Genomic DNA, 117,228 nt, shown 5'->3' on the forward strand with positions numbered 1-117,228 from the left:
GTTGGCGGGCTTAATCAACAACGGGTAATACACATACAAATATGCAGGCAGACACACACACACACACACACACACACACACACACACACACAGAAAATCTTATGCACATATACTCACACGCACAGTCAAAAAGGCTTAAAACAGACCCAGACACGAACACACTAATACAATACTAGCCACACACAAATGCACACAGCCAACAGACATTGACACAGACACACATATACAGCAATACCAGATACAAAATGTACAAATGGCCACATTCCCAGACAAATAAATACTCATGGCAAAGAAGCTAACTCGGGAATGATTTCAGTTCATTCAACAAACAAAGAGAGAGAAGGGGAGGGAGGGAGGGAGGGAAAAGAACGAGGGAGAGAGGGAGGGAAGGAAGGAAAGAAAAAGAATGAGTGAGAGAGGGAGGGAAAGAAAAAAGAGAAGGGGCGCCTGTGACAAGAACTGAGAGAGAGATATGGGAGATGAAAGCACACACTGAAAGGAATGGAGAGAGAACTATCTGAGGGTCAAGCAGCCAGCGTCCATATTTTCTGAGCGCATTGTGCGGGCCGACAGGCCAGTGGCTAGATGGGCGGTGGGAGAGGAGCGGCGCTGTGCGGTGGATCACGGTGACTTACGGCGCACACGAAGCACGTGTCATGCCAGCTGTAGCCCAGCGCCTCCAGGAACCGATCCCCCGCATCAATCTTGAAGTCGCAGCCGTGGCATTTAGTGCCAAACATCTTCTCATAATCTGCAGGACACACACACACACACACGCACAAAAGAGCAGGCTCAGCAACATCAATGTATAGAAATGCAAATGTCCCAGGAGGAAGGCATCCAAGCATTACAGAGGCACGAGAAGAAAGGCCGACGCAAGAACGTATCACAAAAAAACAGAATGTCATTTTTTTAACTCTTCTTTTTTCTACCCTGATGTCCTAATGCAGCGGGCCAGAGGGGTGTGATAACAAAAATTGCCTGCGATACTTAAATGGATTGTCCCACTTTTTCCATTAGAGAGAGAGCAAGTCTGGAGTGGCAGGCTTTGGGGCCACCACTCAAAGCAAGTGCTTTCCGGCACAATCCTTTTTAGGTGCTGAGGCTGCAGCTTTCTTTCTTAACAACAGTCAAGTCATTATTTGTCATAAAATGTGGTCAGCTTGTCCACTAGCAGCAGACAAAAGAGGCTTAACATGGCAAAGCTGAAGTCCTGAGAACAATGAAGACCCCTCCCCACACCCACACAAACACACATACACATTGTTTAAGGCACTTTGCGGCACGCTTTTTGTTTGGACTATTAAGTAGTCAAATTAAGACAGGCTAGGAAATCAGAAACAAAGTGATTGGGCGATGGATGAAAGGCTCAGAAGATCACATGACGTGTATTAACATCCCACTGATTACAAACACCAATTAAACACAAACACGCTACATAATCGCTCGCCTTAATTAGGCAAATGGCTCTGGATCAAATAATGAGCATTTTTCGGCAAATAGCCGAGTCACATGAAAATGAGACTGTGTGTGTGTGTGTGTGTGTGTGTACTGAAATGTGAATGTGTGTGGGTGTGTGTGGGAGGGAGTGTGTATGTAAATGTAAAGCATTTGCATGCTTGTATAATCAGTGCAGTCCTTAGTCTGTATGTGGAAGTGATGTTAGTTAGATGTACTTCTGTCTTTTGAGAGTGTGTGTGTGTGTGTGTGTGTGTGTGTGTCACCATATATGTGCATACATCTTCTTGCCCCCTGTCTGTGTGTAGGTGTGTATGGCAAACAAAACTGGCCTCAGCTGAAATCGCGTGTGAAGCTCGCTCTGCCACTGCCCTGCTGGAGTGGGTTTGCCAGCGGTGGTGATGGGGGCTGTCAATACGATGTGAGCGCGGGCGTGAGAGACGTGGCGTGGCGTGACGGGACATGACGCGTCGGTCTCACCTCTTTCACAGTAGGGCTCCCCCTCCTCCATGTAGAAGGCCTGGTTCCTGATGGGCGCCTTGCAGGCGGCACACAGGAAGCACTGGACGTGGTAGGTCATCTTCAGGGCGTGCATGATCTCCTGGGGAGGGGATGGGGGGGGGGGGGGGGGTGAGATTCTGAGAAGGCACGCAATCCAGGGGAGGAGCAGCAGCATGTGGATTGATGCTCATCTTCACACACACACACACACACACACACACACACACACAAAGCCACCACTCACACATAAACCCACATGCATCAATCACTCTCACTTAAATAGAATCACCGCTCACACATAAACCCGCGCACACTCACACTCACACTCACACTCACACTCACACTCACACTCACACTCACACTCACACTCACACTCAGAACCCACAGCCTTAGCACCTCCCATTAGCCTGGTGAGCATGAGTGCAGTCTGTCAGCGGAGTGGGCGAGTCAGGTGCAGCAGGGCAGCCTGGCGCAGTTAGTTATGTGACATGGCGGCCCATCCGTCCGCTCTCTGTCATACGAGGGCACTGACCAGCCACTGATCCACACACCCGCCGCCTCACCCTCCCTGCACACACCATCAATCTAGCCCTCGCAAACAATGCTTTTAGCTCTCTTCTTTTGAACTGAATGCCTTCTATCTTAGCATGTTATACACACATACTGTATATAAATACATACAAAAATAGCGTGTGGTTATTAATGAATGCTATTACTCTAAGTAACTAATGCTGTAATTCAAATGTAATGAAGAAAACTCTTATATAATAACAGACTAATCTTTTAATACACAAACTTCTTATAATGGAATATGATCTGAAATGGTATTTAGTAAATATAATAACAGCTACTGATTTGTATACGTGTGAAACCCTCCACCCAAACTCACCCCTGTGATCTTCTTTTTACATCTGGCACAATTGGGAGCGTAGCGGTTGTCGTAGCACTTGGTGCAGTACACCGAGCCTCTCTCCTCGAAGAAGCCTCCCTCGTCCAGAAGCACTTTACACTGACAGCAGGTGAACTCCTCCGGGTGCCAGGAACGACCCAGCGCTACCACATAGCGACCTCTAAAACACCCAAGTGCAAGTGCGCACACACACACACAAATTGACACAGGCACACACACACACACACACACAAACAAATGTCTCATACACCTTCACCCTGTACATTAGCACAGTGGAAAGATGCAGTGTTGGGATCCACAACAGGACAAAGCACTAAGAAAAGGCTCGGGAACACAAGGGTCACTTAATGGAGATGTCTGGTCAGACCCCTCCGACACGCCAGTTTAGCACAAAGTGCTATAGAGCCAGAGGTCAGAGCCCTGTTTGAAGTGAGCTTGTACTTAACGCTATGTGATACCTCCTTGTCAATCTTTGTTTCTAATAAATCTCCACTCCCTTTTTTTGCACTTATAGCCTGCACGGCCTCCAGAGGAGCTGCCGTTTAACACCTCTGGACTGTCCGACTGAGTGAAGGACCTTAGGACCTGGAGGACCTTAACATGAGGCCTGGGACTGTATGGGGGTGCAGTAAGGAACGGCCACCGCCCAGAGGCCTGGGAGTCTCTATGGGGGTGCAGTAAGGGGCGGCCACAGACAGGGGGCAGCAGACACCCACCTGATGACCTTGTTGCAGGCACCGCAGAGTGGGGTGCGGCCGTTGCCTCCAGCGCCCCCGGTGGCGTTGGGCCCCTGCTGGGCGGCCTGCAGGATGGAGCTGCGGTTCTGCATGGGCGTGGGCTCCGCCGGCTGCGTGTGCTGCGTCAGCACCGTGCTCGTCTTGTCCGGGGCGTAGCGGTCGGCGAAGTCGGGGTCCGTCACCCACGGGGGGCGCGCAGAGGGGGCCCGCGGCCCAGCGGGCGGCTTGGGAGCAGGAGTCGCTGCTGAAGCAGAAGGAGAGAACAGTAAGGATGGTCAGCACATGATTGAGCCCCCCCCCCCCTCCCATCCCACTGGCCTCTATAAAAACCCATCTATAGCCCATAACTAGCCCCTCTCCCCCCTCCCCCCTCCCACCCACTGGCCTCTATAAAAACCCATCTATAGCCCAGAACTAGCTCCACATCCCACTGGCCTCTATAAAAACCCATCTATAGCCCATAACTAGCTCCACACCCCACTGGCCTCTATAAAAACCCATCTATAGCCCATAACTAGCTCCACATCCCACTGGCCTCTATAAAAACCCATCTATAGCCCATAACTAGCTCCACATCCCACTGGCCTCTATAAAAACCCATCTATAGCCCATAACTAGCTCCACATGCAAATGGACTCTTCAGTACATCCTACACTCTTGCAGTTCATTTTACGTGTCATCATTAAGTGTCATCATTATTGGGTCCCTTGTTCTGTCTGTTACTTAGTTATCTCAATGACCAGTAGCATGGACCTAATGGAACGAGTCATTGAGTCGTGTAATCGCAGCACTACAGCCCGCATCTAGTCCCTCAGCACACAGCTAGGAGGAGAAGATGGAGGTGGTGCTGTCTGGTATGGGGGGACACCGGGACTTGGCAACTGTCGCAGTCAGACATGAGTGACTGGACCCAGAGCGCAGCTAGCCATCGTAGCGAATTCTGGGAACAGACCTGGGCCGGACGCGCCACAGAACTGGCCCACTGGAAAGAGTCCACAGCTGCCTGGGTTAGGACCGGTGGGAGACAAACAGCTGCTGTATTTGATGGTGGGCCCATTATGTTCAGCTGTGCTTTGACACAAACACCGTGAAGTGAAAAACAGCTTTTTTTTTTGTTCTGTTGTTTTTTTTTTTTATTCCTCGACGTGTCTCGGCACAGCTGAGGCCGTTTCGGTCCAAGTGTCTGCGTGGCGCTTGTAATTGCGGTCTATCTCACAGGATGATATTGATGTTCACAACAGAAAAAGTGAAATTAGCCACAGGTCAAGGCACTGGACCGGTGAAAGCCTGCCACGCCAGTCCGGCTTACCTGGAACTGCCTCCGGTCTCTCTGCAGGTTTGGCTTTAGAGGGAGATGATGCTGGCCCATGACTGTGAAGAAAAACAAACTAGCCTTAGGAGAGCATCCTCAACAGACGAACACGTGGGATGAGAGGATGGTCACAGTAGTAATAATAATATATTGTATTGGCAATAGTGGATTAGAGCTACTGTCATGAGAAGTCCCTCTGGAAAGTTCCCACTGGAAAATTCAAACGGTTCCACGTTTTCCCAGATGGTTCAGTCCGTAAGCACCCATGTCCAATGTTCACACTTGTTGCCTAAGCATCTTGGCAATACTGTTTCAGCTTAAGCGCAGCACGCACAATTACCCCATTACCTGTGATGGCGCTTTTACGGGAGCTCTCTGCTTAGCGGACAATTAGGACCATTAGGGAGACTGAGAGTGTGTGCCCTGCTCATAGACACCCATCCATGGGCACGGCGGTCCTTCGGAGTCTGTGTGGGTCACTTGGCAGAGGGCTGAACAGTATTCAGCTCACTACAATAAGCCTTTGTTTACCCCAGGGGGGCCCTGGTGCGTGTGCACACTCAATGCCACTTTGACCAACATTTCTCACAGGTATTTTCACAATACCCAACATATTTTGAGGGTTTTTTTTTTGTTTTGTTTTGTTTTGTCTTTTGCTGGCTTTTTTTTGTTTGTTTCTTTTACTTTCTCTTAAAGCAAAAGCTGTAAGTGGAGCAAACAGCCCGTGCCGATGGGGACTCTACAGTAAGTAAATAAGGCTCTTAAAAGTGTGTTATTTTTTTCAGCCTAATTGTGTTTGCATGGGCTCTCGGCTCTCAACTGCTGTGGGAAGGCATCTGTGTACACAAAAGAGAGGGAGAGAGGGAGAAAGACAGAGAGAAAGACGGAGAGAGAGAGAAAGAGAGAGAGATAGCGAGAAAGAGAGAAAGAGGGAGAGAGATAAAGAGAGAGAGCAAGTGAGAGGGAGATAGAAGCACCTGGTGAGAGAGTGTACTTTGCCTCCAGGAAATAGTGAATTTTAATACAGCTGTGTGGTGTGCCAGACTGGTCTCACAGGGGCAGTTGTTCCAGGCGCTCTTGAGTTGTGATTGCATATGGCAGACAGTCCAATCATCCCACGGAAACTCTCAACTCCACACGAGCAGAGCTCAAAAAATGCCTTAGCTTCTCGGGGGAATAAAAAAAAGAAAAAGAAAACTTTCAGTGACAACTGCACTGAATCTATCAGCATATCTTATCACTAACTCCCTCTCAATTACACTGAGCAGTGCTTTTAAAAACACTCAATCGCAGGGAAGATGGTGCCACATCTAGGTCTAATCATGTCTAAATACAGCTACCACTCTGATGTGTGCCACCCTCACCTCTTGATGGACTCAAGACTTTTAATACTTGTGAATAACCCATAATGATGCACTCTGAGCGTCTAAGTGAGCTCATTAGAGAGAAGGTGCATCCAGATCATTACCTAGTCTCTCTCAATCACCTTTCCCACTGCCATAGTTTAAATCCCCCTCACTGCCGCAACTACACACAATAATGGACTAGCACATTCTTCACAATGTGTCTAATTATGCAGCTACATTAAGACAATATTTAGAAGACTTTACAATGCTTACTAGACGTATTAAACTTATTAGAGTGTGTATTTGTGAAAGTAATGTTGTGTGTAATGTTCTGGTGTTCCCATATTAGGTTTTACTGTGAAGTCAGTGTAGATTATAAGCACTATTTTATAGAGATGGAGTTGATCCTGAGGTAAAGTTGACACTGGTTAACTAGAAAGCTATTTGCTAGAAAGTTCTAGAAGTGATGAGACAGCAGAATAGTGACAGATAACATCATAAAGAGAAACAGAAGACAGATGACAGGGTGAGGTCTTTTTTTCTTTATGTTTTATGTATTGACTATGGAGAGAAAAGAGACAGTCACAGAACAGTTCTCTTGTCTTGCTTAATGGAGAGAGAGAGAGAGAGAGAGAGAAACAGAGAGGAAAAAAAAGAAAAAAAAAGACAAATCCAAAGCAAAATAGATTCAGAGCTCAGAGATGGAAAAATTAAGATGTGGAGCATACAATAGGTGGAACACAGAGCAAAGGAAAAAAAGGAAAGAAAACATCAATGTATACATACATCTCCTCCAACATATATTCACTGTCCCTTTTTTCATGCCAATCTAAATGTTTTGGCAATCTAGCCTAGTAGGTGTCCTGCCATTGAATAAGATGACTACATTTGAAAGAGAAAGGGAAATAGAAAGAGAGAGAGAGAGAGAGAGAGAAAAACAATTGAAAGAGAGAGGGAGAGGTCACAGAGGGCTGGAACAGTACATCTGGAGAGGAATAAAAAGGTTGCAGTCTCCACTGCTGAGGAACTCTCCCGGATTTAACGACAGCGTTCACGGAACTTACTAGAACCGTGAAACAGAGGCCACACATGCACGCACACATACATACCCTCACACGCACGCACACATACACACACATACACACACACACACACACTCCTGTGGAAAGAGGCACTCTTGGCAGAGAGGCTGACAGGCTCAGTATGCGTGGATCCACTTTTGTCGTGTTATGGTATCGGCTGAACGTCTTACTAATATTCACATTTAGTTTCTTTTTTGCTATTTTTAGTCAAGCTTTTTCTAAGTTTTTTTATGTTTACTTAAGTACAGGCTTAACCCCCCATTCCTGAGCCCTTTCCTCAGCTCAAGCATGTGGTATCATAATAGTCATCACCGTGGATGACTTTTGTTGTTTTTCAGTTGTATAAATTAATCATCTATGACCATTGTCATCATCATCATCATCATCATCGTCGTCATCGTCATCGTCGCTTGCGTTGTTTGTTTCGGAAACAGGCCCCCGCTGTTGTCCATGATGACAGGGGAACAGACGGTCGCTCAGGATTTGATATTGAGGGATCGTGCGGAGCGGTCATGATGCCAGTCCCTCAGCCGGGCATAGCGGGGACTCTGGATCTCACTAAGGAACTTTTCCCTAGCCGGACCGAGGAGCAGAGGAGATAAAGGAGAGGAGATGAGGAGAGAGGAGAAGAGGAGAGGAGAGGAGAGAGAAGAACAGAAGAAGAGAGAAGAGAAGAGAAGAGGAAAGAAGAGAAGAGAAGTAAGAAGATAGAAGAGAAGAGGAGAGAAGAGAAGAATAGATAGATAAAAAGAATACCAAGAGGAAGAGTAAATAAAGAGATAGAGGGATGAAAAACAGAGAGACAGCATGTGGAGGAAAAATAAAAGGTGAAGGAAAGAGAAAAGAAGTCAGAAGGCACATTTGAGAAACAGAGGAAGTACATGCAAAGCAGCGCTCCTAACTACTCAATGGCCATGCAATCAAAAAGCACACACACACACACACACACACACACACACACACACACAGACACACACACACACACAGACACACACAGACACTTCACTGCTGCCAGACCAACAGGTAGCATGTGCATCTCTAATTAGAGATTTGATATGCTGATCCGCCTCTCGCTCGCATGGAGGGGAAGCATTAAAAAGTGACTAATTATGAGCGCGGTGGAATGGAGCTCCAAAATGAACATGAACAAAAAGGTCAAACCCAAGCAAGCGTGCGGCTGCATGTCACTAGGGAGAGGAGCGAAGCGTTTCACACAGGTTTACCTGGCCCTTTTCATGGTTTCATCGTCTGGGTCCTGCACTGAGAACCAGGAGAGAGACACACATCAAAGAATGTCCTCCGTCTGTGAAGCAACATCTGCAGTGCACAGGCATGCCTACACTAAGCCCACGGGGAACATGCACATCCCCTTAGAGTGGCCAGACACACTAATACTCCTGGGAAAAGTCACAATCCACATGCATTTGTTTCGGATCTTTGAGCGCATGCTAGAAGATGATTACCATGATCCGACCCTACATTAGATGCATTGTGTTCTATTTCAGAACTGTGTTTCAGCACAAAACGTTTTTTGTGAAGCCGCGCCATCTCATCTGCCTTAATGTTCTCACACATGCCTGATGAACAACAACAAAAAACAACAACACACACGCGCAAAGCTTCACAGCGCATTTTTGTCCGATTACTTTCTGAACCACTGAATAGAAGGCATCCCAAACTGACGGCACATACACGGCATAGCATTCGCATTCCTCAGATCAAACCCGAACAAGTCCCTTTTGAAAACAATTATGGAACAGACGTCAGCTGGGCAACGGCACTAAACGGCCCAAAACGGGCACCGATAGCCTCCTGCGTCTCATGAACGGACTTGCACGCTCTCATTAAGTCATTAGCACCTGATGCTAACACGGCCTCACACAGCCTCTGCCTAGCGCCCGCATCCTGTGGGAGGATGGACAGCTAAGCCCCAAGACCTTTCTCCCTGCGCGGACGTCCTCTGGGACCATACTGCATTCTCGTCCCCTTGTCTGTTATGCTTTAGGAGCACACAAGTCACACACAAATCCACCCCCCCCCCCTTCTTCACACACACACACACAAACACCACCCCCCAACCCAACCCAAGTGCTTCCAGTCAGGCGCCCACGGAGGGATTGTGCTCGGCCCTTTGCTGGCCCTGGCTTACTGAAGTCAGTGCCCGTGAGCTGGGCGAGGATGCGGAAGGAGCGTGACTGGGTGGTGCCAGTGCGTGGCTGCCAGTCCTGGGTGTCCTCCATCAACCTCTTCTTACTGCGGTCGTTGGGGATGAAGCAGGGGTCCATCCGAAGACCATACCTACGGGAGTGGCAGGAGAGCGGATGATCATATCCTTTGGAGACTGACCAAGACAGCACTAGCTTCTTGCTGGACAGTAAGATTATTAAAAACTCTACCCAAATAGTAACACTCAATTCTTTCTAGGGCACTTCAAGTTGCACCAGGCACTCACTATCGACCACTTTTGGAAAAAAAATACACCTAATGTTGACTTTTAAAATTCCTTGAGGACATAACTCGCACTTTAATTAAATGTGATCTAACTCGCACTTTAATTACTGAACTGCTGGATTCATGCCATTACGGTCGGTTTACTCCACAGGACGGAGCAAATGGGCAGACTACTGGGGCCACATGGGCAGACTACTGGGGCCACATGGGCAGACTACTGGGGCCACATGGGCAGACTACTGGGGCCACATGGGCAGACTACTGGGGCCACATGGGCAGACTACTGGGGCCACATGGGCAGACTACTGGGGCCACATGGGCAGACTACTGGGGCCACATGGGCAGACTACTGGGGCCACATGGGCAGACTACTGGGGCCACATGGGCAGACTACTGGGGCCACATGGGAAGCCCCTGGCTGCCGCATTACTTTCCCACCGTCTAGTTTCTCAATGCGTTCAAACCCCTAACACCACAGTGCAACAGACTTACTTGCCCACTTGACCAAAGTCTCCATAGTAAGCCACTCCTCTGACGAAGCGCAGACAGGCGCACACAGAACAAACGGGATGGAGGGAGATGAAGGGGGAGGAGAAAAAAAGACAAATAAGAATAGAGAGAGAAAGAGAGAGAGAGAGAGAGAGAGAGAAAGAGAGAGAGAGAGAGAGAGAGAGAGAGAGAAGCAGCTTAAACAACAGAGAGCAAACACACATCCATCACCATCACCACTTCAGGCCAACTGACCTCTGTAGTAAATCTGTCAGGCACACTGTTTGTGAAACCTAATCAAATAACACCTGGCAATCAATACCTAATAATGCTGCCCAAATAAAGTCAAAACAAAGTCATCCGTCATAAGGCAACGACAGAATGAATACTGATTTAAAATCTAGCTGCGAGGAGGTCATTTCATATGAAGTTTGAGCTAGTGAAGTATGGTAGTGAGGAGAGGTATGGCATGGTGAATGTAGACATAAGATGAAGGCTAGCAGCAGAGCAGCAGAATGTAGGACAGACCAGGGCCTGCTACGTAACACTAGCTTCTGATCTGGGGCTAAATGGACAGACCAGGGCCTGCTACGTAACACTAGCTTCTGATCTGGGACTAAATGGACAGACCAGGGCCTGCTACGTAACACTAGCTTCTGATCTGGGGCTAAATGGGGGTTGGGGTGGAGTGGGACTCTCAACTCTACACAAAGAAACAGAAAAGAAAGTAAAAAGAAGTTTACTGACTTTTCTTCACCCTCGACCAGCTGGGTAGAAAGAAGAGAAGAGCAGAACAGAGAAGGGGAGGAAAAGATTAGTAGAGACACAGAGGTAAACCGGCTGAAAAGAACATGGTACCACTAGGCAGGCAGAACAGAAAAAAAAAAAAACATATTCTTTTAGAACAGGCAGAACACAAAACACATATTTTTAGTTAGGAATTGGAATAAAGGATTTAATAAACAACACGCATGCTTTGAGTGCCTATGAAACAAGTTGAAGCTTGTCACCATGGTTAGTGTTCCTGTGCATTGGGAGTGCATGAGCCCAGCCCAACTGCGCCCAGATCTGTCCTTGATCTGACCTCAGTGTTTCCCATACATTGACTTAATTGTGGCGGCCCACCACAATATCAACATTGACCACCACACAATGATTTTCCAGGTTGTACTAAAAAATTGTGCTTAAATCTGGTTAGAATCATAACCACGCTGTGCTAATTTGTTAAAAACTGTTGTATTCAAGTTAATTCTGCAAACCTACCCCCACAAATAGAATTCAGTTCTGTGGGAAACACTGGACCTGATGGGATGGGTCAGGTCCTGGGCGACATGGGACTAATCCATTGAGTTCTCTGGCATCTTAATGATGTAATGGTGGTGACAACACAAAATCTCCTGTTGTCCACCTGGTGTGAAAGGTCACGCGGTATGTTAGCCTATCTTGGCCCCGCGAATGTCACAAGCGAGGGACAGCAGAACTGTCAACATAACTCATCTGTCAGAATGCAGCATTTATTAATATGCCCCAAGACATTTCAGCATCTTCCAACGGCTTCACACCAACCCCCCACACACCGCCCCGAAGCACTCGGGAACATTTGGTGCACGTTATGCAGACACAGGCACATTTCACTGCAAGGGCAGGCTGAACGTCAATAAACCCCAACAGCACACACACACACACACAAATATTAATATGCCAGCAAACACAAACCATACACACACAAATATTCATATGCAAGCACACACAAACACAAACCATATACACGCACACAAACATACATATGTCAACACACACACACACACACACACACACACCAAAAGCAGTGATGCAACACCCCGTCCAATCCCCTGAGATCATGGTGAAGTCAACACTTCCTCCTTGGTGCGCAATCAGATCACATTACTTCCAGTGCGGCTTGGCAACACAACACCAGTATGTTGGGCAAACAGGTCCTGCATTACAAACAAGACTCAATCATCCCCACTAACATCACTCTGACTGCACACGCAGCTCACCATATCCACATCTGAGGCATGTTTAAAGACTTTGAAACAAAGCCCTCTGACAAGTTTTTGTAATTTGTAAATTGGACGGCGAATGGCTCCAAGCTGTAAAAACATATACGAGTGAGGATCCACATGGCGGCCTCTCCAAGTAAGGCTCGTTAAGTAATCCGGCACCCCAGCAGTAAAAGCACTTTGAGAACTCAGCAGATTTTATGGGAGGGGTTTGGGGAGGATGGGCAGGGGGGAGAGGAGAGCAAGGGGAGCGTGGGGGGGGTGGGGGGGGGGGGGGTGAGCTATAAACAGCCCCCGACAACATCAAGACCTGGCCAAAAGTCAGCCCTTCAACCCCCTCCTCCAGTGAACCTTCACAGGCCTTAGACCTGCACAACCCTCTGGTTCCATTTGCAAAGACTCATGGAAAAACTGAAAGACTTCTTCCCGTACTTTTTCGATCATCCTTTTCTCCGTTTTCTAGACTTGAAAAAATACATATGCACGGCTCGTAAATAATCTGGCATTGCGAAACGTCGGAGGCGAGTGAGGGCTGGTGTGTTTGCGTGGCAGGATCAAAATTCCCCTCCAGCTCTGCGTGCGTGACCGTGTTATCATCTCTTCTGACAAAAACGCAGACAGCCACTCGGCTCGGTACTGCTCGGCGGGGCATTTTTTGGCCGGCCGGTCGAGCGGATTGGCATTCAGTCCGGCGAGTCCAGAAGGTAACCAAGAGCAGCTGCCCCACAACACACTCTGTTTATCAGAAGCCTGGGGCCCTGCCTGCACTAAATGAGCTCCGAATTTGAGAGATGAAAGTCGTACAGGCAAGCAGGAGGACGGGTGGGTGAGCAGGCGGGCGGGCACGCTTTTGGACACACACACACACACACACACACACACACACACCTCTCTTCTGCTCACCACTCAGGAATGTTGATGCTAACATAACACTGAGAAGAGGGAAAAACATTTCGTTCTTCTTTTTTTCCCTAAAAAACCCCCACCTCCGTCCTTTCAGGTCACTCTGATCCCGTACAGTGTCCAGCTGTCTCTCTGCAGCACGACTACTGCGGATTCAGCAGACGCAGAAATCCTTGGTCTCAATCCCACTTCACATTCGGCCAGAGGAGAGATGGGAGTCAGCTTTGGAGTCCAGCTCTCTCAAAAGACCTTAGCAACCTTAGCTCCGCATACTGTGTCAATCACTCACTCGATGTTCTCCACAGCAGAAAACACACACACACACACACACACACACACACACACACACACACACACACACACACACAGAGTCAACATAACTGTTCCAGATTCTGATACAGATCCAATACGAGCCTCCGGTGAAACAGAAAAAGAGTAAAGGGGTAACGGAGAGACAGACAGAATAGAATCCAGAGGGCTGTGACGCACACCTACCCATTGTGTGGTTGTGACATGCTAGTGCCCGAGTTAAGCTTATACGACACAGGCTTGATGACGGGGCCCGTGCCCGCTGTGCCGCCCCCTGGCGTGAACGGCCGTGCCATCTTGTTTATGGCCGTGCTGGGGGCAAATGAGTACTTGGGCAGACTGGAGGCAGGAGCAAGCGAGTCCTGCATGTGGGAGAACACACACACACACACACACACACACACACAAACAGAGCAGCAAACCAACACCATGCAGTCAAAAAGTGAACACACGTAAAACGTGAACACACACAAAACCGTGAACACACACACACATACAATGCAGAGATATATGCACACGCTGGCTTTTTCCCTTTGAGTAATGGCACAATCACAGACTGAAGGTTCAGATTAGTTTAGTAGAATTCCATCAGAGAGCCTTTGGACAGTTGGCACTTAACAAATGCGTTGAGTCATTGAACACAGACCCGCTGCCAATAGCCTATTCTTGTGAGTGCGTCCTGAGGAAATGCTTAAGAAGTGTGAACACGCCCCAATTTTCTGACAAATATTTACTCTGGGCATCCGCCAAGACTGACCCGGACAGATACTCTCACATTTCTGCTGGCTCGGCTATTCAGCACTTGAGCCGGCTCCAAAGAATTAACTTTAACTGATACGCCTTGGATTCGACTGGGAGTTGTGTGTGTGTGATGGATTTCATGCAGTGGGATAATGGCTGACCACATCCACTAGGGGGCGATTTTCCACCCATTTCATAGTTTTTGGGGGTTTTTTTTTAAGGTTTACACAGGAGACATGAGAGCGTGATTAATTTCTCACAGGAGCTCAACATGTCAATGTATATTTACATCTCTGTTCTACAGTGTCTGCTGGAGATTAAATATCTGACTCTGTGTGTGTGTGTGTGTGGGGGGGGGGGGGTTTGGGGGGGCCTGGGCTCTCTGACTGAGGTCAGTGTTTGGAGGGACGCAGAAGCAACTTGGCAAACGTTCCGTTTGGGATTGTGCTCTTCCATAACGGATGCTGTGAAAACATGCCAGCTACACAAACACAAGCAAGTTTGGATGTGTTTTTTTTGTTATTTGGTATTCTGAATCAGACAGGCCAACCAAACAAACTTGAATGGTGCCGCTGTGCTTAATGCAATGTTTGACCAGTCACCACAGGAGAGCTTGACCACGTTGACAATCATAAGTGACATTGCCATTGGACACACATAATCTTTGACGCTACAACAATATGCTAAACAATTAGCATAGAGGGAAACAATCTATATTACAAGAACAAAGAACAGCTCATGTCAAAAAAACATAACAAAGGCTTGGTAGGACTGTCATGCGCGAAACATTTGATTGGTCTCAATCCTGTACTGACTGGTTGACATTGCAGAAGCACGCATGTGATTCAAGCGCAAAGTGATGTCATTAGACTGTAAAAAATAAAGGCTTACCTTCTGTTCTTGCCCAGGAGCGAGAGCTCTGTTGAAAGAATCAGAGACAAAGAGGGTTACAGAGAAGGAAATGCTGCAGCCTAATGTGGTAAGGAGGAGAATTTGAAATCTGCCAGCCTTGCCCAAAAGGTTATGAAACTTTTTTTCCCCCCAGGGACAAGCTAGATAGTTCTAATTGTTACTGTGCCAATCAATACATAAAGCAAAGAATAGTTGTAAAATACCAACTTATATCAATAAGAACCTGACAAAGCTAATCATTCTTCAATTGATACTGTAAAGTATTCACAGGGCTAAGTAGTGAGGGTAACATTGCCAACAGCATGATATACCAACACCCAGTTTACTTAAAATCCCCCTCACAGTGAAGTCTGCCATTGGGTGAAAGATGACAAATTAAGCAGAACCACAGCCATCACAACCGTCTCATTATCTTCCCACCACTCGACTTCCTCTCCTTCTGTGTACAGTGCAGAAAATGGCTGCCTCAGCCTGTGTGTGTGTGTGTGTGTGTGTGTGTGTGTGAGTGAGTGAGTGAGTGAGTGAGAGAAAGATGGCCTGGCCAAACTGCAGACTTTATGGCATTGCATTATTGACCCTGCCAGTGGACCTCACTGCGTTTCCTGTGATGAGCTCAATTCACTGTCGTCCCACAAGCGGCTCCCACAAGATAGCTGCCCAGCACTATTTTAAGGGTGACAGCAATGCGTCTGAGCCAGGCCTAATTGCAAAGCAGATTTGATTAATGCCACCAGGGACAATTACAAGTTACATTAAATTTGGAAATTCTTAGGTGCTGTGGACCATCAACGGCGAGCGTGAAGGGGAAAATGACCCCTCTATTTCTAAAAATAAGTGCAGGCTTGTAAAGTCAGACGCAGCTACAAAACAGTCAGCAATTTATTTTTTGTGCAAGACAAAGTACATTACACCACATTGTTATTAATGAGGCCTGCACAGACTGCTTCATAATGCAGCATTTAAAAAGAAACATGTTACTGCCTGGCAGACATTTCCAAGCAGTCAAAAAGGCTCTAATAAAATGGCTTCAAAAGCAGATCATGATTTATGCATCAAATAAGTCCAGGCTTTTAAGACCCCCTTAATCAGGCCCTGGGCGGATGGACAGTGAGAAAGGTGGCTATTGTGCTGCGGCCAAAGCATGAAGCTCGGATATCATGGGGTGCAGTTAGGTTCCTTGTCCCCCTCCCCCACAGCCCCCCCCCCACACACACACACACACGTCCCCTCCACCGCTATGGCAACGGCACCCCTGTTTCCCTCTCTGTGAGACGGTTTCCTCTGAGGAGCATGGGTAGAACTCAGAACCCGGAACACAGAGGGGGGAATCCAACAGCTGCTGGACATGAAAAATGGAATGTCTAGCATGGAAGTTGAGGCTGTTTGTCATACTTGTTGCCTTGTCGACAGGTCACAAGAGTTCTGGTCATTTTGGGAAAAATTCACAAAATATTCTGAGGGAAACAAAAAATACGAAGAAATGAAAGGAAATGGGAACAAAAGACCTCATGTCATACTTTATCAGATAAGGGTTTTGGTAAATTAAATTGAACTCGAGTTTATCACTGGTCGTGACAGATTTTATGACAGGGAGGGGTTGGTAACAACAGCAATGGAAGGAAAAACACTGGAAAGTGAGAGAAACTTGGAGAGGAAAATTCTTTTTTGAAAAAGTCAAAAGCTCAGAACACAGAATACAGGAACTGCTTGACTAATTACATGTGTTGTAGCTCTGGAAGTGTGAGGAAACCAGCTCTAGATTTTCCTTGTGAAAAGCAAACATGCCGGCATGTACAGGCATGCAAATGCAATTATAGCCTAACATAGGGAAACACGATTGTGGGCACACACTAGCTACAGCCACTAACAAAAACAACATACTAGACGAGATCTATACATTTTCCTGGATACCTGAGATCGTGTGCGTGTGCGTGTGTGTGTGTGTGAGTGCGTGCATGTGTGTGAATGCGTGTATTACTCACTCTTTGGGGTAAACCTTAGACTGAAAGAGGAGGAGTCTTATTTTATGGGGACATTTGTGACTGTGCTAGAATATGCACGTGTCTGTTGTTTATGTGTGTGTATGAGAGAGAGACTTTCAGTGTCAAAAGGAGTGGTCCTCACACCAACAATGAGTTCACTAGCACTAGCAGATAATTCACTTCTATTGTGCCGCACACACAGACACACACACACACACACACAATGCATACAACAACCACATTGCAACAAAAATAGACATACACACACGCACACACGCACTCACACACACACACACACACACACACGCACACGCACACGCACAACACAACACTTACACGTCACTAACACAGTTACACAAAAGCAATGTTCACAAACAAAACAAAAACACATACATGCATAAAAAGCGCACACACAGAGGCACACACACACACACATCTATATTTCCTGTCCCTTGCTGTTCAGCTTTGGGGGTTTGTTGACTTGGGGCCTCGATGGTTTCCCTCCTGTCAGCCGTCTGAATGGCTCGCATATATAGTGTGTCCTTTTCACCGGCTCATTGTTGACATATGTGGGCAAGACAAAAGCTAACAGCACTTCATCACAGACAGCGAAGAACAGCGCAGAGGCAGGAAAACACTCAGGGTTCCTTCAAAAGAACCACAGAAGAACTTCCAGTAAAAGTCTCTACTTTTACATTTCAAATTCCTTTTTCAAAGTGAAGAAGAGTTTTTATCATGGCCTGAACAGACAAGTTTAGGTGTACTTGAGGGTTAGCCTCCTCACTCATTTATAGAGTGTAGGCAACTTCTCTCTCTTTCAATTTCACTCCCACTCCCTCACTCACTCCCTCCCTCACTCTCACTCCCTCTCTCACTCCCTCACTCTCTCTCTCTCTCACTGTCTCTCTCACTCCCTCTCTCCAAAATGTGAGCTAACCACAGTCATGACTGTTTAGGTATACTTGAGGGTTAGCCTCCTCACTCATTTATAGAGTGTAGGCAACTTCTCTCTCTCAATTTCAATCTCTCTCCCTCACTCACTCCCTCTCTCCATCTCTCTCTCTTTCCCCCTCTCTCCAAAATGTGAGCTAACCACAGTCATGACTGGCGGGCCTCTTTCCAGCGCTCTCAGGCCGACCGTGTTGATATCAGCAGTGCTGTTTACTGACAGAGAAACTGCGAGCTACACGATGACGATGAGGGAGAACCTGTCATGGTGTACCAGGGCTCATCCACTCTCCTACTCATCTCCTAACCACACACACACACACACACACACACACACACACACACACACACACACACACACACACACATTTATTCCAACTGTGGCTCCTCACCACAAAACACACACACACACACACACACACACACACACACACACTTATTCCAACTGTGGCTCGAGGCCCAAACCTAGAAAGGAGAGGCTGAACATCACGCATACACATTCCTTATTTAGAGGTCTTCTTCTCTCAAGATTCATACACCCGAGGCATGTAAAAAGCTGAAAAGTCAGCAATCCTAGTTATTCATCCCAGGGCCCAGCCGGAATGCACTTCACCATCGGATAGAGCCAGAGAGTGTTTGGCCGTGCTGTTAGCCCCCCCATCTCTAGCTTATCTGCACAACATTCCCCCTGAAGGCATGCTGGCGGGCCTGGAGATTTGCAGGCCAGGAGAAGACAGGAAGAGATGGAGGAGAGGAGAGGGGGAGAGGGGGAGAGGGGGTGGGGGGGCCTAGAGAGAAAGGTAGTGGAGTTTTTGGAAACGAGAGATGACAGTAGAGGATGCAGTAGAAATATAAGGCAGCAGAAGTAGTGTTGGAGTTTTTGGTGAGACCGTAGAAGTGCAGTTTGAGAGAAAGTGGACAGAGAAAGTGGAGAAAGTTCATAAAGTAAGAACATTATGCCCAATGCGTGGTTTAATGTTCTGCATTTCTCATTAGTGGGTCACTTTGATACTAAAAGTATGATTCTATGTAATGACTGTATGATATCTGTACTGTCCCTGGGTATATCTGTGTGTGACTGTATTTAGAGATAAGCGGGAATATTATGACTTTGCAGTGTTTCTCTGTTCTGCATGGCTGCGTCAGTAACTATCTGCTCCAGATTGCCAGGTTGTCACTAATCCAATGCAAATGGGATGACCAATGCCACCTCCCGTCAGCCTGGAAGGATACTAACCCTAACTATTTCCTTGTCTAGTTAGAGCAGCTGATGGATCTTTAGGTGAAGTCATGCTGTCTTTCCCTTGATGCGCATCATTGTAAATAAACTTTGTTCCGGATTTTTCATACTATTGGTCTGACTGGGTCTCTATTCATCTGTGGTATCAAAATTACCATCAAGTTGGAGCTTTTGGTGAGACAGCAGAAGTAGAGTAGGAGCTTTTGGTAAAGCGAGTGAGAGAGAGGAATGAAAGAGAGAAGGGGGGGGGCCCTCTCAGTCCATTACTGAAGGATGACATCATTCAAATGAGAGGTGATGTGCTGAAAAGTTCAAATCTAAGGACGCCCATTAATAATAAAAAACAAAACAGTTCCAGAACGGCTTCAAATGTTTTGGCAATCCATACTAACTTCAGAGGCAAGCCAGTCGTACCGTGCACACAAGCAAAGGTTTGGAGGAAAAACTGAAATATTTTTGTCAATTAGATTTCATGCCAAACTGGCTCAAATTGAGATAAATTGTGTTCAGTAAATTGGAGCTCAAATTGGATATCATAGTGGCACATGGCAGGCTGCAGCCACTTCATTGTTTCAGGGGAAACGAAGGCAAAGAATCTCTTTGAGCAGGAATCAGTCAACTCCTTTCAACAGTAGACACTGCATGATGGTCTAACAATATTGGAGTAGTTCACAGTGTATACCAATAGTGTGCACAGTGTCTCAAGTCTCCGACCAGCTGAAGAGAACAAAAACAAAAAAAAACAAAATTCACTGATGACCAGTAGTCATAGATTAAGCCAAAGCACTGAATCGCATCCTCATGACTCTCCATAGTGTATAAATTCTCCGAACATCTGAAGAGGAAAAAGAAAGGAAAGGAAAGGGAAAAAAAAAAAAAAAAAAAAAACACTCTTCACTGATGACCAGTATAAGCCTCAAGCACAGACTGCTCGTCCTCATTAGCCCCAATCTGGCACGAGGCATAGCCAGCTGTGGCCTGAGAGGCAGAGTGGACGCTGTGGGGCCCGGAGGGTTCACCGTGCGAGTCCGGCTCCGCCTGGCCGCCTGGCTGCAGTGCTCTTCAGCAGGTCGATGAACCCCAAATTGCTCCCAATGGTTTACAAAGCGGTCTCGCATAGCAGAGTGCTGCCACTTGTGGTGGGGAGGGGGAGTTTGGAGAGATGCATGGCAAGATTTGTGGAGTGTTTTGAGCCCTTTCAGATTGGAAAAAAAAAAACATTTAGCACACTATTTGCCTGGCTGCCATTTTAAAAATGCATGGTGTGTTTTCTTTCAGAGCAGACCGTCCTATGGTATGTGGCGAGATTGGTGACTCGGGGTGAACATTCTTTCATAATGGACTATTGTCTGTTGACAATGCCGGAGTGACGCCAAAACAATGCCACAAGTCATTACTCACTTGGCCCGCATTCCTGTCCGTGGAGAGCACCCCTGCGACCACAAACTTTGCATTTACTGAGCTGGATCACTGTCTGAACTCTGGATATCTATGGTCTGAAGCATGTGCCGCCAGGAACATTAATGTTTTAATCACCATTGCTCATACTGTAGGCTGCATTGGAACATGAATGGGCCCAATCAATATTACCATTGGAAACGTGTTTGGGGTGATGTGTTTTGTGTGTGTGTGTGTGTGTGTGTGTGTGTGTGCGTGTGTGTGTGTGTGTGTGTGTGTTCTGCTGTCTACCTGTGGAGGGTGAGGGTGAGTGAGTCCGTGGCTGCTCTGATCATGTTCTGTGCCTCCACATGGGTCATCTCCTCAGCGTTGGAGTCAGCAATGGACGCCACAAGGTCGCCTACACCCACTCCGGCCTGGGCGGCCTTGCCTCCAGGGGTCAGCTACAAGAAAGGGCAAAGGGGAAAGGTCACGACTCTTGTTTCAATTATAATACGATTTGACATGTCACTGCACCCTTCACCAAAATTAACTTCTAATAAAAGACACAACCTACAAGAAATCATAGATAATAATATAGTTATTGGGGCAGGCACAAATTGTCCCTCACTTCTCATAAGAACTGCTGCATTTCTCAAACATGAGTGGATCACTGTGACATCTGAACAGACTGTATTGTATTCTTTTTCTTCTAGAAGACACTACAGCTGGTACTTGTGTTTTGTGAGAGAGCAGAGCTACTGCCTGACTGTTGCTAACCCTTGTGAACTGGCCAGGAGGGACCCATGCTCCACACAACTCTCATTCCAGCAAGCCCTCTCCCATGCACTCACTCCTGCCTGAAATCTAGGCCATCGTGCCTGACAGTTCAGTGAGAGTTTGCGTTGGGGTCTGGGTGAAAATAGCCTCAAAGTGTCTCTCTGCACAGCACACCGTCCATGCACTTAAAGCCAAGTGTGTGTTAGAAGTATTCATATTTTAGACTAGTAAAAGTAAGTTCCTTAAACTCAAAGTACAATAATTTGTTCCTCCTTGAGACATATTACACCTTCAGCGCTTGCTGACTTCTGCTTCTGCCTTGGACTCCTGTGGAGGTAGTTGCTTTATAAGACGTTGGGGATTCAAGCTTACTTCACACAGAGCATGGCTATGAAAGTACTGAAACTGCATGGACCCAGAGGCAAGCTAACTTTGTGAACAAAAGGACAGGTTAGCGTCTACTTTGATTCAAAAGGACCATCCACTTCAAATACGTACAGAAATAGCTCGCAACAAGAGCCTACAGAAGGGCACGGGAACAAATTCAAACAATTTTACTTTGGCAGAAGCATAACCTTGGTTCCTGCCTTTAGAATGCAGCCATTCTATATTTTATGTTTCCATGAAAACACAGTTGGCCTGCACTCCCCAAACAAAGAGACAGGACTGCTATAAAACAGACATATTGTACCTTTGAATGCATTGTCCTTCTCTAGAGAGGGGGAAAAAAACATGTTCTCCCTTCACTATTTGCACTTGAGTGATTCCATACAAAACAAGCCTTTCCAACTCGCTGCATCTTTGTCTGTCAGTGCTTCCATGAAGTCCTCACACGTGGCTTACACGTGATACACATAGCTTCATAAAGGAGCTCTATATGCAGACGAGTTATTCCAAAACTCTGTATGACGCCATCAGCTGTGGTGAGCGGAAAGTTATGTGATGGGATGATTTAACACCATGTCATGCTCGATGAACATGAAGGCACCTGTGATTGGTCGCTCACTGTACCTACTGACCGGCTTGAAGAAGTGCTATAGCAATACGCATAATTGGACCACGGGATGGGAACAGGTTTAGTAAGGGCTTAGTCAGCTTGTGCCTGCAGCTGAGGCGAAACTGAAGACTTGTGACAAAGTCTCAGATAACCAGGGTGCAAAGAATACACTTCAGATAACCGAGCCGCCACACACCACAGCACCCGTAGCAAACACGATTCTACCATCTTTACCCAACAGACAGTTGTTTGTTTGTTTGTTTGTTTTTTTTCATCTGTGAAATATTATATTGCAATATGAGACTATGACTTACACTATTTGAGGATGGAAATTAAACACTGCATTCTTGCAGTGTTTAATCCATACTCTGTTAGTGTGTTACTGCATACTCTGTTAGTGTGTTACTGCATACTCATACTCATTCATTACTTTATCATTTGCATGTGTTATTTATTTGACTATCTTTTCCATTATGAGATTGATTACATCAACCCAAACATTCAAAGCAATACCAACCCAACAAAAACAAAAACATTCGGAGCACAGGGCAAGCAACGTTTTACCACAAAAACAATGAAAATGTAATCATATTACGTGCTTGGGCTGAAACTCAGAGCACATGTCAGCCTATCCCTGTACCTCTCGGAGGCTATTTTAAGACAGAGCCGAAGCAAACATCTGCCGTGGCCAGAGTTCATGTGTTCGCCTCAGACCCGAAGAGCTCAGTCTAATTTCCTGCACCTTCCTGGCAAAAGATACAGAACTACATACAGTTTGGTGCTATGAGCGGACACACCATCACAACCCATATTCAAAAATGCTAAATAACTACACACTGTTTAGCAGATCATTCCATGATATAAAGAACATTGAAAAAACAATGTGATGCATCTTTTTTAAAAGCAAGTGAAAGAACACATAACATAACAGACACACGCTAACTATACAACTATATGCTGCTCCTCTCCTGTGAATAACAGTTTGGTCGGGGGCCTCTGAAGTGTCATGGAGGTCTTTCAGCTTGCAGGGCATATTTCAGTTTAGGCAAGGCTGGCCGAGGGCCAGAAGCAGAGAGAGAGAGAAGCTCTACCCCTCAATCTATACGGCCAAGCAACAGAGCCAATGAGAAATCCAACGAGAACAGGCGCACACCAGGAACAAATAGGACACACAAGGACAGAGAACTAAATAGACTGCATGAATGGAGGTGAGGGAGGGAGGGAGAGAGAGAGAGAGAGAATGTGTGAGAGAAAGAGCGAGAGAGTATGTGTGTGAGAGAGATATAGAGACGAAAGACAGAGAGAGACTGAGTGTGTGCAAGAGAGATAGAGAGGTGAAAGACAGGTAGAGTGTGGGAGAGAGAGAGAGCGAGGGAGAGAGAGAGGAGAGAGAGAGCGCAATTGGAAGCGTGGTGAAAGACTGTCCGGAGATGAAAGATGGAGTTTGAGAGAGCGTTTGGGGGGTGGCGGGCGGGTTGGGTGGGGAAGGTGGTGCGGGTTTGCGTCTGGAGGCGTGATGATGGACACTGCCACCTGTGTGCCTGGCTCAGGTTCAGCCCCCAGCTGTCCCGCTGCTTGAGCCGCCCAACGCCAAGTGCTGTGCTAAGGGCTTTTGGACAGGGAAGAGTGGGGGGGGGGGGGGGGGGGGGGGCTGGGAACACTACACCTCCACGCAGTTTGTCAATACTGAAAATGACGGCAAGGGAGCCGTGCACCTGCACACGCCATCAGAGCGAGAGCAGAGCAAGCAGTTGGAGCGGGGAGCCATTTCATATGACACACCAGCCAGCACAAGAGCCAGTCACGTGTACCCCAAACGTTGTGCACGAGAACAACATTACGCAACACTCCATTAGTTTGTCTCAATGCTGCGGAAGAGCAAATCAACGACTGGTCGAAATATAGATTTATTTCATCCATCTGTTGAGTGAACAGCATCTGTTTTCATCTTTCTGTCTGAATAATTCAGTCACCATTGGTCCCATTATATAGGCCTTTGCATTCGCGTGCAGTCTTGGTATGACAAGAAATCAGCCAGCAGGACCACCCCGGTACCAGCAAAATCCTAAAAGCTTGCCACATTTCACTTTTACTCTCCCCATTGCCTTTTGGGGCCTGGAAGACACAGAGACTCCCTGACATCACGTCAGCTGATACAAGTAGGGCCATAAATATCTCTTGCTGGGAAGAGGCCGAGTTGGGACGGGGGTAGTCGAGACTCTTTCTCCAGAGTCCTGCAGTAGCAGGCCCTCCACCCTCCATTTTAAATCCAGCCTCACAGTCTTCCAACATGGGGGGATGGCAGAGACTAACTAAAGCTGGACAAACAAATAAAGCATGCTTCTGTCTGAGCAGAGACACACTGTGCTGCTGTCCAAAACCCCAAGTCCTTTAATTTTCCAGTATGTCAACCATTAACCAAAAGTCAAAGAGGCAAAAATCAATGACGCCTGAAACGTCATCATCAGCTACAATAAATTCCTCTTAACAAGAGATGTGTCACTAATAATCTGGCCCAATCCCATCATGCCTTGGCAGTGTTTGCTCACGCGGGCCTAACAGTGTGGTAATAGGTCAGTGCCCACAGGATGCCCACAGGGTGCTGGTCTTAATCTCGGCTTCAGACAAACAAGAGATTTGGAAACCGCAGATCACAAGCAGATAGAAAATTATCTGAAGCACAGGACCGCTGCAAATAAAAGGCCTGCACCTCAAGAGATGACATCATATGTAATTCCCTCATTGTGTGTTGGATTCTAACGTCTATGGCATGCTAGCATGAACAGAAAACAGATGTATTTCCATCAGTAGACACACACACACTGAAAAAAAAAAAACAGAAAACATTTGCCAAAGCGACTTTGCCCTCACGTTTTAATCATAAAGGGCAGCTTTTACGGCTCTTTGAGATTGTGGCGTCTGGTTCCGTGAACTCAAGCTGGGTCATCATTTGCGCCTGTTTTCACTGGGGAAAGTATTCCTTTGAGAGGTGAGACGGTCGGTCGACATCTGGTGGGAGAAATGATGGGTGGCGAACATGCTGGAAGATATGGCAGGCCAGACAAAGGGAGCTTTTTCTGGAGTCAGAAGTGGGGCCGCAGTGTCAAAAATCCCAGGAATGCTGAGGGAACACGGAATTCTGTGGCCCAAACAGGAAGTTGAGGAAGCACACAGGGAAAGTCTGAGGATAAATGCGCTGGCCGACACTTTAAGCCATTTGCACACCTTTCATTATCAACACCAGATGACCGCAGGGCTTTTTTTACAACCCAATGGATTATTTACAGCAAGTGCTGCTGCTATTAGCCAGCTTTATTGGGAGCCTGTGGATCAAGGCAACAAGAGAGCCATCATTCAAATCATAAATCACATCAATCATTCACACATTTCTGGAGTTGGAGGACGTCCCCAGTCTTCACAAATGTATTCACATAAACTTTGCGGTTCACTTCTCTTCCTCTCCTTCTCTGCACTGTATTTTGTGTCTTCCAGGAAGGTGACAGACAGACAGAGAGAGGAAAGGGATGAGTTCATCTCAGCCTTCTCAGACGTCTGCGGGAAACCTGATTATTAATGACATCATTGTCTGACCGTGCTCCCGGTATGGAGGTGAAAGGCTACATCAAGAGGGTGTTACCAGCAGTCATACTGCGTGAATCACATCCTCACATGCAGCTGACTAATCACCACGTTTCCACAGGAACTGCACCGTGAATATGGTCTGGCACAGACGTCATCTCCCTTAGGTGCACTTAACACCTGCCTGATATCTGCACTTCTTTTGAGGGCCTGTGCAAATGGCTTTTTATAACATGATATTTTTAAAGAAGTCTTTAAGAAAGTAACCACAATTCGCCCATGAAATTCCAATCAATTGCAATGAAATCTAAGCTGGCTAGTCCTGTTAATAAAGACATAGCTCTAAAGATTGAGGGCAAAACCCTGCTATATCAGAGCTGCATAACAGACATTACTTTTTGTATTAAGGATGTTCCTTTGTAATGGTACAAAAATGTGCCTCAGGTTATATAGTCCAAGAGAAAACAGATCAGAGCACATGGGAATGTCCAGGACACTGTACAGTTTCCCACTCCGGTTCTAAAACGAAAGAACATTAGAGACGTCACGTGTGATCTCAGATGTAATCACTTCCTTCAATGTAGGTGAACAAACTTAGATAGGGTATATAGTATTACTGAACATTTCTTTTCTAATGACTTTCAGCAGGAGAATTCTTTTCCGTTTTTTTATAACCTTGCAATTGGAGTGGTTTCACATGTATGTCACAGATAAGACTACATGTTCCGTCTTGTTTTTTACAACTTTCATCCAAGTCAGCCAATGTTCGTTGCTTAAGACTCTGTGGACAACAAAATGAGGTCATGGATAAAGCCTGCGCTGACAAGTCTATGTTTGTACATAACACAGGTGTTGAATCAAGACTCTTTCAGATGACTCGTCAAGCACACATAAGGTCAGACTTACAGGTGAGCGCATTTCATCACATAGCTGTCTGATTAAAATGTCTCTCTTCTGTCGACTATAACCACCTAAGGCCGAGCAAAGCTCTCCTGCAGGCACCACCTAGTACAGTTGAAACTGTTTATAGCGTCAGAATGTTTCATAGAGGGTGAGGCTGAAGTCATTTTTGACATCACAAGGATTTTCGTAGGTGATATCAATCGCTGTAAAATAACCTGGGTTGACCTGGCTCTACCTGTTAGGCCATTACTGAAATGTGGAGTGACAAAGCATGCTTCCTGGGAGACATTCTAGGACCCAGGCAAATAACATCGACAAAACAAATATCCATTTATCTTAAAACTTGCTAGCATCCCCGCAGTGAAAGGTTAGGTGTTCAAGGGAATGCCAGCACAGAATGCTCCCCGACTGCCAGAGTCGAGCCTGGGAGTGTATACAAAAAAGCAAAGCGGCACATATAAGGCCTGGAAATTTCATCCTGTGAACCATTCTGCTCAATAACGAGTATCAAGGCATCCATTTCGCAACCATCTAATGACCAAAACGAGGAGGTCGAGTGAGCAAGAAGTCTCACAGAGCCAAAAGAAACCACAACATGTCCTTGTGAGGAGACGAGCAAACGGGAAGTGCTTGGGAGAGACTCAGGCTATAAGTTTTGATACAGAGCAGTGACATGCTGCAAAAGGAATGCCGAGTGTTGAAACCGACTGTTGTAAATGTGAGCATATGGATCTCATTAACCTGATTATGATGTCTTTAGAGGCTTTGGGCTTTGAAGGGTCTCGTCTCTCGTTCGACTCCACGGGGAGCTCTTGTTAAATCTTTAAAAATCCTCGTTGCTCAATTAAACTTTGCAGTGGTAGGCATTCGTTTTATTCTTGGAGCGAGCTTATTAATGAAAGCAGCCCTCTCCAGAGCGACTCCTGTCCTGCTCAGCTTGCATAGCTGCCCAAGTGATATACGTATGTCCTGCATCTCAGTCTATATCCATCCCCTGGACACCAACATGAGTCCTCCACCCCCAGCCCCACCCTCACCACCCACACACAAACAGACACATGTATACACAAATAGATGATAAGATGTAAACTTTGCACCAAGGCACTGTATCTCTAAGCCTTTACCCATGTGTTAACACACATGTACATTCTCTCACTTTCTCTTGCGCACACACACACACACACACACACACACACACACACACACACAAACATTCACAAATGTTCATCCATTTGTCTTACCCTTGACACAGTTAGGGGCATGTTGAAGTCCTTGCCCCCTTGGAGTCTAAATCCCCAGGGAGCCGGTCCATTGAGGGTGACACAATACATGCTCATGTCCTGCACAGGATAGAAAAAAGGGGAGGGGAGAGGAAGGGAGATAGGGAGAGGAGAGAAGGAGACAGAACAGTGCTGTTAAGAAGCATGTCTTTGCTTTTCTCATTTCAAGGACCACTCAGCCTGTCTAGTACAGAGACATATTGCACCTTTGTAATATCACATACTGATGGTCCTCTCCAACCTAAACAGTTCCTCCTCAGAAATCCAAACTACACAAATCACACACACACACACACAATTGGTCCATTTGAATTCTGCAACAGCACAATAAAAATGATACTTAAATAACAGAGTAAGGGTTCCACTACCTCTCAGTGCAAAATATAAGCAATATATATCAGCATTTATGTCAAGGTTGACAAGCAGTAAATAGAGTGATTTTTAAAGGCAACATGATGTATGGAATTAAGGCAGAATATTTAAATAGTACAGGCCTGACTCAGGTCATTCTAAAGAGAAATCAAGTTTGTTCTGCGAAACTGACATGCGAACAATGCACGTCTCTTCTCAACCTTTGTGATGCCTGCATTCGGCGTGTAACTGTTTGAAGCCAAGGTAACCTGTCACTGAAACATTCAGCATTGAAAATACCAGTTCTCAGGATGTCATAGGGGGTGTTTTACTACAAAAACATGATTACTGACGACCTGACAAGTTCTTCTTTGTGACTAAATCATTACGGTAAACTATTAGAGAATTTGACAACCGTTAAAATAAAATGTTGCTGTTACGCAGTGGTAGTTACAAGTCTCCGCTATATCCTACAGTATAACAGAACATAAAAATCATGTCTAAATAACACACAGGAATAGTAAGTAGAGCACAACAGGTGTTTATAAGAAACACTTAATCTTTTTTTAGCTCATATCAAAAATATCTGATAATAAATAATATGAAAAAAATCTGAAAAAGATCTCCACATTCGACATTATGCTGGTAATGACTGCATGTGTGCCTCCCTTTTCACCTTTCTGCTCATGTACTGTATTACAATTCCTACATGGTGGCAAGCCAGCCAGGGGAACAAGTGCCATTTATAAAGACCCAAGGACAACCCGAGACCTCAGACCATTACATGGCACACACTGTCCAACTTACAGGCACGGATTCAGAACGGAAAACTAAGATGCAGCTCTCACTGATCACTGAATATCCTGAGCAAAGTTAATAGCAACACCTGTGGTGGCAGTGAGAGGAGAAGCAAACGTATCCTACCTTGTCCCACGGGCCAAGCTTGTAACCCAAACCTCACTATACACCCAAGTGGAAAGCTAGTGTGGTGAGGGATTCTGACTTTCTCACTCCTGCCAAAACTGTGCTCAACCCCCTCCACCCCCTCATCCACACACACACACACACACACACACACACACACACACACACACACACACACACACACACACACACACACACACACACACACACACACACACACACACACACACACACACACACTCCACAACCCACACCCATCCCCTACCCCTCCCTGTGACACGGGTGCGCTCAAAGTCTCTCTGCACTCCACAGGCTATATAAGGAATGTAAAACTACACCAAACTATTTCAGCCCAACACCCACATGAGTCAGAGAGGGGGAGCAAAGGAGCTAGAGAGAGAGAGAGAGAGAGAGAGAGAGAGAGAGAGAGAGAGAGAGAGAGAGAGAGAACAAGAACTAGAGAGAATGAGAGAGAGAAGTGCCTACTCCAGAGGCTCTCTCTAGCTCCAACTACTGCCTGAAAACCAACAACTTCTCACAACTAGGGAAATAAATCATACAAATGAGAGAGGAAAAGAGAGTCAACAACATTAAGCAAATGAGAGAGTCAACATTTCCGAGGCAGAGACCAATGTGCATTTCATTTAGCCAGGGAAACTAAACTAGGTCTGTTGGGATTATGATATGTAGCTAGAGATTTTCACTGTCATAAAACAGACACTGGCAGTCAGACTCCTACCTTCCTAAGAACTACCTTCCTAAGAACCAGTGTCCCTGTGCCAGCTCCCATGTATTCTCTGACCACTCTGTTTAAAAGGGAATTAGGGGGACTCAGAAACTCTTTTACTATACAAGCCCACAACCGAGAGTGCATCAGCCAACATACTTTGTCCTCAAGAGAACAAGTTGAACTCTGAATTCATAATAACCTCCACTTGCACAGTGCCGCCATGTTATTCCAGGGGACACTGTTACCTGATATTAGAACCTTACTCAGGAAATGGGAGACTGGCAAGGTTCAGATGGATGCGAGTCAATAATGATCATCCTGTACTCAATGTAAGCTTCAGCTAATTGTGGGCATAGGCTATGTGCTTTCGTGGGACATACATCCAGCATTGTAATAATACTTTTCACAAAGTTGCAATGCATTATTAACTGTTTACATGCAGAGCATTAATAGTTCAGTAGCCAATACCCGGCCTAGACTATAAGCTTTGCGTAAAAATGACTGTGCATTGGTCCACCACTTAAATACTGAACTAATCGAATGAAGCCTTCAGTTATGGTTGGAGTTACAACTTTAATGGAATGCATATGCTTTAGTCTGTCGGTGTGTGTGGGGGGGGGTGGTCTTCACCTGAGAATTCTGAAAGATGGGTGGACCAACTAATAATAGCCAAAATGTTCTTCTTGGTTTAAGCTACATATTTTATGACAAAAAAATAACACTTAGAGCAAATCTGACAACTCTAAGCGATCCTTGCATTCAATCTGTCTGCCACAGTCACGACCAGAAACTGCATATGAACTGGACCCCGGAACGGCATGCCTTCGCTCCAGATGCCGGACCGCAGGATAGACTAGCCTACTTCCAGGCGGCCGTCTCAACTCGGCTCACTGGAGTTCAAGGAATGACTTTTCACGAAGGCAAAATCAAGATAATAGAATAGTAGCCTACTAGCCTACTCAAGACGCTAAACCTTGGCTACGATTATGCGATTGAAAACCAGTAAACTTCATAGGCCTACGACTGAAAGAATAAGATAACAAACTCTAACGGTAAGGAGCATAGTTTAAAGAGTACTTGGGCAATGACGTTTCATTGAGAAATTACACTTTTAAAACTACCACAGCAAGCCTTTGTTTCGATCGATGAATGTGCAAAAAAGTCTGTTTTCCTACCTCACTCATTCCTGATAGCGTTATCCCGGTTACAAAGAATCAATTAACAAGCCACACTGTAACTTCAGACTTCCTTGAGACGCACGTCAGGGCACTAGCCACCCCTCTGTTAACAGCAACGGTGGAGCTTGCTCGGATTTCCATTTAGTATGGCTCGGTTTAGACGTCAGAGTCACGTGTAACCGGAATTCCGAGCAGATTTCTTCTGTGCGATTTGAAGAAGACTTCATCATATAATGCAACCATTCAACATCACAAATAAATCGACTGGCTTGTGTTAAAGCCTCAGATATGTTGGACTCTTTCTGCTATAGCCTAGCCTAGGCTACTCCTGGTTTAGGTTTGGGAAAGGATCAGCATTCTCAAAGGTGTTTCTTCTCAACAGCAAACTCCATGTAGGCAAGATGTCTACAGCTGTATATAGGCTAACATAGAAATAATAATAAACAAGCAGTCACTGACACAAGATTTAAAAGGGACCTAATATATTAAGAAAAGAGTAAAGGCCTTTATGTGGACATAATCAGATGTTATAGGAGCATCCATTATTTTACCCCATAATCAAGTCATGCCAGTCTGGCAACTTCTGCCCACGTCACCAGTGCCTTACTTTATTAACTGAAAAGAGAAATTTGACAATAACTCTCAAATCATCAACAGTAAACCAATCATGTTTACATACACTTAAAATGGCAAAATACATGGGTATGTGCACATACAAGGGCATGTGAGCAAGGCAGTAATCTATGTCTAATATATAGCCTTCTTTATTATTATTATTATTATTATTATTATTATAATACATTGTCTCGGATAGTAAATGTCCTAATTTTGTTAACAGATAGACACTAGGCCTACTAGTGGAATTGGATATCTTCGCTTTTAATAAATTGCACAGCCAACTTCGAAATTCGCCAGTAGATGGAGACATAAGCCTAATCATAAAAATTACAAGGGGTTCACTATTTAGTGGTTTGATTATGAAGTTTTAGTATTCAGCTGTTCTGTGACCAAAGGACTACTTAAGCAAGCGTTTGTTTGGCTTGTAAAGGATTTTTTAAATTATTAGGCTATTATTTCTTTTGATCTGGATGGATTTTTAATGGTGAGTCAGCGCAGCAGCTGCTGGACCAACACCTATTGAATTGCGGAACTGAAAGTTGCAACAGCTGGGTTTTGATTTCCACGTACACGTTACAGTAGCTAGCCTGAACATCTAAAAATGGCTGACGACTTTGGGTTCTCATCTCCTGACAACGGTGTTCATCCCGTTGAAGAAGATCCTGCTGCAGCGTTTCTGGCTCAACAGGAAAGTGAAATAGCTGTGATTGAGAATGACGGTGAGGGATTCGGTGGTGATGGGTTCGGCGAAGGATTCGGAGAGTTGGAAGAGGCCGAAGAACAACCGCAGCAAGAGGAACATTCTGCCCCTGAAGTACATGATGAGTATGGTGGGTACTGGGTAGTCTAGGTTGTAGCTAGCGATAAGGTTAGCTCATTTGTTAGCTACCCTGGTCGCTAACTTAGAATTTGTGTAAAAAGTATCTTTACTCGTGTGTAACGTTAGTCTATACAACGAGGGTTACAACACGAAAAGTGACCATTCACTGTTAGTGAAAACTTTCCCGATACTTTTAAAGGTTGTCTTACTTTGTGCTAACGCTATGTTGCTAACGGTATGATGGTCAGGTTGCTTGGCTCCCTGGCACCGCACGTAACGTAGCAAATTTTGTTAGGAAGGTATTGGTGCCTTGCTAACTTGACTTGGTACGATATAGCCCAAGCGGACGTGATATATCCTTGTCAATATATCTCCATGCAATATTTTTTGGTTTGGCTTGATTATTTAGCTAGTATAACTCAAGTGATGACGTCAGTACATTAACAAACCACACCACACAAAAGGCAGGTGCAACCGGTTCCTGTCAATGAGTGTGTAGCCTACCACCAAGTAGCTAGCTGGCAGCACTGCCCTTTTTGGTAGACCGCCTCATCCCATCACCACTACACTAAGGGGCTTGATGTTTGGCGCCACACCACTACACTAAGGGGCTTGATGTTTGCCGCCTTTGATCTCTCAGAGTTAGTTTGGAAAACAACCCTGTTGATGTCACAGAATATGACATGTTGACTAACCAAGTCATTTTTGGAAAGCTGGTTCTGCAAAATTCCTATGATTCTTGACGTTTTACTACGGGAGGGGTTAGTGAACTCCAGTCATATCTCTCTCTTGACCAGTACAACACAGAGTGACAGTTTAGCGTTTTATTTCTTAAATAGATGCCTTTGGTGACGCACCAGCTGCAGTAAACGGAGACATGTTTCAGGTGAGAATAACATTGATGATGTTCTGATGATCAATGTGATGATCTTGTCCTAAAACTTGTCCTTTTCTGAAGAGTCTGTGTTTGCATAATATTTTAAAATGAATTGTCTGTGTTTTTGTTAATGTGACATGTTGGCCTGTAATATTGAATGGGATACTTGTCCTCTGACAATCTCAAGGATTCAAATGGGACATCAGACAGCTATGCTGCCATCGCCCAGGTTGACCAGCTGCGGCAAGAACCTGAAAGTTTGCGCAAGTGGAGGGAGGAACAGAAAGCTCGACTGGAAGATTTAGGTGATCTTCCCACTTCCAGCCTTATACTGCATGAACATATTAAGTTCAAGTTAAGAAGAAAAACTTAATAAAAGTTCAGTAGGAGTTTGGTGGGTGTCTGTCATTGCTATTTTACAAAACCTGCTTTATTATCTCACTGACGATCTCACCTGATCCCTTGTATCTGTCATCTACACAGTTTTGCTGCCTTGGCCTGATTTGATCATCTCCTTCACGTCTGATCTTGCTCATTTATTTGATTGTGTTCAGATGCTGCCTCCAAAGCTGCAGAGTCTGAATGGAAAGAGAAGGCCAGGAAGGAGCTTGAAGACTGGCATCACCATCAAAGTGAGCAGCTGGAGAAGAACAAGGCCAACAACAGGTACAGAGAGCCTGACTTTTTGCACAACTTTTTGGGAAGCTTGAAGAAATTGTTGCAACGTTCACCATGCGTATTGGTTTTGGTACCAAGTAGGATGCACTGATCTATCGGCCAACATTATCAGCTATTGAATTTATTGATGACAGTGGCTGATGTTTATGTTGCATCAATTCTGCAGTAAATGTGTTATGAACAACGATATCGCCATTGATTATCAGCCAAATTGTTCACAATCCTTGCATCCCTACATTGCCCTTTTTTTTAACGAGAAGCTGCTACATTTCCTCGTATTCCTGTAGCAGTCAGGTTGTGTGCTCAGAAATACTGTTGTTGTGCAGTCTTGGCTCTGTAATGAGAAACAAGAGTGTCTCCTTGACACTATTCCAGCCAATCAGCAACAGAGCCTCACACTACTCCAGCCGATCAGCAACAGCGCCTCACGCTCTAACCATGCTAGATGGGTACAGATCATCGGTTTCTCCCCCAGCATAAAGGACTATGCCTTTAATTCTATAAAATAGTCCTTGAAACTTATTTACACTTTTGATGGGTCATCTTCCTTGACATTGCCTATTTTATAAGTCTGTAAACGTTGCTGTTTTAGGTATTACTTTGCAATACTAATATCAGCCTTCTTTCATACTTTCCTACAGACTTTGTCCAAGTGTAGAACGGTACCATTTTGCATTATGGATTGGGATTTTGCTATTTTTCATGCTCCCAGAGAAGACTGAATTAAGCACCAATATAAAACGATAATCAATAACACATTCTCACACTAGAATGACCATCTGCCTCATTAACACCTAAAATATGGTTGTAATTTTCTGATGTTTTATCATTTTTAACATTCATTAATATGGCATAACACACACAGTAAGTGCAATCTAAGGTGACACACAGTGCACTGCATTTCACTTCATTTGTTGTCTGCTATAAAACAGTAAACGCATTGTGTTCACTATGCACTAGATTCCACCAGCCTTAACAGCCGTCTGAAGTGACTTTTCTCACACCTAATTGTATTTATCAAATGAGTTTTGCCCAAATACAAGGGACTTGATTCATTTATCAGTATGCATGCTCCCTTCAAATAAACCCATTGAGCTCAGTGAAGGGGAACACAATGAGTGAAATATTGAAGCGTCTTTACACCCGTGCCGGTATCACGCCTCCTGTTAGAAATCCGTTTACAAGATATATAGAATATTCTACATACGCTCCCAAAAAACCTCAGTCCTCAGTTGAAACTCTGTCACACGTCTTATACTCAGTCTTCTCTGTGCTGTCATAGTTAGCATCTTTGTGCCTAAATGCTGTAATGGATTGTGCTTTGCTGGTGTGGAAATAATTACTTTCCCCTCTGTCCCTCTCTTCCTTCACTGCTTTCATGGCTACCTGCGTACAAGGATCACTGATAAGGCTTTCTACAACCAACCCAACTGTGATGTGATAGGCTTTGTGTATGTCTAGGAAATCTCATCCCCAGTGTAGTGTTTCTGCTTCTCCTTCTCATGAATATGCATGTTGATATGCTATTTTTCACACATGCAATCACATCCCCCTGTCGCTGAAATTATGCATTTAAGGCTTCAAATATGTATTTTGGCGTACAATGGAAAGTTAATTTATGGGCCTGGTATTGCTTGACATGTTTGTATGATTCAGATATTTGAACATTATCTAATTATGCATTTTCTAGTATGGGAATTCTATAGCAAATTATCAGCAATTTGTCCTAATTAAAACCCACTCCGACGCTGTAAATGAGGCAAATTGCATCAAATCACCCTCAACAGTCATGGGCATGGCTTATCTGTGGCTGTGTGTGTGTGTGTGTGTGTGTGTGTGAACTGATCACCTTAACCACCCTCATCTGAAAGAACCTCTGCCTCTCTCCAGATCTTCTGAAGATGCCTTCCTGAAGGAGTGTGGTGAAGACAGCCCGGGCTCAGAGTGGGAGAAGGTGGCGCGACTCTGCGACTTCAACCCCAAAACCAATAAGCAGTCCAAGGACGTGTCCCGCATGCGCTCCGTCCTTATATCCCTGAAACAGACACCCTTGGTGCGCAAAGCCTAGAGCTTTTTTTTTTTTTTTTTTTTTTCGTTTTAGACGTGTCCTTTGCTTCTGCTTTGTTGCACTTTATTTTAAGGCCCGGTGGGAATGGTAATTACAATTTATTTTTTAAAAGCACATTGTTGGGTTTTTTTGTTTTTTTAACAGCCACTCTGCTAATATTGTACTACAACCTCTCTGCCTTATGAAGAAGATGCCTTTCCCCCCATCTGAAGGTATGCCTGTTTGTAATCATGTAGTTGCCTTGAAGTTCTTACCCGAGGCATACTCACAATATATATAATCAATCCTAAGTCTATTTTACATAGGTCTTAGACACAATAATTTTCATGCGCTTGTTATGGAAGATTTGCCATTTTCCCACTAGCATTGCTGGTATAAATCATCTGTAGACCCATTAGGTACAGATCGAAGGTATAAGCTTAACATGCAGCATCCACAAAGGCAATCCTTAAACATTTTGACTTTTAATCATTATCAGGTCAACTATACACCTGTTGCATTGTATAGGTCATGTTGTTTCACTGTTCATTTTTTTTAAAAGGTGATACCACCTGTATGTTTGTAGTGAGGGTTCCACAGTAGGTTATGAAGAAGCCTTTACATTTAATACAGCATAGGTCACTCCATGTCAACAGTAGCACTGATCATAAACCAGGACACTATACTGAGGCCTTCTGGAACTTCACTTGAGTCAGATACTAACAAAATGTGGTTTGCACAAGTTTTTTTTCTTCTGTTCATTGACTGCCAAAGACTTGCATGACAGCACCACAGGGATTGTCTAAATGAGGCCTTTATCACATCCATAATTCTGTTATATTGGCTACTGTTCTTCCTGGTTGTTTTATATCGGGATAGAACCACATAATGTGCATTGTTTTTCCCATGTAAGGTTTGCATTCAGATGCAGTTGAAACAATGTTACAAAACTTGATTTCTTCTTCAGTTCAATAAAACATTGGTCAAGGTAATTTAGTGGTGTCATTTCTCATACATTTCTAACTAATATTTTTTTTGCAACACAGCCCCATAACTGATTGTTGTGAATTAGATGCTGAGCACTGGCTAAACTACTACACAAAAACAAGGGAACATGGGGAAATGTAATAATACAGTATGCATATGGACAATCATCCTGTGAGCCACGGTGGTTAAGTACTTAGGCCTACTAGTTATAATGCTCATATAGCTTATATAATACTTAATAGTATGAATGTTTAAAGTTAAGACCAAGGATGGGTAGGAATGGATTACATGTCATCTGGATTACAAATATCAAGTAACTATAATCAGCCCAGATTACGAAGAAATTATAGCCCAGCTAATGTTTTAATTTGACAAGCAGCCTATTTGTCATCATCCAATTGCCTGTGTAGTTTCTTGACTAGAAAAAGGTTCAAATCAAAACCTAAGATGGAGGAGACATCGACCGATAGACCCGTTCCAGTAGGATGGACCCATTCCAGTCGGGAAGAATGTGTTTCGTACTTGGCAATATCGCCACAACTTTGACAAGACAGTGGAAAATAAGAATGGGTATGTTGTGTGCAAGTTGTGTAAAAAGTAATCCTAAAGTAATCAGATTACGTTAGATGTTCTGGGTAATCCAATTGATTATGTTACTGATTACAAAAATTGACATGTAATCTGACAACGCTGGTTAAGACTTGACATAAAAAGGACAGTGACGTTTTTGGAGGGATCCCCTTCCCTTCTACCCTGTTGTACACTGTACATTCAAGACACTGATGACAATACAGAATGACAATCACTTTCCAATTGAAATCAGACAGCTAGACTATATCAGACTGGCAAGCACCTTGCCAATGCTTTAATTATTACACTGTGGTATGAAACCCCACTAAAAGCTATTAAATACATAGTATATACCAACTGTGCAACCTGCCGTGTTGTGGCAGACTTAACACAATTGCCATAAATGGCCTTTAAGGCAGTTAGATGTATGACGGAGGAAAAAATAAAACATGATTTTGCTTCCCAATCCAGTTCATCCAATGGTCCTGGTTTAGGAAAACAACTACTGGGGTGTCCGCTCATTGTCTTGGCTTCAATGCTGTAGTTGCAACTCCAACAATAATTGCAACCACTGTGAATCCTTGGGCAAAGATACGCGCCCTCATAGACAGTTGGGACTGCCGGGTCTTGCCCATTTTGAATGCGCGCAGACCATATATAAGCGCACCAGCTGTTCCTAGGCAGCCTGTGGGAAGAGAAATCAATAGGGGTTGCAACTGATTGACAAATGTTTTTTTTTTTTTTTTTTCATATTTTTATATTGTTGACCAGTCACATTTGGTCCAAAGAAATGGACAGTCTAATCAGTGCATATTCAAAGAGTTTGATATTAGAACATTCCATTCATTTGACCTGTATTGGTGAGGCCCAGTTCCACACACAAAACAAAATTGATGTTGTTCAGAGGGCACAGATAAAATATACAATTCCTTGTGCTTTCTGTGCATCTTGATAGATTGTATAACAAGTAACGTTTTTTCTTTTATTGTTAAAGCTAGTGATATATTTTAATCAGACCTTAAGAACTGTCTCCTGAGGTAACGTTAGCCTTTACCACAGACAGCAGATTAACTGCTAGATATTCAATTCATATTGACGCTTGCCTAATGGCATATGATCTTTGACTTGACATTGAAAGGCGTGGTATTACAGTAACCGTTGATTTGATAGATCAACGATAGATGCATTTAACTTTGCCAAAGGTTGATTAACAAATACCGATTGATCATGACCGTTCTGCAAAAGTCTCCTTTTGCTTAGCGTTAAAAGAAAGCCATGTCAGAAGAGGGACATCGTTGACCATGGTTTGACGTTGACCTATGCTTTACACTTTCAAGGCAACAAGAAAGCTATTTAAGTACAATGCCCACAGTTATTTTGGCTATAGGCTTAACAGTTTGGCATTGATGGCAAATATCTCACAACAGAGTGATAGTTATGAAAAGTAACGTACTTTCCCAGTCACTTGCACTTCAGCTGTAACGTTATCGTGTTTGAGAGATGCTAGCTGCCTTGTAAACCTTTCTTATACCATTGGATGTTAAGTTATAACTGAATGAAATATTGCGTTTAGCTATAATAGCATAGTAATGCTGTTTTGTAATGCAGTTGTTAGCGAATGCTAGCTGTGTTAGCTTTATGTAACTCACCAATAGGGACGAAGGGGTTTTCCTTGGTCTTCCTAATAAATTTCTCCTGGAATCCCTCTTCTCTGTGTCGTGGCAAAGGACTAAAGCCTTCAATGGCTGGAGGTTTAGAAATATCAAACTGAATCGGTCCTTGGGGTGCTGCTTTTGGAGCTTGATCTTGGGGAACAGCAGTATGTGAAGCTGCCATGTTTGTAGTTATGTGACCAACGAACACGCCTCTAAAACGCAGTGGACAAATATAAGGACACCTACCGGGTGACACAGACTCTTAAAATATTAGTTCCACCCGAAAAGAGTGAAGAATTTCTCTGATAGACTGTGGATGTAGACGTTATCATTAGTCACCATATGGAAGTATGAAATAAGTATTAAGTTACATAGTAGGCCTAATCTATATAGAACACGTAAACTAAATAGAGTAGGCTACGTTTTTTTTTTTTCGGTGTTAGTTTGCTTACAGAAGTCAAGAATATCCTACCACTGGATTTCCCTGAACAGGCAAATGTTAACCGTTCACTTGATTGAACGGAGGTGGGTGGGACATGCCTCAAGCTGTGTATAAGCATTTTGAAAATATACAGTTTAGGCTACTGAATTAATGACATAGGCCAAAATGTGTCAGGTGTATACTTGGTACACATAGCCTACATTCAGTACTACAGTGTGTAGTACTGACTGTACAGGTCATGGTGCATGTCTTAATTCATCAAATGTGGCTTTCATGGTCATAACTGTGCCAAGTTTTCAGGTGGAAAAAGTACGAAAATATTGTACTCTATTAGTTACTTTTTTGGGGGGGGGGGGGGGGGTACCAGAACAACCAGTTTTACCAGAGACTTTCTAATGAGGAGATACAGCACTCAAAAAATCCTCCATAGTAATGCATGGGGATAGTCAGTTGTCTACAAATATCACAACCCTTCCGCGGCAAAACGTTGACATGTGAATACATTGAGCCAATCATGTGGTCAAGTCAAGTCAAGTCAAGTCAAGTTTATTTATATAGCACATCTCATACACAGAGGTCATTCAATGTGCTTTACATAAACAAAACCAAACGATAATAACAAATAAAAGCATAGAAGGGCAATATAGTCAAAGAATAGTTAAAAGGTAAAGATCATAATAAAAAGAAAACACAAAGTAAAATCATTTAAAAATAAAGAATAATTAGTAAGCAAAAACAAAGGCAAAAGTAGTAAAAAAAAAGTAATAAAAGACAAAGTAGAATAATTATCCAGGCAGATTCAGAATTTGTAACTCGGCACAGTTAGCAGAAAGCATCTGAGAACAGTTTGGTCTTAAGTCTAGATTTAAAACTGGCTACAGTTGGGGCCTTTTTAATGTCATCTGAAAGTTGGTTCCACAGCTGAGCCGCATAGCAGCTAAAAGCTGCTTCACCATGTTTAGTTCTAACTGTAGGTTTTACTAGCAGGTTTTTCACCTAGGACCTGAGAGGACGAGAAGGTGTGTACTGCTGAAGCATGTCTGACAAGTATTTAGGTCCTGCTCCATTTACTGATTTATAAACAAGCAATAGTGCTTTAAAGTCAATTCTGTGACTTACTGGAAGCCAGTGCAAGGACTTAAGAATTGGAGTAATGTGGTCAGTTCTTTTAGTTTTTGTTAGAGTCCTAGCTGCTGCATTTTGTATCACCTGAAGCTGTTTAATAGTCTTTTTAGGAAGGCCTGTGAACAGTCCATTGCAGTAATCAACCCTGCTGGAGATAAATGCATGAATGAGTCATGTTAGATCACTGTCAATTAATACACCAAGATTTTTAACAGTATCCTTTGCCTTCAACCCTTTTGTGTCAAGGAGAGTGGCAACCCTAAGTCTTTCCTCATTTTTACCAAATATAATTACTTCAGTTTTTTCTTTGTTCAACTGAAGAAAATTTTGAGACATCCAGGTGTTGATTTGTTCTATACACTGACACATAGATTCAAGAGGACCATAGTCGTTTGGTGATAGAGCTAAGTAAATTTGTGTGTCATCTGCATAGCTATGATATGAAATTAAATTATTTTGAATGATTTGTCCAAGTGGGAGCATATAGAGGTTGTATAATAGTGGCCCCAAGATCGACCCCTGGGGAACACCACAGGTCAAGGACGTTGGTGTTGAGGTACAGTTTCCGATGGCAACAAAGAAGCTCCTTTCTTGTAGATATGATCAACAGTGTCAAATACTGCACTAAGGTCCAGTAGCACTAGGACTGATGTTTTACCTGAATCTGTGTTGAGGCGTATGTCATTGGAAACTTTAATGAGAGCTGTTTCAGTGCTGTGATTTGCCCGAAAACCAGACTGAAAGTAATCAAAATACCCATTTGATGTTAGGAAGGTGGTTAATTGATTAAAGACTACTTTTTCAATAATTTTGCCAATAAAAGGTAGATTGGATATGGGCCTGTAATTGTTTAGCATGGAGGCATCCAGGTTATTCTTCTTGAGAAGTGGCTTTACAACAGCTGTTTTCAGTGACTTAGGAAAAGTGCCAGACAGCAGTGATACATTTACAATTTGAAGGACATGGTGTGTTGTAAAATACATTGAGCCAATCATGTGGTGTGCTGTGAAGACATCGTGCCAATCATCTGTTGTGATCTCGCTGCTGGAGCAAGATTGGTGTCGTGAAGCCTTACGCGCACGCATTTCTGCCGAAATAGATGCACGATAAGTGCCCAAAAAGTGTTGCAGTACGGCCGCCGAGTGGGTACTTGCCTGAAAAGGACTTTGGTCCTAGCTCGAGTTGCTGCAGCCAGCAGCTAAGGCAGCCATGTTCATGCTCCCATTGTGTAGCGCTGTAGCTGCAGCAACTCGAGCTAGGTAAAACCGATTGTTTCAGTTTTGTTCATACCGACAGTACTCGGTGACGTTGAGAAATGGAGATCCATGTGAAAAATCACCGGAGTTCTCCTTTAAGAACAGTAGTTGATTTTCAAAGTTAGTTGCACTCATCCTTGCGTCGCTTTGCAGTGAACAGTAATCCAGCACAACTGAAAAACCCCTCACAGGCAGCTGAGGCAGGCAGGCCAATGTTGAGTTGCGGAGAGTTTTTTTTATATTTGGAAACGAGCAGAAGGTTCAGCAGATTAAAGGGCGTCAAACTGGGGGGGAGAGTGGGAAGTATAGGGCCCCAATGGAGGAGAGGGCCCTTGAAAAGTGGAATACGGGGGGTACAACATTTTCACCAGGTATTAGTAATAACTCAGGTAATCCACACATAAAAAATCCAAACAACTCCATAAGTAGAGTCATGTGTAATGAAGTGGAATAACACAGGGGAAAAGTATTGAACAAGCTAAGAAAAAGCACTAAGGCAAGGAAATGGAAGGAACGAGCTGGAATCTGTAAGTAGTTAGAGTAGTTATCCTTTCTATCTGTGCAAATTAATATTAGCTTGGTTAGTATATTGATGGGCTATAAAAAGGTTTTTTATTACCAAGGTGTCACACAAGAAACATTTCATGATGGATAAAAGCAAAAAGCTCTCCCAAGACCTTTGCAACCTTATTGTGGCAAAACATATCAATGAAACTGGTTACACAGATGCATTTCAAAACTTCAGAATCTTCAGTAAGCAGCATTGGAGCCATTATCTGCAAGTGGAAGAAACATCAGTGCCATGCAGGATCTCCTCGCAATATTTCTGACCAGGGAGTCAGAAGGATAGTCAATTCCAAGAGCCAAGGACCACTCGGAAAAAGCTCCAGAAAGACTTGAAGGCAGCCAATTCAATTAAACAGTTCTGGAAGTAACTAAAGATCAGGATTCACAAGAGGGACCCCTGGAATCTGTTTAGAACAATGGGCCAAAATCACACCTGATACTGTGACTCACTGGAAGTTTAAGCTAATTACTGAAAAAAAAAATATATATATGTCCACCATATATTTATTTTACCTGAATATTTTAACTTCATAAATGTCAAAATGAATGTCAGACGAAATTTAAAACTGACTGGATTTTGTATACAAAACATAGTGAAAACTGTCTAGGTCACTCTCACTCTCCCTTGCTAAAGAGCTTAGTGGTTTAGTCCGCCTGCACAATTCATAAGGTAGTCTATCTTTTGTTTATTTAGTTGAGCATCGCTAGTAGTGGACCGCTAATTGTTGTGCTGCTGGTGCAATGTCTTTCTCCAAGAAAGCCAAGTCAGGTTACTAAAAAGAGAGACATCAAAATGAGGGGAAACAACTGCTAATAAACTTCTTTCCAAAGAAAGGTGAGCACGAACGTCAAAACACGAAATCCCATGGTGTTCGCTTGAATATCTCCGCTATCATTAGTGCTAAAACGAACTGAGACAACCCATTGAAATAGCGGAAAATACACTTTCATAGGTTAGGCTACACATGTAATCTGATGCATCTCGTGATCCAGCTCCATCACTTTCAGAAAGACTGCATGGCGCCAGCTTGATTCATGTCCTGTTGTAGGCTATGCTGATCATTATCACTAGGCTAGTGTTTTAGGGCGCGATTTCTTTTCTCTCCCTTTCTGTTTTCTTTAGTCTTAACTTTTTTTTTTTTTTAAGTAACGGATGGGATTTTTTATGTAGCGAAGTACAATACTTCACTCAAAATGTAATCAAGTAAAATACCGATTTTATAAACTACTTAAAAAATACAAAATACACAGAAAAACTACTTAATACAATAACGTGAGTAAATGTATTTCGTTACTTTCCACCTCTGCAAGTTTTAATATATCACACAAACTTGTGGCATGACTGAAAAAGTCACTTTTTCATTGAGTTGTACTTAAGAGGCTGTAAAATCACAACACTACAAAGTTTAATTTGCTACATGCAGAAATATATTCCAGATATTATAGCTTTCAGAAAATACAGGCTGTACATTAGTGAATTTTGTTACTGTAGAGGGCACTGTTGCTTTGTATACTTACCATTCGAGGGGAAGAAGTCTCATACTGATTTTTGATAATATACCACCTTAGAATTACAAAATAAGTGATAGCTTTTTGTGATTTATCACCCTGTTTATATAAATTAGGCTATATATAGGCTAAAATGTTGTTGTTTTTTTCTTAAATGTTATAAGTAAGTAGATTTTTTTATTTTGGACACCGTATTAGAGTGAAATGTTATTACGGTGTGCATTTTGATAAATACTGCCAACAGCCATGAGAAAATCTCCACTTAAATTGTATAGGCTACTTACAAACACTACATTTTCCAGTGCTATAGGCCTATGCTGGAGGGTTTAAAGAGGAGGTTGTTCATATATGATTTGTAACATAAGGTACAGGTATGTTACAAGTTCTGGACTTTCAGGAAATGTAGACATTTTCAAACATAATGTATTTCAGGAATAACATTTCACTCTAATATGCAACCAGAATGGAAAAAAAAAAGAAGAATTTTGAACTTGACTTTATCCAGTGTTACGTTTTCTGCACTTGAAATGTATTCATGGGTTTCATCAGGTCACTTTCCACAGCCTGGTGTATAAAATCAAGCACCTAGATTATGAATGCAGACTGCATGATGCTTAACATCTGTGTAAAGGGTCCTGATGAAACTCATGAATACAAATGATTGTATATTTCAGTAGATAATGGCTCATTTACACGTCTATAGGCTACGTAATATTTCAGAAAACCTGCAAAACCTACAAAAATTATTGATTTAATGTGCATAATCAGCTGTGTAGGTTTTGTGGGGACATGTAGGCCTAGTTAAAATGTTTAGCCTATTCACCTGTTGGCCTAATATATCCCTGCATAAGCATATAATTGACATAAAGGGTGATAAAACAAACAAGACACCAACAATACAATGCTCTCACTTATTTTTCTAACTCCACCTTGCCAAAAGTTACTGAATACCAACCATCCCTCCCTCTGGCTTAAGCAAGGACAGGACTAAAAGCGTACGTTTAGATGCCGACAACAAGGCCCTAATATCAAACTAATGCTGTCAAAATAAAAGTAGATATACAAATAGCCACACCCTATTTCACCATTCTCGATCAAAACAGGATTGGCATAAAACGAAAGTCCTTCTCTTTGCTCGTTGTAAAACAAACCAGACATCTCACTACTGTGTATATGTACCTGTGTAACCTAATTTTCAGAGTAAAGCTTTGAGGACTTTTACTCACGTTTTATACTACTGGAAACGTTTTGTTTCTGACTTCACGCAGATCAAGCTACAGAAACAGCCTTATCATGTTCGACCGATCTACACACAGAAAAAAAATACATAAAACATAGTTTAGCTAATGAGTTTTGGTTTGTTACTACTTGGCAAATAAAATAGCTAAGTGTTGCTTTTCCAGTGATTATGCATTTGTTTTCTGTTCTCACGCTTTTACTTACGGGTGAGTAGTTGCTGTTGAGAGGAGAGTGTAGCCAACAACATTCGCTTATTGATTGTCTGTTGTTATTAGTTGCCAATTCAGCTTTATTTATGTCATGTTTTCAGGGCATGTCACCGCGACTGCAGGACAAGGTGAGTCACTTTGTAAATGGTTTAGTAAACAACCAAGAAGGCAATGCAGTAGGAGGAGGCTAGATATTCCATTTCTTGGGCTATGAGAGTGAGACATTTATCAAATAGCGATCACTTGTTACGTTGTAGCCTAATGTAGCATGATAACTACAGCCTACAACAAGTAGCCTAAAGACACAGCAGACCAGTGACAGATGTCATTCATTGTCCACGTATTATTCTTCTCACCTCAAACCTTCTGACCTCTTCAAACTACCAAAGCGGATGACGTGACAGCGGTCTTTAAAGGGGAAACTTGGCAGGATTTCCCCCTCTGCTGGAGAAATTGCACATTATGCTATTTCAAACTGTGTGAAAAGGTAACGATAAAGCACATGGATTTGGTTCTCTGCCTCAACCTCAGATCGCATAATTAACACGTTCTTGCCACCTACTGGCGAATGCATAGCATAACAACAACACTCTCCCTATGGAGTCCAGGAGCTGTCATTACAAGATAGAATGTGCGCTTTTAGTAAGTTGTGCACTAATTTGACTAAATTGTGGTCTCATTTTACTATGTAGTGTGCACAATTTAGTATATTGTGTATTTTATTAAATTGTATTAAATCGTGTGCACGTTTTACTAAATAGTGCGCTCATTTTACTAAATTGTGCTCTCAATTTAGTAAATCGTGCACACATTTTACTAAATTGTGCACACATTTCACTATATTGTGTGCACATTTTCTTAAATTGTACACTCATTTTAAAAACAATTAAAATGAGAGCACAATTTACTAAAATGAGCGCACTATTTAGTAAAGTGAGCACACTATTTAATAAAACGTGCACACAATTTAGTAAAATTTGCGTACGATTTAGTGAAATGAGCATACAATGTAGTAAAATGAGTGCACATTTTCTGGATATATGCCATGAATCCAGGGTTCTGTAAAGCTCTGCAGCACTATCATCAGATTTTTTGCTTTGTAAAAGGTAGGCTAGTTTAAACCTTTTCAGGCCATTTAGGCTGTATTTGAATGCTCCTCCTCATTATAAATTGCTCTGGATAAAAATGTGAAATTAATATGCCAATGTAAATCCAAGGTATACCCCCCCCCCTCTCTTTTCTCTCTTTTTTTTCTCCGATAGGGTACAGAAATACTGAATATGTATGCCCTGGCCAGTTTTTCCCCATTGCAAAAAAGTTACCTTCTGCTGATTTGCTCTTTAAATCAAGTGTACCTGGAAGCTCTGAAAAGCAGGTGGCAAACAGGACTCATGTAAGTAGACATTGCAAACATGTGAATAAACTTGGCCACAACTAACACACACTGGTGTGTTCTTAGTGTTATTCCTTAATAGGTCTATTAGTGGAGCCACTCAGAAGACCTTGTCTAAAATAAGTGTCTTTGGACACTTAAAGCAGCAAGTCTGACAGATTGAGGGGACTTAGCCAAAATTTTGAATGTTTACACTCTTGTGCCCCTCCCCCACTACCACAGAGCACCCTCTCATCGAGTTTGTGCTCGTCAGTGTGCACCAGACTGCACCAGACTATGATTGACAGTCAGATCTCACACAGCTCTGCTCTGATTAGACCAGAAGAACCGGGAGCTGTGAATTTTTGCAAAACAAATAACAGGCTCTAGGTGGAGGTAGAAGTGCGGGTTTTTTTCTAAAAACGGCTGATTTATGTTGTTCTGTCCGAGCATAGTGATTCATTTCAGTGAATATGATCAAAAAAATCTTGCCAACTGCAGCTTTAAGTCTTCGTACAAAAGTGTGAGCTAAATTCAATAATCATAACCATAAGTCAATAGTTCAGATAGTTTAAAGCTGCAGTCCATGATTCCAATTCAATACACACACACACACCAGAGGTGGGGGACTCGAGTCACATGACTTGACTCGAGTCTGACTTAAGTCGCAAATTTGAGGACTTGCGACCTGCTTGGACAAACATGCTTTTTACAAACATGGATAAAAGACTTGACTTGAGACTGACTTGACTTATGACTTGAGACTGACTAACGTTTCAACGCCCATGCAGAGAAGACGCATGGGCGTTGAAACGTTAGTCAGTTTGCACAAATAAAAATCACTTTAAGCATTGAGTGCTCCGGTCCTGCTCCTTGGCTCTTGTTAGACCTTGAATCTCCCTTCTTGACTTCTGCGTCCTGTTCCGTGACCACCAACCAGGCTGAAGTGCAAGTGACCCCCTTCTGTTGACTTGCTTAATTTTCACCACAGTGACTTGGGACTTACTTGAGACTCGATGGTTAAGACTTGAGACTTGCTTGAGACTCGATGGTTAAGACTTGAGACTTGCTTGAGACTTGCACTGTGACTTGTATGACTTACTTCCTCCTCTGACACACACACACACACACACACTCACACTCACACTCACACACTCACACAAACTGGTACAATGGCTTAAATATCTTTCTCCAACCTTTTTCCAGAATCATAGATTGTATCCTTAATAATAAACTCTGGAGGTGGAGTCGTAGTGCAACCATAGTGAAACCATCGGCAAACATGTAGATTTAGGGGGCAATCAGACAGGATGCGCTTTTCCGCTAATAAAACACATGGTGCAGTATGTTTTCATTCAAGGCGTTCAAGGCACCTCTGCAAAAATGTGAGACACAGCAGGCGCACAAAACACAGGGCGCTCAAAAGCAGCGCAAAAAAACGCTTACTGCCAATACGAAACAACATAAAGGCGCACCGCACTGCAAAAAACGCATCCTATCTGATCGCCCCCTTACATAACCATGAGGACCCAGCTTTGAGTCCTGCCAGGTAATTTCTCATAACAGACTCATAACAAAAACAGTCTAAAGAGCTTTAGAGAAAAGCTTCTGCCAAATGCATACATTTAGACATAAATCTATAGCAAAGTCTTAAAGGCATCCTTAACAATTTTTTGTCCTTAACATACCGTTTCCAAAATCATTGTAATGGCACATAACCTCATAACATGACGAACGGCACTTCTGCCATTGTCTAAGCTGCCCCCTGTAGGCGATTACCTACCTAGCAACTTTCTAGTTTAAGGGTGGCTTTAAAGTGCATGTCTTACTGTTGGTTTTTATTCCCCCAGATCTTACTCCCCTCGTATCAGTTCAAAGGCAACTACATATACATTCCTGAGGTAATGAAACAGCATGAGGGAGAGTACTGTTGGAGTTTTCCACATGTGTTTAATATGGAATTGCCAGTGATCAATCTCATTCTCAAGGGTGAGAACATGCTTTCCTAACTTCTTTCCATTCACTATGAGCTGTCAGCTACCAGCACTAATTTATTGATGTTTGTCACAGCCAATAAACAAAGCCATGCACAAATCTGGCCAACATTTCTTTGAAGAATCTAAACAATTGGAGACAGCCAGGTTTTGGGCTTCATAGTTCAGCTTTTACCTGATCCCTGTTTTGCTCTCCCACAGATTGCTCCGTCCATAGTGAAGTAACTTATGGTGAGAAGTTTAGTCTGGAGGTGCCAAAGAATGTGTCCATATTGGAGTTCACCACTCCAAAATCGACTGACCGCAGGGTTCTGTGGAGTCGGATCAACGCAGATAACAAACGAGGAGCCAGGGCGGAGGTGACACATGATCGCTGGGAGGCTGTCAAGATCACCTACGCCGATGAAGGTCGCTATACTTTCCTGAAGGAGAACGGTGTCGAGATCTCCAGCACTATACTCTCTGTCACAGGTACACCATAAAACACCTCCTTTTAAGCACTCTTAACAGCATGCTGATACACATTCAAATCTCCTGTGAATGTGCAGTGAAAGCAGTGCTCCAACAGACTCCCTTCATTTGTCCCAAATATGTTTTAAATGAGCTGAATTTCATGATTTTCAATTGGAGCTATCTTAACAGTATCTTTCCATCTCAGAACTCAAGAGACAATACGATTTGAGCGACGGGTCCATCAAGAGAAAGTTCCCTGTTCCCTTAGCCGAGGCAGTGCTTACATTTATTGATTCCTCCAAGGATAAGCATGTGCTTTTCCAGAACGCCATGGTGACTGAAGAGGCATTCCGAATCTTTGGGTCTCGGATAGACCTGCATGCAGAGTTTGGTGAACTGGTCCTCACTATTACGGACCTGAAGTCAGGTGACAAGGGGCAATATGAGGTCCACGACAAGAACAAAAGCCGTGCCGTTGTTATGAATGTCTATGATAGCAGTGGTAAGTTGTTTTTTGTTGTATCTTCTTGATAAGTGTGACAGTTATTTCAGACTTCAGTGTAGCCTACCTCAGTGCATAACAGCTTATCCTAACTGCATTGTGAGCATCTGACTGTCATGTAGAACAGTGTTTCTTAAACTTTTTCAGACCAAGGACCACTTAACCAATTAAAAAAACAACTCACTGACCACGGATGCCAGCTAGCTTAGCTGTGCTTGTGGAACGTTGGTAAACCTCACTCCCCGACACCTCAAGAGTGCTGCTGGCATGCGAGCCAGTAGCCTGGGCTATTGGCTCAATTGTTAGCGCGCTCGCCTCCTGATCCGAGGTGCTGCTGTATCGCACAGGTTCAACACAACGCAGGTTACATAAACAGTGTTGCAGAACTGTTTGGATTAACATAGAAGTTGGTTCAATATTGCAAACAACTCATCTACATTATATTTCACCACGTCTGCTCGCGGACCACTTGGGATAGCTTGCAGACCACCAGTGGTCCCCGAACCACACTTTGAGAAACACTGGCGTAGAATCAGTGCTCTCTGTCACACTGTGTCCATTAAATATACCATTCTATATTTCTTGCTCAAGGTAACAAAACAACGGCCCCAGCTCTGGCGCAACTGGCTGGGGCACCTGCACCGTATGCCGGTGACCCGGGTTCGATTCCCGCCCCGTGGTCCTTTCCGGATCCCACCCCTGCTCTCTCTTCCATTCACTTCCTGTCACTCTCCACTGTCCTGTCATAAAGGCATAAAAAGCCATAAAGGCATAAAAAGCCCCCTAAAATATATATATATATACTTGAAAAAAAAAGATAACAAAACAATGCGAGAGACAGAAAAGAAATAGAAACAGGGTGTTGGATAAAAGTTCGGCTCAAAACATGTCGCCGCATCACGCTGCACAGCATTGTCGCATCAGATCTGAACAGTCAAACTGATTTTGACGCTAATGCTCGCTTGCAGTTAGGACACGCTGTTACAAATGAATGTGCCTCCATCTCCGGCTCCCTCTTTCAACGTATTGTAATGAACTGAGCCTAGTTAGTTTAGGACTGTGAACTCCCATGGTGCTGTGCAGTGTGTGATGTGTTTATGAATGTGATGTTGAAACCATGCAGTGTTGGGAATGTTAATGCATCAAATCAGTTGTGTGTGTTTACAGCTAGTTACAGTGTTCAGAACCAGGGTTGGCTAGTGTGTGTTTTACAGCCTGAAGTAGAGGTTTAGTGCTGGGGCATAAGGGCCGTGTCTGGCCCGGCATTAGTGTTCGTGTGTTTTGGTGTGTTAAACCAATAAAAAACATTCTGAGACAAACATTGCAGTTTGTTACAGTATATTTTTCTAGGACACAAGTGGATCCATCCAGTCCCTCGGGACATTTTAACATTTATCCTTGATTTTCTCACCCACTCTCTCTCTCTCTCTCTCTCTATCCCCCTTTCTCAATTCCTCCATTCAGAATCTTCAAATGAAAGCCTGCTGGTGTCCAACATTGTTTCCGTTATCGGTACACTGCTGTTGCTGCTGGGCAGCTGCTGCTTTGTGAGGAGGTGTTGTGGGAGTTGTAAAAAGATCTATGCCCCTGTTGCTTCACCATCCCCCGCTCAGCCCATCCACATCCATGTAAGTGTAGTTGTTGCTGCTTTGAAGAGGTAGCCTGGCCCACGCCCACCAGAGCTTCTGTCAGGGAGATCTAGTCTAAAACACCATAGTTCATAACCGTTTCCCTCAGACAAGACAAATGTCAGGCCAATCAGCGACGAGAGGGGAAGACAGAACCAAAAGTTATTGTGATAAACAGCAATACCTGCAAACATTACCATGCAGAAATGTATTTACAGCAAAGGTAGACCTACAATTTTTCCTAACTGGCGATGCTGTTTATTGTCAGTTTGTAAAGTTTAGGCGAAGTATCTCTGATCTAGGAATCTCTGATCAATGTGGTTGGTAAGGCTGGCCCAATGATTTCAAAGTTAGTGCCCGTCGCGATGCAAGTGTTTGAAACAAATCCCAATCATGAGTCACCAGACTCTATTCACTTCGTGAATGAATTTGGATTTTTCCAGGCTACTGAAGAGAGGCATCTTCTAACAAATAGTATAGTATAAGTATATATATATATAGAGGCATCTTCTAACAAATGCCTGCATGTCTACAGAATGCGCTAAAAGAGGCGGAGAAGACTTTCATTTATACAGCCACTGCCAATCAATGTTGTGGACACAGGTTAAATTGCAAAGAAAGTAAACATACATTGCTCTGGTAGTAAACACAGGAAGCTCGAATAAAGACACAAGCAGTCCAACATTTCCATTAAACACCCCGTAATTATAATCCATGCATTTCGGCGATTAGATGATGATTTATTGTAGATGGTACAACAATGAATAACAGAACACAGGCTAAGTCTCAAACAGTAAAACTGTGCAGAGTCTAACAGTTGTGGTTGTTATTAGAAGCGGCTGCTGAGCCTTCCGACAGAAGATGCTCCTTGGGTTGCTTCCTCGATCCGTCTCCCTGTCAAAACCTAAGACAAAGCCTGTTATACTAAAACATACAAACGTCAATCATGCCAACGTGGCAGGTGCCAACCAGTGTACAAAACCCGGCCAGGGCCAGGGGCCAGATGGAGATACTAGCCCGAATAGGCAGACATGCTGTCTCCCTCGGCCCATGTTATCACTGATGTTCCTCGGATGTTCCTAAACATCGGCCTGTATGACCTTCCTGCTGGTACACAGGCCTAAGGCACAGCTATGTACAATAATATGGACCTCTCCCTGTTGTATACTACACACAGAAGTAACATATGAACACATCAGAATACAGTAAGAATACCCCAGAATTCTACAGCAGGTTAAAGTGTAGTAGGCCCGCTCCAGTCATTCAGACATTCAACTCAACCAACAACAAAAACAATATGTTACATTTATATAACGCTTTTCTAACACTCAAAGCACTCCACAGTGAAGGTGGAACCTCACTAACCACTACCAATGCGTCCGCTCTAGTCATTCCTTCATTCATTCAAATCAACCAAGTGTGCTGTAGTGTGCCACCATTCACCATCACCATTCAAACAGGTTATGGTTATGGTTATGGTTATGGTTATGGTTATGGATTTAGCAGACGCCTTTGTCCAAAGCGACACATAAATACAAAACAACATAATAATATTTAAAAATGAACAGGGAACAGATTAAAATGTAGGTCAAATATAGTAAGGAGAATAGTTGTAGTACACAATAATATCAATTCAAGCAATAGCCTAATAAAAAGCAATGTAAAAAAGGGGAAAGGCAATAATAAAACAATAATGTCAATTCAATCAATAATATAAAAACAATGACATGCTAAGACTACATTAAGGAGAATATCAATAATAAACAATAATGTCAAATTAATTAACAGCCCAATTAAAATAAAACAACATTATATAAACCATAACACATAAGCGCTTAAACAACTATGTATATGTTGAATAGGAATGTCTTTAGACCCCTCTTAAACGACCCAAAACTACCACAGGAACGGAGAGCACTGGGCAGTTCATTCCACCAACATGGAACCACTGAAGAAAAGAGTCTGGAATTAGACCCAGTTTTCATGACTGGTCGACACAACATACGCTCACCAGAAGACCGCAGTGGGCGGTTGGGGATGTAAGGCTTGATTATTGAATTAAAATAACTAGGAGCAGATCTAGTTAGTGTCCTATAGGCCAAAGTGAGAGATTTAAATTTAATTCTGGCTACTATAGGGAGCCAATGGAGAGTAACTAGGAGAGGAGTTACATGTGTCCTCTTTGGCTGATTGAAGACCAGGCGTGCTCCAGCATTTTGAATCAGCTGTAATGATCTTGTTACACAAGCGGGTAAGCCAGCTAATAGTGAATTACAATAGTCCAGCTTAGACATGACCATGGTCTGAACAAGAAGTTGTGTGGAATCTTGTGTCAGATAAGGTCTGATCTTCCTAATGTTGTAAAGCATAAACCGACATGATTTTGCAATAGAAGCTATATGCTCAGAGAAGTTAAGTCGGTCATCAATTACAACGCCCAAGTTTCGTGCCGATCTAGTTGGGGTCAGTGAAGTTGAGTCAAGCTGGATGTTAATCTGTTGGGGAATAGCTGTTTTAGCTGGAAACACCAAAAACTCTGTTTTTGAGAGATTAAGCTGAAGGTGCCGATCTTTCATCCAGGCTGAAATATCCTTAAGGCATGCAGAAATCCGGTGGGAAACACTAGAGTCATCAGGTGGGAAAGACAGGTAAAGTTGAGTGTCGTCTGCATAACAGTGATAGTCAAATCCATGGGAGCGAATGGTATCACCTAAGGAAGTGGTGTAAATAGAGAAAAGCAAGGGTCCTAATACTGATCCCTGAGGCACACCTGTGGTGAGGTCATGAGACTTAGATACCTGTCCCTGCCAAGACACATTGAAAGAACGCCCTTTAAGGTAAGATTCAAACCAGTCAAGAGCTTTTCCAGAAATTCCCAGTTCAGATAGTATAGATAGGAGAATGTCATGGTTAACAGTATCAAAGGCTGCAGATAAATCTAGTAGAATTAATACTGATGACTGAGCAGAGGACTTAGCTACTCTCAATGCTTCAGTCACAGACAGAAGAGCAGTTTCAGTAGAATGACCACTCTTGAAACCAGACTGCATAGGGTCTAGTAGATTATTCTGATGAAGAAAGTCACAAACTTGCTTGAAGACCACTTTCTCCAAAACCTTTGACAAGAAAGGAAGAAGGGAGACAGGTCTGTAGTTCTTCACCTCAGTTGGATTAAGTGTACTTTTCTTTAGCAGAGGTGTAACCCTAGCCTGTTTAAAAGAATAAGGAACTATTCCAGAACTGAGTGAAGCATTAAATACATGTGTGACTGCTGGTAGAACAGCGGGTGACATAGACTGTAGAAGAGTGGACGGGACAGGATCTAATGGGCATGTTGTTGGACGACATCGCTGAAGCAATTGAGAGACTGCTTCCTCATCAAGAGGAGAGAAAGAGTCAAATGATGCGGTCATACTAACACAAGGCAACTAACAAGATTACCCCAAAATAAGACCGTAATACTGCAAACAAGTCGCTCAACAAACGGAAAAAATCACATGTTGACATCAGATGTTCAAGTACCGTTGTGCGCATATAAGATTATGGTCTGTATGATGTGCTCATCCACCAGAGGGAAGAAACCTGCATCTCTCTAGTCTGTTCCTTGGCGGCAATGTCCTCCCAGATTGTATCCTGAATATAAACAAAAAATGCAAAAATGTAAAAAAAAATCAGTAGTCTTAAGACTTAACTTAACAAACAATAGATGCTTGTGCTGCTGCGGCCGACCAAACCTGATTACAGAACATAAGAAATGTCCCCGTCCCACAAACACCTCCTGCTGATTGACAGACCCATCCATAGGAGTTTACATCTGTCGGTTTTCACCAGTTCTGGTATAAATGCAATGTGGACAAAGGCGTCTGCAAAGTCCCATAACCATAACCATAACCAAATGTCTCATTTTAGTTTCTACATTATTTCAACAGCCAAATTAATAAACACACAATGAGTACCTGCTCAAAACAACACATACTTTTAATGGGTGACCATTACATTCTGTCTGTTCATATTTCTCTAACTGTCTATCTGTCTGTCAGGCTCACTTCAAAACCCTTTCACACTATTCTACTCTTGTTTCTGTTGCAGGATCCTGTTGCCATGTCTACACCAACATCCTCCCTCCCACCTCCACCTGTGGTGAGAGACTGTAGCTCCTCACTGCCCAATCAAATCAGCCTCTTTCTGTCTTTCGCTCTATCCTCTTCTCCCTCCTTCTTTCCTTGTCACAATTTCACAAACCTGAATTTAGTTTCTGTTGGATGTTTGAAGAATAATCAGTTTGACATGCTGCTTGGCCCTTAGTCATTGCATCAAGGAGCAACATGTCCATGTTTTATGCGCATTGAGTTAATTTACCTTAAGCAGAGGCGGTTGATAAAGATTAACTAAAGTTAAGTTTTCACAATTGTGAGAATCAATAGTTATCCAATGTGATCAAGTACTTATCAACTTGAGAAAGAGAGAAAATTTGAGCCTTAAGCTATAGTCACCATGGATGCACACTTGACACCGGTCACAAAGAGTAGCAACATAAATCATCAGTGGAAAAAATGCTGACCACCAGTGAGCCAGTGTTTTTATAGTGGATGGAATCCACTATCTTGAAATCTCCTGGCTTCTTCTTCTTCTTATTATTATTATTATTATTCTTTATGCATTCCTCTTACAGGCTGTGGCGAGTGCAGACCGTCCACCGTGGTTTCAGCCCTATTCTTCGTTACCTCAGCACATGGATAGTCAGCCACCTGTAAGTTCAGCCTTCCCCAAGTTCTACGTCTCTTCATTCTTCTACACTCACTACACTCCTTCCTCATCCCTCCACCCTCTTGCCCTTTAAATAATGACGCCCAGTCTCTTCTTCACCCCTCTGTCTGGCACTCCTCTTGTACTGGGTCGTATACTTTACGTTTTCAGTCTGTGTCTTTCCTTTCTTCTCCACACAGAAGAATCATCTTATTTCCTTTTGTTTATCTGTCTGTTTCTGGGCCTGTGTGTATGAATGCACTGATCTGACTTCAGATGTCCAATATTAGTATTGCCCTCACCTTCAGCATACTATTTACTGTATAGTAATTGGATTGAAGTGTTTGGATCGTATATTGTATATATAGGAAAGGACTGCGTTTAACATCGTTTAATTCTACACTGAAAAACTTGTTCTGTGGCATTGTTATTATAGCCTTACTCTGAGGTGGCAGGCAGCTGTTCTGAGCCTTGCCCTCCATATACTCCTGCTGCTCCTTCTTGGGTATGTAATATATATTCCTTGCATGTACATACAGTGGCTCAAAACCAATAGTTGTTATGAAATGATTGTTTTTATTTTAGCAGGACATAGGCAATGAAACTGCTTGGATGTCTGTTTGCAGTGTGTCATATTGTCCATAGCTATATCACATACATTAGTCAAGATAGCTGTATGTGATAGTGTATATTTTGTTTCTTTCACTGACAACATGTTTATTTTCCATCTTACAAAGTTTGGCAGGTTAGGAATAATACTTTTTGCGATATGAATGCCCAAACACAGCTTGCCAGATAATGCTTCTTTTCACATGAAGGATTTGATAGGAATACCTTGGTTTTTGGACCCATTTATGAAAATAAGTGTCCTCTAACAGGCTTCAGTCGGAGGAGGAGCAGTAGGAACAGCAGGAGGAGCAGAAGGAGGAGGAGGAGAAGGAGGAGCAGGAGAAGCAGGAGGAGGAACAAGAGGAGGAACAGGAGCAGGAGAAGTAGGAGGGGGAGGAGCAGGAGCAGATACCAATCCTGTTTCTAGTGTTCCACTGGACCCAGGGCCCCAGTACCAGCTCCAGGGGTGGGGTGGGGGTCTGGATGATTTTCTTACAAGTTCACCTCTTAGCATGGACACCAACACTGGCACCAGCGCCTACAACTCAGACAAGCTCAACTTTTGAGGGGTAAAAAAAATATCTGATTTCAGGAAAGATCTTCTTTCTTTTTTCACATTTGCTCATTTAGCAGTTGCTTTTGTCTGAAGTCACAGTGTAGCATATTACAAGCGCATGTAGTGCAGTCTTATGTGTTCCATTCAGCTTGTTCTCTTTCTGCAGGTCCTTCATGTTAACGTCAGTGCCAACGCTAGAGGTGATGAAGCGCACCCTACAGGGTCGATGCAAGAGGCTCAAATTCAGACCTCTGCCTGTACTCTGGCACAAAATAAGTACTTTTTATAATATTATTTATAATATTATTTATAATAAGGACACATTTAGAGATGTGCTAGCAACAGTCCCTGCTGCCTATACTTTTTGCCGTCTGGCTAGCACACACTCCTTGCTAGCACACTTTTCTCTTTAGCTAAACTAAGCTATCGGGCAGAAATGAAACACACAGGCAGCAGTTTAGCAGCAGTTCATGATCTTGCTGTGCAACTTCCTAAAACAATCGGGTTGGGAAGGGGTAAACAAATCTGTATAGTATTAATACATTTATAAATTATAAGACATGTAAGTTATAGAAGATAAATGGTAACTGGTTAATAATACTAATATTACATTTGTTTAACATGTCAATAAGCCTATAAAACTGTGTGAACAAGTATGTGAACAATGTGGGAACAACATACAGATATGTGCAATGTAGTAGCAGTAATAATATAATGGTAGTAAGAATAATATAGATATATGCAGTGTATTAACAGAATATATTATGAGAAAAACAGATATGTTACAGGGGGTCATCCCTATGTTCCCTGGGTCCTATGTTCCCTGCTCGGGGTTAGGGTTATGGTTAGGGTTTTAAAAAAGGGTCCTATGGTCCCCGCTCGGGGTTAGGATTAGGGTTATGGTTAGGGTTTTAAAAAAAGGGTCCTATGTTCCCCGGTCCCATACAAAGCGGGGAACATAGGTACGCTCCCTACGTACAGTATGTACAGCTATGTGCATATATAAGTGATAGGAAAGCCACATGTACACCTGCATGAATATGAATAATGAATTAAATCAAACATTTTACTTTTATGTTCATGCAGAAAAATTTAAACAAACTCGCTCCTTTTGTTTATATTGAGGTTTTATCACCAAAACCATGGGTAGCCTGATACTACCAGACTTACTCACTTTGTGAAGAAAGTCTGGCTACTCTCTATTGGGAAATGTTTCCAACCATCATAGGCAGAGACTGTAGTAACTTTAAAATCATTGTTCCAACCCAGCGGTTCTCAAAGTGTGGGGCGGGCCCCGCTAGTGGGGAATAGAGACATGAAAGGTGGGGCGCGATGAACAGGAGGACATTTTGTATTTTGTGCCTATCTTTAACAGGAGGACATTTTGTATTTTGTGCCTTTTTTGTGCCTTTCTTTTTTGACAAGGAAGATCATAGATTCAAAACAAAATAGCCACACACAAACATAGGAGTCATAGGCAGACCAACATATGAAGTATAACAATAAATTAGAATCATCAGATTGAGACGGGAAATGGAACCAAAATGTGAAAATAATATTTTAACATGACCATTTTGCCAGGGTGATGGGCTCAGGTGGGGCTTGAAAATTCCCCACCTCCAAAGTGGGGAATGATGGAAAAAGTTTGAGAACCACTGGTCCAGCCTAATCAATCACATTGATCAGGGATTCCTAGCGTTCCTACTTCCTACTTTTCTTAACCTTTATAAATGGATAATAAGCCACATTAGCAGTCAGGAAACGGTGTATGTAGTACCTTTGCTGCATAAATGGACACATTCTTTCACTGCAATTTTTTGATGTTTTCGAGCCTTGCTCCTACCATATACCACTGCCACTTTCAATTTCGAAACTAACGTCATCACCTCTCGACACTGATTGACCCGCCATCCTGGTGGCCGATCGAGGGAAACGATTATGTGCATCGGCTGCATTTTGTTCCCATGGAAATATAAACACCAACCAAGGCCTTGTCACATTTTGCCTCACCAAGTATCACTATTATGCACTTCTATTTTTCAGTTTTACAGTACCACTGTTACAGATTTATACTAAACCCCGTTTCTGTATGTAAAAACATATGTTTATTTATTTTTTATTAATTTGTATACTATGCATACAAGCTTGTCCTCTGATTCTATTCCATCCTCTGTATTTCTATAGCTGTTTTGTTTATTGAATACATGTTTATTTTATCTGAACATGAACTAATCAACAGGTTGAGACATTTGAAATATACTTGTGCTTTAAAAGTGCAATATGTAATTTGAAACAAAAACATTTCCTGAAATCTATCCAAATTTGAAGGCCCAAGGAGTGAAATACGCAAAGATTAATCCGCAAAGATGCAAAAAAAATCTAGTATAACTCTGGAGTCTTAGTTTAAGATGTTTTTCATGAATCAATTTGGTTTGTACAATAGGAAGTGCAAGATAGGAAAATGCTTAATGTTATGAAAGCCTTAAATAGACAATATACAAAATAATACAAAGATATCAGGGAAGTGATACCAAGGCCTTTATTGTTGATAATAATCAAGTCAGTACCTCTCTCTTAGTTTCTCAGGCTTTGAGATAGTCATTGAATCAGTGGACATGTTTTTTGCAAACCATATCGGTATCTGTAATATGTATGTAATATTTGAAGAATTGTGTTTTCTTAATGTGTGTGAAATTGTGGTCATGTGTATGTATAACAATAAAATAAAAAATATAGGTCCAGCATCCCGTATGGATTAAGCCTAGTCCTAGACTAGACATCTCCATTGAAGTTCTCTTGTAGTTCAGGACTACACTTAATTCATGTACAGAAAACTAGCCAATAGTATGTGATTGAGTATATTTAGGCTATACTAGAATAGTCAAAGTAGTTATAAGCTGTTACCTGCCATTTACAAGAATATTACTCTGTCCTGTTTAACATATTGCTGTAATAAACCATAGACCTCTGAATTTTGATGAGGACCCAAAGCTGCCATCTTTGCCTTAAATGCATATAGACAGCTATTAGTACATTTGGCCGTGAGTGCCATTGGTCCTCACTCAAAGAACCAAATGCCTTGTGATTGTTTTTAAAGCTAATGGTCCGAAGCCTTGAGTCTTCTCTTCACGTGACCACATGTTGAAATAAAACTGGTGTAACCCGTAGTATTGAATTTTTGAATCTTGAATTTCTTGAGTCTTGACTTGGGGATCAATAAAGTATCTATCTATCTAGTAGTCTTGATTGCGACTGATGTTCAGACTGGTAAGTTAGATGTAGATAGCTATGATGTGTAGAGGAGGTAGTCCTAGCTGATGAAGCTAGCTGAACATATTTCACATTGTAAAGCGGAGTTCAGACACCAGAAGTTTCATGCTTGTGTGTTATTTGTCATAATATTCATTCTCTAAGCTTGCTCGTAAAAAAACAAAACAATTATTGACTCATAAGGGAGTTGATGTCAGAACGCTAACTCAAGCTATTTAGTCTGAAAAAGAAAACAGAGAGAATATAAGTGGTAAATGATGACACTGGACTATCATTGGAATACAACAATATAAATTCACCAAGTATAGTGGCAAATGTAAAAAGAATACAAAACAATATTTGTATACCATGTATTCATAATGTTATAACCCTTTGCATAAAGAAACAAAGGTGCAAAGCAAATCGATTTGAACGAACACGTCGATTTATCTATTTGTCATTGACTCATTGTGTAGTCAGAATGTTGCCTATGGTGAACCAATCCTTGGACAATCCTTGTAACTACACTCTAAGCACTGCAGCTGAAATGTATTCTGGGATCAGTACATCAATCAATCCTCAAGAAGGCAGATTCACTTTACAGATTTATTCATCTGTAGCAGACACAGTGCATTCACCTTAGGATATTACAGACAGTTCATAGAAATAGCATTTAGAACCAAAACCTTGGGGTCATTGACTGTGGAAGGTCATTGTCAAACAGCCAAGCTTCTCCTGAAAATGTCCATGCTGACTCAATGACTTTAACATTAAGAGAAACACAGCTTATGAACAGCACAATGGCTCTTTTATTATGACATGATGAAAGTAACACACACACACACACGCAGTCTTTGTCCCTAGACACACCCCTGTCAAAAGTCAGACTCATAGCCACCACCAGTTGAATCTCCTTCGCTGGCCACCATTTGTCACTTCTTTCAATCCATCTTCTTTTTCTCGATGGCTTTGAGTTTTCCCTCCAGCGCGTTGAGACGGCTCTCCATGCTGGCTGCCTCCTTGCCGCCTGTGGCTAAGCCAATCACAACGTAGCCGAGCACCAGTGCAGCCAATCGCATCGCAGTGGTGTCTGTGGCTGCACTGGTGTCGCTGACAATCAGCCCGAACAGCCACAGCGTCGCGACAGCCTTCAGCAACCAGAACACCCGCCTCAGCACAGACAGAGCCAATCGGAGCACCACAGACAGCACCCAGTAGCCAATCAGAGCCAGAAGCGCCCACTTTGCTACTGAGGCAACACCCTCTGGAGTAAAATGTGGAAATGGAAGTTTGGCTGTGGAAAGAAAGGGATCGAGGCATTAAAATAGAGGTCAAAAGGTCACTGAACTATAAAATAATGCAGTTGTAATGTGAGCGGTTTCCAACAAATATGACATATTTCCCAGTATTAGTTTTGCATTTTATTTCATTCTGCTGACCATGTTCCATAGACTTCAAAGGAGAATTATGTTTCATAACACACACACACACAAGCACATGAATAAAGCAGATTTAACATTACATCACCACCAAATATATTTCCAAAATTAGGAAGCTAGATTTGAACAGTTCCAACTGTTCCATTGGTGATGCCTGTTTGTTTGTTTGTTTGTTTTTAGCTAGTAAGCTCACGACTAAACTATAATGGTCCTTTACAGTAGACCGCCAAACCTGTTAGGGGATCTTGTTTGTTCTGACATACAGGAGTAACTTTAGCTTCATTATGAGGACAAAATCTGGCCTTCTTCTCATCAACAGTTTGTTCGGGAGGTGTTGCAACAGGGTCCCTCAAAAGAAGACCAACCGGATTCCTTACTGTTCTCCCCCTAGCAACATCGTTAACCTGACACAGACGGTTCCTGCACAGACACTTCTGTCATTCCTGTGATGGGAGTGACGTTTGTGTTGTTCAGATCAGGAATGGGGGCTTAGGCTGAAATGCCATACTTTCACACTCAATAGCAAGGCTATGAGGTGAAAGTAACTCTGGTTTATTACTACAAATTACCGGTACAAATCACACACAGGATCATTCTTCGCACATGGTAAATAACCATGTCACCAGTAGAAAAATGTTAACTAAAGAAATGTAGCCACAGCCTTAGGTCTGAATCTTCACAAACAATCTTCACAAATTAAATCCTTGCTGTAATTCTTTTGCTTGCAACATTCCTACTCTATGCGTGTTTGTGAAGTTTAAACATGTGTTTGGGATTTAACTACAAGGCAAAATTTTTGCTCACTGCAAATCCACTTGTGAAACAGAACAATGAAAATCAGCCTGAAACCAGGGAGAACTGCCACCTCCTTCAAAAATGCCACCTCCATCATAAACTGGTCAGCTCTACAATATAGCCAGCACTGGGCAGACAGCTGCCTACAGCAGACGTACAAGAGATAAATCCCAGTGTTTCCCATACATTGACTTATTTGTGCCGGCCCACCACAATATCAACATTGACCACCACAGAATGATTTTTACAGGTTCTACTAAATTGTGCTTAAATCTGGTTAGCATCATAACCACGCTGCGCTAATGTGTTAAAAACTGTTTCATTCAAGTTAATTCTGCAAACCTACCACCACAAATAGAATTCAATTCTGTGGGAAACACTGAATCCGCATAATATTGTTTTGCAGGGTAGCATTGTGCTACGAGGGGCTTTACGCACCGTCCACTCCAGTGGCTCTGAAGATCTCGGACACGTACACGGCGATGACGTTGAGCCCACTGGCTGCTCCCTCTGCCAAGAACTGCAGCAGCATCCCCAAGAACTATACAAGATGGAGAGAGAAAATATGAAGGGGACAGGCACAGGAGGAGATAAGGGGTTGAGGACGATTACGAGAGAATGAGAGTAAGAAATGGGGAGGGAAAAAGTGACAAGAAGGGAACAAATCAATTACTTATAGGATAGTTCCATAGTGATAAGCTTCTGAAGGCTGAGGTCTTTCGATGACAAGATCAACGGACATTTTACAGATCGGATGTGAAACACAGTAGATGAATGATCTTGGTAAATAGCCCTCATCTCTGTTCTGCGTTTAACGCTCTGTTCTGTGTTTAACTAGTACAACAAATTGTTTAAAAGTCAGCATTTTCATCTAGATCAGCTTTCGCAAAAAAAGAAAAAAGAGGTTTGGTCACTAGTACTGATGAACAAGCAGATCAGGACCTTATTGGTTGGATCATGAGCTCAGGTCAGTCGAAAACGACAAAAATGCTGACTATACAATTTTAAGGAACCTCACCAAAATACCACTTCTTTCCTATCTCCCAATGTGTTGGGAAATATTGTTGACTCAAGGAGTGGAATATCCTATCCAATTAGACTACAGTTCCAGAACTTGGAGCTGGTGGCAGTCTTTAAACAAAATTAAGTGGTGTGATTTGTATGCACTTTCATATTGCTGTATTCTTCAACATTGATTGGAGAGAGGGGATTTCCTATGTGTGTAGGTATTCCATATGTGTCTGATACAATGGGCCCATTCTTCTGCACACAGTGCTCTACTGAATATGACCATGCATGTGTATGAAGGACACACTCATGTCATGACAGCTGGACAAACCCTATAACTGAAAGGCATAACTCAAGCATTCTCACACTAACACAAACCTCACTGCAAATACACGCTCACGATACAAGACACCCTCGCCATTTATACTCACATGCAGGCGCGCGAGCCCACACACACACACACACACACACACACACACACACTGGAAGGCTGGTGATGAAGGAGAGTGTGTCAGAGGACAAGTGTTTCACACCTGTTACCCAGTCACTCACTCATACATACACCCGCACAGCACTTCTACTGTCCTATGAGCAGCAGCAGACAACATATCCCTAAGTGTCAATGTCAGTAGTGTGGCAATATGAACTGACTATCTGTTTACATTAGTCACGGGTGTTTCTTTCATAGAACTATGCATAGCCTACCCTTCAAGCAATGTCCCACTGTCCTAAAAGGATACCCCGACATGTGTTCTGGGCTATGCAAAGCAAATGAATGAGTGACTAAATGGTGTAGAGCTCCTTGACTTTTTTTCTTACCATGGCCACAGTATAGATGTTCTCTGGACCAAACACAGATTCAAGGTACACAACGGCATTCTGGGACAGAGAGAAGGCGAGCCAAGTGTGGAACAGCCGAGGTTGCGCGAGAGGTCAGAGGAGGAGTGAGTGGGGACGAAATTAGGGCAGAGGAAAGGGGTTTGACAGGGGAAGAGAAGAAGGGGGGGATAAAAAGAGATTAACTTGTGGAGGAAGGGGGGGGGCGACAAAAACGTTATTGGGGGAGGAGAGAAAATGGAATGGACAGCATCGTTAGTCGTTTAATTTTCTTATCAATTGAGTTAGTCCTGATCAATTAGGCTTTGATAGAAAAGAATAGAAAAGGAAGAAAGGTCACAAAGCGTGATGTATAGGCGCCATAAATCCATCGTTAAAGGGTGAGGTAACATCAGTACGCTAAAAGACGTTAATCAGTTTTTTGGTAGACTAAGGTATTTTCTTTCCTCACCTCCAAAGCTGTTTCGACAACATTGGTCCCCACAATTGACTCCACGTACTGGCGCGTCATCTCCCCTGTCTCCGTGATCAGTGACCGGAGGCTCATCGAGGCCGTGGTCGCCGTTGAAGTCTGCCCAAATGGCATAGTCTGTCCAAGACATCCAGCCACCATGGCGGATGCACACAGTAGCACAATGAAAAACTTAGCTGAACTTGAGCCAGTATGGGTGGGAAAAAAACCCTGGGAAGCCATTTCTCTTCTACAGCAAATATGAGAAGAAGAAAGAATCCTCAAAGGGTGCTTTCCTTTCTAATATTTAATCTAAACTAGCCTTTTGGCGATGCGCCTTAATAAAACTAAGAGTAATACGTAAGTAACTGAAACACAAAGCAACGAAAATGTCCCAATGCTAACAATGGCCTATGTTTGCACTCGATGACAGATTGATTTACTGTTACAGCAGCAGCACCTGAATCATTCGCTACACAATAGCCACCTTTTAAAACTAAATACAATTGGTTTAAGGTACAGAAAGTTTGCGAGACAACAAAGCGCAACAGGCATCCACTATGAATCTGACATATCCAAACTTGGCAGATAGGTCGATTAGATTTAGTTTGCATCAACTCAGCATGATTTAATAATAAACTTTGGCAACCTTCACCGGACTAGTATGGGACGCGCAAAGGAAGGACAGAGCACCAATAAATATCGCTGACTATATTTGGTATTATCCAGGTATGAGAAAACAAATGGCTAAACCGATGCAATATTTTTGACGTTTTCTCCAGCTAGACAATTTTTTCAGCCTGCCCGTGACCGTTGTTTGGTCGCACGAAAATCCTATGTATATTTTTAGACGAGCGCGTAAAAAGCAAATAGAGCTCCAAGCAAACGCGATGACGTTACAGCACCAATACGCCAAAACACACAAAGATCCCTTGTATTTTCAGAGGTAGTCGGATGCAGGCGTGCTCCAAGTCCTATTAAATCAATGAACCTGCACAGATCCTCATCAATACGCCTGTCAGATGACAAGGACTGTCGCTATCGACCGATCCCTTCCCCGTTCGTCCGCACAGAAGGATTGCTGCTTTTAGACGCGATTTAGTTGTTAGTAGCCTACGGCTCGTTGACGATTGGAGGCGTCAGGGTTGAGAGTTGCACGCCGGGACTTGTGGTTTCAAAGGGTTAAATTAGAGGATTTCGTGCATAGAACTAGTGCCGCACATCGCTCCAGTAACCCCCTGCATGTAGTGCAATCAGAGCTTGCCACTCACAATTACTTCCGTATAGTGTGTGTGCATTGTACATCGCTCTGGTTCATTAAAGGAAAAACAAAGAGGCTCGGACCGAACCATACACTATCCCAGCTCATAGACCATAATAACCTAATCATAATTGAGGACTGTGCCTTGAACCTTGAAGTGTGTGTGTGTGTGTGTGTGTGTGTGTGTGTGTGTGTGTGTGTGTGTTTGGGGGGGGGGGGGGGGGGGTAATTTAAGATCATGAAAACCAGATTACCACTGTTTCTGTAGACATTTATTGACTGCCCACAAGCAAATACAAAAGTCAGAACCTGTTAGAGCCGGAGCTGCCTGTGCTGCAAAGGCGAGGCATTAAAAAGAAAAGGCTGTAAGCGATACAGATCAATGTACAATAAAATGACAAACACCACCGCCAACACCACCGCCAACTTGCAATGAAGGGTGCAGGCGGATGAAAAGCCTAGAAAGTGAATTCTGGTGCCCTCGTCTACTATCACTAATTTCATCATTAAGTCTAAGTATCTCTCTGTGGGCTATGTAGCCGACCCACTCCAGTCTAAAACTTCTTTTGTCTTGTTCGTTTGTTTATCTTGTCATGTCCTGTGAACTCGTAAGGTTGTGATTTCCTGAACTGTGAACCGAACAATCGACCGCATATATCCTACTAGCGGTTGGGGACTTCAGGAACACAATGCATCTCAGCAGTCCATGTTTGCATCACCAAATGCAACCCCTCTAGACGGAATGTAAGGAAGCAGGTGTGGAGGGCACTAGCTGTTAATAGGGGTAGCTGGGTGACACATTTAGATGTTGTTGTTGTTGTTTTTTTTTCCCTTCCGTGTCATAAAATAAGAAAAAAAAAAAAATCTAGCCAAACCCTAGGATGCCAAACACGTCACACACCAACCACCTCTCCTCACCTCCTACCTCCACCACACTAAGAGGTACCCAAGAGGAGCAGTGCAAACCCATAACCAATCACGATCGCTAACACACGGAGGATCCATGGGTTTAGGGAGGGTCAGGTGTGGGTGTGGCCAACAGCCAGCCAGCCAGCCAATCACGTGGCGGCTTCTTGTCTCCTAGCTGATGTAAATGCGATGGAAGTCGTTGGCACCGAAGGCAGCGTTGCACTTGGGGCACTTCCGTTGGCGTGTGTCGTAGCGCGTTTTCACGCACTCAAAGCAGAAGACGTGGAAGCACTTGGTCAGCACGGCGTCCTTCATTCGTGAGTTACAGCACGGGCAGGTCAAACGCGCCTGGGGGGGGGGGGTGGGGGGGTGGGGGGGTGGGTGGGCATACAGAAACAGAAAGATCAAGTACCAGAATAACACAAAGAGAGAAAGACAGAATGCTTCCTGTTGACATATGCATACCAACATCGGGACAGCATTACCTTGTAATCGTTGATCTCCTCATTCAGAATCTCATCTCCACTGGGGATGTCGGCTGGCTTCTTGGCCTTCTCCACTTTTCTTCTCAGTTTGCAGATGTCCTCCTGCACGACAGGAAGGAAAATGTGGACATGTGGACTTCCATTACACCTGGTTCTGTCTGTTTGGTTAATCAATCCGAGCAGCTTGTCCAGGTTGAGAAGTGAACCATTTGTTCCTTGTTACAATTTCATTCAGCAGTATGACCTTACAGTGTGTAAATATGCCATTACAGAAAAATGCTGAGACAGACTCAAACAACAAATTCAAGAAGTGTGTATGTGTGTGTATGTATGTGTGTGTGTGTGAGTGTGAGTGTGTGAGGACACGCGCATGTATCTCTGAGATAGAGTGAGTAAAACAGTGATTGTGTGTGTGTGTGTGTGTTTTACCTGTGCACGGCGTGCGTTGAAAGACTCTTTCTCGCGGGTGATGCTGTTCTCGATCACCTCCTCCCGCACGCCACTCAGCCTCTGCTGCACCGCCTCCAGCTGAGACTTCACTTCCTCAGACAGCAGCGCAGACTCCTGCGCCTGACAGGGGGCGGGGGGGAGAGAGAGAGAGTTAGTAGGAGAGAAAGAGAGAGAGAGAGAGAGAGTTAGTAGGAGAGAAAGAGAGAGAGTTAGTAGGAGAGAAAGAGAGAGAGAGAGAGAGAGTTAGTAGGAGAGAGAGAGAGTTAGTAGGAGAGAAAGAGAGAGAGAGAGAGAGAGAGAGAGAGAGTTAGTAGGAGAGAAAGAGTTAGTAGGAGAGAAAGAGAGAGAGTTAGTAGGAGAGAGAGAGTTAGTAGGAGAGAAAGAGAGAGAGTTAGTAGGAGAGAGAGAGAGAGAGTTAGTAGGAGAGAAAGAGAGAGAGAGAGAGAGTTAGTAGGAGAGAAAGAGAGAGAGAGAGAGTTAGTAGGAGAGAAAGGGCAGACAGTGAGAGAGGTGTGAGTGTCTGCACACTAGATTTCATTAGATGGCAGAAATGACCTAACATCTAACACAAACATACATTTAGGCTTTGGAAACCTAAAGATAGGAATGAGTGTACAAACCATATAACAGGTGTGTGTGTGTGTGTGTGTGTGTGTGAGTGAGAGAGAGAGAGAGGACGAGAGAGTGTGTAGGTGTACCTTGCGTTTATTCATGTCCAAAGCCTGTGTTCTGAGAGTCAGCTCCCTCTCTGCAGTGCCGATGGTCCCCTGTAGGAGGCGCTCTTTCTCCTCCAGCTTCCTTACCACTTGAAGCTGTGCATCAACCTACGAGGCAGGGCAAGGGGGAGATTAAGGAACGCAGCAGAAAAAGAAAGCCAGCTGCTAACATTTTACGTCAGATACTCTGCTAATGCTTAACTGCATCGGCCTGTGGCTCTCCATCTACAATGACATGTATTCATTTAGCAGATGCTTCTATCCAAAGTGCCTTACATGTCATTTATATTACAAGGCCCACTGGCCCTGGAGCAACTCAGGGGCTAAGTGCTCACAGGCTCAACAGTGGAAACCAGGAATTGAACCCACATCTTTTCACACTACTGCATGCTAGCCCAGCTCCTTAACCACTATGCTACCATCGTCTCAGTTCTAGCCCAAGTTAGCCCGCAACTCCTGGGGTCCAGTGCCCAGTGCCCAGTGCGCACCTGTGTCTTGAGCGTGAGCAGCTGGTCGGCGAGCTCCTCCTTCTCCTCCTTGAGCAGCTTGTGGATCTGGTTGGACTTGATGCGCTCGCTCATCAGCTTGAAGTTAGCGTCGTCCTTCTCGCGCAGCTGCTGCATCAGACGGATGTTCTGCTCCTGCATGTCCTCGAACGCCTGGCCAGTCACGTCCATCTCACTCAGCAACGCATCCTCCTCCTGAGGTAGTAAAAGAGACAGAGAGAGAGGGTAGAGAGTGAAAGAGAGGGAGGTAGAGGGTGAAAGAGAGAGAGGTAGAGGGTGAAAGAGAGAGGTAGAGTGAAAGAGAGAGAGAAAGGTAGAGAGTGAAAGAGAGAGGGAGAGGAGGAATCATGGAGATATCAAGTAAGGTGTGGGGGAAGCGGAAGAGAGAGAGGTAGATGGAGCAGACGAGAGAAAGATGATTAGAAACACAAACACACTCACACGATCACAAACACTCACAAACACACTCACACGATCACAAACACACTCACACGATCACAAACACACTCACACGATCACAAACGCACTCACACGATCACAAACGCACTCACACGATCACAAACACACTCACACGATCATGTAGATAACAACAGAAGTGCTCTCTCTCTTACACACACACACACACACACACACACACACACACACACCTGTTTGGCCAAGGACAGCTTCTTGTTGAGGATGTCGATCTGCTCCTCCACAGAGCGGATCTTCCTGAGCGCCTCTTCGTCAGCCATCTTCTTCCCCTCCCTCCTCTCCCTCTCCTCTAACTCACGCAACCGCTGGCGCAGCTCCTCCCCCTAGGCCACACACACACACACAAATGTCTATTTCACACACACATTTGTACATGGACAAAACACACCTGCACAGGGATGTGAAAAAAAATCTACATGGATTTAAATAAATACACAGGAGAGATATGTGTGTGTGTGTGTGTGTGTGTGTGTGTGTACCTCTGACTTGGCTTTCTTCTCCGCAGCCATGAGTTGGACTTTATCCCGCTGCTCTTTGGGGGCGGAGCGATACATGTCCAGCAGCAGTTTCATCTCCCTCTGAGACTCTTGAGCTTTCCTGCATCACACAAGCAGCAGCAGCAGAAGACAAATAAATGGCAGGCTCATCACCTATACCAAAACTTCTAACCCAATCAACATCCATCATCCACATATTCACCATTTTAAAGATTGATTTGATAAATTGATCGATTGGTTTTAAAGGTTTTCTTATTTCATCAATAATAACATCTTGATTAAATGTGATTAGAAGCCATACTTGAGCTCAGCACGAAGCATTTTCAGTTGCTCCACCTCCTTCCTCTTTGGTCCACCAACCACAGCACAGCGTTCCACCACATTCTCTTCTGATTGGCTGCTGCTAGTTCCAGCCCTCTCTCTCTCCTCTTTCACAATGGCACTGCCACGGGTCACCCTCTCTTTCTCTCTCTCGTCTCTTTCTCTCTCTCTCTTCTCCTTCTCTTTGTCTTTCTCCTTCTCCTTCTCTCTTTCTTTCTCCTTCTCTTCCTCCTTGACAACGAGTTCGGGCTCTGTGCCGGGCTCCGTCTTCACCGAGGCACCTGGGAAAGGACAGGGAATGAAGAAAAGAGGGAACACAAGACATAGAAAAAGAAAGAGTAAAAGGAGGGACAGAGAGAAACAGAGGAAAGAGTGATACAGGAAGACAGAAAGAAAGTGAACGTAAGATTATGACTGCAAGTGTGCACAGAGGAGTGCATACAACACAGGGGCAAAGGCTCCGTGTGTATCCTGAAGAGTATAAGAGGAAATCATGAAATATCTCTGGGCAGTAGTGATGCGCGGGTCAAGGTTTTTTTATATCCCGCGCCCACCCGACCCATTTTGGAGATCCAATCCGCCCCGCCCAACCCGACAATATATATGTTTAACATCAACCCAAACCGGACCCGACCCGCAAATTCCTAATTTTAACGATACGTGGTTGCATCAATATCATGTAGCCAAAATTAATGTTAGCCTACTTTACTTCACAAGACATACATGTAGGATAACAAATAAATAAATGCAGTGCAGTCAATGTAGCCTTGTCTAAAACGTTATGGATATGTTAAACTGGAAACGGGAAAAGTTTGGACTTCAAAAGAAAGTAGCCACCATCCTCTCTCTCTCTCTCTCTCTCTCTCAAAGTAGTGTGCCGATATTACTTTTTGCTGACCATCAGATAAGTTTCGATGGTGTAAAATATCCTAAACAGTAGGCTACCGACTGCAACTTAGAAAAATTAATCTACCGACTGCACAATATCTACAGACTATAAACTAAACGCAGTTGGCCTACAGGCCAGTGTAAACGTCTGTGGAGTGTGGCAACATGTGGGGAAATAACTCACGTAACAGCAGCAGGGACGTTGCCAGATAATCGTGGTTAGGATCTAAATGTTATCTGTTCGGGTACATAGGTGTTTTATGAAATATGCTAATTAAGGCCATCATCTGGATAATTAGTTCAAACAACTGTTTATTTATTTTTATTATATGGATAGGCTTTGTCCCCTGCAATGGGGTATTTTTGTATCCAATCAACTGTGGTGTGCATGTGCATTTGAGACGGAGACGGAGAAGGAGAGAGGAACAGAAGGGGGGAATTTCACTTTAGCCTACCGCACACGGACATGAATATGTTAACCCAGAAGAACGTTGCTAGCCTATCTATCAAATTTGACCCGACCCACCCACAACCCATGATTTTACCTGGAAGTCTCACCCGAACCCGCTGGACCCGCGGGTCAACCCGTGAACCCGTGCAACACTACTGGGCAGACAAAAGACTGAAGCATCGTCTGGAGCGCCTTACCTGTGCTGGTGGGCGTGGCTGAGTCATTATCAGACTCCACCTTCACTGTGACATCCCCCGTGGCTGGCGTCAGAGGGGAGGCGGTCTCTTCTTTCAGGTCCAGTTCAGTGCTGGACTGCGACTGGAGGACTGCGTTGCCCTTTGCGGCACGAACCTATCAAAGACAAAGACTTAGTGAGCTAAGAAACTATGCGCAGCCATCCTAGTTTCTTAGATGTGAATGCTGATAGTTATGCTCTCTGCGAACAGTCCCCATGTCTTACACACAGACAGATCATTTTCTTTTTTTTAAAAATATATTCACTCAAAAAATAAGAGCCTAATTCACTTTCCACCCTCTCTTCACTCATTGACACTTGACCAGTCAAATATGTAGAAATAAGGAAGCGCGCTCAACACCCTATAGTACTTCAACTGGGTGCTTAAACTTTCTTGATAGAACTTGACAAGTCACACATTCTTCCTCTTCTCTCTCCATCTCCTCACACAGAAGCTCTTCTCTTTTCTCTCCCTCCCTCCTCACACAGTAACTCTTCTCTTCTCCTCTTTTCTCTCTCTCGCTACTCACCACGTTGAGCTCCTGCTGCGCTTCCCTCAGACGCAGTTTGTACTTGATGACTTCAGCCTTCATCTGTTGGTTGTGGTTCTGCAGGGTGCTGATCAGGTGACGCATCTCTCTATTGATGGGACCTGCAGGAGAGCGATGGAGAGAGAACGATGGAGAGATGGAGATGGAGAGAGAGAGAGGGAGGGAGAGAGACAGAGAGAGAGTGAGTGAGTGAGAGGGGGTAGGGTGAAAAATCAATACAGTCAATGCATCATTTAATAGCAGTTATGTGATGGAGAGGAAGACACACACAATAAGACAAAAGAAAGGGGGAGAAGAGTCCCACAGTCATTAGGTGTGTGTATGTGTATGTGCGTGTGCGTATGTGTATGTGCGTGCACATGTGCATGTGTTAGGGCCGTCACTTTAATGAAAAATCCTATTTGATATTTGAAACTGAAATGTAGACGAGCTCACACATATAGTCAATTTTCTGTGAGAATTTGTCTAGTTTCAAGGCTAAATATAAGCCAATCCAGTGGCACCTGACAGGTCATCAGAGCGCATCTGAAGAGAGTGTCAGAGACGAAGAAGACCGCAATCTATGAGGTTTGTACACAATAACAAGCAGGACTGCTAGATTTTCAAAAAATGCGCTATTGGCCCCAGCTGTGGCGCAACTGGCTGGGGCACCTGCCGGCGACCCGGGTTCAATTCCCGCCCCGCGGTCCTTTTCGGATCCCACCCAGACTCTCTCTCCCACTCACTTCCTGTCATTCTCCACTGTCCTATCAAATTAAAGGCATAAAAAAAGCCCCCCCAAAAAAAGGCGCTATGGCAACTGATGATTGCACAATATGCATACCGTTACAGTTCAAAAACTGAAGTGCTTCCATATTCTATCCCTTAAATAAAATAAATAAATAAAAAAAACTCTCCTCAAGTTCTGGTCGCTTGGGTTCATCGTCATCAGCCAGGCCCATGATTCAAACTTCAGCCTATTTCCGGTGCTATTATATATTTGCTTTCGCAATACTTTCCACACTTTCAGAATTCTTTAATTTTTCAGCTTTATTTTTTAAAATAAATAGGTCACATTTTTTCTGTTTGTTTTCAAAACAGGTGTTCGCCAGTTCCATTTTAATATCAATATCAAATTTAGTTCCATTTTAATATCAATAATCAAATTTAAAGGTGCTATCGGAACTCCCCTATTACCGCCAGTCCTGTATTTCCGCCGTCTTGCGTGTACGTGTCACTTAATATCCATTTCTATACAAACCAAGACGGCGGATTCCTAAAAAAAGCAGGCACCCACACCATAGGTGTATCTAAATTAGCTATGTACCAAAAATGACATTTTACCGTGACTCGAAGAGCTGTAAACAGTGTTGTAAGGCTGCATGTACAAATCCGCTTGGAGCTCCAGTGGAATTTTAATTTCATGACGAGAATTCTCGGTCTAACCGTTCATGTGCCATTGAAATGGCGTAAATAGGTGACCCACCAGGCCAGCACTAACCTCCGAGCGTGGTAAACAAAATCGGATATTTCAGGCAGTAAAAGCCTTTTTAAGTATTAAAAAACATCATTGTTTTAGAATTTTCGAACGAAAGTGGTGGTAATTGGAGGCGTTACGATATCTGTAAGACATTTATTGTAATAAATCATAAAATTACCATAACATGCCATCAGAGATTAAAGAATCATGTTATTTTCAAATACTGGCTTTACTGACAACAATAGTACAGCCAGGATATTCACAATTCAAACGTTCATTTGCAATTCAAACGTTCACTGCTCCCAAAGTGGGAGCAGTGGCTACTGGTAGGGTTGGGCTTGTTAGCAATCCTAAGCCGTGCTACAGCAAAGCCAGAGGGAAGGAGAAGCGGAAGCTTATCCAGGAGGAGGTACGAGACGAGGTGGAGGAAGCTCGCTTCAGCAGAGTGGTGGGCATGTCCAAGCAGGGGGCCTGGACAAAGTGGGAGCATACAGCTGGCCGCAAGATCACCTGGGCAGAACTTGGTCCAGTCAGTGTATGACGTCCTCCCTAGCCCTGCCAACCTGTTCACTTGGGGCCTGGTGGACTCACCTGCTTGCCAACTCTGCCAGAAAAGGGGATCACTAGAGCATATCCTCAGCTGCTGCTCCAAGGGCTTGGGAGATGGGCGTTATCGTTGGCGCCATGACCAGGTCCTGAAGGCAGTAGCAGACACCATCTGCACTGGCATTAACATCAGCAAGCGGCATCATCCAACCAAGTCTGCAATTGCCTTTGTCCGAGCAGGCGAGAAGCCTCAGTCCCCCAAGAAAGACCCAAGGGGGCCTGCTCGCAACAGCAAGAGACTGGCACCTCCTGGTTGATCTAGGGAGACAGTTGAGATTCCCGGACACCATTGCAGTCACATCACATGGTCACATGGTCTTGATGTCCGCGGCAAGCAAGCACGTGGTGCTACTGGAACTAACTGTCCCCTGGGAAGATCGGATGGAGGAAGCCCAGGAAAGGAAGAGGGCCAAGTACGCGGACCTGGTAGCTGAGTGTCGGAGGAATGGGTGGAAGGCCCGCTGTGAGCCTGTTGAAGTGGGATGCAGGGGCTTCGCAGGCCAGTCTTTACACCGGGTCCTGGGACTCTTAGGGATTTGCGGACTGCACAGGCAAAGAGCCATCAAGAACATCCTGGAAGCTGCTGAAAAAGCTTCACGGTGGCTCTGAATAAAGAGGGGGGACACGTGGCGTAGTGCGCTACCTGGACACAAGTCGGGGCCTGATCACCCCCGGCTGGGTCGCCCGGGTGAGGGTGTCTGATGTAAGACCCAAAACACCGCATGACCCTGGGAGCATCACTGACGATGTGTCCAGGTTGCACCACAAGGTGTATTCTAGTACTTTGGCCTGCTGCGCCACCCTCCACCAACTTATCAATCACAAAGCTAGTAGCATTTCGACCTTTGGATCGCCAGATTAGCCTACTTAATGCTTTCAAATGTTTTAATTTTGGATTTTGCAATGCCCATTTTAAACACTGGTGGTCATTCTTACATATAGCACCTTTAAAAGTGACAGCCCTAGTGTGTGTGTGTGTGTGTGTGTGTGTGTGTGTGTGTGTGTGTGTGTGTGTGTGTGTGAAAGTGAGTGAGAGAGAGTGTGTATGTGTGTGTGTGTGAGAGAGTGTGTGGTGGGGGTTACCTGAGAGAGAGAGTAGGTTACCTGCTTGCTCATTGGCAGCCAGTGTTTGCTCAAACTCAATGCGCAGCATCTCATACTCCTTACGCACTTGAGCCAGAGTGTCTTCCAGCTGAATGACCTCAGTGCGCACCTTACGCTGCAGTGACACCTCATCGTTCTAGAAAACACACACATACAAAAAAAAACATATTTTGATAAATAACAGTGAAATCCTCAGTTGGCAAGGCCACATCTTTCACAATGCTACTGGTTGAGGAAAACCAAAACCTAATGCGTGCGCGCACACGCACACACACACACACACAACACACACACACACACTACCTCCATGTGGTCTAGCTGACGTAGTCGTGCGGTTCTGGTGGTGTTGAGCCGGGCCCTGATCTCGTCCAGCTGGGCTTTTAGGATCAGGGACTCGTTGTACAGAACTGAGAACTGGGACTGCAGGCAGCGGTACTCCGAGCTTTCTCTTACCACCCCTTCTGCCCGACACACCAACTCCATCTGAGGGGGAGAGAGAGAGAGAGAGAGAGAGAGAGAGAGAGAGAGAGAGAGAGAGAGAGAGAGAGAGAGAGAGAGAGAGAGAAGGAAAGAGGTAAAGAAAATGATGAAAAGACAGAATGTAGGTAGGAAAGAAGAAATGAAGTCGGTAGGTAGAGAAGAAGTAACACAAGGGAGGGAGAGTGACAGAAAGCTAGGCATCAATCATCACTAGGGGTGTCACCATTGTCCAAATCCTCGATTCAATTAAATTTTCAATTTTAAAAAGTCACAATTTTATTAATTGTATTACTATTAATGCATCTCTTATGTGGTTTACTTTTTTTGCCTCCAGTTATGTTTTGGGGGGCTTTTATTTTTTATTTTGGAAACGTTCCTACCACGAGCTACTGAACAGATCAGGTATAAACATAGACGTGAACACAGTGAAATGAAATAACATGGAATGATCATTTGATTGTCATAGCACACCCTGAAGAGACACAAGGTTAGTGTTCACAGAATATTACACTGTTTTATGCCTTAAAGTAATTTTGGACTCTATCTTGAACTTCACTTGCGAAGCTGAGTAGCCTAAGTTAGTGTTATGTAGTGAATGCAGTGTGGCTTCATAGTTGATTCTACATTTGACTTTGAAGTTTGAGATTGTGATGTTATTTTGATCGATTTTCGACTTAAACCAAGATCGTGACACCCCTAATCATCACTGGTAATCAATCTCAAATGTCTGCAAGAGAAGACAAAGGCTCCAGTCTAAGGAAGAGTGACTCTGGTCCCAGTTCCGTCCACTCACCCTCATATTCTGGTTCTCTTGATGGACGTTCTGGAGGTCCTGCTGCAGTTTTTGCAGCTCAACGAGCCGGTTCTCTGCCAGCTCCTTGTTCTCCTCCAGCTCACTATTCATCTCCTCAAACTGTACGGGGGCGAGATAATAGATAATAGATCATAGATAATAGCGAAATACAAGAGGTGAGCTGATGAGCTGCCTTAAAAAGATGACATCAGTGGCGTCACATACAGTTATTGACAGTGCATCAGAAAAATTGTAATTTTAATTAGTAAACCCTACTGTTCCTAATAGCCAAACATTATCTGCATTTGTAATAATCTGCTCATCCAGTTACAGATTATGTGATAACATACAGACATGTATACCAGCATACAGTTCCCACCATATACACACCGATCCCTCCACACACACACACACACACACACCGATCCCTCCACACACACGCACACACACACACACACACCGATCCCTCCATACACACACACACACACACCGATCCCTCCATACACACACACACACACACACACCGATCCCTCCACACACACACACACACACACACACCGATCCCTCCACACACACGCACACACACACACACACACACACACCGATCCCTCCATACACACACACACACACACCGATCCCTCCATACACACACACACACACACCGATCCCTCCATACACACACACACACACACACACACACACACACACACACCGATCCCTCCATACACACACACACACACACCGATCCCTCCATACACACACACACACACCGATCCCTCCATACACACACACACACACACACACACACACACACACACACACACCGATCCCTCCATACACACACACACACACACACACACACACACACCGATCCCTCCATACACACAAAAGGGAAACAAAGCAGGTTAACTTCACCTACACAAAGCAATAAAGACACACAATAATAACGTGAGTAAATAGACACACACACACACACACACACACACACACACACACAAACACACACAGACACAGTCCCCTGAACACACCCACCTTTCTCTTGTTAATAGTGATGGTTCCACACACACTGCTGGCTTCTCCGCAGACTTTGTAGCCTTTGCTGTTCACCTGCAGCACACAAACAGACATTCTTTGTATTTACTTTGTTCATGATAAAGCTAAGAGAACACAATTTGTGCTCTCCAACTTCAGAATTAGAAGGCCTTGTTTGCGGCTTTGATAAGATTCTGATAAGACTAGACACATGAAAGTGATATTTCACAAATGTTCATTATATAAACCACACAATTTGGTTAAAGCAAGTCGTTTGGTGTTTTCTAGCCCATTCCATTAAACTGAGTATTCTACGACTGGCGCGAGGCTGCCAGTGCAAGTGTAATAACAAGCCAATAAATAGTAGGCGAGTGAAATATAATTGAATATGTAATATCACATATGCTTTGCTCAAAATCTTATTGCTACATGGATTAACAAAATAACAGCCTGGTTGTCTGTGCTACAGCATTTAAAACGGGTCTGAAAAGCTACAACCGTGTTTTTGTTCATTAAATTGCTTGGGACAGCAGAAGAAATGCTACCGTAATGCCTCCAATTACCACCACCTTCGTTTGAAAATTCTAGAACAATGATGTTTTTTAATACTCAAAAATAACATTTGATAAATGAACCTTACATTTTTCAGTAGCAATAGGTGTGTAGATTTGAACCAAATCTAGGTTGATTCTTACCGGAGCTTTTACTGCTTGAAATATCCGATTTTGTTTACCACGCTCTGAGGTTAGTGCTGGCCAGGTGGGTCGTCTATTTACGCCATTTCAATGGTACACGAACGATTAGACCGAGAATTCTCGTCATGAAATTAAAATTCCACTGGAGCTCCAAGCGGATGTGTACACGCAGCCTTACAACACTGTTTACAGCTCTTCGAGTCACGGGAAAATGTCATTTTTGGTAGATAGCTAATTTAGATACACTTAGTCTTAGTTTGTATAGAAATGGCTATTAAGTGACACATACACGCAAGACGGCGGAAATACGGGACCAGCGGTAATAGGGGGAGTTCCGATACATATTATTCTTTGAAAAACTATTCAGATCAAATACACAACAATATTGAGATCTGAAGCTACTGTAATATCGTCTAACACATTCCATTTAAAGGTATTGCTCAGCACTGCTACTGGTTGGCTTTAACCAAATCTTTTATTAATTAACTTCAACTCTTTTCAGCACAATGCGCATGCGCTCCTATTAGTGCCGGACTTGGGCACGTAGTCTTACCCGCTCCAGCACCTCTCCCAGGTGTGTGTTGAGTCGGTTCTCTCTGCGCCGGATCTTCTCCATGTCCCACTGCAGCTCCTCAACCATCACCTGCAGCTCACTGATCCGGTTATCAGCCCGCGTTGCCGCACGACCCAGTCCACGAGACTGTACACACACACACACAAGCACAGATCATACACCAAACACACACACGCACACATTAATACATTTTAACCACCATAACATTATACACCATAATACAATTTAGTTAACTCAAAGTAAATAAATAAATATATGCAGAGCAATCCCACTTCCATACACATTTATGCATTTCAACTGCACTGTGGTATTCCCAATTACTAAACATCATACCTGCCATCAGGTATGGCCACAAAACTTGTGGTTGCTTTTGATAGTCTGCTAAATACCAGTCAACTTTAACCTTAAAATAAAACATCACTCCACATCTATGTCCATTGGCAACCGTTCAGCAGGGGATTTTTGAACATTTTAGCAAAAGATTCTGCTCCGCAACAATGTAAGGTTCTAAAATTCCATGTTGAATTCAGAGCCAATAGATATCTATCTATATGGCTCTGGTTGAATTCAATGAACCCAGATATTCTTTAGAACGTTCAGGCAACCTTAAGAGTAACTCTCACCTCACTGGTCATCTGGCTGTGTTTCTGTTTGAGGCTGTCGGTAAGCTGACGCAGGCGTTCATTCTCACTGCCCAATAGGGAGTTAAGCTGGGTGGCCACTTCCCACAGATTACTATCTGTTAAGATAAATGTGCAACAATGTGTGTCACTCCAGGAACGATAACTATGAAGATAACTATAACTATAAATGCGTCCACACTGACCAACGATAAGGAAAAGGTCTTCTCATGTTGATGAATGTGATGGCTAAAATTTGATGGATTGGTATATCAAAGATATGGAATGATATCTTTCTTTATGTCGTTATCGTTCTTGGTGTAAACGGCTCTTTACTGATGTTTGGAAAGCCATGTGAACCTATAAAGGTACATTTGGACTAGCAGTCCACGCTAATTGAAGAAGCAAAACTGTGGTGGATTTCTGAAGACAAGCAATGACTTGTGTAACTATGTGTAAGAAGGCACAGGTCTTCTTTACTATAAAACTATGTGTAAGAAGGCACAGGTCTTCTTTATTATAAAACTATGTGTAAGAATGCACAAGTCTTCTTTACTATAAAACTATGTGTCAGAAGGCACAGGTCTTACTATAAAACTGATTTCAGAGGCAGAAAAGCCCCAGTGGCCGACTTTCACTATGGTAACTGCCACGGCAACCGCCCAGCAGTGACAACACTACAGCTACCATCACACCTAGCGTCCTCCAAACGCAGACATCCCACAATGCCCCTCTCACCGGCCCCAGTGTCCAGTGTCTTCTTCAGCTGGTCCACGGTGCGCTTCAGGCTGGTGTAGATGTCCGCCACGCGATGGGCCTGCTTACAGCTGGACTCCACCCTCTCCTGGAGTTCTGCCTCCATCTCCTCACTACTGCTGCTGGCCAGAGTGGCCAAGAACGAGTTGGACGTCTCCCCCTGCTGGCCTTTAGGGGAAGGCACAACACACACTATAACAACAATCCAAAAGATATATATACTGGATACATACAAATAAACACACTGTGCATATTGTAAGAGTGGTCTGCAAGCTCAGGGTCAGTTCTCTTCTGTACTATTGAGATGGTATCGACTAGTGGGAACTGCTGCCCACTCCCACTCTTTTCCCATGCCGTGCTTACACACATTCGGTCCTTTTTAGTGCTTATGAACATTAATGAATTTAACCTTAACTCGGAAGGGGTACTAGCATCCCTTAACAGCTAAAAACAAAACTCTCCATCTGTTTCAGAATGTCATGACATCATAAGGCAAAGCGGAGAGCTGAGACAGCCCGCGGTGCCTGCTGCTGGTATTGGTACCTCGGTCCTTTGCGCGCTCCTGATTGGAGTCTCCGTCAGGTTCTGGAGTGTCAGGCTTTAAGCTTCGCCCTTCGCTGACGTGGCCATCCACTGGCTCACCGCCAGATTGGTCATAGCGCCGAGCAATGAGTCGAACATTCTCATCAAACTGAGAGCAGGGAGAGAATGAGGGAAACCATATGATCTTGTGGTCTTCACCAAACACAAACTTGATTTAAATGAAAAAACAGTTAATATAACATTTTATACAGATAATTTTGAAGTAACACGCTGAAAAAATACTTTCTTAAAGCAAAACATTTCAGTACACATGTTCTCTTTCCTTGAAAGAGAAATATTCAGTTTATAGTCATTTACCTTTAAGAACCTGTGCAACATATCTCTATCAGTGCAAGCTTCAGATGTTTACCTGGTTCCAGTATCTGTTGAGAATCAGTAGACTGGCATCATCAGTAGCTTGTCGAGTCTCGAGCCTTTCGACTCTCTCTCTAAGCTCATCTTCAATCACCTGCAGGTCCAAAAGCCAGACAGAATGTATGCAAATGTTAGAGACTTGGGGCACAAATACATCTGTTTCTGATAAGATATTTCAAAACAATACTGCTGTAGGTCTGGATAATTTAGTGAGTGAAAGCAAACACTTGCCTGTCTCTGGTCAAGAGACTCCCCCAGTTTTCGATTTTTCACCTGCAGGGCTTTGATATCCTGTTCCTCCTGCGAGTGTGTGGAAAAGGAGTGAGTGAGACCATGGAGGTTGGGGAGATGCACAAACTCATGACAGTGTATAATAGATAACACGCAGATGACTTGTACTGGGTCTGACAATATGAATACAGAAACTGTCATCATTTATGAATACAGTTCTGTTAACATTTGACAGGTCTCAAAAGAGCACAGTTGAATCACCAGTGTGCTTTTCCAACTACATTTACTACCCGGACCTGCTTTCCTTACCGGGTTGGACACGCCACCAAGTTTAATGACCGTCTCCACAGCGGTGCTTCCTCCCGCTGCCGCGCTGACCCCAGCAGTCTCCTCTCCGACCTCCCTCTCTCGCCTCTTCTCCGGAGGAGCGCCAGAGGAGACGGACCCACTGGGATCGCATGGTCTCTTCTGACCAGACATCTTCTTCTTGCTGCTGACACCTGAGCAAGATGGAACATCATGAAAGACCGAAAACCGTTGAAATACATGATTGATTCTTTCGGCTACCAAAACAGCTAAATTCTATTCTCTGTACGACCACTGGCTGTAAGACTTAAACATGTGAATAATGTTTTATTGCACAAACCAGACGCCTATTTGATACTTTGATAATGTAACATACAGTACGTCCATGTTTAGTAATTATATGCCCGTCGTCGTGACGCAGGGATAGTTTAATACACTGAGATAGCACAAATGATTAAACTTGGACTAAACCTGCTGATTTCTACGAGAAACGCTGTCAGCATCTGGCTACCTGAATTGAAGATACGATTTGTGTTGGCTTAACATGATCGTTATCGATCAACAGCCGGTGCACATAGCAAATGCAATATACAATGTAATAGCTTTGCCGATCGGATTCCATTTATGAATCTGCATCACAACTAATAACGCGCTATGCTACTTTTGACCTGGTGATATGATTCGTACCTTAGGCAGCGACCAGAAGGGTTTTTAATTCAGATAATGTTGATGTCGGCGGTCCTTCTTCCAGAGAACTTTGCCCCGGAAGCGGAAGTAGTCATGTATCAGCGAGAAAGAACAGCTTCGCCTCAGTCTGCCCCAGTGCGCCACCTTCTGGTTGTATGACTCGGCAATTTTGTGTTGCGTTTTAAGTACAGAATTTCAAGGTTTATAAACCCCACCCCCAACAACACACCAACAAAACAAAAAGGTGGTAGTGTCTATTGTAAAACTTTACTTATAATATTTATTATACACAGGGGGAGTGGAGTACAGTACAGTTCAGTTCAGTTCATGGGTCTTCTCACATGGCAGCAAATCCCCCATCCCCTCCCAAAATAACCCTGGAGAAAATGAGAACATTTTTTCTTACGTTCAGGAGAAAGGGCAGAAGAATGCTGAGATACAGCAGCTGACGCATCACATACACAAGAAGGATCAAAACAAACATCTGCAGAAAAAAACTAATACAAGTTACATAAATATAAAGGGACAATAAAAGTAGGAAATAAAAGGTTTGTTCATATTTCAGTATATGACCAAACAGAAGAGAGCATTCAGGACAGGTGAGGTGCCAGTGGGGAGATACTTGAAAGAACAAAACTACACTAATTTGTTTTAGGCTCACCCAAAACAACAAAACAAGTGAAGGGGTTGATTGTAAGGCCCATAGGCACCCAAAACTTGCAAAAGAAAAACACATCAGAAACATAACATAAGGTAGGCCTAAGTGACTGGAACCCAAAACATGTATTTCTAACGTCAACTGAGGGGGGAGCAAATGGCTGATGACTTTCCTGTGGTTCTCAAGTTTTTTTTATAAATTTACTTTTGAATAGAACAAAAGGCATAAAAAGTCACTAATGTTTCGTATTGCATCGTATCTGTTATGAATAACTCTTTCCACATATTCCTTGTCCCTGGGTAGAGCATTCGCACAAATTACTGCCTCAATAAAAGTGGCTGGGACTGCCCCACGAGACGTATGCTGGAGCACGGTGAGTATGCTGGCTTGGAAAGATATTGGTAAAATAATAATTAAAAAAATGTCATCAAAATCAGAGCAAACTTGGTCTTCAGTAAAAGTTATTTGTATATATTTTTGAAAAATGCATTTCATCTTGATATATTAAACTGTGGACTACAAGACGCTCATCATCCACATAATGGCATTCTGAGACATGTTTAGAGACTGCTTGAGTTTTTTTTTATTATTATTCAGTTTCCATGTAGTTGTCATGAGGGGGCAACTTTGGAAAGCTCAAACAACATTACAAGCGAGTCACAAAAAAACAAACTAAGCTTTCTCATTTCTCACTTACGTAGGGTATTGTTTGAAATGACAAGATCAAAAAAGATTTTAAAAAGAGTTTGACAAAAAAATGTCAATGTTGTTCCATTGTCTGTGCTTTGATGTCTAGGTTTAATATGAGGGGAGTTGTACATACCAAGAATTAAATTCTACTTAACGGGAATAAATCCCTCTCAATAACTCAATCACACCTTTCAAACTGACTAAAATACTATTTTAGAAAAGTCACACCTTTATAGTGATGAAGTAAACCACATTCTTAAGGCTCCATTTCGAGACTTTACAGGGACGATGACTTGAACAGAATTGTGTAGGCAAATTAGTTACTCCAATCAAATTACCTCCTCCAAATAATTACATTAAATTATAAATATTTAGTGCATTAAAATACCAATTTAAAACAAAGCAGGTATCCATGGGTCAAATAACAAGGCAGTAAAATCCTCCATTTATGCTCATTTTACAAATGTCAGCTATTTTTTTCTTTCATGAGGGTAAAAATTTCAAAGCAATTTTAAAAGGGATGTAAATTGCACCTTCTAAAATGTTCCCATTCTTTTGGTTAGTACAGGAAACTATACAAGGACTGGAGTCTGGCAATAGAAAGCTCTTTTAGGTAAACTCATCCATCATTCCATCTGCATGAAGTCTAGAGCCAGGCATTGGCCAAACACCACAACCTTTGGTTTTTACACCTTTGAAGACAGCGTAAGAATCTGCATCAAGTTATCAGTGAAGACCAAGACATTCCTGACAAAAGGGGATTACAAACATAAACATGTACAAAGCACCCTGCTCATCTACTCGTCAGATAAAAACAATGGTTCAAAAGTAAATATTTAAATGACTTTAGTTTTTCCAAATGTTTTTTTTTCCTTTCTCAATGGCATCTGGTGACTGAAAATAGTGAATGCATGTATGCCTTGCCACCTCAATCTTCCATCTTTTGCACTACTGTTTGGAGCAACGGTGAAACGTCCATGATCATTAACAGAAAAACAAGAATAACAAAACCATCTACAGGCATGCAACTGAGGTAACAGGGAGACATTAAGCCATGGAATGTTCTCACCTCCCTTGTGTTTAAGGTAAAGCACTGAATTTCGACAACAAAGTGCAATGGAGGGTACAGTTTCTTAATTTCTGAAGGGGGCAGGTGGTAATGACCAAGTAATACAATATTTCTGGAATTAAAATAATAAAAATCCCAGTGACCCATAATCCTTATTAACATGATGTACAAAATGTGGGGCTTAATTCACAGATATCTTTTTTTTTAAATGGCCACGTATTTATAGATGTATAAGAGAGATTATGTAGTATCAATGAACACCAATGACAGTGCGTTTTTGTATCACGGTGGGGTCTTTCCTGCAATGACACCTTTCAAAATGCGCTGTTGTTCTTCAAGAGAGAATGTAAACAGATTGAAGAAGGAAACGAAACCAGACAAAAACGTGAAACATGAAAAAAGCACCCGACCTATGAACATGAAAATAACTGAAGGACGTCAGAACTGAAGTCACAGCCCCATAGCACCAGTTCCAATCCCTTGCGTGGATTTTCCAAGTGGATTTGAGTTGAGAAGGCATGGTGGTACCAGTAGACCTGAAAACAACAACGACAACCAACAACAACAACAACAACAACAAAAACAGCTGGAAAAAAAAAAAAAAACACAAACACCTTTGTGCGTTCGTCCACAGACACGCCATAAGTGTTCCCTCTACGTTCTCTTCTTCGGCTGGCTGTCTCCCGGGAACGTTGAGGGAAAGTTTTGCCCAGCAGTTTGACCCTTAAGAACAGCTACCCCCCACGCCCTCCCCCTGCAGTAGCGGAGTGGGGAAATCTGACAGAGTTAAAGGGGAGAGGAGAGTGGAGGCGTTCACTTCTCTCCACCCATCACTCGTTCCCACTCCTTCCTCTCCAGCCTCTCCAGCCTCTCCACCTCCGCCAGGTCTGCGGAGTCCTCGAAGTCCTCATCCGTGGACGCGTCCGCGTCTCTGTCCCCATCCACACACTCTAAGGGGTCCTCGCAATCCTCCTCCTTCGCTGCCACCCCAACCTCCTCGTCCTCGAAGCCTAACCCCTCGTAGTCTTCGATCACCTCCAGCTCCTCCTCCTCCTCCTCCTCTTCGTCCTCCTCCTCCTCTTCATCATCATCCTCGTCATATTCCCCTTCTACCACACCCTCGATAAACTCCCGCTCCACCACCTCCTCCTCCTCTTCCTCCTCCTCCTCTTCTTCTTCATCCTCCTCCTCATCATATTCCCCCTCTACCACGCCCTCGATAACCTCGCCCTCATCCTCTGGTTCCTCCTCCTTCACCTCTTTGGGGCTCACAGGGACTGAGCCAGCGGAGGGAGACACCAGCACCCCGTCTGCTGCTGGAGTCACAAAGGGCCTGCCAGGGGTCCTATACTGGGCTATGGGGTCCCCCTTGGCAGGAGCAGGCAAAAGCTTGGAGGTGGCGGGCGTTAAGGCGGGTTGGCCCATCTTGAGCGGGCAAGGGAGGGTGGCAGCAGTGGAGGCGGAGGCGGATGCGACAGCCCCAGGTGGCATTGGGAGGGGCAGTGGCAGTCCGGCCGCGATAGCCCGTGCAGTGGCCAGGTCCGGTATGAACTCGCCGCGGATCTCGCCAGGCTCAAGCGGGTCGGGCCCACAGGGGTCATGTTCGCTGCAGGAGAGCCGGCCGTCCAGCTTGGAGATGAAGAGCATGCCTTCGCGGTGCTTGCTGCAGAAGGAGCTGGGGCACATCTCGCAGAAGGACGCCGCCTCCTGCCCGCACTCGTCACACTGGTGCCACGGGCACTCCCATCGGCCTCGAAGAAACAAACAATCAGATAAACATCGACAGATAAACATCAACAGGAACACTACGGCACCTTATTTAGTTCACTTAGCTTCTTCCAGAAGACGTGACTTGGCCTTATTCTGAGGTGTCCGAAGTTAACTGACAATGTTATTTCATTCCAACAACTCAAAGACTAGTCAGTGCAAAGACTGTGCAATTGTGTAAGTGTGACAATAGGTGCAATTGTGTAAGTGTGACGATAGGTGTAAATGTATTGCGTTGCGTTGCGTTGTGTGACAATAGGTGTAAATTTATAAATCTCTAATTTGTGTTGAGTATCCTCTGTATTCTCTGTCTCTCAACTGCCCAAAACCAAGTCTCTCCATCTCCACTAAAGGCTAATCTGATCTCGATAAGTGCTGTGGTTAAGTGCGGTGGTTTCTCACCTGCAGGTCTCTTGGAGAGGTTGAGGCAGTCTGCGTGATAGACCTTTGGGCAACCAGGCTTTTTGCAGGAGATGATCTGACCACTGTCCCCACAGTAGAAACATTCATCCTCACGCTCCTTGGTCACCTCCAGCTTATTCTTACGCTTCACTGGAAGCTTCTTCTTTTTCTTGTCCTCTCCTGGGAGCTGGTTCTGAAGAGAGAGATGGCAGAAAAAAACAAGACAACATTTGCATTTATATTTGTACTTTCAGAGTTACTGAGAGTTAATCAATGTCACCACTAATCCATTTCTGTATGTATGTATGGTCATTCGGTCTTTGTTTAACATGAAAAAGGCAATAACATAGCGATAATATCTCGGCTTCACTGAAAATGAGGACTACCCTCAAAGAACCTCCAAGAATAAATAAAGGTTGAATGAATGAATGAACGAACGAATGAACGAATAAAACAGCCTTTCATTCTGACCTTTGGTCGAACTCCCAAAAACCCACTGCAGTTTGGAGCTCCACATTTGCACACGGTCTTCCCATTCCCCAGACACTCAAGGTTGTAGTTGAAGGTGAGCTCCACGCCTACGTAAACAAACCAACAATTGAGTAAATTACAAAGGGAACTAAGAGAAGTAGACAAATATTTAATGCAATAGCCCTGTTGTTCTAGCCTGGAATGGCTACACACAGATGAGTCAGATAACTATTATTTGCCTACTCAAACAAAAGAGTGATAAAAAAAAAAAAAAAAACAATAGGCAGTTCTGGCTCACCCTTAGGGACATCTTCTAAGGCAAAAAGGCCCACTCTGGTGTCCCCATTCACAGTCCACTTCTGCGTCTCACAGTTGGGCTGGCAGCAATGATTCATGAAGCGGGCCTGGTTCCCCTTGGGCCCTGCGTCAATGATCCGGTCCTAGTAACGAGACCGAGAGAGTTAGAGAGAGAGAACCGAACCACTTCAGAAACTTACCACATGGGGGCCAGGGATCCAAATCCCATGCAACACCTACTGGTATAAAATTGGGGCTGAAAGTGAGAGTGATAAATTACATCTTAAATTAAATTAAACAAAACATCTCGAAACGTTCTCCTTCATCCAGGCACAAGGGCACTGTATCATTTGTGTTTGTGTTTTCAGTGGGAGTGTGCAGAGACAGCATGGTGATTCCTTGCGTTGCCCTCACCTTGTCCAACGTGAGCATGTAGAAGTTGCAGATGTCGTTTTCTTGAGCGTGTTTGATCCTGGCTCTGCATTCCTCCTCATCGATCACTTCACCCACATACTCGCTGACAAACGCCCCCTGGGGGAAAGAAATGACACATCAAAGAAAATGATTTTCTGGTTTTGAAAAATAAATGTGGCTTTGGTTTGAGAAAATGACTACTGAAGTATCTGCATATTTTATGGAATTTCATTTCCAACCAAGCAAAATAAATGTAACTATTTCCATCTGCTTCAGTAAAAGGCTTTTATTTTATTGCATTTCAGCAATGGTTAAGTTGATCGCTGATAGGCTGACAGGCAATTCAAGCCATACACATGTATGGCTATAGAGGTGAGCATTTTAAATGTGACCTGGAAACATAGGTCAAGGTTAGTGACAAATGGGGTCATGAGGTCAGATTACGCCCGTTAATTTTCCTGAAAAAAATAAATAATGAAAACATCCGACAGGGCAAAACAAAAATACCCCCTACTCACAAAAATGAAAAAAGAAAATTATTCTAATGCTATGCAACCACCGCCCTACCATTTTGATATTGTTATGCTAAATTCTCTTATGCTAATGTTATGCTAACATCACAAGATGCTTTTGATGTTTGTCATCTTGCATAAAACCTGGTAATACTAATGATACTTTTTGATATCAGGTCATGCTACATGGCTGTCTTTTATAATGACGTTATGCTAACATGCACCAACCTTCTTGATGTCGTTTACGCAGCGCAGGCCCCATCCACGAGAAAGTGTGCGGAAGATCTCCACATCGCAGTACTGCCTCTTGGTGAAGCTCTGGTTTTGGCAGCGTTCACCGGCCGCGCACACCTGCGGGTTGCACTCGTACATCAGCATGCGGTTGATGCACTCCGAGTCGATGCCACAAGGGTTCTCGTCTGTGGCCTTGCAGTTGCAGCGGGGGATCTCAGAGAGGTCGGCTGTGATGATCTGGACCTTACCTATAGGCCTGTTTACCTGAGAGAAATGGATAAAGAGTAAACCGGGTATTCAGTTGTTGGAGATTACAAGATTTAATACATAAATACCCTAAGTGCAACAGATATGGAAAAAGATGGCTGACAAAGAAATGAAATTGCTATGATTCATGCTTCACATTTGTACATAGACTGTATTTTAAGATTACATGACGAAAAACGAAAGTGCAGAAACTAAGTCATTGGTGATTCATAGCAGTTTCCACAAATGTGAATCCACTTGCGCAGATTAATAATTTCCATTAGCATCGCCATCAACATCAGGTTTCTCCACATGCGGGGACTGTGCTGCATGTCAGGGGCAGTACCTTTATGTGCCTGTAGGGCGGCGGTTTCTTGTCATTCCTCCTGTCCTCCTGCAGTTGCCTCATCTCTTTCTCCGCCTGCAACTCGCGGAACCTCTCGGCTGCCTCCTGCAAAGCTGTGGTAGAACTCCCCCCCCACCACACACACACACACACACACACACACACACAGAGAGAGAGAGAATTTGGATAGATGCCCATAACATTCTTAATGACCACCATAACAGCCTTAATATAGAAGCAATGTTCTCTCCAGTGAGCTCCAAGCCCACCCAGGCCTGATGACTTCAGATGGAGACTTTTGGAGCTTTAAAATAGAGCAGCAGCATGCTGAGACCAAAATGGCGCATATTGGGTCTACCAGGATGCCTGTGTCAACAAATAATGACTCTACAAACTTGCCACACAGGGACACTAAAGAAATTGTGCCCTGTTAAGTACTCAAATGGCAAATTATGACAATTAATGTTATAAATCATAGTACATCAGAGAATAAGTAAAGTAAAAAAGCATTTATCCAAAGCATCCCCGCAAAGCTCGCAATGGCAGGTTAAGAATGAAAAAAAAAAAAAAAACAGGCAAATCGATCATCAGGTGGCGTTTCTAACGCTGCTCAAACACACCTGCCATTACCCATCATGATCATGGAGAGCACCTACCTTTCTTGTAGATGGCGTCCGCCCCCTTTCCCATCTTCTCCTTGTTGTTGGCGTCGCCCTCCATATAAGGGAACACCCGGGCCTGATACGTCCACACGTAATCCTTGGAGCCGAAGAAATGCACAGGAAACTCGCCCACCTCGTGCTTCATTCGCAGGATGTTTTCCGGAACGTTCCGAGGATGACTGACCTCCGCCGGCCACCATCTGATGAGAAGTCAGATTATTGTCAACAGAGCGGCTAGAAAAGGTGTAATGCCAATGTAGATGGAACTTAGCAGCAGCATCTACAATCTGATAGCACCTCTTCTCACCGGAGATAAAGGTATTTTATACTGTGCATGGAGCATGAGAGTTAAGACAATCCTCTCCAACACTCTCTTTGCAGCCAATCAAAATAACGACAAGTACTTTATAACTCCTTTGTAATGCGATATTACTTTATAACTACTTTGTAATGCAATATGTAAGGGATAACGGCCGACGAGGTGTCCTGTTATACGGAATTAATGGACAAGGGCGAGGGGCAAAAAACTCCCCGATGCGCAGCGGAGTTGCCTCTGCCCGAGTCCATTAATTCCGTATAACTGGACACACCTCGAAGGCCGTTACCCCGATTATCACCCGGTTGCCACTGTAAAGCAAAGGAAACACGCGGTTCCGTTTAAAAAGAAGCTCACTAGTTCAGCTTGTTCTACAACTTTCGTTGGCCCTATAACAGCAATAGCATGGACAGTTAGCTTGTTTACAGTTGATTCCATTGTTGCGAAGCCTGCAACCAAAAATTCTAGAGCGCTGCAACCGTCGTCCTACTATGGTTGTTATAGTTACCATTCATAAGCATTGATATGGAACGGTGTCCTGTTATTCAGAATTAATAGCCACCCCACCAGCCAATCAGAAAAGAGTATTTCTTCTCACCGGGTGATCATACTTTATAAATCCTTAGTAATATGATATTACTTTATAACTTCTTAATGTTGCAATATTTTATCTGAAGGAATGTACAACTCTGCTATGACTAGAAAAATGACCATGGACATTGGATGCAGAGGTTCATCAACTGACTGTTTTTCCCTGAGATGCCAATATTCCTCACCTGTACCGACCCACTTTGACCCACAGGATGTCCTTGAAGTGGGGCTTCTTCCCGGCCCGGCAATCATTGCAGAACCAGCTCCCTTTGGGCATGTCGATGTTCAGACACTCGCGGTGGAAGGCAGCAGGACACGACTCACAGCATAGCAGACTACCTCCTGCATGTACAACACAGTGCAGCTGTTAAATGACTCACACCCCTGCATGTTGCACACAGCACACAACACAGTTATGTCCATACTGGGTCAACAGCTGGAGCAGGTGATGGCTACTTCAGTTTGTTGTCAGCTTATGAAAACAGTCAAAAGTGCAAATACAGCCTGAAGACCCAAACATTAGAACCGTATGCTGCTATCTTATGCAATTCAAATAAGAAAATGCAAGTAAATAAATAAGTGATGCTCATGTTTATCATTCTATGTGATTACAAAACACATTTTCAAAGCATTATATAATAAAAGCAGAGGTGCTTGCCCAAAATATGTCAGTAAAATATCTGAATGTCATTATATGCTTGTTGTGTTTATGAATTTATATTGAATTCACTTCACTATCTTTTTAAAAATAATACGTCAAAATAGCAAACAACTGACCCTCGGAGCACACGAAGCACCAGCTGACGTTGATGTGTTCATGGTTTCGACAGCCCTTGCGTGCCGTGAAGTGGTTAGGGCACAGGAAGCTGTTATTGGCCAGGGGGACGCTGCCAGCAGCCATGCAGTAGTCGTTGGCGTGGTACGCCACAGGACAGCGGACGCAACGAGTCAGACGACCTGTAGAAGGAGAGAGAGAGGGAGGGGGGGAGAGAGAGAGAGAGAGAAAAAAGACAGGAGATTATGTTCTGCTAATTTGCACTTGACTATGTGTCCTACTTTGAATGAATTCTGTGCCTGTATGCTGAATAATGTTTGTTTGTGTACATCCGAAACAGTCTGAGGTGGAGATCACAAAAAGATTTCAATAAAAAAATACTGAAAATATATATAATATTCTACATCCTATCATATTCTTTCCTATGATCCAATTTTAGGGGGAATCCTGCTCATCACACAGACTACTCCAGCACTTCTCTGTTCATCAAACACGACATCCTGTATAATCCCAACATATCCAATCATGTCCACATCCAAAGGGGATGTTTCTTTAACTTCCTCAAATCCGGATGTGGTGGAGCAACAATAACATCACCACCTGCGAGTCTACGTCGCTTTGGATAAAAGTGTCTGCTAAATAACAAATCGACTTTAACTTTAACTCCTGTTTTTCAGTCGGAGCCAAGCAGGGCCTCTCGTCTCTGTGCACGTCACCCACCTTTGGAGCTGCTGGGGTTTGTGGGGTTGGTGACGTAGCAGGCCAGGCAGACGTGCAGGGAGCAGCGGAAGCCGCGGCTCTGGGGAACGGTGGGGCTGTGCTTCAGGATGCAGTCCATGTGGTAGAACTTCCCACACACCGGGATCTGGCAGCGCTTCACGTCTCGCCCCGCCGTCTTGCACACGAAACAGGTGTGCACACCTGAGGAGGACCGAACAGTAGTGTGCACACACACACACACACACACACACACACACACACACACACACACACACACACACACATATATATATATAGAAATATTGTTTAGAGTGGAAGACTATAATAAACCAAAATCAAAACAAGATCGCAAGATTGCAAAAAATATGGCAACATATAGACCTTGTGGCTGAAATTGTTGGTACCCCTCCACGAAAAAAAAAAAAGAAAAACCCTCATTTTTCTTTTAAATTAATTGAAAACTACTCAGCATTTCGTGTTTTGCATGTTTATTTCATGTTTAGGTCTTTTAGGTCTGGACTCAGAACAGTCCACTATTGGCTTCTTATCAGGCCAGAACTTCAGAACAGTCCACTATTGGCTTCTTATCAGGCCGGAACTTCAGAACAGTCCACTATTGGCTTCTTATCAGGCCGGAACTTCAGAACAGTCCACTATTGGCTTCTTATCAGGCCGGAACTTCAGAACAGTCCACTATTGGCTTCTTACCCATTCTTGGGTGCTTTTAGCTGTGTGTGTGTGTGTGTGCGCGTCATTATCCTGTTGGAAGACCCAAAGGCTGCAGCTGAGAGGCTGGAGTTTGTGAACAAGGCTGTATGTTTCACTCCAGAATGCCTTGTGATCTTGTCATTTCATTGGGCCCTGCGCAGACCCAAGGCACCCTGGGCTAGATGGAGCAAAGCAGCATTTTAAATAGGTATGGTGTTCTTTTCCTGGCCACTCTGAACACAGAGATGATGGGAGCTTCCAAAAAGCACCAGTTTTGTCTCAGTCTAAAGGGCATTTCTTCTGAAGGGTTGACTTGACAATATGCCATTTAGCCAATTCCAGTCTGGCTCTTTTTCTTTTTAAATATTTTTTCCAAAGAGCCACATGTCCAAAAAGTGATAGATGGCATGATCAGTCATTCAGCCATGACTGTTATAACTTTATGGATGGCTCTCATGAGTCTCAGAATGCAACAAAAGCAGCTAGACCAGAGGGGCCTGAACAGTAGCACCTGACAACAGCCCATATATCCAATAGACAGCTGAGAGAGAGAGACAGACAGACAGAGAGACAGAGAGAAGGAAGAAGAGACAGACAGACAGACAGACAGACACAGACAGAGAGAGAGGACACACCTGTGGTACACTCCTTGCAGACGAACTTTCCTTTGGGGGTTTCGGTGAGGCCGATGCACTCGACATGGAAGGCCCCACAGCACTGGCCCTCACACAGCAGCAGCTCCCCAGTCTTCTCACACACCTGACAACGGAGGAGCCGAGCTCAGTTAGCAGGCTGCTAGCACAGCATCTCACGCTCATGCTCACTCTTTAAACGGTAGCACACAAAATTAAGAAGTGCATCTGTTCTGCTGACAGCTCACTGCGTGAAAACAGACGATGACGGCTCCTCACCTGACACACATTCTCCTTCAGTGAGGCTGCGCCCCCTTTCTCCATCGAGGGCTTCTTGCCGGACAAGCCCAAGTCATTGGGCAGCAAATCATGGGGCGAGGACAGGCTTCCATCATGACATGAGACTATGGACTGGACAGTGGGGAAGAGGTAGAATGTTACTAATGGTGCTGCTACTTGCATTCTCATTCAGAACATTTCAGACATTTACACATTCAGTTCACAGCTATTGTTAACCCAACAAATAATAGTTTGATAGACTAATTCCAGCAGCATAGACATGTGAAACTTATGTACAAACGGGAAGTGTTTTGACCACAGCAGGCTTACTATCTCAGATACCGCAACCGCGTTCACCCCTTTCAAACTAATGCCTGTAGGCATACAGCCACACATCTAAATGTTAGGAGCTCTTTGTATGGTTGTTTTTTTTTGGAGAATTACAGTCAGATCAGACAGAGCCACATCTGTGACATGATACTGTATTATCAAGCAAAATATTAAAATACAAGAAAGAATTTGTGAATTTAAAATGTAACATAAACATGTCTAAAACACATCTATAACCTATAATCACATATGATTAACATACAGAATCCCATAAAGGCAATGGAAAGTTAGTATGTCCCCAATATGACACTATGAACTTGCAATGGCTGACTACATGACCTTGGATGAGTGCAAGGTCATTTAAAAAGTGGGTCAGTATATCATTAGGTTACCTAGGTCCATATTCTCAGTCTCAATAATATAACGTTTAGAAACAATGGTTTAAAAAAATTACTGCAAACTGCAAATGCACAGACGAGTAATATTTTATTTAGAAGCACGTGTGGACTTGTATGTCATGTAATAGCCTTAAAATAGTCTGCACAAAAAAAAAAATACTCTTGATATCAGCTAAATATAACCCAGTCACAGTAACCAACCAGAGACCAAAGTCCAGCCCACCCTGTCCCTGCCTCACCTCTGACTGTGAAGGCTCATCTCCATTCACACTGGTCTCAGCCTCCTCTTTTGTCCTATCCAGGCTTCCATCCTCTCCTTCTTTAACACTGATTGGGGCCGGGGGAGTCTGCTGCTGGACAGGTGAGGCGGTCATTGCCCCTGCGTCATTGCTTGCTTCGCTCTCCGATGGTGGTGGACACATTGCTGGGGATGGGAAACAAATGAGTCAAATCCAAACAGCCTAGACAGAGGCTCAGCCCTAATATGGTGCGAATTTGGCATATGCATGCCTGCTCCACACTTAACTGCTAAAAGCATAGACATAATATGTGGATGGGTGGACAAAATGTAGTATGCTCGAAACAAACTGAAGAAAAAAAAGTTCTCTTATTTCCTGCTACAAATGTTGGAATGTGGGGGGGGGGTGAAACTTCAATGCGTCTCTCCTCACCTGCTGAGGGAGAAGGGCTTGGCAGAGTGGGCGCAGATAGTTCTTTCTTCATAGGCTTCTGAAAATAATAAGAAAGAAAACTTGGTTACATAGATGACCTACTTTAGCAGCTATGCAAAGGGATCATTTTCAGTACACTAAAATTGAGTCTAAACCTGACAGTCAAGACCTAGGCTTTTCATTCAAACCATGTCCTTGACAGAATTACACCAACATTACTTTTTTTTTTTTTTTATAGATCATGCTTTGCTTTATGTCAATATTGGGATTTGTAAATGCAGCATTCGGTACAAGTATGGTTAGCATGGGGAAGATATCCATCCCTGAGCCTTGATATCCTGCTCTTGAGCTTACCTTCTTCTTCAGGTTTCTGTTGGGTTCCTCCTCAATGACACATTCTAGAACTTTGTGAGAAGGCTTCCTTGGTCTCTTTCGTTCTGAGAAAGCTAAAGAAATCACCAACAATTAATCAATAAATCACTCAACTCAATAAACGAGTGAATAAATAGAGAACCTTCCATAACAAGTCGTTCCCCTCATTTAAACACAAACACACACATACAGACTAAACCAGACTTACATGTGTCTGTGTGCCCCAGAGTCTCTCCTTCTGCTATACTCAATGAAGGACCCTCCTGGGGAGGGTTTGAGGAGGCCATACCAGAGAGCGTTCCCTCGGTCGGCTGGTGTTGATGATGAACAGGTTGAAGATGAGGAGGGGAAGGAGGATGATGATGATGATGATGATGATGGTAATGCTCAGATGCTGAGGAAGTCTTAGACTGCTCTCCATTTGGGGACATCTGCTTGTCTCCTACTGGTCGTAGGTGTTGAGGAGTCGCCTCTTCAGGGGACCGTCCACTTGTGTCGCCTGAGCCCATCCCCTACAAAACACACGGCAGGCATGCTAACTAACGCGCTAACATACAGGGTTGGCATGGCAGTCGATTTCAAACAGCTTTATGTGTTTTTTAACTTGCTTGAAGAGTATTGCACGTATTTATGTGTATGTATTTATGAATTAAGTCATGAACAAAAAGCATAGTCATGTTACCAATCTAAGTGTCTCTAGGGTTTTCTTTGTTTTCTTCTTTGGGCAGAAAATCTGTTCATAGTCCTCATTCCACTCCAGAAGTCGTTTACTGGGTTTCCGAAGCCTCTTGTTCGGTTCTGTGGACAAACAACAAAATCCACACAACATTATTTTTTACTGAGTTTTCACCTTGATATACAAAATACAAAACGACTGCCCTTACCTTTAAAACAAATGTGAACCTTACCTAAGCCTTCTTTCTTTTCACCCACGTCTTGGTTGCTATGGTGGCCGTCTTTGAAGAGTCCATTAACCTCTGAGGGCGCTTTTGCGGAGTTCTGCTGTGCCGAATGACCCTGATCACCCTCTTTGGACTTCGCAACATCCCTTGTGGTGCCCGATTCGAACGTCTGCCATCGTTTCTTGGGAGCGAATTTGGGGAAAGTGTAGGAACTGGGGAGGTCTTCCGCGGGTGGCAATCCCATTTCAAGTGCATCCAAATCTGCCGCGGACGAGTGCTGCTGCTGCTGTTGCTTCTGCGTGTTCAGTGTTTTGCTAAAGAGTGCTGTGTGGGACGCCGCCGGAACATTCTTTCCTTCACTTCTCGGCGCGTCCTTTTTCGTGCTGGACTTCGACTTTGTCTTGCTAGGTCTGGCGTGGGAGGCCTTTGGCGTCGGCGACTTCACGCACTTAACGCCGTTCTGCACTTTGGTCCCGTGCGTGGTGGCAGCGGAGGAGGAGGAGGTGTCCGTCTCGCGGAGGCTGCTCTCCGACGGCTCGTCTCCAGACGCCCCGGGGATGAGGGATGGCTCCTCCTTGATGAGCGAGGACGAGGGAGGTGGGGGCAAGGTGAGAGGCTTGCCCTCCTTCTCTCTAGTGTCGTGCAGGTCCTTCAGTAGCATCAGGAAGGTGCTGAAGTGGTAACCGGAGGACTTGCCCGACTCGCACTCGTCTTTCAGGGGCGACTTGACATGGAGGTCTTTGCTGTCCGGCGGAGACTCTGAGGGCGACAGACATGGGGATGGGAAGGAGGTGGAGGATATGTCGGACATAATGTTCTCCTGTTTCACTTGAACGGAACCCACAGAGGAATGGTCAGTGGAGGCCTCCGACTTCACAAGAGCTCCGTTGCAGACGTGGTTCTTGTCCGATTTGCTGCTCGCGAACTTGCGGAACGGGGATGTCGGAGGACTGCGGGCAGGCGGGGAGAAGGTCAAGCGGGCCGATTCGGAGTCGGCGTCGGGCACCAGCTTGGACTGCCAGCGCCTCTCCAAGATGTCCGCCAGGTCCCGATGGGGCGAGAGGCCCTCCTCTGCTGGAACTGACCGTGCCTCCTCGCTCTCCTCGCTGGCTCGCAACGCTCGCGTCATCAGGCCACTGCTGGCCGGGAGGTGATGAGAGTGCAGGTTCACCACGTTGTCCGGGGAGCCGGACGCGTTGCTCGCCTTCTTCTTCTGGAGCGCCAAGTTTGCCGCCCGCTCCTTGTTGGCCAGCTGTTTGATGGCCAAGTCTGCCACGACGGACGATATGCTCTTGGAATTCCTCTCTCGTTTGTCTTTTCCCGTCTTCTTCACTATGGGGGTCACCGGCATTACATCTTTCCCCAGAACCTTCTTGGGCATCGGCTGCTGCTGCGGCTGCTCCTGCTCCTCAGGGCGTTTAGGGCATAGAATCCTGGGCACTGTATCAATATCAAAGTAACAATCTCTGGTATCTTTCTTGGGTAAATCTGACACCGTGGGATTATCAAAGACCTCCGTTTTGTCCTCTGCGCAGCTCGACAACGTCTTATGCGTTTCCTTGATGTTGGTAAAGGTTTTATACAACATGGCCATTTTCTTTTTACTGGGAGTTTTTTTCCTGCTTTCTTTCGTCAGGGGCGGGCTCCTCATGGGTTGGTCATTTCCGTTGGAGAACAGGGGGCTTAGAGGGGAGGCTGCGGGGAAAACCGCTGAGCAGGAGGGCGAGTCCGATGCCCTCTCGTCAGCCACAGGCGTGGACGCATCCCTTTCCCACACGGAGGTCACAAGCAAGCCGTTCTTCGGGACCACCGGAAGGTGGGCCTCCGCTTCCCTCACGCTGGCTTTCCACGAGTCCATGAGGCGTTTTGGTATCTGCAGAGGATTAAGAGCATGCAGAGGATGCTAACACTGATGAGCGATGCTAATTCTCTCTCTGATATAACATAGAAAAGCATGAATTGTCCATCCATTCATGAACATTATGTACAGTTAGGGACCAGTACTGTGGGAAAAGGCCCAGGACAGACGTCATCATGATCGTGTCGCAACAACCCCAAAGCACCTAACATTTACCTTGTTCATTGAATTATGCACTCTGTTTATGATGTGTTTGCATGCTTACTTTAAAGCAGGTATTTGCATTTATATCTTCTCAAACTATATCCTTAACCTAACTCTGTGGCTGTACTATCTATTGTATAAGTATATATACTCTTTTGATCCCGTGAGGGAAATTTGGTCTCTGCATTTATCCCAATCCGTGAATTAGTGAAACACACTGCGCACAGTGAACACACAGTGAGGTGAAGCACACACTAATCCCGGCGAGCTGCCTGCAACAACAGTGGCACTCGGGGAGCAGTGAGGGGTTAGGTGCCTTGCTCAAGGGCACTTCAGCCGTGGCCTACCAGTCGGGTTCGAACCGGCAACCCTCCGGTTACAAGTCCGAAGCACTAACCAGTAGGCCACGGCTGCACTTCACTACTAGCTCTATGGCACTACGGCCATACCATAAGATTTAAAATAGGGAAAATTCAATGGACAGATCCTTCAGAATAATCTGCGACAACAACTCATCCTTTTCCAATAGAAGCTATTTTCCCCAAAAGTCAAACTCGATTTAGACAAAGACCCTTTTACATGTATACGAAACACAGTGCGAAAGAGCATGTGGTGACCACCTATGTCTTACCGTGTATTTGTAGTCTTTCTCCTTCTGCCTTCCTCTTCGTCTGAGCACGGGGAGATTTTCAAACTGATGCCCCCCCTCAAAGGGATACGTGGCTTTCCCGGGGACCCAAGCCCTGTCCACAATCTCTCCAAAAGTCTTGAGGAAATAGAGCCGGCAGGGCCGCCGGCTGGGTTCTGACAAACCAAAGAAACATTTAGTTTAGAGACAGACAAGTGTGGGCACACTACTGTAACAACACCACAGAGTGACCAATAGGTCAACTTAGGCAAGAATCATAAAATATACTGTAATTTCCTGTGTGTTAGCCGCATTGTGTATAAGACAGTGTTTTATGCAAGTTAAAAAAACATATTAACTGCCCCCTTGTATTAACCTCATAGCTGAAGAAATGTTGCGAAATCAATGTATAAATTGATGCATCTATTTAGAGCTGAGGTCATTTGTGCCCAGTTCTTCTCATGATACAGGCCTATACAGCTAATGGTCATTGTTACCAGTGTGCTACAATATAATAATAACAACCTTTCATTCGTGTGTGGATTCCATTTGGTGAGTCACAGGTTACTTGGCAGGGCCACCAGGGTCTCCGGTTGAACTTGGCCCAAACAACATCACCCTCTGCATACTTTATGCCAGGCAGCGGCTTCTTCTTCGGACTACTTGACTAAAATAAACAAACAAAATGCATACGACCAGTAAAACTAAACACTACAAGCATTATTGTTTTTCTAATTGAATTGAGGAAAAAACAATGTGAGCATCAAGAGGTGGGAAAGATGAGCCCTTTGTTTCTTTGTTTTGTTTTGTTACTGATGTGCTAAAAATAAACAAGGTTGGCAGTATGAGCAAGATTTACAAGATTTAATTTACAAAAGTAAATTAATAAATGGCTTACGTTTGAATAGGAACCATTGGGCGAGAACCCGTAACCTAACGAAGCCATGTTCTCCGTACTGGGCAGGTCACAGTCACTGTCAGAGAACTCATCCATACTGTCCAAATCCACCATGTTGACGTCATCAAGGCCATGGGACATTATAGCAGGATCCGGATCAGGTATGTTTTTAGGGACCAGACTGGACACAACAGGTTCGTGCTTGTATGTGCTTGAGCTATAGCACACTTCAGGGAAGTCTCTTTTTTTACACTTGTTGGACAGCGACACCACGCTTACTTCACCGTTGCTTTGCTCATAATCATCATCATCATCATCTTCTTCATCGTCGTCGTCTTCATCCTTGCTGTCAAATAAGGTAGACTCGAAATGCAAGTAGCCGTTTGGAATAGGGGGAGAGTGTTCCAAGCTGTCTGAGCTTAGAGGTGAAAAACCATTCTTATCCAACTCCCGTGGGTTTGTATCACTATTACTGGGAGACAGTGGTGTGTGAACGAGTCCGCTCCCAAAGTCAGTGGCACCCAAGGGACTGTGCCTGTGCAAGTGATTGCGGCCATGGAAGTCCTTTTCCTGCAAACTCAGGTCAGGTCTGTTCACCATGGTTGTGAGGTCCTGTAGGCGTCTCAGAGGACTGTAGCAGGAGGAAGGGTTTTTCTGCTGATTGTATGGATACTGTGATGTCTGCTTGAAGGCCGTCTTCGACAGCCGAGCAGGTGAGCGGCCTGCTCCACTCTTGAAGGGTCCACCCGAGGTATGGAGTTCCTGCGAGGTGGAATGACAGGGAGAGCCATCCCTCACTGCCACTTTACAGGATTTATTCATGTTGTCATGACTCCATCCTATTATAACAGAGAGAGAGAGAGAGAATAACTTGCAGACTTAGAACTGGCTCATTCAATTGTGACCTAGGGTTAGATCCAGAACTGCAAGAAGATTGATACGATAATAAAGACACAATACTTAGAGAGCCTGTGTAGATGTTTCAGATCATTAACAAAACAGCCTTTGCTACTTCTGTTATGGCGTGCTACCTGCGGTAAATGGCTTCAAACCCCTTTGTGACACTTAGAAATACACGATTTGTCAGAAATAGGTTGACAAAGAAACGTTTTCGACCAAAACCAGCCCCGACCGTGCTCAGGCGTAGCCTAATTAGCCGACATGGACTGGCAACCTCTGGCCAGGCCGTCAAGACAGTGTGGCAGACAGATTTACCTAAAAATACCGTCGTGCAGCGATTCCATGCAGTATAAACATCGCCTTGACGTGTAACATATTTCCGTAACAATTGTTCACCTGTCGATGGCTCTTAAAATATCAATGATCTAAACAGTGAGCTTGAGTCTTCAAGCTACACCGTGCCATCAACACTAAAGCTGCTGCTAGTTCCCATATGCAGACAAACCGACAGCTCGCTAGTCACCCCTATATGAAAGGACGATAGGAAATACAGCTAATACCACTAGAATATAAAAAGTCGCCGGAATCTTACCATTTAAGGGTCGGTCACAACAAAACCACTCGAGAGCATTTCAAATTACGATATGTAGCGTTTGTTTTTTTCAATTTGTGAAAGCGGATCTGCAAAATCCCAGTACCAACTCTAGTAGGCCCAGGCTCAGCACTCATTCTTTCCCCTCTATCGCCTCATCGGCGGCGGTCCCTTCAAAAATAAAAAAAATCATCCTGTGACAAAATTCTCGAAATGTCTCTCATTTCAGCGAAGTGTCTATATGTTGCAAAAGTACATGTCCTTCACGCAAGCTTCAATCAGCCCCAGATTCATTTTGAATACATGATTGTTTGCTTGCTGCCGAATGCCCCTGGTTATGTTAAAACAAGCCCTGACTGACTGTGCTGGTGAACGACCAATCGGCACAGCCACCCAACCCCCAGTCTGTGTGCACATTGGGGTACTTAACAGCCTTATGCCCCGGCAGAAACTCAGGTATAGCGTAAATTATATGTGAAGGGAAAACACGATTGCTGTTTCTTCTGTTGCTACAAAAACATTTGTGCATGACCTAGCAGAGCAATTCGCAAATTATAAGAGCGGCATTAGCCTACTCTGCCCCACTGCAGTTAACCATAACGCCATTTGTTTCCTTACCCTAACAAAGGCGTAACTTCCTCCATTTTAGGCATCCGTGCACGCTATGAAATAAAAAAAACACTCAAGTTTTAACACATACTCTTATCTGACATTCTAGACCAAATGAATCATGGAACATGGTCTGATGTAGGCTATGTAATATTTTTGAAGTGCGTGCTGTTAAAATCGGACTGTAAATGGAATACATTAACCGGTCTCCATTTACAGGCCACGACATGCTCAAATCATGTGAACTGCATGTCAACACTGGCAAAATAAAAATAAAACCGAGTGTCTCTGTTGATTTAAACGAATTGATCGTATCTTTTTTGTGTGCAAACCTAACCACAAAAGCCACACTTTGAATCAGGCACGATCCTTTGTTTGGAAGGTTAGAACGTTTAAAAGGGACTTGTTTCACTAGGGGGAAGCGTGTAGCCTAACAGGAAATAGCATCAATCCCTTAAACATAAAGAGGACATCTCATCCTCGAAAATTATATAGCGAACTATTACATAGGGCCTGTCGTAAAAATAAATCAACCAACTTAGAAATAAACACATGAGCTCATGTAAACTTGTCATAAGCAGCAAATAATGTTTTTTTTCTTATTTTCGATCGACCCTAATAGGAATAACCCCCATGAACTAGTCCAAACCTGCGGACGTAGGCCTTTCTTCTATGAAAGCACATTATCGCACAATATAGGTCGACGGCGAACGAATATCATATCAGTTTTTTCTGCAGGCCTTGTCTGTAAATGAGTGCTGTTACGAAATTACCTCGAATTGGTCAGCATTTCAGACAGAATTCTTGTGGTCGTTTGCTGTAATTTCCCTCTCCTGACAGGCCGGCTCAGTAAAAACAGGTATCACAGGCTGCCCTCTTCAAGCTGCGTTATAGAGTCTACACCTTCATTATTATGGAGATGTTCTGAATACTCTGCCATTTCGATTGTACTGTAGATTGCTAACGTTAATTACCATATGCATATCAAATAATTGTGAAATGTTTTATTATATGGATGCTATTTTACAGTACATCCAAAGAATGGCCACTGAATATGGGCGAATCAAAAGCCCTTATATTTAAATAATTTCATTAAAGCATAAAAAGACAGTGGAAATAAAATAACACATGTAAACTTGTCCATACAGGTTAGATTATTTGAGTGATATTTATTATTGGCTATTCATATGTATTTGTGTCATGACACATTTAGCAGTTTGATCATAAGATAAAAAAGAGAATGAACCAAGAGTGAAGTCACACATTTGCCATACTGGGTTTGATCAACAGTAGATTGAAAGTACACTGCAGAGACCAAATCACAAAGTATAACTTAGACAAAACATTCATATTTACATACTATTGGAAATACAACATTGTTCAACATCCATCTTTGCTTTCAACCCAATATATGTTCATTATTTCAAAAATTGCATCTTCCTCCTCAGGAATAAAATCCTCAACTAAGAACAAACCACGGTTGTATACAAATCAATATAAAGCATAGGGTAATATAAGGACATCACAAAACAACACTGTCACAAACACACAAAAGAAGAGATTAATATATGTCAATGTTTTTTTGTTCAATTCAAATGCAACTTGTGACTTGCAGAAGCTCATGATGGCTGGATCACCTGTACCTCAGGGAGTGGATAAGAGTGAGGACAGCACGGTGTATGCAGGCATACTGTGGGCTGACTTAACAAAAGGAGAATAGCATGAATGCATCCATCCCATTTCAGTCATCTGGTATGACATCAAGTGAACTGAAATTACTTACCATTATCATGTACTGAAAAAGTGAATTCATTTGACAAGGCTACCATCATGCACATTTGTACAGCAATAAAACATACATGTTGAGATAATAGGGCATGGTTATGTTCTTTGGATAAGGAGAGACAAAAGGACCGTAATGATATTACAATGAGGCATACATAGTGTTAGTGTAGGTATCAAAAAGCAGTCCTTTCCGACTCCGCACATTTTGGATGTACAAGTATCTGAAAGACACTGTCAACCCCAGCACTTGGCCATGTGCTCCCACTGACCCCCTCCCTCTCCTCCTCCTTCTCTATCCTTCCCTCGTTCTGAATAAATAGAAAAAAACTTCAAGACTCAACTCAGGCTTTGCTATCAAACACTTAAGACTCAACTCAGACTCATCTCTCAGAGGCTCGACACTTGACTCGGACTCGAGCTCAGGGTCTTCAAACTCGACCCAGACTCGAGCTCAAAGACCTGTGCACATCTCTGGTCGTTATTGTCTTTCTCTTTGACAGCGGCCTCGCTCAGTGCTCTCTTCTGCATCATGGCGTAGGGGAAAGGTGCGCCATTGCTCGTACCATACTCTAGTTTATTGAGCCGGGCCAGTGTCTTAATACTTCCGGGGGGGCGTCCCGGGCTGACCTTGTAGCCCGCGGCTTTGGTGGTGCCGAGCGGCCTCCCCGGGCTGGTCTTGAAGCCGGCCGCCCTGGTCGTGCCTGGCGGTCGCCCGGTGCTCGTGCGGTAGCCTGCGGACTTGGTGGTGCCCGAGGGCCTCCCCCGCCGGCCAGACTTACCCAGGCCCTTCTTCTTCTTGGATCCCTCTGGTGCCTCGTTGCTGCTCCTCATCCTTACCGACTGCGGGTGGAAGTCGTTGGGGTTATCCTGCATTTGGCATGACATGGGCTTGAGCATACTCTGGGGCATTGGGGGCAGGCTGCTGAGGGGCAACTGCAGGGCGGCCGAGGGCGGTGGGACTGAAGGGTAGAACTGTTTGGTCTGTGAGCTGCACAGTTCGAAATGGCTGGCAGAGTGCTGGCCCTCCTCAGACAGCCCCCCCAGACCATAGTCATTGTTGTTGTTGGCAACTTGGTGCATCATTTTCTACAGTGGCACAAGTGAAATATAGAACTGAATGAGTATTACATGCAACATGTATATTGCTGACAACTGTTAGTCAAATGTGCTTGTGAAATAGCAGCTCATTCATTAGGCTAGTGTAAGTGCAAGGGACTTTACTTTGGCGCCTATGCATGCCACTATTCTGACATCACTTCCCCCTTCCGACAGGGCACATTAAATTAACATAACACTTAACTAAATTTAACCAGCATTGAACACGTTGATCATGGCCGTTTCCTTACTGGCATGCTATGTCTTCTCTAACACTGTAGAAATGTATTGGAGAAACCGCAGCTGGGTCTACAGTATGAAGTTAATGGCTGCTGGTGCGGTCGGAATCATGTTCGAATGGCAGACTCTGTACAGTTGTTGACCGCTGCCATATCTGTCATTATTCCCCAAATCTCTCTGCATTTGTATTTTCAAAAATAAGAGCGCTACTTTCAGCTGAGCTAAAGACAGAGGCGTGTATTGCCTAATGCCAATGCATTGTAATGTCGGTTAGTGTAAGTGTTTTGTTACACCATGATGCACACGGCCAATTTACATCCAACACAGCTTGTCCAAACTAGGAACATATTTTTTAATATACAAAACATCCTAAATGTATGCAAACAATAGTGCATTTCTTTAGATATAATTGCAACAAAAAAAAGACATTAACGTTACTTTACCTCAACGGTACGCAGATAGGATCATGGAATGCAACGGGTTAAATATGAAACAGATATATCTTCCATCCTTGAAACCAAAGCATAGTCTTATTTATGCCTGCATTACGACATCCTTAGACCTCCAAAATGCTTTCCGACATCCGATTGCTCTTCGTATGGTTTATATAGTGGATATTTTTTTGCTGTAGCAGTGAGGTTTAAATCTGAGAGGCAGCCATTTTCGTAAAAAAAAATGTGATATTGTACGATGGGTCCGCGCGCATGCGCCAGTTTCTACAAGGAAATTCGTCTGTTCTTGATTAGGTGCCCAGTGAAAACGTAATCGGCTTCTGTGGACAATAAAATGCCATGTATCGCCATTCAGACAAAGGCACTTCAGATATCTTGATATTCTTGAGGCTAGGTAATAAGCAAATCACATGGAATGCTTTATCTCCTAAATTATTTAAGATATTTGAATAAACATTTAATATTTGATATATTTAATAAACATTTAATATTTGTCAAAGGTAGCCCTATGCCAGTTGAAAATCAGGCGTTCTACTAGTACGCCTATGTGGGCTACACAGAAAAAGAAAAAAAGGATCAGTCTTTTTACCCTCTTCTTAGAATTTCAGAATGGGATCCTGGTTTTGGTATTTGCTACATAGCCTACTTCAAGCCATAACTCTTGAGGTTCAAATGAGACTAGGCTACTTTAGAACTGTACAGAGGTCTTGTAAATAAATTGTGTATTTATCACACTGTTATGAAGCACTTTAACAATATGATGCTTGCAGTCAACCCATTCCTCCCCAGCCTTTACAACACATTTAATTTTTTTAATCTTTGTCAATATGTCCACATACTTGTCACCAATGCTAACAGTCATTCCTCCCAAGATCATTGGCTCCGGCTGACAAATAAGACAAGAATGTCATGTTATGATACGAAAAAAGTTTCAATGTCCACCACTGTAATGATTAAGTATATTAAGTTTCAATGTCCACCACTGTAATGATTAAGTATATTTTTACTCAGATATGGCTTCATATGCCTCCAGAACTTACTACATCATTCTAGAGTAGTTTAGATCATTACATTACAGAATTTCTGGGATCATGAAAAGATGAAAACACAGTCTGACAAAACAATTGAGGTGATTGACACCAACGAGTATCAGTATGTTCTGTTAACATTTTTCAGTGTCTGTCTAGGACAGAGGTTCTCAACTGTTTTGGTTCCAAGGACCCCTTTTGGGAGAGAACATTTTCCAAGGACCTCCTCATAACCCTAACAATTAAGCATCCCGTTTGTTTTATCTGAAGTTGTGGCCAGGTCCACTATTCCGTGTTTTCTGGCTGGTGTGTAACTTGGTCTTTTGTCAATTTTGGATTTTGCATCACTTGACGACATGGACTGCCCCAACATTTCTACACATTAGCTATAGCTGCATGATAAATAAGCCAAGAGTATAAGTATAAGTATATACTCTTTTGATCCCGTGAGGGAAATTTGGTCTCTGCATTTATCCCAATCCGTGAATTAGTGAAACACACACAGCACACAGTGAGGTGAAGCACACACTAATCCCGGCGCAGTGAGCTGCCTGCATCAACAGCGGCGCTCGGGGAGCAGTGAGGGGTTAGGTGCCTTGCTCAAGGGCACTTCAGCCGTGCCTACTGGTCGGGATTCGAACCGGCAACCCTCCAGTTACAGGTCCGAAGTGCTAACCAGTAAGGCCACAGCTGCCCCATGAAGATAAGCAGCATACTGTTTTTCAAGACCTGAGTGAAGTTTTTCAAGTTAAGTTTTCAAGACCCCATCCCCGGACCCCACTTTGAGAACCACTGGTGTAGGACACCATCCCTTATATATTGGGGCTATCAATCTATCACTGGTGGTGATGCAGTCATGTAGGCCTATCTATCAGTGAATGAAAAGCTGATACTGCATCTTAGTCTCCAACTTAGTCTCTCCCTGTTGTAGGAACCCATTAAGGGCAACCTTCAGCTCAGCGAGACTGGTCTTGCAGGGGCTAGGATGGAAAAATGAAGGTAACACAGTAATGCCTGTCTCAGTACATTTCTCTAACAACAAATATCCCAATATGGCATGAAACAAGACCAGAAACCCCTCAGCCAACAAAGCCTTCAAAGGAGCTCAAAAGCAGTCTAATTAAAACTTTATTTAAATGTGAAAGCAGACGGTTGATCATTACATTACATTACATTACATTACATTACATTTTGGCTGACGCTTTTTAACCAAAGCGACTAACAACATGGTAAACAGTAAGTTTTTAGAACAATTCTCACAATTTTAGGACAGTTTAAAAAAAACATTAGAGTACAGTAAGAATAAGTGCGTCGGTGAGTGCTGTTTTTAATAGTTACTTGTCAGTTTAAAACGGCTGGTGAGTGCTAGGATCAGTAAGACTTGTTGTAAGTGTTGCTATGAGAGTAGATGTTCTCTAAAGAGCTGGGTCTTCAAGAGAATGAAAAATGATCAGCTGTGTTCTAAAGAATGTTTGATTAAAGTGCAGCGTGTGTTGCTAACTATTTGTTTCTCAGCAAAAGCCACGACAAAACGGTAACAAATAGCCTAAATGTAAAGTCATATCATGTGGAGTTTAATTTTTCGTTTTAGCAAGTAGCCGTGTAATAAGCGGGATAATGTATATAAAACGCCGGTCATTATCGGAAAATAATTCCCTACAGGACAAAACAAGACCCCTCTGCTGGCGTGTCGTATTTTTGTATGTTGGTCTCCAGGGGCCATATCAACACATCCTATATACAATCATTTGAGGTAAAGTGCCACCTAGTTAAAAATGAAAAGGCAAAAACGAGGCATAGTAATCGCAAGTATCTTTAGCTGACAAAACTGCACAGAATTTGAAGTGTAGGATCAGTATGACACCCTCTGAATGCATGCCAAGTTTCATGGAATTCCATACATGGGGGGCCATATCAGCTACATGCACACGCACACATACTATACGCACACACACATAAACACACACACATGCATACACACGCACACACACAGCACACATGTAGGCTCACAAACACACTCGCACGCACGCACACACACACAGGCACGCACACACTCACACATAAACACACACACACACTCACACACAGAGGCACACACACATAACCCACACGCGCACACACATAAAAACACACACACATTCAGGTAAGCAGGCACACGCATACACACACACACATACCATTACCCCCCCTCCCCCCCACACACACTCACAAGCAAACCCACACACACACACAAACACAAAAACAAACACACACTCATTTACACACAAAAGTAGGGGAAGGAGTAGGAGATGGACATAAATTGACAAGCGTGATTTATTATTGTGGAGAGAATGGGCAGGACTGGGTGATCTTCATCTTTTGTACTTCATCTTGTGTTGTTATTATTGCGGAGAGAATGGGCAGGACTGGGTGATCTTCATCTTTTGTACCGCTTCTATTGCGTTTACTCGTAATCCGTTTGCGTTCTCTTGCAATCAGTTTTGCGTTCCCTCACAATACTTTTTGATTTTTCGAGGGAGTGCAAAACTATTGCGAAGGTATGCAAAAGTTATTGTGAGGGAACAAAAAACGATTGCGAGGGAACACAAAAGGAGCTCTAAAAATACACTTCCACCTCTAAAAAAAAAAGATCCCCACCGAGGTCCTTCGGGGACTGCGTAACAGAGCAATGCATAAAACTGATTCTGATTCTGATTTGACTCAGCAGGGAATAGCTCACAAGTATTTTTGCTTTTACGTGCCAATGGCGTACATGCTAAAAAGCACTACAAATATTACTTTTTGTATCTGTGAACCTTTTCTGATCATGTAAAATGCTGTTTTTGATTGATAATGTGTCCATGTTTGATTGATACTGCAAAATGTACCATTTTGTGTAAAATCAAATACAAAAACATGGACAACAATGGTATACAGCACACTCACAAAAGGTGTATTAATCATACATGCACCATCATGCACAACTAGTTGCAATGCATAAATCTCAAGTATCAATCCTAAAACAGGTGATTTATTGATCACAGATTAATCATGTGTGTCTCTAATTATAATATATGTCTGAGTGTGCTGTGAATATTGACCCTTTCAACAATAAAAACAAAAACAATGTATGAACGTTCTATTTGGGCCCCAATCTACTTCCTCTGCATTAAGATAACATATGGAATGTTAAAAAGGAAGTCTTGTGGGGCCAGCTATGATGCTGATAATGGAACTCTCTTGAAAGGGTCTATAAACAGCCACAGGGGTCAACCATTACCTGGGTCGTAGTGACAGATTATGTGACTTCTCCGTGGTGGACGTTCATCATTTTTCCAAAGGTAGCAATGACCTCTGGGGCCATTGCAAGGTGAACATTTTCTGCCAGGACGTTTAAAGCTTAAGCACTCAAGCATACTCCACATTGACAATAAAATGGCAACAGAGTGGTTTGGTATGTTGGCCTCCAGGGGCCATGTCAACACATCCCATATCCACTCATCTAAGTTTTGTGGAATTGTGTTCATGGGTGACCATACAATAAATAAATGAAAATAAGTGTACATTAAGTGACTGTACACTACACGTGCACACACACACACACACACACACACACACACACACACACACGCAAACACACACATAAAGATACATGAACACACATGCAGGCACAAACACACACATACACACACATAAATGCACACACACATAAACACACATGCATAAACACACACACACACACACACACATAAAGACACACGCTCACACATACACACACGGAGACATGCAGGCATACGCACACACACAGGCACGCACACACATAAACACAAACAGGTACACACACGCATGCACACACAAACACAACCACACACACACACACACATACACGCACACACAAACACACATAAAAATACACACATGCAGACAAGCAGGCAAACACACACACACACACACACACACACACACCATTACCCCCCCACACACACTCACAAGTGAAAACTCAAACACAGAGAAGCACACGTATACACAAAAGCAAACGCACACATGCACACACTCATTTACAAACACAAAAGTTGCAAGAGTAGGAGATGGAGACAAATTGACTAAACATGATTTATTATTGCGGAGAGAATGTACAGGACTGAGCGGCGGTCATATTGTGTACCGCTTTGTGGTACATCTAGTTTATATTAAACAAATTGGGATCGAGTCTAGCCTACTGATATGTAGTATGACCGTACTGATTTCTAATTGATGGCAAAGGAGTGAAATGCTACAACAAGCATAATGTTGGAACTTTACATTACTATTTTATGTATATAAAAAAAACTGATCAAACGCCACTTAACAAGTCACTGCTGCAATGTTTAGCAGCCTATGTCTGCAATGGTGGGCAACTATATCCTAGAAATCTAGACGCACCCTAGCGGCAGCAAATTACATTTTAATGTGGGTCTGGCTCGTCAGTAGCCTGGGTGCCATTCCGAACTTAGTCCCGCCCACAACATTTGAGGTCGGGAAGTTCGGTCTGGCATTGTTCCATTGTGGTGGAAGTATGCGCGCCCTATATCTGGCGGACCAATCAAATCAGGCTTTACGATGATGACAGGTGAGCAACAGTCTATCACGTCATCTGAGCACGCTTTGATTAGGCTTATGTTTGAAACAAAAACGCTGTGGCTAGAAGGATACATGGCTTTTAAGACCCCATATGGAAAATTCATATTATTTAATGAGGTTGTATCACTGAAAACGATTATTTCTGAAAACTTTGGCCAAAGTTGAGATGTGGGAAAACTCATGGTTTCACTTTCATCAAGGGAAAACAGCTCTGTTGCATTGCGACATGTTCCCTCCTTTGTTTGAAACCACCTGTTCAAGGGATTTGCGACAGCCTTTCCCAGATGTTTAACATGTTTGTAGCATATCACTGTTCAACAGAATTATCTTTTAAAACGGAGGGGATATAGGAGAAGAAGGATGGTTCGTGTGTTTTCTTCCTACACCTCACGGTAAGCTATTTTGTTGCTCTGATTGGTTATAGGTCTATCCAATTGAGTGCAGAGGCATTCCCCCCCTGTATCGGTTGAAACACGCCCCATAATTACGTCCCAATGGAGCAGTATCAGACTCTTTTTTTATTTTTTTATAATACAAAGTGGTACAAATGATATAAAATACAGTTAATTAAATGTGTACAGTATGGTAACAATGCATGAACATAAACAAACATTACAAACATTACCAGGGGGTACAGCATACAATAGACAATACTTATAAATCATATAGTTAGGAAAGAAATAGGCTATGTTAAATAATATAGGGCCTACATAGATCGAGGGTTTTGAGGGCTGTGCCGTTTTTAGAGAATAAGATGGTCTTGATGTATTGCCTGGATTCTCGGTTTGGAACTAGAACATTTTATTTTGTGAATATGTGCTTTGGCTAGTATTAAAAGTAGATTGATAATATAGAATTTGTTGGATTTGGATGTCGGGTATGAAGAGAAGCCAAACAGTACATCTTTAAGAGATATTCTCAAATCAGAGAGAATATGTTGAGAAATGAAAGCAGGAGTATCAGACTCATATTCTGACTAGAAGAGTATGATTAGGCTATGTCAGGCTAGCTCGTCAGGCTAGGGCAACTACCCTTTTTGAGCCACAATTAAAAAAACAAAAACACAAGCAACGCAACGCAGACGCAAAAACAAATCTGCGTTTGTCTTACCTGGGTTGCCATTTTAGCTGAGATTATCAAAGGCTTAGCAGACACTAGAGGTCTGTCAGCTGTGCTGAAATCAATTTAATAAGACATCTATAACTTCTTCTATTCTACAAGTGATTAGCAACTTAACGTGCTAGATGCATACCGCCACCTACTGTACAAAAACTCTCAGGTCAGATTAATTTGACCAAGCAACAAAGATCCCTACTTGTTTTGTGATCTTCAAAAAATATTAAAGACTTATCTGTTTACATTATATCTAATAATTCATTCTTACAGAGTTGTAGTTTGTATTTGTTTGTGGTTATTGTTTTTATTCTGTTTGTTTTATTTATTCCAAGGGCCATCATTTAAATGTTGGGCAAAGTCTAACTAAAGTTTGCTTAATAACAATTCAACATTTATTTGCAAATTTAATACCATGAGAAAGATCTTAATCACAAACAGTGGTGGGTCAGCTAAAAGCTGTCTCACGCCACATGATTCTGTTAGTTCATGCACGAGACTTTGCCATAGATTGACTTTACACTTTGCCCAACATTTAAATTCATGCCCCACTAACTTACTTACTTACTTACTTACTACTTACTTACTGACTGACTGACTAACTGACTGATTGACTGATTGATTGATTGATTGATTGATTGATTGATTGTTTGTGTGTTTGTTTATCTATGTGGTATGACTACTTTAAGACTGTTTGTTTCAATATTAATGCAATGTTTATTGATGTTGTTGTAAGCGGCTTTGGACATCATTTAAAAAAAAAAAAAAAACTTACCTTACACCTAGAATGACTAAGAATGACTAAGAATGGGACCATATCACTGTAATCATAGCAATGTTTTAATGGGTGATTTGGTGGTAAGAAACAATGTGTTGAAATGAATCGAATATTTAGAAGTTTTCATGGTTTCTTCATCCATTGATTACAGGTGAACTTGCTATTTGATATCAAGGGCCACACATTTTGCCTTTGAAAGGTAATCAAATCATGTTTTTACTATATTGACATCTTACTTAGACAAATCAGATTGCAAAATGTCCAGAACAAACTAAACAAAGTGTGATGGGGCTGCCATACAGTCTAGCCATCTGGTGGGTATTCCAAGTATGTGGTTTAGTGACAAACCTGGGTTAGTTAACTCAGAGTAGGTGGTAAACCTCCTAATAGAAGAGCTGTATGGCTTCATTCTCCTAACAAAACAATACCATAGGGCTCTTGTTGTAGGAGGTTTACCACTTACTCTGAGTTAACTTACCTAGGTTTATCATTAAACCACGTACTTGGAATACCCCTCTGGTCAAACTCAGTAAGCTGCTCAGAACGTCCTTCTTAACCCTTTTCCAAGAGCCAACATCCACCAACTTAAACAGAGATACAGGAGGCCTCAATGAAACGGAAGGACAGCAAAATAAGACTCAGAGAGATGTATGAACCATTATATTGGGGGTCTTTTTTATGGCGACTACTTGTGGTTATCATCTTCAAATTAATTTTGATGAGATAGGGTCGTGATGGACAGATAAACATACGTCTTCCCCACAGACTGCAGTCAGGCCAGAACATTCACCAAACAAAACTCTTCTGGGTCACAGAGGCTTTCCATCATTTTGAACTATTTTATCAAGAGACAAATCTGTTGCAAAAACAAAATAAAATATAGCTGCAAGCAGCAATGTGGGGGCCAAGCAGTTGAGAAGGAGTTGTCATGGCAACCCAATGTTGTTACATTATACAAACACCCAATTAACCCCCTGTCCCATACACACACATATACACAGATAAACCTCCTCTCCCACACACCCCAATAACCCCCCACACATATGCATACCTCAAACCTCACCAAATGTATTGTGCGTAGTCAGGTTGTAGTCACGAGTCCACATACCAAGTTTGGTGTCGATACGAGAAAGTGTTGATAATTATAGCACCCCTAGTGGTCAAAAGTCACCAAATGTATTGTGCGTAGTCAGGTTGTAGTCACGAGTCCACATACCAAGTTTGGTGTCGATACGAGAAAGTGTTGATAATTATAGCACCCCTAGTGGTCAAAAGTCACCAAATGTATTGTGCGTCCTAAGGTTGTAGTCACGAGTCCACATACCAAGTTTGGTGTTGATACGAGAAAGTGTTGCAAATTATAGCACCCCTAGTGGTCAAAGGTTGCTAAAATTATTGTCTGTCCTCAGGATGAGGTTCCAAGTCCACATACTAAGTTTGGTTTCAATATGTGAAAGCATTGCTGAAATATGAGCCCACTTCCTGTGATTATAGCGCCACCTATGGGTCAAAAGCCATCAAATTTATTGAGCCTCCTCCTAATTGCGTCCTGAGACCCTGTACTGAGTTTGGTGTTGATACGCGAAAGCCTTGCGGAAATCACTCCACTTCCTTCACTTGATTGGTCACAAATGCATTTGTGAGTCATGGTCTGAAGATCATCTGCGTCAAATTTCGTGAAAATCGGACAAACTTTATGACCTTTGATGCCTTTTAAGTGTTTTTGATGAAATACAATATGGCAGAAGATCCAACATGGCGGAAATTGACGTCATGGGGTGCGTCGCGTTTGGTGTCATCCAAGGATTCCAAATATACCTTAAAGGAGAATTCCGGTGTGATATTGACCTAAAGTGTATTGAAACATGATACCGAGTGTGAACGTATGTCTCATAGCCCATCTCGGCTTGTCCCCTGCACTCCAAAATCTGGCGCTAGTTAGCCGATGCTACCAACAGCTTTTTCAATAGTGGTGTTTCGGCATCGGGCTAGCCATGCAAATAAATCACTGTTTTACACCCATTTACGAGGCTCAATGTATCTCCACACTTCAGTGGTAGACTTCCGAGGGCCCTGACATTTAAAACGAGACATTGAGAACTTTGAAAAAGCACTGGTAGTTTACTTACAAGACGATTTATACAGACAGTATAAATTGAAACTGGAATCCATGCATTTCCACTGAATTATTTTTGGAATCTGATCCCTTATCATACCTGTTCATTCTTACTCGTTGCTCGACTTATCGTGACTAAATTCAA

At 43.6% G+C, this 117,228-nt stretch overlaps 8 protein-coding genes across 20 annotated transcripts in view; 2 read left to right on the forward strand and 6 right to left on the reverse strand.

The window, feature by feature from the left end:
- Positions 1-31,588, reverse strand: part of pdlim7 (PDZ and LIM domain 7) — a 33,845-nt gene extending 2,257 nt beyond the window's left edge. The window contains exons 1-10 of one of the 3 annotated variants that reach the window (XM_042074065.1): positions 31,442-31,588; positions 28,223-28,321; positions 21,035-21,186; positions 15,155-15,182; positions 13,709-13,884; positions 4,916-4,977; positions 3,586-3,847; positions 2,849-3,029; positions 1,939-2,059; positions 636-751 (exon numbers count right to left, since the gene is read on the reverse strand). In XM_042074065.1, coding sequence (XP_041929999.1) covers positions 636-751; positions 1,939-2,059; positions 2,849-3,029; positions 3,586-3,847; positions 4,916-4,977; positions 13,709-13,884; positions 15,155-15,182; positions 21,035-21,186; positions 28,223-28,321; positions 31,442-31,450 — 1,206 coding nt within the window. In that variant the 5' untranslated portion in view covers positions 31,451-31,588. Of the gene's footprint in view, positions 1-635; positions 752-1,938; positions 2,060-2,848; positions 3,030-3,585; positions 3,851-4,915; positions 4,978-13,708; positions 13,885-15,154; positions 15,183-21,034; positions 21,187-28,222; positions 28,322-29,536; positions 29,675-31,441 lie in introns of those variants that run through there. The other 2 variants (XM_042074064.1, XM_042074066.1) reach the window with 2 other exon arrangements.
- An 888-nt stretch (positions 31,589-32,476) lies between these two features.
- On the forward strand, positions 32,477-37,476 carry cltb (clathrin, light chain B). 2 transcript variants are annotated; one of them, XM_042074073.1, is made up of 6 exons: positions 32,477-32,892; positions 33,722-33,768; positions 33,947-34,064; positions 34,314-34,425; positions 35,079-35,099; positions 36,328-37,476. In XM_042074073.1, the coding sequence occupies exons 1-6, from the start codon at positions 32,664-32,666 to the stop codon at positions 36,503-36,505; spliced, it is 705 nt and encodes a 234-aa protein (XP_041930007.1). In that variant the 5' UTR covers positions 32,477-32,663; the 3' UTR covers positions 36,506-37,476. The 2 variants fall into 2 exon arrangements, with proteins under 2 accessions (XP_041930007.1, XP_041930008.1); XM_042074074.1 differs by lacking the exon at positions 35,079-35,099 and having other exon boundaries at positions 32,498-32,892.
- Positions 37,477-38,308: 832 nt separating this feature from the next.
- Positions 38,309-39,908, reverse strand: higd2a (HIG1 hypoxia inducible domain family, member 2A). The gene is made up of 2 exons (XM_042074078.1): positions 39,691-39,908; positions 38,309-38,726 (listed from the first exon to the last, which is right to left on the reverse strand). Exons 1-2 carry the CDS (start codon positions 39,875-39,877, stop codon positions 38,560-38,562), a joined length of 354 nt encoding a protein of 117 aa, XP_041930012.1. The 5' UTR covers positions 39,878-39,908; the 3' UTR covers positions 38,309-38,559.
- Positions 39,909-45,812: 5,904 nt separating this feature from the next.
- Positions 45,813-61,142, forward strand: LOC121694104. Of its 5 annotated transcripts, none has more exons than XM_042074056.1 (12): positions 45,813-46,040; positions 46,145-46,171; positions 46,433-46,530; positions 47,306-47,436; positions 49,266-49,404; positions 49,611-49,880; positions 50,068-50,364; positions 51,829-51,992; positions 56,082-56,132; positions 56,665-56,742; positions 57,175-57,243; positions 57,617-61,142. In XM_042074056.1, exons 5-12 carry the CDS (start codon positions 49,320-49,322, stop codon positions 57,911-57,913), a joined length of 1,311 nt encoding a protein of 436 aa, XP_041929990.1. In that variant the 5' UTR covers positions 45,813-46,040; positions 46,145-46,171; positions 46,433-46,530; positions 47,306-47,436; positions 49,266-49,319; the 3' UTR covers positions 57,914-61,142. The 5 variants fall into 5 exon arrangements, with proteins under 5 accessions (XP_041929990.1, XP_041929989.1, XP_041929987.1 ...); XM_042074055.1 differs by lacking the exon at positions 46,433-46,530 and having other exon boundaries at positions 57,617-57,916; positions 58,052-61,142; XM_042074054.1 differs by lacking the exon at positions 46,433-46,530 and having other exon boundaries at positions 45,814-46,040; positions 57,617-57,916; positions 58,070-61,142.
- si:dkey-74k8.3 (transmembrane protein 109) lies at positions 48,530-66,876 on the reverse strand. Of its 3 annotated transcripts, XR_006025669.1 has the most exons (5): positions 65,683-66,876; positions 65,214-65,273; positions 63,825-63,927; positions 61,984-62,446; positions 48,530-48,550 (listed from the first exon to the last, which is right to left on the reverse strand). XR_006025669.1 is itself a non-coding variant. In XM_042074071.1 (4 exons), exons 1-4 carry the CDS (start codon positions 65,923-65,925, stop codon positions 62,094-62,096), a joined length of 759 nt encoding a protein of 252 aa, XP_041930005.1. In that variant the 5' UTR covers positions 65,926-66,875; the 3' UTR covers positions 61,745-62,093. The 3 variants fall into 3 exon arrangements, 2 of the variants coding, with proteins under 2 accessions (XP_041930005.1, XP_041930006.1); XM_042074071.1 differs by lacking the exon at positions 48,530-48,550 and having other exon boundaries at positions 61,745-62,446; positions 65,683-66,875; XM_042074072.1 differs by lacking the exons at positions 48,530-48,550; positions 65,214-65,273 and having other exon boundaries at positions 61,745-62,446; positions 65,683-66,862.
- A 317-nt stretch (positions 66,877-67,193) lies between these two features.
- Positions 67,194-83,846, reverse strand: rnf20 (ring finger protein 20, E3 ubiquitin protein ligase). Of its 2 annotated transcripts, XM_042074048.1 has the most exons (22): positions 83,727-83,846; positions 83,043-83,233; positions 82,734-82,802; positions 82,498-82,596; positions 82,089-82,236; positions 81,528-81,713; positions 80,793-80,908; positions 80,149-80,295; positions 78,901-78,975; positions 77,869-77,988; positions 76,899-77,078; positions 76,575-76,731; positions 73,406-73,527; positions 72,838-72,991; positions 71,282-71,582; positions 70,963-71,080; positions 70,657-70,806; positions 69,992-70,204; positions 69,486-69,611; positions 68,767-68,907; positions 68,338-68,439; positions 67,194-68,200 (listed from the first exon to the last, which is right to left on the reverse strand). In XM_042074048.1, the coding sequence occupies exons 2-22, from the start codon at positions 83,211-83,213 to the stop codon at positions 68,024-68,026; spliced, it is 3,072 nt and encodes a 1,023-aa protein (XP_041929982.1). In that variant the 5' UTR covers positions 83,214-83,233; positions 83,727-83,846; the 3' UTR covers positions 67,194-68,023. The 2 variants fall into 2 exon arrangements, with proteins under 2 accessions (XP_041929982.1, XP_041929984.1); XM_042074050.1 differs by lacking the exon at positions 83,727-83,846 and having other exon boundaries at positions 76,596-76,731.
- A 123-nt stretch (positions 83,847-83,969) lies between these two features.
- Positions 83,970-104,779, reverse strand: nsd1a (nuclear receptor binding SET domain protein 1a). 3 transcript variants are annotated; one of them, XM_042074041.1, is made up of 24 exons: positions 104,651-104,724; positions 103,887-103,930; positions 101,777-102,615; positions 101,404-101,545; positions 100,882-101,054; positions 98,195-100,061; positions 97,969-98,084; positions 97,495-97,798; positions 97,269-97,360; positions 96,915-96,972; positions 96,483-96,667; positions 95,516-95,647; positions 95,240-95,363; positions 93,897-94,097; positions 93,179-93,358; positions 92,587-92,743; positions 91,489-91,694; positions 90,833-90,945; positions 90,235-90,504; positions 89,495-89,611; positions 89,082-89,223; positions 88,784-88,890; positions 88,313-88,505; positions 83,970-87,894 (listed from the first exon to the last, which is right to left on the reverse strand). In XM_042074041.1, exons 3-24 carry the CDS (start codon positions 102,596-102,598, stop codon positions 86,957-86,959), a joined length of 6,639 nt encoding a protein of 2,212 aa, XP_041929975.1. In that variant the 5' UTR covers positions 102,599-102,615; positions 103,887-103,930; positions 104,651-104,724; the 3' UTR covers positions 83,970-86,956. The 3 variants fall into 3 exon arrangements, with proteins under 3 accessions (XP_041929975.1, XP_041929976.1, XP_041929974.1); XM_042074042.1 differs by lacking the exon at positions 103,887-103,930 and having other exon boundaries at positions 104,651-104,779; XM_042074040.1 differs by lacking the exons at positions 103,887-103,930; positions 104,651-104,724 and adding an exon at positions 103,269-103,796.
- Positions 104,780-105,022: 243 nt separating this feature from the next.
- On the reverse strand, positions 105,023-107,717 carry si:ch1073-44g3.1 (UPF0461 protein C5orf24 homolog). Its single transcript, XM_042074076.1, has 2 exons — positions 107,441-107,717; positions 105,023-106,748 (listed from the first exon to the last, which is right to left on the reverse strand). The coding sequence occupies exon 2, from the start codon at positions 106,743-106,745 to the stop codon at positions 106,050-106,052; it is 696 nt and encodes a 231-aa protein (XP_041930010.1). The 5' UTR covers positions 106,746-106,748; positions 107,441-107,717; the 3' UTR covers positions 105,023-106,049.
- Between the last annotated feature and the right edge of the window lie 9,511 nt (positions 107,718-117,228).

This window comes from Alosa sapidissima, chromosome 20, assembly GCF_018492685.1.
Source record: "Alosa sapidissima isolate fAloSap1 chromosome 20, fAloSap1.pri, whole genome shotgun sequence".
Classification (NCBI taxonomy): domain Eukaryota; kingdom Metazoa; phylum Chordata; class Actinopteri; order Clupeiformes; family Clupeidae; genus Alosa; species Alosa sapidissima.

Coding starts and splice junctions, on each gene's coding strand:
- cltb (XM_042074073.1), top strand. CDS start 32,664: ATGGCTGACGACTTTGGGTTCTCATCTCCTGACAACGGTGTTCATCCC. Junction 34,426..35,078: donor AAGAACAAGGCCAACAACAG/GTACAGAGAGCC, acceptor ACTTTCCTACAG/ACTTTGTCCAAGTGTAGAAC. Junction 35,100..36,327: donor CTTTGTCCAAGTGTAGAACG/GTACCATTTTGC, acceptor GCCTCTCTCCAG/ATCTTCTGAAGATGCCTTCC.
- higd2a (XM_042074078.1), bottom strand. CDS start 39,877: ATGGCAGCTTCACATACTGCTGTTCCCCAAGATCAAGCTCCAAAAGCA. Junction 38,727..39,690: donor AAACCCCTTCGTCCCTATTG/GTGAGTTACATA, acceptor CTCTTCCCACAG/GCTGCCTAGGAACAGCTGGT.
- LOC121694104 (XM_042074053.1), top strand. CDS start 46,004: ATGCATTTGTTTTCTGTTCTCACGCTTTTACTTACGG. Junction 56,743..57,174: donor ACATGGATAGTCAGCCACCT/GTAAGTTCAGCC, acceptor TTGTTATTATAG/CCTTACTCTGAGGTGGCAGG. Junction 57,244..57,616: donor CTCCTGCTGCTCCTTCTTGG/GTATGTAATATA, acceptor GTCCTCTAACAG/GCTTCAGTCGGAGGAGGAGC.
- si:dkey-74k8.3 (XM_042074071.1), bottom strand. CDS start 65,925: ATGGCTTCCCAGGGTTTTTTTCCCACCCATACTGGCTCAAGTTCAGCT. Junction 63,928..65,213: donor ACATCTATACTGTGGCCATG/GTAAGAAAAAAA, acceptor CATCTTGTATAG/TTCTTGGGGATGCTGCTGCA. Junction 62,447..63,824: donor CAGAGCCACTGGAGTGGACG/GTGCGTAAAGCC, acceptor TTCTTTCCACAG/CCAAACTTCCATTTCCACAT.
- rnf20 (XM_042074048.1), bottom strand. CDS start 83,213: ATGTCTGGTCAGAAGAGACCATGCGATCCCAGTGGGTCCGTCTCCTCT. Junction 69,612..69,991: donor TGCTCACGCTCAAGACACAG/GTGCGCACTGGG, acceptor CCTGCCTCGTAG/GTTGATGCACAGCTTCAAGT. Junction 68,908..69,485: donor TGGACATGAATAAACGCAAG/GTACACCTACAC, acceptor GCCCCCTGTCAG/GCGCAGGAGTCTGCGCTGCT.
- nsd1a (XM_042074042.1), bottom strand. CDS start 102,598: ATGAATAAATCCTGTAAAGTGGCAGTGAGGGATGGCTCTCCCTGTCAT. Junction 90,505..90,832: donor CGCCCTACAGGCACATAAAG/GTACTGCCCCTG, acceptor CATTTCTCTCAG/GTAAACAGGCCTATAGGTAA. Junction 88,891..89,081: donor CTTAGAAGATGTCCCTAAGG/GTGAGCCAGAAC, acceptor TTGTTTACGTAG/GCGTGGAGCTCACCTTCAAC.
- si:ch1073-44g3.1 (XM_042074076.1), bottom strand. CDS start 106,745: ATGATGCACCAAGTTGCCAACAACAACAATGACTATGGTCTGGGGGGG.